Source organism: Acomys minous (assembly GCF_964271855.1).
Source record: "Acomys minous genome assembly, chromosome: 8".
NCBI classification, from domain to species: Eukaryota; Metazoa; Chordata; class Mammalia; order Rodentia; family Muridae; genus Acomys; species Acomys minous.
In genome coordinates, this window is record NC_140489.1 from 96,260,549 (window position 1) to 96,404,727 (window position 144,179).

Genomic DNA, 144,179 nt, shown 5'->3' on the forward strand with positions numbered 1-144,179 from the left:
AGCATCCATCCCCTAGTTCCCACCTCACCCAGAAGATACCCAGATATGAGCCACTAAATACACAATCATAATCATGTCCAGACCAGGTTCCTTTCCAAGGATGAGCTTCTCAAGGTTCATGGTGCTCCATGCGCACTCTGGCGTCAGGAAGCTTTCCTTAATTCTCATCACATCCTTGAGAGGCTCCACACATCCATCTGCAGATACAGATTCCTCACCTGAAGCCTGGTCATTCAGGCAAAGGTCATTCATTGTTTCCAAACTAAAATCATCTTTGAGCAACTGGGCTAGTAATCTTCTAGAATCATCTAAGCTCAACTTAGTCTGGAGCTCTGAATCCTTCTGCTTCTTGCCCATCTGCCCCCTTCCAGTGGCCTCTGAGCCTGCCCACTGTTTCCAAGAGCTGAACATTTGACCTTGGCCACTGTTGCCCTGGGCTCCTTCAACAAAAATATTCAAACTATTTGCATTTGGCCTTCCCTTCCCCTTGCTCCCTACCAAGACCTCCCCCCTTTCCTCTTAATTATGCAGTAACGAACAACTGTGCTAACTGAAATTGGGGCGGCTACTTGCCTCTAAAAGTCACTAACTAGCCCCGTGGGAACAACAAATCGTTGAGGAGCTCCCCCACCGCCCTTTGGCAGCCTGTGGAAGCAGGCCGCCTCTCCAAACCCAGCGCCAATCTGGAATGCATATGTTTCCCTTCAATCATTCACTCCATCAAACCTAGAGCAGGCGAGAGGGGGTGGGGCGGGCCCCAGCCAGTGTCTGGAAGTCTCCATTAGCATGGGCATCCTTGTTATAAAGGGATGTTACACTCACAGGTAACCAAGAGCTCTCCCCGCATCTGGGAACAGTTTGAGTGATTGCCGGGAAGAGAAGAAATTTGGGTCATAACTAATGATCAACATCCCCTTTTAATCAAACGAAGCCGTTATAATGTGTCTATCCTCTAGAGAAACAAGGCCCTTTCACCTCCAGGAGGTCTGCAGTAGCATTAACCTCTTCGGGGAAGCCACTGGGCCTTGCCTTACCAGGTAGGAGGGAAGAAGGGAGCCCAAGTCCGCAGCACCTACTGTGTTCCAGGCCCCGAAACGCAGTTGGTTCAGAGCTGGCTGGGCCTGCGATCCATTAGTGAACCTCAGCTGAGAGTATGCATCTAAAGAGCTGAGGAGGCTACGGAGAGCAGGCTGCTGGCCCACCTCAGATTTTACATTCAGTAAAATCAAAATCAGTAGCTTCCCTAGATGGAGCCCAAATATTTTCATGTTTAACAAGTTCCTACGTGATGTTGAGCTTGAGGACCACACCTAGGGAACCCGCATCAGAGTGGAATGTGCCTCTATGTATGAGACACTGTGCATTACACCCTTTACAAATAGTGCATGATTTAATCGTCAGAAAACCCCTGCAAAGTGTCTGCTCTTCTGCCCATATTATTGATGTGGAAGCTGAGGGTAAAATAAATACTTCCTGTCACATGGTGGAGTGAGAGAGCTACGGTGTAGAATGCACTCTGCCTAAAGTCAGAGCCCTTCCCGACATTTTACAAGTTAGGAAACTGAGGCATAGAAAGAGTAAGCGACCATCCCAGTATCGCACACTGTAGACACCGACTGAGTCAAGACGTAAAGAAGCAACTGTGCTTCTGGTCCTGTGTTCCCAACCATGCTACCCTGGTGGGACGAATGAGTGATAGGCCCTTGGCTACAAAATGCAGGGACAAACCAGAGGGATGTTATGTGGTTGGAGTCTCTGTTATGTGATAGCAGGTGGAATGGTAATTGGTGTCATAGAAACAGCTGTAGTAATAGCCAGAAAAGCAACTGTAGTAGCTGCTATCATCTTCATACTTGCAGCACGTGTAGAAAGGGTGGCTGTCGGAAGGATGGGTAGGAGTTACAGTAGCTGCTGTAGTATGAGTTAAAGTGGATATGGTTACAATCGTTTCTATAGCAACAGTTCATTCCTCCATGAATTGCACGGGAGGCAAATCTTTCAGCTTCAGCCTCCTTAGTTTCAAAGCGCTACCTGGGTCCAACAAGTATTCTAAAGAGCAAATGAAGGAGTCAAGTAAATCAACAAGGGACCATGAGCAAGACACAATCTGTTCTCTACAAACGCCATTCTATGAGGAGATGACAGCTAGGATAGCTAATGCAAGCTACCTGCCTCTGAGAACCAGCTGTCTGCAGACAGCTTCAGACAAGGGCAGGTGTATTAATCATATGAGAAAAGCCTGAGAGCATGGCGTGGCAGTGAGATATCTGTGTCAAAGATCAATGGGGAGCAGGTCCTTCCAGCAGAGTATGAGGCCCTAGTGAAGGACCATCCAGGTTGCCAGGCATGGAAGACAAGATGCTTATCACCAGAGTGGACTAGCAACTTCCACTTCAACCCACCAACAGCTGTCTCCAGTGTCTACTCTGGTCTCTCAACCCAGCCACCTCCCAGGGAGCTAAGGTGGCCTCAGTGTCATCCTCTCTTTCTCTTACTTTAGCAAATGCTCTTCCCAGCTGCTGTCTCTGCAAAGTAGTCTAAGCAAAGTAGTCCCACCCCTTGAAGTTTCTCTGAGTTCTTTATAAGCTTTGTTTTGGGGGTGGCAGAAAGGCTCTTAGATCTGTCAGAAGGATTCCAGTTAAATTTGCCAGTGTCTAGAGTCCTACCTGAGCCTCCATGGTGACACAAGCCTTAGAGTCAGCTTTGTCCTGACTCATACTCCTATTGGTACTCTGAGGTCTCTTTCTGCTACTTAGGAAAGAGGAACAAAGTTAATTGTGTCTCTGACACAGTCTTGAGTGGCAACATCTTAGCTAGCATGATCATGGCTGTGCTATGAAAGACTCCCAGGCTTCCATGTTACCAACCCTTCATCTGCACAGAACACCAAGGTGTCTCTCTATCCCATCCTGTGTAAAGTACCATGTTTTATGAGCTCTATCCTTTTATAGCTTGGAACCTATATATAGCTGCCCTCATATACCAGTGTTTCTTAACCTGTGGGTCATGACCCCTTTGAAGATCAAATCGCTATTTCACAATGGTCACCTAAGACAATTGGAAAACACAGATATTTTTATTACAACTTATAACAGTAGCAAAATTACAGTTATAAAGTAGCATCGCCAATAATTTTAAGTTTGGGGTGGTCACCACAACATGAAGAATTGCATTAAAGGGTCGTAGCATTAGGAAGGTTGAGAACCACTGTCCTACACAAACAGCTTTTAAGTGTAGAAAATAGGACAAGGTGAGATAGAAAGTAACATTTGTGATGCACCTTTCAAGTGTCAGATGCTGGGTGGATAGTTTTAGATTGTTTGAACCCAACTTATATCTTAAATCCACACAGCCTACTTGTGAGATGCGATGCATATCCCTGTTGCATGAATGAAAAAACAGCAAATCAAGAGAGTTTGGGCAAATTTCCCAAAGTCGCACAGCTAGCTTTCATCAGAGCCAAGCCTCCAATCCAGGTCCAGGTGACTCTCCTGGGAAACTGGTTGTCACTCTATAATGTCAACACAAAACTGAGAATAAAGGAGTGGAAGCACTTGGGACTGAGATGAGCAGAGACGCATTGTTAGACCATGGGGTACCCAAGCCAGATGACAGCTCTATATTATAACCTCTACACTAAAGGCTCAGGGAACATCACAGAAGATACAGTGGGGGAAATTGTGAGGGCCAAAGGACCAGGGCACCTGCTATGGCATAGTGTCTTCTGTATATGATGGAGAAGGTGCATCCGTAAAATCCCTACCATGTCTGCCTAAACAAGACCTGAAAAATGACAACTCCAATTGACATGGCCAGGGAAAATCTCACAAGGCCCCACACTAAATGAAGAGCTGTGGGCAATTAATGACTGTTGAAAGAGGGAGAATGAGTCTGCTCCGGGGACCAGTCCTCTGATAGGTAATACAATCTTAAGTGGTCAGGCTTCATCACATATCACAGGCCTAGCATTAAATAAATTTAGCATGTTGCACTTATAAACTTATAGTGTGTGTGGCAATAAAAAGTAAAGAATAAGAAGCCATTTTTAACTCTGTAATTTGACATTTTATTTTTAAAAATATTTTATTAATTTATTCATATTACATCTCAATTGTTATCCCATCCCTTGTATCCTCCCATTCCTCCCTCCCTCCCTCCCATTTTCCCCTTACTCCCCTCCCCTATGACTGTTCCTGAGGGGGATTACCTCCCCTTGTATATGCTCATAGGGTATCAAGTCTCTTCTTGGTAGCCTGCTATCCTTCCTCTGAGTGCCACCAGGCCTCCCCATCCAGGGGACGTGGTCAAATATGGGGCACCAGAGTTCGTGTGAAAGTCAGTCCCCACTCTCCACTCGATTGTGGAGAATGTCCTGTCCATTGGCTAGATCTGGGTAGGGGTTCGAAGTTTACTGGATGTATTGTCCGTGGCTGGTGCCACAGTTTATGCAGGACTCCTGGGCCCAGATCTGCCTGTCATAATGTTCAAGAAGCCATTTTTTTTTAAAAGATGAGACTCATTCTGGGTTGAAGACATGAGCTAGATGAGAGCCAAAGACGGCCAAGGAGTGGTGCCAGAAGACAAGGCAAGCTGAGTATAGACATGGGGCTAAAAAAGACCAGGTATACTGGGAGCCCATAACAAGGCCACTAGATGGAAAGGCTTGACAGTACACATGAAAAACTCTCTTGGAGGGAGTGTAAGGAGCCATCAAGACCTTTGAGCAAAGGAACAACATTCTTGAACCACCCCCTTAGGAAAATAACCTAGGCTGTGCTTTTCTGGCCACATCCATAACCAGAGACTAAAAGAAATGCCATATACTGTGACTGCCACCAGCATCCCAAAGAAAGAGCAGAGCTTTTAAATGGATTTCAAGGTTATGAACAGACAGTGGTTTTGTTTTTGTTTTTTTCAAATCTAAGCCATGGTTCTTTATGATATGATTTTCCAAATGTCATAGAAAGCAATTCAATGTTAACCTTCAACTGTGCAATTATATAGGCAGGATAGCAGCTTACTCCTGCCTGGATGGCTATAAAACATAGTTCTGGGTTCAAGAAGTCAGGGCAAGGAGTGCTGACTGAATCCGACTTCCCCTTACCAAGGTAGATCTCTGCTTACAAGACTCAGTCTTCTGCCACTGGATCTATTTTAATAGCATAATGAGGGCTGTGCAACACAGCCATCCAACCATCCCTGAGAGTGCACCCCTAAGTGTCTCAAGATGTCCAAAGAACATCAAAGGGAAGGAGAATTATTCTCTGGCTATACCATAGGAGACAGACCCTGATATCCCACTGTTGGAAATAAAAACCCAGGACGGCTCCTACAGTGCCAGTAAAAAATATGGACTCAGAAGATTAACTGGTTCCAATGCGCCAGCCATTAGCCAACCGGAGCCTGGTATTTTACATTGAATAGGATGCCTTTATTAATGCTGCTTGCCAAATTTCCCATGAGCCCAAGGAAGGATCCCCTTGGCCTTCCTCTGCTCAGATCCTTGCACTAAAAGTGAAGCCAACCTAAGGAATCAGAGGAAGGTTCTCCCAAACATAAAAAGCCTACTTTCTGCCAAGATGTTTAACCCTTTGTGACTCCCACGCTGCCTACCCTCACTCCCTAGGATAAGCACAGTGGGGATGGCGCTTACAGTTTTTCAAAGCACTTCCCTGACCAGAAGTGCCTTGTGACCCTGCTTTGTCCCCACAAAGCAAGAGAATTGAATGACAAGGAGGCCAGGTGGTTGTAGCTTCAGCTGGAAATGGCTCCAGTTGTCCCAGTTTTAGATATAGAGACAAAAGAGTCAGAGAGGAGGTAAGCTATCTGCCACACCTCCCGCAGCTGGCCAAGTTCTATACAAGTACAGTTCCAGTTCTTACCTTTCTCTACCAGTGATGAGATTCCCAAAGACTCAGTGAGGTTCCCCAGTGTTGGCCTCTCTTAGTCAGCAAGTCTTTTGAACAGCCACCTGTGCATCAATATCTATATTTGGAAAAACATTCACAAGTCATGGGAATACTTGGAGGAATATATATATATATATATATATATATATATATATATATATATATATATATATATATAGTAGCAACTAATGCAATCTTCTTTAATGAGATTTCCCACCTCTTCTCCCAAAATTCACATTTTAAGTACTTCTTAAAGTTCTCTTATATGATATGCACACACCCCAATCTCCCTCTCCGACTGGACACAAGATCCAGCTTTACCTTGTCAATACAACTGGGAGTGAGGCAGAAAACACCCAAGGGAGCCACGGTTGGGTTGTGTTATTGAACAGTGGATCCTTACATTGATCCCTCCCATGGGTTTCATCTTTCAGATGTCTGTTTGCACCCTCACTTCCCCCGACGCTCTGCATGCCTTGTTGTGGCATTCCATTCCCCATTCCCATCCCGGTTTTGCCTACATCACACACACTTCTGCTCTTCAGTAAGCCTTCTGCAAATTTAAGAAGAGGACTAGATTGTGTGTGTGTGTGTGTGTGTGTGTGTGTGTGTGTGTGTGTGTGTGTGTATACACATATATACATACATACATATATATACATATATACATACATATTTATATATATATATATATATATATATATATATATATATATATATGAAGGTAAGAGAAGATGCCCCCACTGTTCCACAAATAATGGATGGATGGATGAGTGGATGGCCTATATACATAGCATATGAAAGTAGCACGTCCCTTGAGAGTTATCACATGAGCCCAGTGATGGATGTGAACAGAGAAAATTCTTCACAGTTTTCCTATGGAAGATCCCAAACCCACCCATCCTGCGAGCCAAACCTGCCAGGTACCAAAGCAGGTGAGAGGTGGGCATCTTCAGCAATGATGGCATCTAGCTGACTTTCCCCCGAATCCCTGGAGGGGGACACACCATTCCAAAGACAGAGTTGCCCATTCAGGCCTGTCCAAAGCCAAGAGTGCACACCATCCTGCCTTCGCTGCCATCACCTAAGTCAGGAAGCTGAGGTTTGGAAACTGTTAAGCCTCCTGCCTCTCAGTCACGGCTCCCTTGTCACGTCAGTCTGCTGAGCCTAGAAGGGGTTTCTAGTGTGAAAATCACCAATGGCTGGGGTCTGCGACCAGCAGGCTTGGGAATGAAGGCCACCATTACCAAGCATAAGCTTCCTGCTGAGGCCACTGAGTGGAGGAAATAATAATGGAGATTGAGAGGCAGGCTGTACTTGACCCTCTGCGACCCCGTCATTTTTCAGTAGAACCCGATAGGGATCAGTCACATCTGCTCTCAATAGCAAATGTAAAAAATGACCTGCAGTTTTAAGGTCTGAAAAACATAAACTTGTGTTAAAAGACTGACAAAAAAAAAAATTCCTGCTCTCAATAGGATGATGTCATTCAACTACACACACATTGCAATAACAATCGTCTGTCAGATTCCATGCCCTTAGACCTGAGCTCTCCCCTCCGGGGAATCCCAGCAGCCCTGGTCCCACTGTGTGTCAGCTCTGCAGTGGTCACATGGAAGAGCAGCGAGCCCCCAGCCTGTGTAATTAAGGTTGGGTTGCTAAACTTGACTGGGCTCTGAGCTGCAGCGGATATCAACTTACTTCACTCTTCATTTCAAACATTCGGAGAGCTGGTGGGGGGCATAATCTAAGGAAGCTCAGAACAAACTTGGGGATCTGGGGAGTAAGACCACAGCTGGCCAGGGGTCAAGAGGACTTTAAAAGTTAGGAAGCTCCTTGTAAGCCACGTGGGTAGGGCCCTCCAGGCCACTTATTCTGCTTGTGCAGAAGCCAGAAGGTCTCCAGGCTGACCCGAGGATCCATCAGCCTAGAAGAAATAAAGGGCTACCTCCCTCATCCCCCCCCATCTACTTAGAGGCCAGTCTCCCCATCTCGATCCACCTCTGTCTCAGCTGGGCTGGGCTGGAGATTCCTAACTCAGATGGAATTCTGAAAGGGAAGTTTATATTGTCCCAGGCAGCACTAATCAACCCATATGATCTTCATCCTGCAAAGTCCCACACCAGTTATACACAAGCATGACAGTTCCCATCAAAGACACTGCCCTGACCCAAGTGCTGTGTGTACAATGACCCAGCTAAGGACACAAATCCTGGGAGTATATGACCTGAACAGGGAATGTGTCCATGAATTTCTATTACTCTAACAAAATGCTGAATATAGTCAACTTTAAAAGATGAAAAGGCTCACTGCCCTGCAGGCTTCAATTTGCGATCAGTTGACACTGTTTTTTGGGGACCTGTGGCAAGACATTGTGTGATGGTGAGAGTAGGTGGCAAAGTCATTCACTTCTAAGCAGAGGTGAATGAGAGAGAAACTAGGCAGTGCTCCAATAAGCTCTTCAAGGAGCCATACCTCTAATGATATAAAATCTCCCACTGAAGCCTACCTTTTACATTTTCTACCTCCTCTTAACAGAACTATTCTGGGGACTGACCCTTTACTGAATGGGCAACATTGTTAGCTCCACTCAGAATGGTGGTGTTATCAGCCTAAGAAAACCCTACTAAAGTATCATGTCACTAGCTCATTGACCTGCAGAGCACCGTTCAAGCTATCAGTTCTTTAAATATGGATGCTGAGATGACTAGGGATATGATAACCCTCATCACCAGCTGCCTTGTAAATTGCTAAGAGGAGAAAATTTTATTGTGGGTATGTGTTGAGAGAAGCATCTACCCAGAGAATGCTGGGGTATTCTGCACCAAGTTCTGAGCAGTTCTGCTTAAAGGCACAAGAAACTCTTATAGAGAGAGTGGCCCTTGCACCCATTCTTTATGCTCCCACTGGGTGGGTGCTAAGTGCCAAGACATCCAGGCAGTATAGACATGGCACTTGATCCACAAGTCCCATCCACCCCAGAGAGATAATGCAAACCTATCACAGAAAAGAAGAGGCCAGTTGTGGAAACAAAACAACTGGGAGACATTACTATAGATGGGAGTAGGAGAGAACCAAACACTGGTGCATAATGAAGGCCCAATATGATCATTAAATTGGGCATAGATAATAGATGACAACTTTCTAGAAGAATCAACATGGCTATAACTCCAGGACTAAGGCTGGAAGTATTAAAAGGCCCTGGGAAGCAGAGACATGTGAACAGGAATGATCCAGACTGGCTTCAATGGAGCGGGTCATGGCTGTGGTGGAGACCAGTGTTCCAGTCTCAGGTCCCAGGTCCAGATTAACTGGACAGCAAGCGAAGAACTCACTCTGTCTGCTGTCCTGAGTCCTTCCCAGGGCTGAGCAGCTTCCAGCAACAGATAGGAGCTGAGCTCAGGAGCCATAGAGACTTGTCCAAATTTGGATTAAAAAAACAGCTACCCATTGCCTCCTCCACAGGACACATAGCTTCCCTGTAAGTCAGCAGACACCCATAACCAAAGTTCTAAGAAAATAAACAGAGGGGCTATGATTCTGAGGGACACTCGGACTCCCAGGAGACCAGTGTGTTCATGTGGGTCTTCCCTTCCAGGGAACACTGGGTTATAGAGATATTCACAGTTATACTTGCAGCCGCAGCAGCAGCAAACTACTGCCAGTGATGGAGCAAAGGAGTCATGCTCAGGGCTCTCATGGGAATTAAAGGGTATGTGACTGGAACCCAAGAGACAAGCCAGAGGACTCCACCCCCGATGTGCCCCCAAAGGCTCGGACCATCAAACTATGTCCTCTGTCATTCTCAGACCAACCCCGCAATCAGACTCATGAGAATAACAAGGCAATTGGCCCATCCACTCCACTACTGCAGTACCCATGCCAAGTCTGGACACGGCAGCTGCCTTCACTAGCTTTTAGCTTTTGGCAGGATCCATACTGTAGGCAAAAACTCTGGTATTCTGTGGATACAGAGCTAAATTGGGCCACAAAGGACTATCATGGGTGTCTGTGGAGCCACCAGAGCACAGATTGAGGGTTTGGGGGAAGGTGGATGGGTTCTTAAACAGAAAATCAAGAAGGCTGGAGAGGTAGCTTAGTGGTTAGAGCAATTGCTGTGTAGGCGTGAGAACCTAAGTTCAAATCCTCAGAGCCCACATTAAGTCTCCCTATGTGGACAGAATGCTAGCAGCAGGTGTGGTCACTGTATAGTAAGTATGGTTCAAGGAGGCAGGTGATGATGACAGGGTGTCAGTTGATAAAGCATGACCCCTTGTCTTCAAACAGTTCTAAGTTATTAGAAGAAGAGAGACAGGCTCTGTTGACTCAGTAATTCTAAATCTATACAGGGAGATAGGCAAGGGCGGATATTCTGTTGACTTCTAGTCCAAAGGACTTGCAAATGGCAGAGCATTGAGGAGCATTGCAAAGGTTCAGAGATGCAGAGGTATAGACAGCTCCCTAGCTTTAAGAGAGTGAGAGGCATTCTCAACACAGGAATATCGAATGGCTGAGAAACACTTAAGAAATGCTCAACATCTTTAGTCATCAGAGAAATGAAAATCAAAGCAACTCTGAGATTCCATCTTAACTCATTAGAATGGCTAAGATCAAAAATTCAAGTGACTTCTCCACAGTTGAGTGGAGAGTGGGGTCTGACTTTCACATGTACTCTGGTGCCTCATATTTGACCACGTCCCCTGAATGGGGAGACCTGGTGGCACTCAGAGAAAGGATAGCAGGCTACCAAGAAGAGACTTGAAACCCTATGAGCATATACAAGGAGAGGAAGTCCCCCTCAGTCACAGTCATAGGGGTGGGGAGTAAGGGGAAAATGGGAAGGAGGGAGGAATGGGAAGATACAAGGGAGGGGATAATCATTGAGATGTAATATGAATAAGTTAATAAAATAAAATTTTAAAAAATTCAAGTGACACACTACATGCTAGCATGGATGTGGAGAAAAAGGAACACTCCTTCATTGCTGGTGGGAATGCAAACTTGTGTAACCACTTTGGAAATCTATCTGGTGCTATCTCAGAAAACTGGGAATAGGGCTTCCTCAAGACACAGCTATTTCACTCCTTGGAATATACCTGGAAGATGCTCCACCACACAACAAGGACAGATGCTCAATCATGTTCATAGCAGCCTTATTTATAATAGCCAAAACCTGGGAACAGCCTAAATGTCCCTCAGTTGAAGAATGGATAAAGAAACTGTGGTACATTTATACTACGGAATACTACTCAGCTATTAAAAACAAGAAATTCCAGAAATCTGTGGACAAATAGATGGAATTAGAAATGATCATACTGAGTGAGTTAACCCAGAAGCAGAAAGACTCACATGGTATATACTCACTTATAACTGGGCACTAGCCTAAAAGGCATGTCCCACTTAAGTCTTCACTTATCAGGAGATTGGGATAGATGTGAGGACATCCTACTCAGACTCTAGGTAAGAGAAATATAGGATATGGGGAAATAGAAGGACCCAGAGGGTTCTAGAAACCTACAAGAAGAACACCATGATGGGTAGATTGGGGCTCAAACTGTTGCACTAACCAAGGACAATACAATAGTAAACATCGAACCCCTACTCTGATCTACCCAATGGACAGGACATTCTCCACAGTTACGTGGAGAGTGGGGACTGACTCTGACATGAACTCTGGTGCTCCATATTTGACCACCTCCCCTTGGTGGGGAGGCCTGGTGGCACTCAAAGAAAGAATAAGCAGGCTACCAAGATGAGACTTGATAGCTTATGACCACATAGTAAGAGAGGAAGTCCCCCTCAGTCATAGGCCCAGGGGAGGGGAATAGGGTGAAAGTTGAAATGAGGGAGAAATGGGAGGATACAAGAGATGAGATAACAATTTAGTTGTAATCTGAATAAATTAATAAAATTAAAATTAAAAGAGAATGAGAGGCAGATGCAGAGAGAGCTAGGGTCCAGGAACCAGACAATGTGCCCCATGGCCTCTGCCAGTGACCCTCTGCATGCCAACCCCAGGCTGAATGGTAAATAGCATAGCCTAGGTGATTTCTAATGTCCTGTTCCATGCTGAGCAGTGAGGCTCCAAGCTTAAATGAGAAAACTGTTAACAAACCTGCCAGGAGTTTGGAAGAACTGATCTCTGTCAAGTTCTATTTAAGTACATGTATTACACCATTACATTCCAATAAGTCTGTTAATTACCCCTAAATCTAGAGGTTTGCTGAGCCATAGACACCAACACAGACATGAATTCTGACACAGACATGGACAAAGACATGAATATTAACATGAATGCAGACACAGATACCAGCATGAACAGGAACACTGACATGGGGATAAACATGGATACAAACACAGATACTGACACAGATAAAGACATTAAGGCAGACAGTGACATGAACATGAAGTTTGCATAGATATAGGCCAAGTATGGTTTTCCAGTTTTCCATTAGAGGTCTACATAGACACGTGCACACACATGCATGCACATGTGTGTGTGTGTGTGTGTGTGTGTGTGTGTGTATGTGTATATGTGTGTGTATTGTGTATTTGTGTGTCTATGTGTATGTGTGTGTATGTGTATATGTGTTTTTGTGTATGTGCTTATGTGTGTATATACGTACATATATATGTGTGTATGTATACAAGTGTATGTGTGTATATTGTATATGTGTGTATATAAGTGTGTGTATGTGTGTATGTGTGTATGTGTGTGTATATAAGTGTGTGTGTGTGTGTGTGTGTGTGTGTGTGTGTGTGTGTGTGTGTAGCTTTTGAGTTCATGTCCTACATCTCACATACCAAATTCCTTTCACCCTTCTAACCCCATCTCAAGAACCTCCCCCTCCCAAGAGCTTTCTCTGACCTCAGAGGAAAGGAACTCCCCTAAATTCCAGCGAATTGTCCCCTGAGCTACCCATGACCCCATTGTGACAACTGCTTACTTATCACCTTTCAAATTCTCCCATGGGGCAGAGAATTTATCTTTCATGAGCAGAGGCTGCCCAAGACACCTGTGTCTCACACTGATGTTAGAAGGTGCCAGTCACCAGCATGCTCCCTGCACAAGACACAGAATAAATGCTCAGTTTGGCTACAGAGCCCTCCATAAAAAGCAGGCACTTTGACCTGAATCTCTAATCTTACGGAAAAAAAGTCTCTCAAGATTCATTTCGAAAAACTTAAATGAAAATTTTGAAGCCAATGCAGAGAAAGGGAGAAGGAGGGTGTGGTGTAGAGAAGTGAGGAGAGAAAATTGATTAATATTAATTAATTAATTAATTAATTACGAATCAGAGAGTAGGCACAGATTTCTTAGGCTGAGTGTACAAAAGACAAAAAATAAATATACTGAGTTTTTTTCATATTAGAAGGTATACAAAAATGAAGATAGGCCAGAGAAAACATACATACATAAAGCATACATTTAACAAATTACTCAGAAGTTGGTTTTTGGGGCCAAGGAAATGGCTCACTGGGCAAAAGTAGTTGCTGCCAAGCTTGGTGACCTGAATTCAATCCCCAGGACCCACACTTGTAAGTTGCCCTCTGACTTCCACAAGCATGCTATGGCACAAGCTCACACATCCACAGGAAGGTAGGGGGGAGGAATACATGCACACAAGCAAATAAATTAAAATGCAGTTAGAAACTTTTAAGGTCATTTTTAAAAATACAAAACAAGACAGGAAAAGGTCTTAATCAATGTCTCATGAAAAAGCAATGTAAGTGGCTGGTAAGCAAGCACGTCAATACAAATAGGTAATTCCAACTGAAACAGCAATGGCTTGTAGTTACCCACCTACTAGAACGGTCCAGATTGCTTTTAAAAATGCCAATATCGGATGCTGGAAAAGGAAGAACCGCAACCATGTTCTTCATATGCTGGTGATATATGCAGAAGATAATACAATTAGTTTGAAAAACTGTTTATAAACGTCTTACAAAGCATATACACTCTTAACCATGTGACTACCTTATGACCTGTCAATTTTACCCCTGAGTAATTTACCTTAAAAAAAATGAAAACTGTGTCCACAGAAAGTGGAAACTTGTGCCCACTCAGATGTGAATACTAACGGCAACACTGTGAAAGTTCCCAGCTGCTAACAACCCACAAAGTCTATCAAATAGAAACTAGATAAACAACCCATTCTGGTTAGAAATACCTGAAAAGAGGGAATCTCAATTGAGAAATTGCCTCTATCAGATTAGACTGTGGATGTGTCTGTGGAGGCACTTTCTTGATTGACAACTGATATCAGAGAGCCTAGACCACTGTGGGAGGTGCCATCCCTAGGCAGGTGGCCCTGGGACATACAAGAAGATAGCAGAGCACCAACCAAGGACAATACAAGCAGTAAACATCGAACCCCTACTCTGATCTAGCCAATGGACAGGACATTCTCCACAGTTGTGTGGAAAGCGGGGACTGATTCTGACATGAACTCTGGTGCCCCATTAGTGGCCACTTCCCCTTGGTGGGGAGACCTGATGGCACTCAGAGAAAGAATAAGCAGGCTACCAAGATGAGACTTGATAGCCTATGACCATATGGTCGGGGAGGAGGTCCCCCCTGGTCATAGACCTAGAGGAGGGGAATAGAGTAAAAGCAGAAGGGAGGGAGGAATGGGAGGATACAATTGATGGGATAACAATTTAGATGTAATCTGAATAAATTAATTTTTAAAAATTTAAAGATACTTAAAAAATAAACACATTTCAAAGGAAAACAAGAAGAAGAAGATAGTAGGGCAAACAGAGAAAGCAAGCTGTAACTAGCATTGTTCGTGGCCTATTCTTCAGTTCCTGACACTAGGTTCCTGCTTTTAGACCCTGCCGTGGCTTCCCTTGGTGAGAGGCTATGATCTGTGAGCTAATTAAAGTTCCTTTCTCCCACAGTTGCTTTTGGTCACAGTTTTATCACGGCAAACAGAAATATAAACCAGAGCACAAACTGGGGCTGACCCAAGAGTGGAATAACATAAGAAATGAGGAGTGAATTGCTTGATATGTACAACAAATAAGTCTCAAAAAAAATCATGCTAAGCTAAGGGAACAGAGGAAAACAAAGTCCATGCTGTTTGATCTATTCTGTATGAACTTCAAAGGCAGGCAAAATGACTCTGAGGATTGCACTCAGGACCACGGGCTTTGGGTTTCAGTTTTCCTGCAGGGGATGAGGAACCGGAGGAAAGGGGCCCTGGGAAACTCTTGCAGATGAGGACCAGGCATCACGTTCTGATGAGCTTCTACGTACATGGCTGTATCTACACTTGGCGATTCACTGAAGTGCACACTTCAGTTACATGCATTTGTAGTATGTAATTATATCTCAATTAATTTGAAAGGAATGCTTAAAATTAACTCAATAATTATTACAAGATGTCTTTTATGTGCTAGGCTTTTGACTAGGGACTGGGGGATATAGCCAGGATAAGGCATGCCCCATCTCAAGGAAAATGACCAAGAATTCATCTTTTTTCTATTTTCCATATGATGAGAATCTTCGTGATTGAAACCCATATAAGCTCTACAGTCACACACACACACACACACACACAGACACACACAGACACACACAGACACACACAAACACACACACACACTACATGCACATACACACCCCCATGTGCAGATGTGCATTCACATACAGCACACATTCACACACCACATGTGCATACCTACATACCACATAGACACACACACTACATGCATATACATGCATCCATATGCCTACATGCATACATACACAACATACATTCATACATTGCATGCACATAAAACCCCCCACATGTACACATACACACACACATCCCACATGTACACACACACTCTCACATTCACACACACACACACACACACACACACACACACGCACACCATGTGCACATACACAAGCAACAAGGGCTCCTCCCCTGATGTCCCCAGTCTCTGTTACATGGTAGTATGTAAATATCTAAGTAACAAGAAATGTCCTGAAACTGTACACCTTCACCCAAGGCTCCCGTAAAAAGGTTTCCAGGATCATCCTTCCAACTCTAGCATGGCTCCCAGAGTCCTCAGCACGAATGCCGCACCCTGTCTATCATGCCAAGAAAGGTAGCAGATCTCCTTCTCATCGTCAAGCCTTGCCTGCAGAGCTGCAGCAGAGGGGACACTGACCTGCTGGCTCTCAGCTCCCCCACTAACGCCCCTCCCAGGGGGAGAAGAAATCTAAACAAGAGCCCATTCTCACAGGCACTGCTTCCAGGAATAGCCAACTTCCAGAACTGCACTGTGTGGTGTGAATAAGGGAAAATTCAGAATTCCAAACGGCAAGGTCTACCACACATTTATCTCACTGAGTGTATCATTTTTAAAAAGGACATGAGGCGGTACATGGAAAGGACCTGAGGGCACTCACTACCAATGTGGGGTAACCGCCAGCTATTGCCACTGATTTTCCTAGCCAGAATCTGTTGCAGGTCACGTTCTGCTTTCAAAATAAAAATCATACATGAAGAAGCCTCTTACTCGTTCCCTCTCATTCTTCATCTGTAAAATGGCTGTTCTAGTTACCGTCCTGCTGCTTCAAATAGGCACCATCACCTCTGCTGCATCAAATAGGCAATTTTTATAAGAGAAATCATTTCATTGGGGGCTTGCGTACAGTTTCAGAGGTTAGATTACTCTCGTGTTAGAGAGCATGGCAGTATACAGGCAGATGCTGGAGACACGGTTGAGAATTCTGCAACCTGATGTGCAAGCAGTGAAGAGAGACTGAACCTGGTCCAGGATTTTGAAAGCTCAAAGCCCAACCCCGTACCACACCTTCTCCAACAAGGCCACACCCACTCCAACAAAACCACACCTGCTCATCCTTCTCAGATAGTGCTACTTCCTATATTCAAATATATGAGTCTAGGGGGGCTGTTCTTAGTCAAACACCACAATGGGCATAACATCCGGAGCCTCCCCTACTCCACAGAAGTGATGCCTGCGGGGCTCTGTAGGGAGAGGACATGGATGTGAAAGCATCAGCAAGCACTGAAGGCTACACACTTAGCATGTTTTGTGGCTTCAAGGGTTATTTGTTCTATGAAGAAAAGGGCCTGGCTTATAACACTGGCTCCATGAAGCCGGTGTGAACTGGGGAAAGTGTCCCACTTCTCTAAGCCAGCATCCACAGCTACAGAGTAGGAATGTTACTATCACCCCGATGTTTGCAATGAAGACTAAACAGATGACTGCAAAGCCTTCAGCAAACCACCTGGTGCATGGGTAGCATTCAGTCAGTGTGACTCGCATCAACTCCTATATAAAAAATTAAAAAAATAAAAATTAAAAAAAAAAACGAACCGGGCCTGGTGGCACACGTCTTTAATCCCAGCACTCAGGAGGCAGAGGCAGGTGGATCGTTGTGAGTTCAAGGCCAGCCTGGTCCTGCCTGAGCCTTAGTGAAGGAGGGAGTGGAACTCCTATGTTAGCCAAGTCCAAGCCACACACAGTAAACCCCGTTTTCCAGGAACCCTGCAAATATTCCGGTGCAAACATGGTGACTTTGCCTCCAGGGCCAAAGTGAAATCAAGAAAGGGGAGTAGCTTTTTACATTTAATTTTTTTTTTTTGGACCAATGTATCTATTTCTTCAATCATATCTTCTACACTTGTGTTGCCTTTGCTGAGTAGATAGGAATTGGGGAGCTGTGCTGTTAAGGGTCCTTAGAGTTGGAGCTCCAGCCTGTGCAATGTAAGCTAGAAAGGATGTGATTCCCAGCAAGGGGCTAGGGTGCAGGAAAAGAGAGTATCAAGGTTGTGGAATGCTATGTGAGGTGACAAGAGTATAAGGCCTCGGAACCTTCTCTGAAGGCTCAAAGAACTCAGGGAAGAGATGAAAGCCCATGAGTTCTGCGAGACTGTGGCTGGAGCTGGGGAGATTTCCCCCACCCCACCCCACCCCTGCATGGCAGAGTATTTGCTACATATGCAGAGGCATGGAGCTCCGCCCCCAGCACCTATATATGAAGCCGGACATCACTATACATGCACTTATAACCCCAGTGCTGTGAGAGGCTGAGACAGGCAGATCAGCATAGACTGCTGTCAGCCAGTCTAGCTAAAATGGCAAGCCCTGGGTTCCACAGGTCCAGTGAGAAAGCTTGTCTTGAGAAATTACAGCACAGAGTAATAGACTAGGATATCTTACATCCTCTTCTGGGCCCCATATGTGTGTGCACGGGTGTGTACATGGGAACACATACATACACACACAGACAGGACACACAGGAGGGAAGGAGGGAGGGAGAGAAGGAGGGAGGGAGAGAGAGCAAGAAAGTAAGCAAGCAAGAGTGTGTGTCTGTGTGTGTGTCTGTGTGTGTGTGTGTCTGTTTGTGCATGCATGTGTGTGTGAGAGAGAGAGAGAGACTGACAGACAGACAGACAGAGACAGAGAGAGAAAGAGAGAGACAGAGAGAGACAGACAGACAGAGAGATAGACAGAGACAGAGATAGACAGAGAGACAGAGACAGAGACAGAGAGAGAGAGAAGGAGGGAGGGAGGGAGGGAGGGAGGGAGAGAGGGAGGGAGAATTCTAGAGCCCTGGAGAGTAGATGCCATTTCTGTTGCCTGCACTAATGCCCCAAGAGGCTAGAAGCAGCTGAGGACAGGTACGGCGGACATATGGACACAGGCCAATAGCACTGAGCACTAGCTTAAGCTATGAGAAGCCCGGAACAATCCCCTGGAGGGCCACTCAGGAAGGAAGCTGGACTCATCCCCACCTCTGGGTTCCCAAGACACTGGAAGGTGGCGGCACACAAGAATGTTGCTCTCCACAGCCACAGGGACACTTCCTGTCAGTTCACATAATTGAGTATTACAGTATTTAAATTACAAATTGAGGCTTATTTTTACAGGTGTCATTTTAAATATAACACGAAATTTCTTGACATTACATCAGCCCCTCCACACAAACAGCTGCACGAGGCCGCCTGCATGTGGAAGGCACATGGCCGAAGTGGGTCATGTTACAGCACGCTTTTCACAAGCACAGGGACACTGAATGAGCATGGGAGTCAGTGAAGTAGTAGTGTGGGTCATATGACTGATCAAGAGTGTGCACAACACTGGGAGTCTGTATAGGTGGGTGTTAAAATGTGTGCAGTAGTGAGCACATGGATCCGTGTATGCCTATGTGAATAAAGGTGTGAGGTGCATGAAAAAGAGTCAGAATGCATGTCCAACTCCCTTGCTGGAGGCCCCAGCCCCATTGGATTTAACTGCACACAGGACAATCAATAGAAACTGGCTGGTCTCTGTCTCCCTCAGCTAACCATGGGGCTCTCAGTACATGGGCAAGCTCCTCTGCAGGGTAGAGGGGCTGCTAACAGCACCCAAGGCAGTGCTGCAGTGCCCTCCAGTGGACATTGTCCCCACCCCAACCCCTAGTAAGACTCACAAGTGAAAAGATCCTGTGACTGGACCCCCAAGACTAAGCCCATCAGCCACCCTTTCGAGCACCCATGAAGAGCCTGCCCAGTGGCTCCCTCACCTCCCTAAAGCAAAGACTCAGAGGTGCTAAAGGCATAGCTTGACTCCTCCATTGGACCTCCAGCCTTTCTGCTGCTGGGCTAGTCACGGCCTAAAGTCATATGGCTTCCTCCTGCTGTGGAAATGTCTTCACCTGAGTCATTCTATCAGCCTCACGCAGGAAATTTCCACCTACCTCACAGCACTGGAAAGGAGAGAAGCACCCAAGACTTTCTTCAGGGTGCAAGTAGCTTTCCAAGAGGCCTCAGAGCTTCAGTCTATCTGGGAGGTCCAGAGGACAAACCTTAGGCCAGGATTCCCCTACTGGGCCCATCATGTAAAAGAAAGAGATGACTCTACCGGGTAGGAACGAGTTTCCTTGATCTTTCATGGAACCAGTTTCAATGGTCTTTGGAGAAAGAGATGAGCAGAGAGTAGGAAGCTTCTCTGTCTAATTCCACTGAAGCAAGTCTTGGCCTAGAAACAGTTTTCTGGAGCAGAGCACTGTGTAGGTGGTAAGTGGTCAGCTCAAATATAGCAACCCCTCTGGAAGGTTATTTATAGGGTGGGAAAGAGGGGTATCATGAAAAGGAGGCGCAAACCGGACAAAAGGATTCTCTGGGCTGACACCTGAGCAAGATACCGTTCATGGCACTAGCAAGCACCCACCAGGCCAAAGGGCAGTGTGAAGCTGCAAGGGCAATGGCTAGGCCTCTGCCAGGGTCCATGGTCCAGAGGGAACTGCCATTACCAAGGGCACTGATGGAGGGGATGCTACAGAAAAATGCATGGGGCATTCAACAGCAGAAAGCTTCAAGATCATAGGGGACCAGCCATATTCCAACATCCCTCTTAGAACTACTAGCCTCATGTGTCCCAGCAAAAAGCCCAATGTTTCCCACATCCAACCCAGAAAGAGTCTATGGTGTCCAACACATCTGGAAGGAGGAGGAAGCCAGAAGCATGTGCACAGTGTGAAAAGGAACAGAATGGTCAAGAGTCCAGCTGTTTCCCCAGGTTCCAAATCCAAAACACCAAGAACAGAGAATGTTAGCCAAAGGTCTCCAAAGAGGGCTTTTACCTGGCTGGGACCAAAGTGGCGATGGCTGCTCATTGCTGAGGCAGGTAACCAGCATCTTCTCCACAGGCCTCAGAAGTTCCTATCTAAGTTAGGCACACCCGTTCCTCCTGTCCTTCTAACCTGTCGCCATGCCAAGGCTAGAGAGAACAGGCTGGGAGAGAAAGCCAGATCTCCACGCTTCGCTCTGTATGGGAAGAAAGCAAGAAGAAATACCCAAAGGTTGGAACTGTCGATGGCTACTGCCCGACTGATCTATGTCCACTATTATCTCCTAGGAGGCTTCTTCCTAGTTTGGGATCTTTCTCTCTGACATTTTTTTAATGGCCTCATTCCTCTGCCTCTTATTGCTGTCCCTTTTTGTCACCTGTTTAGCATTAGAGCACAAGAGAATCTTGTCGTGCCACAAGCCCTTCGCTGGTAATCACTAATCTTGTCCTAGCTTTGACCTGAGCTCCCTGCCAAGCTCTGGTCCCACCTGTCCCTTCTCCATGTGTACTTCACTTCTCTGAGGAGCTTCAGCGCTCAGATAGTTATAAACATGGCAGGAAGTCCAGCCCCACACTGATAGCGGCGGGACAGGAGGTGTATATGGGCATAGCCACATGTGCACAGCACGGTTGCTGTTCCTTAGAAGCCATCCACATTGGTTTTTGAGGCAGAGGCTCTCACTGGGACCTGGAGCTTGCTGATTAGGCTAAGCTAGCTAGCCAGCAAGCCTCAAGGATCTGCTTGTCTCTGTCTCCCTGTAGCTCATACCGTTACATTTAGCATGGTGTGTAGATGTTGTAAGTCAAACTCAGGTCCTTATGCTTGCAGGACAAACGATTTACTGACTAGCTATGTTTTCCATCTAAAAATGGAAGACTAGAGCACTGTGTTGAGAATGCATCCTGCATTGTTTCATCAAACTCTTGTCTTAGTCATGTGAGTGAGCATGATGTATGTATCTAAGCATGTGCAAACACACATAAGGTCGAAGTATACTGTTCAGTGTGTTTCTCACTCTGTGTCGTAGTTCCTAATCTTTGAAAGGTGTTTGCCTGACTCTCTAAGTCTTCCTGCAACCATTGCAGTAACTCTGACCTGTTCTCCCCGTCTTTCATGTCATGGCCACCAGTGAGTCCTCATGTCCCACTTTACTGACAAGCAGCTAGTGGGTCTTTGGATACTAGAGAGCCTGTCATGGGGCGGGCTACCTGGCCAGGGTAGTGGAGAAGAGCCCCCAGAATGCTTTTGCCATGTGTCTCCTGCTTCACTGAGTTGCTTCTGTCTGTCCTTCAGAAATGATGTGTCCCAAAAGAGGCTTAATGGCTCCTTCCTCTTTGAGCTGCCAGGTTAGTGCCTTTGTCTACAGAATTAGCACAGGTGCACCTGCAGGCTGGTGTCCTCATTAAACTATTTTCTGCATCTTGATCTTTTAGGGATGGCTCCAGGGGAACCTTTCAAAAGAAACACTTCATTTGCAGTGGGCTCTCCAGATTGGAATGGGTGGTCCCCATTTCCTCAGAAGAGGTGAGAGGAAACCCAGATCTCCTCAGTGTAGCTCAACCAGTTCACATAGACATGAAGTGGTCAGAGCTGAGTCTCCCCTAGGACATCCTCTCACCGGCATTCTCCTGTGCTACCCATTCCTTGCTGGCATTCTCTCCATGGATGGGCCTCCGAGCAGTGCAGCCAGCTCTAGTCTGGCTATCTCTCCTCTGCCACAAAGGATCTCTGTGAGAGAAAACATTCACAAATGGTGTCATCATAGGGGGAGGACGTATTATTCACTAGAAGTTCCCTGACATCATCCTTGTAAAAAATCTGTCATCTCTACTTCTGGTTAGCACCCATTGTTATGCAATATATAGCTCAGGGTTCAGTTTGCCATGGCTGTCAGGCTAAGAAGGGATGGATACAAAATGTCCTCTCAGTTGACAGATACCAGGTTAAAATAAAGAATGAAGAAGACATATTTGGGTCTTTGGTCACCGATTCACTTACCATCTTCTGGGAAGACGGTTTCTCTAGTACAAAATTGGCCAATAACAAATTGATGGCGCCAAGTAGCAGTGTTGAGGATCAGAATTTAAGTCCAAGAATTTAAAGAAAGATGTGGACAGAAGGGCTGGGGAAGGGGATTCCAAGAAATAAAGGTTATGATAAGATCTTAGAAAATGGTAATGGTAAAGGTGTACAGAGATCAGGAGGGCAGAAGTAGAGACTCCATGCAGGGAAGATGGCATGAACAAAGGAGGAAGACGGAAACTGTAGGGCATGTTTATGGGAGAGGTTATTTTAGTGAAGAGCTTGCAAACCCCATGAAAAACTGAGCCAAGAAAACCAGTATGGAGACTCTAAGTCCAAGCACTGTCTGAGGAACTCAAGGAAGCTGAACCTTGGGTCAGAACCCGCATATGATGTGGAGAGGGGCAGTGAACTGAAGCAAAGCTCAACATCAGCCTCCTGCCTTCCCTCTTTCAGTTTCCCCTAGACAAATAGCATGCACACTGACTCTTCTTTCCCTCTCTGCCTCTCTTCCTCCCTCTCTTTCTCTCTTCTCTCTCTCTCTCTCCTTTCCTCCCTCTCCCTTTTTCTCTACTCCATACTCTTCCTCCCCATATCCCTCCTGCTCACACCCAGCACATATTTGCTGAGTGCCCACTCTACTGGATACTGCACTGCATAGGTTACATGACATGCATTCCTCCATCAAGGGTTGTGGAGTCTAATGAAAATCACAAGCAAGGCTAGATTTTCTTTCAATAGAGTCAGCTAGAGCTGATTACAGAAAGAGAATGACCAGAACTCAGGGGTGGCATCTTCCTCAATGTAGGACAAACGTGATTTCCAGTTATAGCTATAACTGAGCTGAAAGGAAAAGTAGATTTGGCCAAGGGAAGAATTAAGAGAGGGTATCCCATCAAGAAAGTAGCATGGCTCAGAGAAAGCTTAGGAACTATATTTGGTGTGGAATATTCTTAAAACAAGTCAAAGTTTCTAGAATGATTTTAATTCCAATTCTGCCTCAAAAAAAAAAAACACATGGAAATCCATCTAATAATAGGCAGAAGGGAAGAATGGAAACCCTTTCCTTGTGTAGGGCTAGTACAAGGAAAAGAAATACTCACCTGGACCAAGAGAAGGCAGGTATTCCTTGATGTGTGGGAGTGGCATTACCTCGCTGATGCTCCTGGAACCCTCACTAAAAGGCCTGACCAGAGCCAGGCACATTTTCTTGCCTTAACATTCATCCTTAGAAGCTTTCCTGTGACCTTTTCTGGAAAGTAAAAGACAAGTATGCTTTGATACAGTTGTTCCCAGACCATCTTCCCAAAGAACCACATTGGCCTTGGCCCTGGCCTGGAGAAGGGATGAAGGTCTCAGGGGCCTGAGTTAAAGGAAGTCCTAAAGGAGGATTTCCAAAGAACAAGGAGGGATCGGAGTTAAACCTCTCAACTCTGAGGCTGTCTTCAGCAAAAACAGGTTTGTCAAGAATGTTCCAGTTCACTCCAGTTATTGTAGTAGCAGAGACTTTTTAAATAGGAAGAAATAATTCTCCTTAGAAAGGTAAAAGGTGACTCATTAAGACAGAATACAAGGGTTTTATTTTAATTTAGATGTGGATAAAAAAATAAACACTGTGATTTCACAAGTGGAAGGCAAAGAATGGACTAACCTCTCTATCTCTGATATCTAGTCATCATAAAACATATTTCCAAAGTTGGCTTGAAGTATGGGCAAAATACGGAAAATAGATAAAAATGAAGTAAGAACGAGCATTATAAAAGCAAAGCCAGCTGACTAGGGAAAGCAGAAACCTCAAAGGTTCACTGCTCTCTATGTTCTCCAGCATACAGCCCTTAATGCCAAATGATGCATCCCACTATGCAAGAAGAAACCTGTAAGGACTTGGCCTTGGGCCTGTACTCTGCCACCTTGCTCAGGAGGAGCTACCTGTATGTATATCTGATGATACTCATGAGGCCAGAAAGGACAAAGGTCATCACCACACTGTTGTTCCCTGTGATGCGTCTTTCCCCACATCCATATCCTACTTCCCAATGAGACAATGAATACTTTAAGAGCAGGGACCATACTTCACAGATAGATCAAGAAAAATGAGTTGATGCGGATTTTCCCTAACCTGGAATCCCCAAAAGATGCATTGCACACAAGCCCTCCCTTCTGCCCCAGCCTTCCTGCCTGGTACATGGCCTCTGCCTCCTCTCCTAGGACAACAACACAGACCTGTTGATCCCAGCTCCAGTAAGGTGAGCTTGGTGAGAGGTCTTTGTGAGACAATTCCTCCTCACACATGGATTTAAATCCTTAGGGCACCCGAACTGTTCCTTCCCATCCCTCCACGTAGCTCAGGTTTATCCAGCATAGTTTCAAACACTTAGATGTCTCCTTCTCCAAAGGCCTACTATTTCACAATTTTGACATTTTTGTTCCTTTGATCATCCAACATCCACATTGTATACATGTGTATATATGGATAATGCTTGTGCATATATGTACATAGTTCTGACTGTAAAGGCAGGCATGAGTGCCACAGCACACGTTTTGACTTTGAGGGTAACCCTAGGTTTCAGGCCTTGCCTCCCACCTTAATTTTCAGAATAGAGCTTCTATTTTGTAGTTTGCAGCTGTGTGTACCATAATGACTGGCCCTTGCCTCCATCTCACTCTAAGAGTCCTGGGAATACATAATGTACTGCCATAGTACATGCGTGTCCTACCATGCCTGGCTTGATCTGGGTTCTGGGGATTTGAACTATGGTCTTCATGTTTGTATAGCCAGTTCTTTACCCACTGAGTCAGCCATCTCCATGGCTATACACTTATATTTGAGTTCAATATAGAGATGTGATAATGGGCACACATCACCCTCAAATGTTCATCTCAGTAAGGAAGCAGACAATGATTTGTAACTCAGAGACCAATGGGAATCTCCTATTTTGTACCTCTATGTCTGTTGAATATCTGGCCCCCACCCTTGGGAATGCCTCTAACATGTACCACTGTTGTCCAAGGAAAGATCACATTCTGAGGTCAGCTCATCGACTCGTGACATCCTTTTCTTCAGTGTGTTCTAATTGTTATTTTCACCACACAAAACTCACACATGAACCCACCAACATTTCTGGCCTTATTCCACTAAAATTATAAATGTCTCAAAACTGCCCACAACTTTAATTCAGCCTTAGAATGGCTGTGATCATCCACCAGGTATTCAACCATCTTTACCTACTCTGATTTTTCCAGTCTATTTTCACTGATGCCTGCATTAATGCCCAGTTCTTTATTTTCTAGTGCTAGGAATGCTGGACGTAAAAATGGTAAGTCCCTGAATTTTGTGCATTAGGCAAGTATTCTGCTATTTAGCTATATCCCCAACCCCTTTATTACTTTTTATTTTGAAATATAGTCTTATTAGGTTGCCTGGAAAACTCCTACCTATGTGTAAATGCCATTGTACTCACAGCCTAGAACTGTCCCTCAATAGTCCCCAAGCTCAATGTATATATGTTATCTCAGAATCACCTGAGGACTCAAAAGGTAATAAATGAGGGAAGGCAACCATATGTTTTTCTTGACATTATAGGAAATTGGAAATAGAAGACTGTGGCAGCCATTACATGAAGCTACCCAGAGCCAACACTACCCATAACTTCTCTCTCCCTGATGCTGTGGCATCCCTTGAAGCAGAGGTCCAGGTCTGACCACAGCTGCTCAACCTGATGGCCTCTACCTGGACCACTGAGTTTTAACCTCAGCATTGCAGCATTCTTCTGGCCTGAGAAAGGGTTCCTCGGTTTGTTCTCTTGCATATACATAGCCATTTATCAAATCCAGGAAAGCCAAACAAAAATGTAACATCACTTAGCCAGGCCACAATTAGCAGATTAGCGGCTTGTTGCTCTTGTCTTGTGTCCCACTCGATGACCTCACAAAAGCCCAGAGAGCCTTGACTCTGACTGCTCCAGGAAGAGCTCAGTGACTTCCCTGGCAAAAAAATTCCCCCATCCTGTCACCGTGAGTTTCCCTGTTGTAGAGCTAAACGACAATTGATGTTCTGTCTCTATCAATTTCTCAGGAATGCTGGGACACGAGCCCAGTATTAATGAAGACAGCAGAAAAGAAGGCATGAGCTTGGCCCTGCTCCAGAACTGACGGAGATCATGGATCCTGAGTCATTCTCAGAGACCTGAAGAGGCCCAAACAAGGCAAAACAAGCAGGCCCCAGGGTCACACATGGGCTTGGTGGGGCAGACAGAATGGAGAAGGCCTGGGAGAGAATTTCTGCTGGGGGGAAAAACATCTCTCTATGATTGTCCCTGTAGGAACAGGTATCATTTTTCAGCATCAGAGAAGGGGCAATTTGACTCCAGATTGAAAGGTCTTACCCATAGACACATGTGAATAGCACACACAGTATCACAGAAAGCTGATGCCACACCTGATATGTCTGGCCAAGTCCCTCAGCAACCTCTGAGAATGGCCACTCTAATCAGAAGCCCCTGTCGTTCACAAGCAAGGGAACCCTTGATTGGCATGGAAGGCCATACTAAGAAGAAATAAAAAGAGAAGAACTATCTTCATGTCAGTTAAGCAAATGATGACTAGTAACTGGCTGTGAGAGTGTGCTTCGTAGACGCTGTCATTTGGGGGCTTCTGGCTTCTGAGCCTTCTTAAGCACATATAATTCCTTAATCCTTCCAAATTAACATGCTCCCTAGCCTACTGGCTCCAGTTAAGTGGAAATACTCCGTTAAGCCATTAGTAGTATCAAGCCAATTTAAATCCTCTCAAATATGGATCCATGCAGGATTCTGAAACTACAGCTAGCTCCATGGGTATGAATTAACCCAAGGGTGCACATAGTAGGACATATGAGGATTTAAAGATACTTGTCCCTGCTTACAAATGTATAAGAGAATCTGATCAATGGGAAATAGAAAGCACTTGTTAAAGGGCAACCGGTGTCATTGCAGAGACAGGGGGCGTTTCAATCCTGCCTTGCAGTGGCTGAGGATGGAACTTACCCGGATGCTTCAAGAGCCTCCTTAGTTCAACAAGAACTTGGAATGCTGTTCCTTCTTTTTAAGTCATCAGAAATACTAGATAGGCAACACTAGATAGGCACCATAATCCAGTACCTCTTATATGTGTCATTAGAAAGACAAGGATAATCTGGAACATTAAATGTACGGCAGTTATAACAACATTGTAATGATGTTATTGGACACAGAAGGTAGAAAGAGAAAACACAAAGGCATTCAAAAGGAAAGGGATAAAAAGGGAAAAGAATGCAGAAAAGACAGTCTGATACATGAAAAGCACTCAATAAATATTTGATAATGTAGGCTAAATCAATATATATCTTAAAACTTATGTTGAAGTGGTTCTTTATCTAAGTTTGCAATCTTAGGAAACGACTTCTGTTTTAGGTCATTATAAAGGACTCTGCCATAGACCAGATAGCTTAACACTGAATTTGCTTTCTATCATTCTGGAGGCTGGAAGCCTGAGATCAGGGTACCAGGATGCTTAGGCTCTTGTGAGAGCCCTCTTCTTGGTCTATAGACTGCCATCTTCTCACTGTGTTCTCATGTGGCAGAGAGCAAATACAAAAAACAAAGTCGCTGTTACTTTTCATTACAGGTACGCTGAACCCCATCAGAAGAGCAGCCAGCCCTCTGAGGCTCCACCTCTAATCATGACTCATGAGGGCTCAAACACTGATAAATTTGGTGATGAGACAATTAAGTTCAGTCTATATCTACATCTGGGTTTTTTTTTTCCGGTTTTAGGGTTTTTTTTTTTCCTTAAGATGAATGACTTGTTTGATTTACAGTTCATTGAGATTCAATTCATGATTGTGGGAAAGGCACAGGAGCAGAAGTGTGAAGCTATTCAAATTGTGTCTAGATTCAAAAAGCATGAAGTAAACAGGAAGTTGACCTGAAGTGGACCAAAGTCCACCCTCAGTGGCTCCACCTCCTAATGTTTCCACACCTTCTTTTAAAGCACCAGCAGCTGTATTGTTCAAACACATGAACCTACTGGAGACATTTTGCATTCAAGCCACAACATTCCACCCCTGGTTTCCATGGACTTACAGTCATGTCAAAATCCATGCATTCCAACTGCCAAAATAACCATAGTCTTTAATCATCCCAGTACACTTCAAAACTGCAACGTCCAAAGTTCCTTCTGAGACTCAAGACAACCTCTTAATTGCAAGCACATGTTGAGCAAACAACAAGTTACATGCTTCCAACATACAACAGCACACAGAACGCATATGCTTTCCAAAATGGGGGGGGGAGGGGAGAAGGCAGAGGGGCATAAGGGAAAACCTAGCAAACATCAAATCTTGAAGTTTCATGTTGAGCAGCAGATGGTCTATTGGCATCATCTCAGCAACAAAGGGCTTGGAAAGCCCCACCCCTCTACCCCTGTTGCCTACTCTACCCCAGCAATGGACTATCAAGACCTTGATGAATCCATCAAAGGAGCCTTTCCTGAAGTGAGGTTTTGTAGGTACCAGCAGCTGTGGATACATCATACAGCTCATCCCTAGACGTTACTTCAAAAACAAACTTGGAGGGTGCTACAGTACATGGAAAAGCCCTTAGAAAACAAAACATCTGATGTAGAAGAGAAATATAGTGCCTGGACAGAAGTTAAGCAATTCCCCTGTTATCCTACACTACGAAAGAAAATGGTGGCCACCACTTTGGGGGAATGTTTCCCTAAGTTGCAGCTCTGTTCTACCATATGCACATGGCACACACACTGTGGCCACTACGTTTCAGGAAAGCTCAGATGTCTTAACAGCCCATGGGACTGCACAAGGCTAAGGTTAATGGTAAGAAGTGCCATTCTGGGTGACCTGGCAAAGGGGAACATTGTGGGTAGAGACCACCTCACCTGGATTCCCAGCCCTCTCATGTTTCCCACTGGAAACACAACTCTGGATGGATGCATATCAGGTGGCTGTCACTGTACAATGTACCTCCCTAAGGTGACCTGCCAGGAAAAAGCACAGCTCACATAGCCCAACTTTCTCCTCACCAGGTGGGAAGACCTGACAGGCAAATCACATTTTTAGCACCAGTCATGCTGTGCACAAGGATGTTCACTTCCCAAAGCCATAAGTACTTGTTCCTCTAAGGTTCATGTGTTGTAACTGCAGAAAGGTGTGGCTCATACCCTTGAGAATAGATCCAGATGGCAAAGGTCCTCTTCACTACACCTCCACCAACATTCTAATGTGTTACTTTGGTGTAACTCCTATTCCGACCACAAAATAAAGGAGGTACCTCTTTCTACCCTAACAGAAAATTCTAAGGCACAAAATGCATGTGTCATGGGAAGAGAGGTAAGCTTTGCCTGTTGTTTCAAAATTGTGGCTACAGCCCAAAGTGCTAAGCAAATGGTGTTGAACACCTCATATTGTAATTTCACAGCCTGTTCCCCTCGCTGTTTATTTCAGAGTATGAGAACCAGTTCTGCCAATGCAGAACACCAACTTCCATCGTTATAGTCTGGGAGATGGGTAGGGGTGGTCTGTATTTTGGGAGTAAGATATTTATAAATGATGCGTCCATTCTCCAAACCACAGAAATAGAAAATGTCCAAGAATCACTTGTAAAGTTTGTCAGTTGTTATGGTTGTGATAAGTTGAGTTGTATGAACCCACGCACCTACCCCCAAGGCATATGATGAAGTCTGAACTAGCAATTCCTCAGAATGTGACCTTACTTGGAAATAGATATTGCAGATATAGTTACTTAAGATGAGGTCATACTGAAGTAAGGCATGCTCCTAATCTAACATGACTGGAGTCACTATAAATAAGAACAACCTGTGAACACTGGAGCCATGCTATAAAGTCATGGAACTATTAGAAGGTAAAGGCGATCCTATCCCAAAACCAAGGGGAATATAAGCTTGCCAACACCCCAATTTTGGACTTTCAACCTCCATAACTATAGGACAACGAATTGCTGTTATTCTAAGCCCCTGAGTTTGAGGCATTTTGTCAAGGCACCCCCAGGAAATGAATACACATATATTTTCAAGAATGACAAACATGTTCAATTTCTACTTTGACATCAGACTTACTAACCTGCCCCTTTGTTATATGAGCCACTAGAAGGAAAGTTGGAGAAAAGCTGATGTGCTGAGAAGATGCCAAAGGAAAAGGAGGACCAGAGCTCCTAGCTTCCCAGGTTCCAGGAGGAAAAGAAGAAGATGTCACCTGGCCTGGGGTCAGCTGCTCAAGTGAAAAGAATGAAATACTTTATTTTTTATTAATTTATTCAGATTACAACTTAATTGTTATCCCATCACTTGTATCCTCCCGTTCCTCCCTCCCTCCCACTTTCACCCTATTCCCCTGCCCTAGGTCTATGACCAAGGGGGACCTCCTACCCCACTATATGGCCATAGGTTATAAAGTCTCATCTTGGTAGCCTACTTATTCTTTCTTTGAGTGCCATCAGGCCTTTCTACCAAGGGGAGGTGGTCAAATATGGAGCACCAGAGTTCATGTCAAAGTCAGTCCCTGCTCTCCACGTAACTGTGGAGAATGCCCTGACCATTGGTTAGATCAGAATAGTGTTTCTATATTTACTACTTGTATTGTCCTTGGTTAGTGCAATAGTTTGATCAGATCCCCTCCCTTGGGCCCCGATCCACCCATCATGAGGTTCTTCTTGTAGGTTTCTAGGACCCTCTGGGTTCTTCTATTTCCCCATCTCATATATTTCTCTTACTTAGAGTCCCAGTGGGATGACCTCACATCTATCCCAATCTCCTGGTAACTGAGGACTTTCATGGGACATTCCTTCTGGGCTAGTGCCTATATTTTAAATCAACAGGGTCTCTTCTCTCCAGCCCTACATACCAAGAGACCAAATTCCTTATGCATACACACACTCTCGTGTGCACATAGGCAAGTTCCCTTGCAACGTCCCTGGAGCCCAGGAGAAACCTGGTCATTCATTGTCTTAAGGAAGGAGAAGCACTACTAGGTTTGATGATTACTGAGGTTTTTAATTAATCAGTTAGGGATTAGGAAAATCACAAAATAAAATTGAACAAATAACCAGCTGAAGGCTCATGGTACCTGAGCGGGTGGTGTTAAAAGAACCACCACCTTAGGTTAAAAAAGGGAATTTCAGTTTCTTTTACTGAATAGAACAGCAAGCAGAAGCTTTGTTAGCATCCATGAGCCAGCTAAACCCTTCATAAACAGTGTCTCTTCTGACCTTAAAGCCATGCAGAGTAGTAATGGAAAATGCATAAATCATTGCAAAAGCATCTGTCAGTGCATACAGACCCTTCAGTAAGGCAGTAATTTGCACACAAAGTACAGTGATATCAAACAACCTCACAATGAGGAGGTGGAAAAGATGTGACCAAGGGTCTCTGGAATGTCAAGGGTCACTAAGAGCTTTAATGACCAGCCAAAAATCAATGACATGTGTCTAGAGCCTCAAATGCAAGGACATCGCATTGGGTGGGTGTCTTAGTGGAGTGTGTAGCAAAAGTGTGGCACTAGGCTGCCATTTGCAGCATGCTAGTGAATCTGTTCTTCAGGAAGAAGGACTAGTTTGCACCAAGACCCAGAGGTGGGCAGGTAGTAGATGTTTGGAGACCAAATATTTCACAGCGAAGAAATGGGAAAAGAAAGGTGGGTCCTTCCATGGAGAGCTGTTGGGCTTAGGTTAAACAGAATCGATTCCACACATATACCCTTGGAAAACAAATAACCTACACCTAAGGTCTTTCTCATTCTTTGGACTCTGTGCCCTGCTTTCACAGGTTTAACACCGGCACTTGAGAATGCCCTGGGCCATCATGCATTGGGTGCAGGGTAAATGGAGGCCACTGCTGGCCAAGAGATTTCAGAGACCAACCATGAGTCCCAAAGTAACTTCACAAAGCACCTGAGCTGACAGAGGCAGGGGAGGCAGCCCTCATTCAGCTTGGGAAGGCAGAGTTGGCTGTTGAAGCTTGTGAGACAGTATGTTTTGTCTGGCTTCTGGCCACAAGGAAAAAAAAATGCAACAAAGGAAAGAGGAAAAGATATGGATTATTGGCGTGGAAGGAAAGCCTAATGACAAACACATTTGCATGTGTTTCTGCATAGAAAGCCTGCCCTCTCAATGGCCCAGTTGAGGTTTCTGTGTTAATGGGTAAACCCAGGTGCTAGCTCCAAAAATAACATCTTTTTTCTTCCATAAGTCATACTTTAACAATGGGTGGCTCCAGATGCCAGAACTTATCTACTATCCCATCTGCCCAATCAACTACCTCCTGCTTGAGATCTTATCTAACCTGAAGATTAGCTGGACTTTAATAGAGAGCCAACTGACCATATCTAACTCTGGGGTGAATGGTACAACATCATCAGCATTCATGAGTCAGCTACCACCTTAAATTCTTCATATACGGCATCTCAATTGATCTTCAAACATAGCAGATCTTGTTCCAGTTTTACAGATGAGAAAACTCATGCTAAGAGAACGCTAAGAGAACACTGTATAAAAAGAAAGCTACATAGATTGTTGAACAAAATTAACATTCACGGATACAGAGCCTAGCGCAACTTTGAATAACATCTTCCTTGATTTCCTTGCCCTGCAGCTAAACTAATTGAGGTCATAAGAAGAATAAATACTAACTTACCAAAAGTTACATACAAACAGCGAGCAAATGTTGCTTTGTGTATCTTGCCTCCCCCTCCCCGCCCCCGCTCTATCATAATTAGGCGGCATTTGAAAGCAGGGTACAGGGCTGAGCATCAAGGATTGTCAGTGGTTAACTGAGGAAAATCAGCTGGTGTGCTACTATCGAATGCCCCAAACTCCTGAGCAGTTTCCATGAATGTGGTCAAAGATGTCACTACTCCCAGGCAATGGCTGTGTGCTCACGCTCATATGGTATCCGCATGCCTTTCACATGGAGAGCAGGGTTCATTAATATCTCAGCCACTGAAGACAAGACGTTTGCTTTCCTCACTCCACATAATCTATGCCAAGCACGCAGAGAACATACTGGCTACAGGTCAAGAAGTGGAAGGACCTTGCTAAGTCTGGGATGTAAATTATCAATTATAAACACAGCGTCAGCTTGAGTAAACTCTTTTAACTTACCAACAGACCTTGTCCTTAACATCAATTAGGAAGGGTAAAAAAAAAAGGGGGGGGGGATCTTGAGAAACCATGTGGAAGGAGAGAAGCAGAGAAGAATGAAGAGAAACACTGTAAACAAACAAACAAACAAAAAACCCTCTAGGGAAACAACTGTCTGTGATAAGCTGGTGGCAACATCCAGGCCAAGGGCTCTTTATGGTAAGACCTCAAAGTCTCCAAAAAACCTATTTGGACATGTAAGCCTAGAGAGGGGGCTGATTAAGAGTCTATATATCATTAGCATTTTCAGTTTAAATATCCAAGACCCCTGACCACAATTTAGCTCTTAGCAGTCTACCAGTACCCAAATACCTAAAAACCATCCAACTTCAGGTTGATGAAGCTAAGGGCTTGAGCCAATAAGAAGCAGGCTGGGCTGTGCATGAAGCCCCTAACTCTCATCAAAGGGGAAGGCCATTCTGTACTAAGCCTGTGACCCAGTAGGTCTGAGTAAGCTCTTTGACTCAAACACTCACCAGAATAGAAATGATGTATGTGCAGAGACTGGCATAGTATCCAGCATATGGTAAGAACTTATAAATAGGACTTGTAACTATTTAGAATCAAGGCCAGGCATGGCAGAGACTGGTGGCTTACAGCCCATTTCCTCTCCCTCTTGGGCATGGGGACCACATGCCCCAGCCCTTTTGCAGTTAGGTGTGGCCGTGTGTCTGAGCTCTGGCCTATGGAATGTGGGCATCAGTGCTGCGCTCTGCTTCTCAGCCTGGTCCATTAAAACCCTTCCATGTGGAGGCCTGTTTCTTTGCCCCATCTGTTGGCCAGATACAGAAACCCAGTGGAGCATCCACAGCCTCAGGGAAAGGCAAAGCCACAGACAGAGGAGCCAACATCTCTAAGTGAACATGTCTAATGACACCTGGAGCGTCACCAGGAACGTCACACTGGACTTTGTGTGGGTGAGAAATAAACTTTGCACTGTGTTAAGCCACTGAGATCTGGGAACTCGTTTGTTTCAACCACATAACCACTACAATTACTCTAACTCATGAGTCCTTAACCCTTGTTTCCTGGGAAGACTCGCAAGAACTGGATCTTTGTTCTGACTCCCTATTTGATGAAACCTCAACCTTCTGAAAAACTCCTGGAAGCTCGTCTGTGGGAGCCAGCCTTTTCTCTCTAGCTTGAACCATTTCCAGGAGACCTTTTTCCATTGGGACAGATCATCCTGGCATTGCATCCGTACCTCCTTCCAATCCAAGAGCCATCTGCCCAAGGACAGACTGCCACATCTCCACCCCACCCAACTCCAAGTCGGCCAGGCTTGGCTGGCTCCTAGACATCCTCATGGCTGAATTGGGAAACAATGAGGTTTATGCCTTTGCTTATGAGGACAGTAGGTCCAGAGTCAGTCAAAATCAAAAAGAAAAATGCAAAGGGCTCATGTTATAATGTGGAAGATCTAGGGTCACACTCATTACATGTAAATTCACTTAACAATTAGCAGAACAGCCATGATGGAGAAGGCTCCAATCACCAATGGGTGTGGTTCATTAAGGCAAAGATGAGTTTGCTGCAGTAACTCGACACATTTGTATTTCCTTTCCTTATGTCTCCAGCCTAGTTGTTCTTAGACCACATGGCTACTGTTACCAGTTAGTCTCAGTTAGCCATACATAGTCAGTCTCTGGGCAAACTTGAAGAATGCAGACATTGTGAGTCCTTTATATCATGTGATTTCTTCTTCTCATTTCCTTTTATATCACATACTTCCATGCATGCTTAACTGCAGGATATTCTATTCCAATGACTGATTCCCATACCCTGAATGTGAGTGAGTGTTTCAACAGCTACTGTGTGTGCCCCAGGATTAAATGACTTTTCACCAGGAACATGTCTCCTTAAGGATGCTATGCACACCACCAGCCTTTATCCCTTCATCAGTCGCCACCACAGCCACAGGCAAGCACATGTGATGTCATCTGGCTCCTTATCCTGTCTCACTTCCCAATAGAATGACTGGAGTTGAAATCCATTTTGTTCAGGACACCAACCTGGATCAATGTGGCACAAGAGAGGCCTACATGACTCTTGCATTCTAAAATCAGCTGTAATCCACAATCTCCTCCAATAATCTCTGCATGGTTCCAGGAAGTCGCCTGCTTCCAGTAGCCAAGGGCCAGGCTACAGTCAGCAAGCCGGCCTGAACCTCAGTGTATGTCTCCTGTTGCACTGTACTATCCTCATTTTTTTCGAACGAATACACAAAAATATATTCCTTGTCTACTTATAGTGTTGCTTTGGTGACTCGAAGGAGGAGAAAAAAACGAAGTGTTTTGCTCACCATAGACAAGTTTACTGGGACAGAGTAAGGGTGTCATTAAGTGCCTCTGGCAGCTGATGTGCCCTCATCCTCTATCTCTTATCCCTCCTCCAAAGGTCAGCTCAAACTAATATTAAGCCTCTTCTGGACTTTTAGTGGTCCATTCATTTACTCCTCTCCATCTGTAAGCATTGCATAGCCTAGACATTTATTTCAAGGGCAGTTTGGTTCTATACACTAAAATCCTATTGGCTGGCTACATGGCATGGGTTCAGCCTTGCTTGCCTTCAGTACTATTCTGAGAAGGATTATCTTATCCATTCGAGTTGTTTCCCCTGTGGGGCCAGCACTCACAGACCTTAACATGGTTCCACAGAAAAGACCTCTAACTGTACATTTTAGATGAGTAATATGGAGCATATCAGAAAGCATATGTCGCCTGAGCTGAGTCTCCAACGATGAATGGACTGTGGCCAAACACGGGAATAAATGTATACGGGGTCCAGGAAGCCTGGAGCAGCTCAGGGTGTGAAGCTCTTGTAAGGGTGTGCAGTGTGTCTCAGAGTAAAACATGGTGGAGGAAAAAATGGGTTCCTATAGACAGGGAGCTACGGATGACAGAGCTGTCACTGACACAGTAATTATAGAAGAATCTGGAGAACACATGATCTGCAGCATTTTCACCACTTGGAAATCTCATTAATTCTGTTTCTTTTCATCCCCACAGTGGTGACTAGGGAAGCCCCTCGATACCACCCCAAGACTATCAACTCTAAGAGCCAGAGCAGACACAGGTATTGGCCCAGCAAAGGCCCAAAGCAATGGTGAGCTGCCCAGGCTCTCCAGTGGGCACCCCTCCTTAAGTGTGCCCTGTCTCCCTGCCAGCCAGGGGCCAGCCCCATATTATTTCAGTCCCTGCCTCTTTTGTGTTCTATATTCATATTTTCTTGACACAAACCATACAAAGTTTCAACACTTGGAAACTGCAAAGTAAACCATTTGTACATACCAGGTCTGGTAACACTTTAAATAATAGGCCAGTTAGTTAATGCTGCACTACAATAAAAATTCCCTTCCAAGTACACATTACGTCCTCATTAATGCCAAGTGAGTTCAGTATGATTAATGTTATGACAATAAATAACTAGGAGATCATGATGACCGCCAGGCTGCAGCACACAGTGGAGCCCAGAATAGCCTTGGCTTTGCCACCTTTTGAACACAATGGGTATTGACTGTCTCTCTGTCAGGCAAACTCCTACCCCTCCAAAGCACAGTTTTAGAGGAGACAGACCAGGTCAGAGAACAGAACTAAGTCAGCTCCATTCATGTAGCCAGACTTGAGACAGATGAGCAGAGGAGACACAGAGACATGGGTAAGGAAAGCCAAGATGGCTACAGGTACACTGGGCACCATCATAAGGGATGGGTGAAATGGTAACTCTCTCAATAAGAGCAGTGAAGGGTTCACTAAAGGAAGGCGAGGGGAGGGGGACGGGCATGTTCATCACCACCCAATGCCTGAGATGTCCATAAACAGACATAGGTCCTTACTAAAGAAAGCATCTCTCAGAACTTGAGATGGAAAATGAAATAAAGCTCATCAAACACAGAATGTGTACCTTTCCCAGTATCGCTATGCCATAAGATGGGTTCACTTAGCATCCTTTGAAATGAGAGCTGCTGGGACACAAAATGAGACATTGACAGCAGGGAATGAGAACTACCTTAGACAGAAGAGAAGTTTGCAAACCACAAAAACTGTTCTTAGCCATTACACTACAGACAAGACCTGCCAACCCGAAGAATGGCTTTATCCCCAATCCACTGTCCAAATGGACAAAGACCGTCAAGCTCAGATGGAATATAGAGGTGAGAAAGGGTGAGCAGTCACCCCAAGGTGGGAAAGAGCAGCTCAGATTTTCCATGTTGGCAGTAGAAGTCAACCGCATTGATTAATGGGGATGCTGGGTTGACTAAGAAGGGAGAACAGGAGTGGCTAAACGTGGGTGTTGACTTTTCAAAACAACTATGAATTCCATGAGAGTGACAAAAGGGCCTGCTCTGTAATTTTGTTCATTATTTACACTAAAGACCTAATTAAAGTCATTATGCTTTTTGTTCATTAAACAACTCACTGGCAAAGACACAACACCAGCATAATGGTTGCTAGGATCACTCTGGAAGAGGAGGGTCTCAGGCCCAGCCAGAGCCCAACACCCAACCGTCTTAGTCAAACATTTTCTGGAGAAAAAAAAAAAAGTACCCTTTGGTGGAAAACAGAAGAGAACAAGGAGAAAATTGCTATGTGGTGCCTGCAGCATCATAGGAAACAAGAGAGCAAAGGATTCCTCCACCAAGTACTATATCACCGATAGTGACCTGTGTCCAGGCAAATATAAGAACAGAGCAAAGCATATATCCATTAGTGCCCATTTTACTGTCCAATACTTCAAGATGTCTCCTATGAACAGGGGCCAATGGAGGACTCCAAAATTTAAAAAAAAAAAAAAAGATGATCAATCTCTAAAGTCACTTACAGTCTAAAGATAGTAGAAAGATAAATTAATGATAAAGTTATATTATATTGTGTGATAATGATAAAGTCAACTGAAAACAACAAAGGTGGACATTACTTATTGCTATTGAAGAATATAACAATTATAAACATACTAGGACCAAGCATCAGAGTTGCAAAATATATGAAGTAAACATTGACAGATGTGATGAGAGAGATGAATGACTTTCAGTAATACTTGAAGAACTCAATGATCCATTTTGTAGTAATGAAGAGAACATCTAGATAAAAGAGCAATAGAAAAAGAGGGAGTTTTATGCACATCATCCACCAACAAGCTCACAAACTGACAAAGAACCCTTATTCAAAATTAACAGAACGGGTGCACATTCTCCTCGAGTGTCCATTGGACATTCTACAGGACAAATCACACTAAGGTCACAAAGCCAGTCTCAATAAATTTAAAAGAATGAGTTTATGCAAACTACCATTCCTCACCACACCAGGATTAAGTTGTAAATAGATAAGAGAAGGAACAATGAAAATTCCTTGATTTATCAAAGTTAAACGACATCCTCTTAAACAAGTAATGGGCCAAAGAGGAAATCACAAGAGCTATTATAAAGTACCTAGAAATGAATGAGAATAGAAGCAGAATGCATGCAAAAGCTCAGAGGAAACTGCAGCAGCAAACACCTACTTAAAATACGCATATTAAACATCTGTCAACTAAAATAGACTCTGCATTAGGAGTCTAATCTTAGACCTTAAGGAACCAGGAAACAAAGAACAAGCTAAACCCAAAGCTAGCGGAAGGCAGGAAGCACTAAAGATGAGAACAGAGAGAAAATATAAACCAGTAGCAGGAATCAATGAAGCAAAAGTTGGCTCTTTGAGCGGAGCAATAAAATTGACAGACTTTTAAATAGTCTGATTTTAGAAAAGATAAAATTGGAAATGAAAGTGAGAGCATGGTTACCAACATTAACAAACTATACCAGATTGTGAGGACACTGTGTGCTAAAAAATTAAATACCTTAAATAAAGGGGAGCCATTCCTAGAAAGAATTACTAAAAACAAATTACTAGAATTACTAAAAACAAATTATTAAAACTGACTCATAAAAAATTAAAACAAATAAAATTAAAACCATTAACTAAAATGATTTCCCTGGCCATAAGATTTCACTGGTGAACTTTACCAAACATTTAAAGCAGAATTAACGTAAAATGCTGCTTAAACAGCTCCAAAACAGGAGAAAATGCTGCCTAAGTAATTCCATGCGGGACTCATTTTCTATACATGAAGGCCATAGAGAGATATTACAAAAAAAGAAAACAACAGGCAAATATCTCTTATAAATACAGAAGCAAAAATACTCAACAAAACACTAAAAAAAAAAAAAATGAACACAATAGAATGTTGAAAGGCCTGTACTTGATTAGGAAACATTATTTACAGCAGTGGTACAAGAATGGGTCAAAGCAAGAAAATCAGTAAATCTAATATATATTAATAAAGAAAATAATCAGGACCACATTGCCACCTCAGTAGATGTACAAAAGACACTTGACAAAATTCAACACCTTTATAAAAAAAAATTAAGGAAACAAGTAATGGGGGGACAGAAGGGAGCCTTAACATAACAAAGAGTATTAGTGTTAAGACCATACTCCATAGTGAATAATAATCAATAACCTATGTCAAGAATGAACAAGCATGCCTTCCTCCACTGCTCACAAGCACTGTATTAAAGTCTCTCTCTAAAGTGACTAGGCAAGAAGGGAAATAAAAGACATTTGATTAGAAATGAAAAGAAAAATCATCCTCATTCACAGATAACCCAATCTTAAATACCAAGGATTTTAAAAAAAAAAGTCACTACAGCAAATAAGCAAATTGAACAAAGATGTAGAATACAAGAGTGCAAGATCAATATATAAAAATTAGTTGTGCTCTTATACACCAGCAATGATATCTGAAAAGGAACCTAAGATGATAATTTTTAGCAACATTCAAAAGAACAAAGTGTCTAGGAACAAACTTAGTAAATGTTTCACACGAAAAAAGTGGCAAAACATTGCTGAAAATAATTAAAATTTAAAGACAAAAATAGATCCAATGTGAATGGATAGGATGGTCTGATATTGCTCACATGTTGCTATTATCCAGAGCAATCTACAGATTCAATGTAATGCCAATAAGAACCCTAACAGGCGTTTCTGCTTAGTGGTAGAAGTCAGTCCTATGCTGGAAAGACAGCTCAGTGGGTAAAGTGCTTCCTGTGTAAGCATGAGGACCTGAGCTGGGATCTAAGCATCCACATGAGAGCCAGGCATGGCAATGTACATCTGTAACCTACTGGCAGGGACAAGTAGACCCAGGGGTCACTGTGGGTCAGCCAGTCTAGCCAAAATGGTGAGTTCCAGGTGCCGTGAGAGACACTGTCTCAGAGAATAGGGTGCAGAGCAATAGAAGAAGGCACCTGAAGTGGGCCTGTGGCCTCTACATATGCACACGCACACGTGCACATGTGTGTGCGCACACACACACACACACATGCGCGCGCACGTGCAATAAAAATAAAAGTATATTTTTAAGTTTTTAAAAGGCAACCAACCCTCAAAATCAGGCAGAATTCTAAGAAGCTACGAACAACCGGAGTTATCTTTTTTAGAAAGTAAATTTGGAAGACTCCTACTGCCCTGTTTCAGAACTTGCAGAAATGGGCTGGAAGGATAGCTTAACTGCTTGCTGTTCTCGCACAGGACCTGGATTGGATCTTAGGAGCCAAATCATGGAGCTCACAAATACTTCTAGTTGTTCCTGAGGGATGTGATGATCACTTTTGGCCCCCACTAGCACTTACACACACACACACATGGCAGACACAGAGAGATAAAACACAATACACACAAATAAAAAATTAATAAAAACTTGTAATAAAAGAGCTAAGTGCATAAACCCTTTAATAACTCAAGGTAAATCTTCATAAGCCTGTATTTGGCCATAAACTTTTAGGTATTCTCATATATGAGCAACAAAAGATAAAATAAAGTTAATTTCTTCATACTTCTAAGGGTATTATCAAGAAAATAAAAGGCCAACCTATAAACTTAGTGAAAATATTCATAAATCATATGTCTGAGAAGGGTCAAAGAGACAAACAATTCAAATAAAAATGACCAAAAGACTTGTGTAGACATTTCTCCAAAACTTAAAAAAAAAAGGAAAAGAAAAGAAAAGAAAAAGCCAAAAGCACATGAAAAGATGTTAAACATTATTAGTCATTAGAGAAATACAAATCAAAACCATAGTGAGGAACCACTTCCCAACCACTAGCATGGCTATAATTAAAAAGTAGAAAACAACATGTTGTTGAGGATGTAGAGAAATTGGAACCCCATATTCTGCTGATGGAACTATAAAATGGTTCGTCTGTTATGGAAGACAGTTTGGCAGCCCCACAAAAAGTTCACTAGAATTACTGCGTGAGTCAGGAATAGTAGCTTATGTCTGTAATTCCGGCTCTAGGATGGCTGAAAGAGGAGAGTTGCCATGAGTTTGAGAGCACCATGAACTACATACAAGTTGCAGACAAGCCTAGGCTACAGTGAGACCATCTCTCAATAAATGAAAAAGTAAATAAATGGTTTTACAATTCCACTTCTAGTTATCTGCCCAAAAGAACTGATCATGGAAACTCAGACAAGTCCATGGAGATGCCTGGTCATAGCCACTATTCACGGCCAAAAGAAGGAAGCAGCCAGAATGTTAATCAGTCGTGAACACACAGACACGCAGACACACACACACACACACACACACACACACACACACCAGTATGTATGTACAATGCGGTATTAAGCATCAAAAGAAAATAAATAGCACTGATACATGCTATAATGTGGATCAACCTAGGGGCAAATATGCTATGTGAAAGAATCCAGGGACAAAGGCTCAAACAACATGATCCCCTTTATATAAAATATCAAGGGCAAGTCTTTAGAGACACAATACAGACTGGTGGATTGCTGGTTTCAAAGAACTAGAAGGATTTGGGCTTACTAGTCCATGTTTTATGAAGAATGTGTGTGTACACGTACACATGTGTACACATGTATACACATATGCACAAGCATACACAGTGCCGGGGAGTAAACCTAGGTCTGTATGCTAGGTAAGCATTCTGCCACTAAACCGCATCCTGTCCTGACCCTTCCAGAGACTGGGAGTGTAAGGTGAGGGTCTTGGAATGACGGGTGCTTCTGAAGCTGGGAAGGAAAATCTGTCCAACAGCTCTTTCTGGGATTCCGGCATCTGTTGGCTATCCCAACCTCTGTCTTCATGCCCCATGTCCCCCTGCTTGTATGTATGGCTTTGCATGCAAGTTTCTCAGGTTTTTTAGACATCAGTCATATTAGCTTAGGGTCTACCTCAGGACTCCCCTTCAGGACGTATGTCTGCCAGGAGCCTATTTCCAACAGTGCTTATATTTGGAGGGTCTAGGGAGTCGGACTTCAGTAAATAAATTTGAAAGGAAGCATCATGGACGCCTTGATGGTGAAGAGGGAGATCTGCTTTAGCTCGGTGGCTCTCAGCCTTCCTTATGCTGCCACCCTTTAATACAGTTCTTCGTGTTGTGGCAACCCCAACCATAAAAATTATTTTGTCACTTCACGACTGTAATTCTGCTACCATCATGAATCGTAATGTAAATATCTGACATGCAGAATATCTGATATGTGGCGCCAAAGGGGCTGCAGCCCACAGATTGAGAACCGCTGCTCTAGAGTGGTAGAAATGCTTCGTAACTAGGCAGGGACGATTGCTGTACATCGTGAAGTTACTAAATGCCCCCAAAATCATCTGCTTTACAATTGTTCACTTTATGCCATGTGGATTTCATCTCAATATATGATTTGAGAAGGAAAGCAATAAAGCCTGAGCCATGAATAATATCCCAGGGATGGAGTGTTATAAGTGGAAGCCATGTAATAGCGATGTAGAGGATGGGCAATGAAAGAAGAAAGCAGATGATGTGACAGCTAAGGGGCAGGCTGACCATTGCTCAACCACAAGTCAGCATTCCAAAAAAATCCTACTAGCTGAGCAAGTGGAGAGATGTCATGTCTACCAAAGGATATGCTGACTTGCCCAAGGCACAGTCCCCAAGCAACTGGCTGCTTCCCTGGTCCTCCAGGAAAATGATGACTGTTGATGTGAGCCCAGTTGTGTCTCTTGGTCAAGCCTGTCTCTCCCCTCAGCAAAACTGAACTGAGTAAATCCCTAAAGGAAAAAGCAAATCAATGCAATATGCAAACTGCACAGTGGTGCATCTCTTGGGGGCGGAAGATACAAAACCCTATCATCACCCTTTATGGGCTAAGGTTTTAAAGTTTAAATGATCTCTCTCTATGCTACTCAAAGTAACCAGACCATGAAGGGCTTATATCAGCTTATAATAAGAATCTTGGACAAGAAGTTAAACAAATACACCACTTCCTTCACTGAGAAACCCTCACCATGAAAGTGTTTAATGTTGCCTTGCTACAGTGTGCTTAATCGCAGTCAGCTTGCATTCTGCAGGGTCTCCTCATCTTATAGACTCTGTAACATAGAGACAGGTAGCAACTGGTTCACAGACAGCTGCGCCACTGACCTCCTACAACCACCTTGTGAGTTCTTTTAAGAGCCCATACGGCACAGTAGGTTTGATTTTTGTTTATATATGCATGCATTAGATCAGAAAAACTTACCAAGAAAAGGAGGGAGAGGGAGAAAGAAGGGGGGGAGAGAGAGATGGAGAGCAGTAATGGTTATACTTGGAACTGCTGCTGCCCATACAGAAGAGCCAGAGCCTGTGATATTTAATCCATATATATATATATATATATATATATATATATATATATATATATATATATTCACATTACATTCCAATTGTTATCCCCTCAATATTATCTTCCCATTCCCACCCTCCCTCCCTCTTCCACCCTAATCCCCTCTCCTAGACCTCTGACAAGGGGGGCCCCTCCTCCCCCACCATATGACCACAGTCTATCAGCCTATCAGGCCATAGTTTTCAACTTGATTGAATATGGAACCAACTGAGAGACTCAGTTCTGGGCAAATCTATGAGGATGTTTCCTGAATGCATTAACTGTGGGTGAAGAACCTCCTGCATCGCACGCAGCCCCTTCCTATGGCCATCCAGATATAAAGAGTTCTGCTGTTTGCCTGCCTGTGCCTTCACTCCTTTCCAGTGAGTGCATCTACCCTGCTGCTGCAATGCTTCAGCTCTCCATACTGCACTGACATTAGAACCCAGATTCTTCAGTGTCCTAATATGGACTGAAGACAAACAGCTCTTCAGGAATCTTTCAGAACTTCAGCACAAGGTTGAGACTGCTGTGGCATCCAGCATCAAAGAAACTGAGCAGCTACCCAGTTCTCAGCCCATTCAGCATACAAACATCCATTGTTGGACTACCCAGCCAGTGTCATGCAAGCCAATGTAATAAATCCCCCTTGTAATCTATATCCATTCTGTCAGTTCTGTTCCTCTAGGGAACCCGGACTAGTACACCACTCAAAGGCTCACCTACATTGGAATGAATATATTGTGACATAAACATAGAACAGCAATAAAATGATCCATGCAAAAACACATACAAGAAATGCCACAAACAAATGCAATGGGGAAGGCAGAGAGTCATTGGAAAAGCACATGAACACTAATTCTGTAAGTTCAAATATTGGCACCAAAAATTACATTGAAAGCATGATATTGGTTTCATTTGAGGAAAGATAGCATCCTTCAGACACTCCAGAGGGGTATAAAGAGCTTCTAAATGTTATTCTTGTAACTCTGAGTGTTCTACATAAGTATTCTTTTTGTGAAAAATTCATTATCCCATATTGGGTGTGCATATTTTTATATGCATGCTATACTTCCACATTTTTAAATGTTCTGTCTTAATCATCACTTTTCCATCACTTCTCCAAAGGGCTCCATTCTGTCTCTGCAAATCTTCTAACTCTACTAACATGGCTCATCCTGTCAATTGACTGGCTGTGGCTAATTCTCAAGACAACAGTGAAATTGCATCTTAAATTGGGATTAATTTGCAAAGGCAGTGTATAACATAAAAAGGCATCTGTTATATACAATTTGGGACTAAAGCTTTTTCATATATGCACAGGTCTGTTCAAACTGTATGTGTAACTCAGTTTCTGTCACTGAATCAAAACTGTTTGAACAAAACAAATGGATTGTTTTAGCTCAGATAGTTCAGGCCATCCATGTTTGTTTTGACCATATTATTGTGCCCTTGTGTTGATGCAGAATATCCTGGCAAGGAACTAGGGGGCACACCAGAACTGATCACCTCAAAGAGTCCAAGATGCCTAATATGAGAAGAGCACCAGTCCAATGAAAAATCTCTCTCAAAGACAGGCCTTCAAACATCACCCCCCAATAGTCCACTGATGGGGTTTGTGCCCTTATGATCCAGTCACCTCTCAAGCAGAACCATCAGCTGCAGACCAAACCTCCAAGGAACATCCCAAACCCAAGCTGTACCATCATATGTCGTAGAATTTGTAAATACTGTTTCCCTATTCCCTGAGACTTCCTCCAAATATGTAATGCAGACATTCCTAAACAGCTCTTGGCTCTCTCCTGCATGTCTGAGGGAATCCCAATCTTCATGCCATGGCTAGCCACCCTTTTGACTTTCCCTGGATCTTATCTCTCACTTGACGAAAGGCACATTTTCTCACTTGGAACCTTCTATGTAAGAGCCTCCCACATACCTTCTCCATTTGTCAGATAAAGTGCATGATGGACCCTTCCATGTCACAGCGCCACGCCAGCGTTAAACTCTCCAAGGTTTTCACAAGCTGACAGACCGCATTTCTATATCTGCTGTCCACTTCCACACTGATCAGGAAACACTACAGGTGTTGCTCTCCTCCAGTGCAAACTACAATCATATCCCTACAAGAACTTCGGGGAGTCATGCTGTCTGAGGTACCCCCTCCCACTATTCAGGATCTTCTGTATCCAGAGCTGTTTTCTTGCCTGTATAGTCATATTCCTTGCCCCTGTTCAAAGATGCTCGTGTGAAGGTGAATGGTACTTCTCCAGAGATTTCCACAGAATCATGCCACTTGTATAACTCATGTGCTCTTTGTCATAGATTGAGATGCTAAGAACTGTATCCCTGGGCAATTTCATCAGTGTGCAAACAGCATGTGTGTCCTCACAGAAACTAAAGGAACTATGACACCACTGGGCAATATATGTTTTTCTATCATTGTACATTTTTTTAATTTTTTAGAGTAAAATATAATTACATCATCCTCCCTTCCCTTTCCCCCTAAAACCTCTCCCATGTGTCATGTCCCATGCTCTCTTTCAAATTCCTGGCCTCCTTTTTCTTATCCTCTCTCTCTTTCTCTCTCTCTCTCTCTCCTCTCTCTCTTCTCTCTCTCTCTCTCTCTCTCTCTCTCTCTCTCTCTCTCTCTCTCTCTCTCTCTCTCACACACACACACACACACACATATATATTTTTTCCTAAATGTATAAATATAACGTGCCCAGTATGTATAATGTTACTTGTATGTATATGTTTTCAAGGCTGGCTATTTGATATTGGATAAGCAATTATTAGATCACAGTGGTATATGTGGTCTGGTGATTGAAATGTTGCGTGACATGAGAATTATACTAACTTCTCCCTTCCCTATAAGGAGTGGAAAGTTAAACACACAAGAATGACATGTAGACATCACTAACTCTCCCACCCCAAGGGACCTCTCATAGCATATAACCTACTAAAAGACTGTGAGCTAGAGTTCACTTTGGGGGGTCAGGGCAGGTGGGGCTACAGATTCTAGGTAGAAAATTCCTTGAGAGAATTCGACAAGTATGAACCATATTCAAGGCTTCCTGAGTGTCACCTGTAGTTTCACAGCACTGTCTCAGCAGCTCTGCCTACTCAGCATTGGCAGGCTGTGCCTGGGCACTGGTAGTCCCAGCCTATGTATAACCAGATCATAGTAGAACCAGAGCAGGAAAGAACAGGACAGTCCAGAGAGTGCTGTCTCTGGGGCCCCCGGCTGATGGAGGCCAAAACACAAGAGATTGCCCTTGTGATGTCCTCAGAGAAGAATGTGAAGGTTTAGAGCATGGCAAGAGCTGCCATCCACATGCCAGTGAGACCCATGCATCCTCCAAAGGCTACGGGAACAGTTTATTCTGCCACAGTCATCTGTAGTAAGACATAGATGCTCCTGAGAAGTATGGGTACCCTGGAGGACTCCAAAATGTCTGATGTTTGAGTCTAGTAGAAAAGCGCAGGGACAAGAACCTTCTCACTCCTGGAGCCTCACTCTGGCTAGCCAAGACTCTGCTCTCCTAAGGTTCCTATTTCTTTAGTTGAAAAAGGAAAGCGTGGCTCAGACTGGCAGTCTCTGGATAGAATATGCATCAAAATCATCTTGGGAACTTTTGTCAGTGATCCCAACCCATACCTCAACTCAGACAATGTCAATCAGAGGACCCAGGCATGGGAAATTTTAAAAATTTTACTAATAATCCTTATCGTCACTAAGAGCCTATGGTTCCACTAATAGAACTTAATGCCCTACTCCAAGAGAAAGTGTAGGCATAGCCTATTGTCATATTCAAGTCCATTTCCTGATACCAGACTAGTGTTTCACTTGGGTTATATCCAACAACAAGGAGAACAAAAGAGATGAATCCATTGCCCAACTTAAGGGTGAAGATCATAGACCGGTTATCGAGCCATGTCACCTCTGTCCAAGCCAGTACACCTAATCTAGAGACGCAAGAGTCCTTCACCTACCTTCTCTTCTGTAGTCTCAGTGTCCCTTGTCTCATGTCTTCTCCATCCCTCCAGATAATGAGGTCCTCTTCCTACTTTCTGCCCAATCATCTAGAGTAGAAAACTTCATCTTCTTGTCCTTTTCTCTCTCACACCTTCTCTATCCTGACATCTAGTGGCTGTCCTTTAGCCTCTCTCAATGCCACTATGTCCCTGAGAATTTTCTGCCTTACCCAGAATAAAATAAAGGGTCACTAGCAGATGTTCCTTTAGCCTTCCCCTCCATCTATCCCCTGGTATGAGCTTTTCACATGAGGTTGTGACTCATGGGACCCCATGAAGTGATAGGTAAAATGGATGTGTTTGTACATTTGGGCAGGTGAGGTCAACACCTTCATTGAAAATCTATTGCTGGGAATTTGACCCTAAGTGGCTCACATGCTGCCTGGATAGCTTTTCTGTACCTCCACCTTGTTCTGACTAAGATGACCTCAAGAGTAGGAATCTTGTCCCAACCGCCTGTGCCTCTCCATCATCTGGTCCGACGTCTGGCATCAAGGAAAGAGCATCATGCATGAGGAATTGAACTATTAGCCACAGCCCAGCATGATTTCAGCAGCCTGGGAACGGCTCCTTGGAGAACTCTCCCACATGGGCTAGAAACCCAGAGAAAGCCTTTGGCCTTCTCCTAACAAGATAACAGCCCTTAACTCCGGAGGGAACATTCCATATGCATCAGCTTTGCCAGGGGGAAAGAGAGCCAAGCAAAGGTGCTTCCAGCTCATGGAAGGGCCTCAAAAACCCAGTGCCAGCTTGCAGCAGGTGATTCACTCTCAGGCAGAATCACTACACCTTGTCGTTGCCAAACCATTTGCCCATCAAAGCATCTACAGAACCCCAGCCCTGTTTGGCTCAGCAGAGCCAGATCTCAAAACTCCCATGAGTCCAGAACTGCCAGCCAGTCATGACTCCAGTCTTGGGCTGTCCTACAGACGCCTGGTTGTATGTGTCTTATTCGGAGATGTTTATAGCTCAAGTTCCAGAGACAACTTGGAGGACTCTCAAGCTGTAATCTACTTAAGACAAAAAATCCATGACGTCTTCTTGGAATCCATCTGTATTCCCAGGGGGCATTCCAACCTGTACTTTGGACTAGTCCTGTATGATGTATGCCAGGTAAGAAATGAGAAAGGTAGCCCATTAGATGACCAGGCATGCTAAAATGAAAAACACAAATCTGCAAAGGAAAGAAACACAGAACATGAAATCCCATTCCTGAACATGATCCCAGCAGTGCAAGCCAAACACAGGAAGCTTTACCCAGGAACTGAAGTTTGCCTCATCCCCACAGTGTCCTCCCCTACACAGCAGTGACGGGGGCCAATTTGTCAGCCCATAGCATGGATATCAACTTTACTGCCCAAGACCCCTAAGCTCAGTCCTTCCTGGAACACAGTGATCAATAGCAGGGGTCGCTGCTTAGACCTGTGTCGGAATCAGACATGTTCAGGGCAAATTTCCCAGAAATCTAACTCATAACTGAACAGCCTTCAGGGAAAGAATTCTTCCTGAGGCAAGACTCAACAATACAGATCATGATATAAGGTTTCTGTGTCTTCAGAGAAAAGGGGGTTCCTGATGGGGTCTGTGCTGATCCTCAGAGCTGCCCCGTGTGCATTCACAGCTATCATTGTATCTACTTGAAGGCAAGCTGCTAAACTAAAAAGGGACACACATCAGTCTTCAGTTTGGGGCTGTGAGAGACCCTGCACACCACAGTGGCTAGCAGGGACCACAGTCCTGATGGGAGGGACCTGGCTGTGGGGACCCACAAAGCAGACAGCACAGTCAGAAGTCATGCTTGAGGAGCATGACTGGACCCCGAGACATAAGGAACTCACTAAGAGGAACAGTGATCCCTCAAAGAAGGAAAGGTGCACGGTTCCACTGACACGCTTAGGAGCACATGTGCAACATATGGGGTGATCTAGGGATATTTCCTGGCAACTATGGAAAGGAATCAAGTCTGTCGAAACAGATGGGAGTGGTTTACAGTCCACATTATTACTGCCACTGCTTTTGTTTTGTACTTGTTTGCACAGATTCGACAGTGATAGAATCTTATGTCATAAGAGGAAACAACAGCATGTCTGATGGACCAGAAGCTCTAAGGCTTACATCAGCCTCCTGTGGCCGGCCTTTCCTAATCAGAAGGTGGGAGCTGCTGTAGGGTGAAAGTGGGAGGGAGGAATGGGAGGATATAAGTGATGGGATAAGAATTGAATTGTAATCTGGATAAATTAATTAAATAGAAAAATTTAAAAGATTTACTGCAAAGAAAAAAGAAAGAAAGAAAAGAAAAGAGGTGAGCCTGGGGTATACTGCTTCTTTCTGAGCACAGGGAGCAAATCGCCAGCCCCAGAGCCCCTGAGTCATTACATCACCCCGTCGCTGGACTGTGGGTGAAGGGGGGTTGTGGCAAGTACCTCCGCTTGTTATTCTCATCACAGTATAGCAAAGAGGGGGATCCCCAGGGACCTGTAGGAACTGGGGGCCCAACACGTTCCTATTGAACAGGAGCAACGTGTTTGCCATCACTGCTCCTGAAACTGCCTACCTTCCTCAACTTCGCCCTGCCCACAAAACCCTGGGACATGATTGAGGGCAACCGGAACACAGAACAATATCAGAACACTGCTCGGTCAGGCCAGAGCTCCTTTGTGCTAGGCCCTCAGCCAGGTTCTGAGTGCACACTAAAGGACAAGGCCAGCCAACCCTCACAGCCTGGTGGAGCAGAAAGGTATCCAACAGGGAGACATAGAGGAATTACAAAGCATGGAAGGGAAGAGAAGGCCTTTGCAAGAGGACAAAGTGCTCTGTAGAGATGCTACTCGCAGGCCTGTGCTCAGAAGAGACTTGGGACAGGGGAGAGCGAGCTACCTGGTGAAATGCCTTGATGACAAAGGAACCCTGTCCCCTGGAAGGAAGTCATCTACCTTTTAAAATGTCAGATGCAAAAAGAATAGCTGCAGGGGATGTAGCAGAAAAGAGGCCTGGGCCAGCTGCCGGAGGCCATAAGCTGCCGCAACCAGTGTATACCCGATCCCATTACAAAGGAAAAACTGGAGTTGGGGGGGGAGGGTTGGATGGAGGGATCTGCATAGAAAAGCTACACCATCTGGTTTCCTCCAGTTTGGGATAAGGCTGCAAAATGAAACCAAGGAGAGTGAGAAATGTCACAGAAATGCAAGAGAGAGGCTATGGTGGAAGGGGCACAAGTCTGACATACATTTCCAGATAGACTTGACAGAAAAGATGGTGAGTACGCATGTGGATGAGCAAGGGAGGCACAAGGAGGATGACCCCTCGGCTTCTCTACAGAATAACTGGGTAACTGGAGGAGCCATTTATTGAAGCTAAGACGAGGATCGGTGAGATGGTTCAGGGGACAGAGGCCCTTGCCACCAGGCCTGGTGACCTGAGCTTAGTCCGTGAGACCCACACGACACAGAGCAAAAACTGATTCTCACAAAGCTGTCCTCTTATCTCCTTACATGCACTGTGCTATGCACACACTTGTGCATGTGATCAATACAAATAAAAGAATAAAAGAAGCTAAAACTAAGATAAAGTAGGTTTGGGAAAGAATGGGGTTCTCTGAGACATGTAAGGTGAGCCTGTGCGACTTCCAAGAGAGGAAGCTGGCAAGGCCGCTGCACATGTTTTGATTTTAGAAAATAGATGAGAATTGGGAAGTTGCCAGTATGTGGTTGTGTACCGGGGACAGAGATGCCTGGTCAAACCTTTAGGGTATTCATCTAATTCATAATCCCAGTAACCCCTGAGATAAGAAGGTATGGTGTTTGGTGTTCAGCCAACAGCCTTTCTGCCTTCATCTCAGTGTTCCATCATTCCTGGTTACACAGAAGACAAAGCCTCGATTTCTTAGCTTGTGATACAAGGCCGTCTAGCATCTATCCAGTACCATCCTTATCTCCCTATAGTCCTGCATGTACATCTGTACCAGCGAGCCAACTTCTCGTTGCTCTTGAACCCATCAGTCTGCTCTCCTTTGTTCACAAAGCTTTTCCCTAGGCTCCCTTCTTTCTGTCCCACACAGCCAAACCCTGCTTAAAAAAGAAAGGCAATACAAGTTCCTCATTTAAGCTAGCATCATACTGCCACACAAATGCGACTGGGACAAAGGACATGGCAACAGTCCCCAGGGTCAGGCCTCTGCTACGTTGTGACTCCTGGGCTAGCTCTAAAGCAGAGCAAAGCAAGCCAGCTTTTCTGGGCAAAAAGCAGATCCCAAAAAGTTACACTGCAGGCTTCGGTGGTTGTTGTTTCTTTTTGCCAAGTTAACTTCAATCTAAACAAACAGAATCCATTTCCAAAATAAACTCTATGAATTTCATTTGGAAAACACTAATATAACTTAATGCGTAATCAAGGGGGAACAGAAAGGAAGGTGGGCAAAGGAGTGCAGGTAATTCCATTCTGTCCACAGACTGGGTGCTGGCTTTTAGTTAATTTATCAATTGGTTAATTAATTAATTCTTCCTAGTAGGGTAATTGAAACACCTTGGGGTTGAGCAGAGGATAAATCCAGAAGTGCATGTCAGGCTGTTGCAGGGAGTGTCAATGGGCAGTGCAGACAGGTTCCGTTGGTGGGTCCAGGTCCACATGCTGGGGAGCATGAGCTATGTTCTTCCCAGCAGATGGTCCTGCAGTAGAGGCTGCGTCAGACAGTAGTTTCTTACCTAAGCATTTATATGCAGAGAGCAATGTGTAATGTTTATAAGCCAGCATGTATCATATGGAGGTAACTTTATTATCATTGTATAATTCCTTCACTTTCCTGACCCACAAAGCCTTATTCTCCAAGCTCCATGCTCAGATCTGTCTACATTCGTTCTTTTACTTCCTCTCTGCAGCAGATGTTTGGGGCAGGACCACAGTCTGCAGTCATTGCAGGAAGAGGACTTGCTGAGCCACCCAGATCTCCTGCTGAAATGAGATCTGGGCACCTATAGAATGTAGGGACAATAGCAGCTCAATGGTACCAGTGTCCCTGGTGTGCCCCTGGTGGCACAAGAGGAGACCCCTGCCCTTTGTGCTCCTTGTCCACCATCATATCCTCTCACCTTCCTCAGATGCCATCCACCTCCCAAATGAGCCCTCTAGATAAGCCCTACTTTTAGGCTGCTGTGCCTCTTTGGCCACCACATGCCCAAGGAACTATCCTGATCACTATCCAGTGACACACAAACACACACACACATATACACACTTCCACATACACTATGAATAACATACATATGAATTACATATAAATACAAAATATACATATATGATATACATAAATCTATGTATACACATATGCAGTATATATTCACTCATGTTTAAGGTTAATATATACACCATATACACAGTGCATGCCTCAGAAAACCCACATACAAACACCATACACGCAATATACATTGTGCATATACACAGAATACATTTAAACACATACACACATATACCACATATAAACATATACTGCATATACACCATATGCATATACACATACCATACTCACACTGTGAGTGTATGTATACATGACTACAGATGATACACTCCCCACATACCATGTGTACATTGTGCACAAATACACTCCATATACATGTAACATACAGCATGCAGTACACTCATACCATGTGCATGCCAAATAGCTTTTAAAATATTATACTCAAGTACATCCAAAATGCACAGTATGTAGAAACATCACATAAACCATATATGAGACACAAAATTACACATAGATGCATACCAAACTCACACTAGGCACATTATATACACAGCTCACACATGCACACACCCTTCCCACTATCCGAGGAGTCCTGATTCCTCCTCCTAAACGCAGACAGCCTGACTCTGTTACTCTCTAAGCACAGCCCTTGGGCTAGTACCTGCTGCCCTTCTCTCGCGCTGCCAGGGCCCTAAATTCACCTAGTCTGTGGCCAGTGCCACAGATGATACAAGGCCGGTGATACAAGACCTTGAAGTGAACATTGAAATGACAATTGCACAGAGAATAGGTGAGAAAGTTCTTAAGAACACACCAGTTTAGCCTGGTGGTGATTTTTGGACATTCCATAGATGATGTCACTCACCCTGGTGTCAATGCTTCATGCTTCAGAAAAAAATATGGCCTTGTGATACTTTAGCATGGTATCTTATCTAAGTGGATGAAAGACAGAGTCCTTAACAGAAACAAAATAAAAAGTATCCCTAAACAGGGAATAGGAACCAGGCCTAACTTGGTTACACCATGCATCCCTGAACCACCTTGAACAGTAAAGCTCATGTGGCCTCGGATGTGCAGTCTGTGACATGGTGGCATTCTTTTCCTAGAGCCCTTACAGGGTGTTTGCTATGGGCCTTCAAGAGACTCAACAGCTTAAAGGCCTATAAAAGTTCAAGTGTCAGGTAGAAGTCTTCCTCATAGAAAATGTGTGTTCCTCGGTCCTTGAGAGGTGCTGATGTAGAGGCCAACAACAGGTCTTACTGCTCTAATTATAGGATCTTTTCCCCTGAGCCCCAAATGCTATAAAGAGAGAAGAGAGGAAGTGCCTTGCTCCCTCAGGATGCTGAACTTGGCGCATAGCCAATCTATTTTTGTTTGACATCAGAGTCATCAGACCTCAAACCCCACATAAATAGCAAAACTGCAGCAATCATGGCATGATTGCGTTCTTCACTCAAGCTTGGCCTTACTCAGGCCAAAAAGACATCTCCATGCTAAGGACAAACATCACAGGTCTCCTGCCTTACTGAGGCCCTCACAGTTCCTGAAAATCCCTAAGAGTCCCAAGCCTGGCCCAGAGCTCCCAGAGCCACACAGAGACCGACTGGCAGTGGCCTCCCTACCCAGGGGTGCCACATTGAATGACATCTGACTATCAAAGAGCCTAAGGCCACAGCAACCCCAAACGTGAGGCTGATTAAAGAGGGTTATGCGAATTGCCGAATTAAGCCGTCCAAAATTGGATAAAGTGATTGTGAAATCTGTTTTGAGTCAACCTATCCATGTCTCATTGCAGGAAAAAATGTCTCGGTAAGAGTTCATGAAGGAAAAACTCCAACAACTCATTGCTGGCTGACCTTCCTGGGCTCCTAATATTCGGTTCCCCAAAAGGCATCTTAGCCATGTAATTTCCAATATGGGAACAATTTGAGTCGCAATTAGGCAAATCTCAGAAGGTTCTGCCACTGATTTGTTCGTTCTCTCAATATTATTCTATAGGACACACTAAATGCCGCACCAGGGTCACACAGAGGACAATCGGGAGCTGTACACAGTGGGTTACCGGGCTGGGTAAAGCGTTGCTGAGCTTGTGAGGGCATTTGGCCTCATGCAGGCCTATGCTCTTCCCACAAGGCCATCTACCGATGACTGTGCTGGGGATCAGGGCTGTTGGTCACTCAGCTCTTTGGCAGTGCTTTGGTAAGTCCTGTGGCCCTTGGCAGGGAGCTAGAAGCAGCCAGGGCAGATACCAGCTAGAGAGTACCCTGGAGACTGCAGAGGGAAGCAGAACTCACAATAACCGTTATCTCCTTTGTTCCAGGCCCTCGGTAATTCTCAGGGACACAGGGAAGAAATACCACAGCTCAGAGCCAGGTGTGGTGGCTCACGCCTATAATCCTGGAACTCAAGAAGCATTACTGCAAAGCTATTTTGCTCTACAAAGCAACTTCTAGGCCAGTAAGGACTATATAACAAGACTCCATCTAAAACTGCCAGGGGTTGGGGTTGGGAGAGGGAAAGAGAGTGAGCACACCGGACCTGAAGAGCTCTAGTGAAAGGACATATCAGCAAGTCCACTATAAAACAAAAATAACGTAATCCAATATCACTTTCCAAAGTGCTCCAGCAAACAATATATATAATGTGTGTGTGTGTGTATATATACATATATATACATAACAATATATATACATATTTATTTTGCCTGCTTCAAAAGTAGAATGAAGATGACTGGACCTGTGGCAGGGATAAGAGCTCAGCCAGCCACAGAGGAGAAAAGTGGCATTCTAGAGCATTCCCTTCTCTTGGTAGAGATGAGTTGGCACTCTCTGAGCCCTGAGTGCCTTCCAAGGACAAAGCCGTCTTCATCTTTTTCAATAAGCAAAAACATACTGGTCTTCAGTTTTAAATTAATGTCTTCTCTCTCGTCCCCTGCTCTCCCAGGAGGAGGAACCATCTTTCCAACCCTCTGGGGCACATCTGGTTTTCCACGGTCTCCCGTTGTGATCTGCACTTTATCCCCTGGGTGGCTGGTTTGCTCCATCAAGCAAGAATGTCTGAATTCTCAGCGTTCTGTGCACAGACTACAGGAGCTGCCCAGACCCTTTCCAGACAGCCCAGAGTCAGTGCTCCAGGGAACCAAGAGAGTATACGTTAGGGCAGGGCAGAGCTCGCATAGCAGAGACACCCAAAAAAAACCTGATGAGAACCAGCTTCAAAGCTAGATGAGTGAGTGACCAAAGGTCACAGGTGGGTGATGCCGGAAGAGCTGAGAGAACACCCAGGAAAGATGAGGAGCCTGGAGCAGAAGCAGGGAATATGGGCTGTGGTCACCACAAACACAAAGTGATTGTCGGGGCCACAGGTGAAGTGTGATTGGGGTCTACACAAGATCAGAAGTTGGGCACTATGAGGGAGAACCTTAAATGTGCTGGGAGGTGCCAAAACAGAATTATAAGTTCTGGCTTGTCTGTATAGGGAGATATCTGGTGAAAAAAACAATGTCTCAGCCATCCTTGTGCTGCAAGCCAGTACCCTGGGCCCTGAGATGCTCTGTGATGTATGAGCAAAGTTTGCTTTCCTCACACCCAACTCTTCTTCCTCTCCCTCCTCTTCCTCCTCTTCCTCTTCCTCCCCCACCATCTCTTCCTACCTCTTCCATGGCTTCTTTTGCATCTGCAGTGTGGACAGGCCCAGGCAGGAGCTACAACCTCCTGACAAGATCCCCTGAGGATGGAAACCATGCTAGAACAACAAGAGGTGTTCTGAAGGAGTGGACATGGGCCCTCTTCTTGATTTCTTGCTTACCTGAGAAAACTGCTGTTTCTTTAGGTCAGTTGTTTCTCTCCCTTCCTTCTTTCCTCCAGTGCCTTCCCTCCCTTCATGCCCTTTCCTTCCCTTTCTCCCTTGTACCCCCCCCTTCCTTCTTCCCTTTCCTTCATTTTTTCTAGGACACAACCAAACATGGTCCCTCATTGACACACCTGACACTCATGAGATACTGAGCAAATACACCTAGATTCTCCCGGGTAACCAGAGACATGGGGAAACAGAGGGTTGACTCCCCATGAGCTGAATGCCTGGGCTTCAGGCTGTACAGTAGTATGGAGACCACAGAGCATCTTCGCTGAGGCCTCTGCACTGCCTTCTTCCTTGTCTCCTTCTCCTTCCATCCTTTTCCCTTCCTCCCCTTCCTCCTTTTCCTCTTCCTTCTCCACTTCTTCACTTCACTTCTCATATCTCCAAGAGTCTCTCTACAGCAGAATCAGTTCCCATGGCACCTGACATCAGTGAGACCAGGATTTTTTGTCACTATATCCTGGGAAGGACAAAGCGTGGACCCTCATTTACCCATGTTCTTCTACCCAGACCCTCTGGTCTCCCAGCCTCAGTCACCTCATCTAGCAAATTGGGCCAAAATGCCTTAAAGGCTACAGGTGTGAAGGCCAGCTCCCATTTGAAGGGCTTATTTCTAGTATATTTGGTGTTTTATTTTGTTTTCTGGCTGAATGAATAGTCCGAAACTTCTTCAGGATATTCCTAGCCCATAAAACCATCCTGCCAAGATGCTTGTGGCTTTGCCTAGGGGTACTGCTTCCCTGAAGCAGACAGAGTCTGCTGTTTCCTGAGCCTCAGCCAGCACCCAGTCCAATCCTGACAGAGCTGAGGGCCACATCGTCTTACCCCACACACTGGCCCCCTACATCAGGATAAAAGCCTGTGCCTTCTCACATGCCTCACCCATCAATGCACAAAGCCCATGGCTCCTACATCACAGGCCTCATAATAAAAATGCACAGTCCTGGACATGGTACAAGAAGTTGAAGCTGCTCTGATGATGTGCCTTTACCATCACTTACATAGAACACAAATATAACCCAGGAACCTAAGGATACAAACAAATGTCACTGGGGGGGGGGGGGTGGGCTGAAGGCACCTTATTCTCCCAGTGACCCTTTGCATCTAAACAGAAGTTCTGTCTGTGTCTGGGCTGGTGCCTAGAGGTGAGCTTTCCGTTCCCAGGGAGAGGCAGCGGCAGCTCCATAACAAAATGACCGAACCTGGAGGCCAGCCTCTGCTGCAGCTGAGCCAAGGCCAGGAGGCCAGCCTCTGCTGCAGCTGAGCCAAGGCCAGGAGCAGGCAGGTGCATCAGGGAGGGCATTGTGGAGACTTCCCAGCACAAGTCCTTCCTGAGAAACAAACAGCAGCAAGAGCAAGGAGAAAGCAGTGATTACAGGGAAGGAGCCTCGGACATCTGACCCGGCACGTGTGATAGGGCTGAAAGGTAGGCCTGGAAGGTGTGAGCACAGTGCGTTGCTCCAGGAAGGGCATGCGGAAGGCAGCCTGGGGAAGTGGGAACTATTAAAGATGGATGGAGAAGGGAGACTCCGGGAGAAGGTAGGTTTCAGAGTGATCCCAGTAGGGTGTGAGGCAGGATGGTGAGCCGCAGAAACAGACACTAGGCACCTGATGGTTGTAGAATCAACAAAGTAAGCCACACCCTGAACACGGGCATCCAGGAACACAGCAGGTATGTTGCTTTAAATTGAGACGAGACAACATCACATTGAGGAAGAAACAGTAAGAGATGCAAAGGAACAGCCCTCCCTGGGCTCCTGTGACATCGCTGTTGCCCTAAAGATAGACAACATTCTCCTGCCTGTTGCAGCTCTCTCTGAGCCACATCCTGTCCCCCTCCAGGTCTTCCTAGAGCTACCCCCACACAAACCTGCCCCTGTGCCTGATACAGTCTCACCACGCTGCTGATTTCATCAATGTTTGGGCTTAGGCAATGGGCTGACACCCGCAGAGCCCAGCTGCACCTCCACACAGGATGCCTCGTGCTCTCTGGCATCAACCTTGCCTTCCTTTCAGGGTCGGTAATGAGTGAGGAAGACACTGGGCTGAGACTCGCTCTGTTTTCAGGCGTTTCCCTCGGGACTCCCCTTTGGCTCAAGAGACCCTTTCCTATCATGCTTTTCAGCTTCTTTTCTACTGATTAGCAAGGCCCAGGGGAAGTGGGAGATAACAAAGGTCCCCACAGGCCCATTCATCACAGCTCTTTCAGAGCCAAATCAGCTGCAAGTCACTGCCCCAATTTGCCTGGGACACTGCCATTTTGTTTATTGTATGCACGAAGATATGCGTGTGTGTGTGTGTGTGTGTGTGTGTGTGTGTGTGTGTGTGTGTGTGTGTGTACGCAGGAGGGGAGAGGCCCCGGTGTGCATGTGTGGAGGCTAAAGAAGGTCATCAGGTGTCCCCCACTGCGCTCCTTCAGTCTCTTGAGGCAAAGTCTCTTGCTGAACCTGAAGCTAGGCTGGCAGCCAGCAGGCCCCAGTGATCCCCCTGTCTCTATCCACACACCAGCCTTGGAGTTATAGATATACATGGCCACATCTAGCTTTTTATACAGGCACTGGGGATTTGAACTCAAGTCCCTATACTTATACCACAAGTGCTCTTAGCCACTGAGCTATACACCGAAATCATAGATCCAGGAAAAGCTTTCAGTCTCAAACAAACTGGAACGGCCGGTCATTCAAGCTGCACAACAGTGCTCCCGTACTCAGACAGCAAGTAACCCTGAGAACTGCTGAGGACACACTGGTGGGTACTGGTGGACATACTGGCCCAGAGCTACCTAGGTTCCGCCTTCCTCACCCACTAGGCCCGGCCCCAAGTATCTTTGTTTTCAGGCACCTGCCGGAAAGCTGGGCACACCGCCTGGGCACCGTGGGAACACCAGAATACCATCAAATCCTGTCCTTCAACCTCTCTGGGTTTTCTTTTCCTCACCAGGGAAAGGTATTTGATTCAAGCAGAGCACTGCCAATCAAGAACTCCCAAATCACACTCAGGTTACTGCTCCGGACTCAAGAGACAGCCCCTCTCCACCAGGTTGGTAAATCATATACAGTCTTGCAGCATTTTTAAATTTAACTTAATGAGAGTTTTCTGTTAAGACGTTTCACATCAGCTTTCTCAGAAAACGAGGAGCTGAGCATTGCCAAGAGCAAAGTGACGGAGCACCGTAAATAACGGGCTCCACTGAGGAGAGAGAGGGATGCTCGGGAAAGAGTGAAAGACATGAGAAGGTTAGAAGATGGCAATAACATGAGGGGTGAAAGAGCATCTGGGTAAGGTCACATAGACTGGCCCGAGAAGCCAAAGAGGGTGCTTTGCCTTTTAAATCTTTTTTTTTTTTTTTTTTTTTTTTTTTTTTTTTGGCAATACTTTTCAATTTACAGAAAGATTTAAAGTAGGCGCGGGGAGTTAGTTGCCCCAGCTTCTCCTGCTGTTAACATCTTTCCTCCCCCACCCCCGCCATATACTTAGCAAAATTCTGAAACCAACATTTACTGAGAATATTAACCAAACTCTTTTGGAATCTCACCAGTTTTTCTAGTGTCCTCCACCTAATCCAGAGTCCACTCTGGGGTAATCACTCAGCATGGAAGCCTTGCATTTTCTTAGGCTCCTGTGGTCTCTGCTGGTGTGTCAAAATGTCCTTGTTACCCAATGACCTAGGCAATTTTAAGAAGTCTTAGGCAGGTGTATTCTAGAGTATCTTTTCCTCAACTTGGTTTTGTCCCGTGTCCTCCTTGTTGTTAGACTGGAGTGACCAGTTTTGAAGAAAAAGGCCGCAGGTCTCCTTGGTCTGGTCATATTGGGCTTCGCTCGGACAGCATGGCTTGTTAACATGGCCACTTCACCAAGGCAGCATCTACCAGTCTCTGCACTATAAAGTAAACAAGTATGGTGTCATGGTTCCCTCCCCGTTCCAAACCTTCTCAGAGGGAATGCCAACAGAAGTTTCCATATCCACCCAAAGATGGTGGCCATGACTTCTTGTCCAGCAGTGACTACTGCTCTAACATTTCTATAAAAGATCCATATGGCCAGGCTGAAAAGTGGGTCAACTTCATAGAAAACTTACAGTGACCCCTTCCATCAGGAACCATATAAGCGCTAACAGAGGGTGAGCACTGCTGCGGGGGGTGGGGGTAGGGGTTGGGGAGGGGGTGAGGGGGGAATGTGCATGTCAAGGCAGCATCCTCAAAAACAAAAAACAAACAAACAAACAAACCTACAGCTGTAAGTGCCAATAGAGGGTGAGCACTGCTCGGGGAAGTGTGTGTGTCAAGGCAGCATCCAAAAGAAAGAAAAAAAAGGGTTCAAATTTCCTGCCATGATCATTACAGAAAATGGCCATTCTCTGTCCTCTGTCCTTGGCTGTGCTAAATGGGTTGTGTCTGCTCCTCCAGCTCTTCTTTCACAGCCCTGTTTTCTTTCCTCTCCCCTCTCTCTCTCTCTCTCTCTCTCTCTCTCTCTCTCTCTCTCTCTCTCTCTCTGTCTTTTCGTTGCCTACCTCCATTAAATGACTCACAGAGAACAATTTTTAATCCTTCGCTCTGCTGTCAGAGTTGTCTCTGTTCTCCTTCATGGCAGGGAAAAAGAAAGCTGGGAGTGTCCCTTCCCACTCTTAGAGAAAGTGACACAGTCTCCTTTACAGCCATGAGACTGTCAGTGTGCGTTTGCCAGTCCAAAAGTGGGGACACATTTTCTAATGCATAGTCTGGAAATGACAGCATATTTGACACCAGAATTGTCTCGTTACCACTTCGAGTCTTCAGACCCGGGTAGGGCAGGGTGCAGCAGAAATGGAAGGATATTTTTAAGTGTTGCCACACTCTAAAGTTGGAGGGGACCTCAGAACTCATCTGGTCCAACTACCTCATTCTGCAAATGGGACACTAAAACCCTCTGAGAAACTCATCCAAGGTCACTTAGCAAGTGGATGACCCTGGGACAGAGCCCAGCAGCCTGGACTCCCACTCCCAGTCTTTCCACAACCTTGTAGTTGGCTATCCTATGGAGAAAGTGGGTGCCTTCCACCACATGCCTAATTACAAATGGGTTAGGACATAAAAATCCCACCCAGGTACTTTCACAAATAGTGCTGTGAACAGTTCTGATTTCACCAAAATCTGACTTGCAGCCAGCTTCAGACCCAGGCTGAGGCTGCTTCGCTTGCTTCCCACAGAGCTCAGACCAGCCTGAGAGAGTCACATGCGAGCCCAGAACCCACGAGATAAACCTTGCACTTCAGGGCTGTTGTTCAATAACCTGGCTGCTAGGGATTGGGAAATGCAAATGTTGATGTGGCTGCAGAGATTGTGTAGACTTGGAACGCAGGGGCTATCAGCCACTGACAGAGCTCTATGCCCAGCACCCTGGAACGCTGAGGCTGGGCAGGTAGCCCTATCTCTAGACTATACTGGGGAGCTCAGGAAACGCTTCAAGCATCTGATGCTAGGAGGTTCTTCTGCCAGTCTGTAGAAAATAGCTTATCTGTCTGTCTGTCTGTCAGTCTGGTTCTCTGTCTAGAGATTTAGCCATCTACCCAGCTTTGTCTGTCTCCTAGCATTTTCCCAGATAGGATGAAAGAACAAGACTCTAGAGAAGATCTAGATAAAGGTGGGTGGGGTTTGCAAGTTACCCCAGGTGGGATTTGCAAGTTACTCCAGATGTACACTTTAAGACCGTGGTTCTCAACCTTCCTGATGCTGGGACCCCTTAGTATAGTTTCTCATGTTGCAGTGACCCCCCCAACTATAAAATTATTTTGTTGCTACTTCATAGCTATAATCTTGCTACTGTTACGAATCATAATGTCAGTATATAGTATGTGGGATGTCTGCTATACAACCCCTAAAGGGGTCATGACCCACAGGTTGACAACAGCTGCTTTAAGATGTAACAATACAAGAAAATATACGCACCCTAAAAGAGTCAACAAGAACCACTGTGTGACATGCCATCACCACACAGGATAGGAAACATAAAAGCATTAAATGTCATCGGTGAATAACTCTGAACACATTCTACCCACAGTACTGTCTTAGCTTATCTTATCCTTTGGGGAGCTGTCTCAGAGTCACATATGGAAGCGTACCATTTGGATACTGATGTGATCCTAGAAACTCCTCAACAGACCCCTGAGGACTTTGTGCTCCTGGTCTCGGAAGATCACTAAGTCACATGGTAATAGCAGTTGAGGGTTATCCAATATATTACCCCGTTAAAACCTATATACAAAAAGATCCCAAAGGCCTCCTCCTGCCATTAAGGATTTCCTATCTCACCGTTGGTAATTCTTTCTAAGATCCCAGCTCATCCCACTCTTCGGTCTTAGGTTCCTTTTGCAGTCCTCCCTGCCCCCAGCCTCTCCTCTGTACTGCACCGCTTCACCAGGCGTTGCGCTTTCTCCTTCTGCCTGAAATGCCTTTCTACCAGAAAAGCACCCCCTGCTCTGCTGAACATGGAGCTCCTTCATATTCCACATCCCCTTAAGAGTCTCCCCTAAAGCTCTTCATCATCCCATGGTCATCTTCTCCACAAACCTGCAAAGAACTTTGCCCATATCTATCTTACTAAGACTGGGAAGCCCCGTAAACATCAAGTTGTATTAGCATCAGCAACTTATCGCATAGGAACTACGCCCCTGTTTGCAACCATCCAGGAAGAGCCAAATCCTCAAGACCCTGGGGAATCAGAGATGTTCACACTCTCTTCACAGTTATAATTCCACTTAGGGCATCTTAACAAACGCATTCCCAAATGTTACTATTGTTCCCTCCCAGCCTGGACATGGTTTTTACTCCAAATGCATCAACTACAAAATGCTGGAGTTCTCCCCTAAAGAATGAATAAGAAGGCCAGATGTGCTTCAAGCCAGAAGGTAGGCACTGTGTGCAAGCCTCCTTAGCACCTGGGTGGGCTCCGGAAAAAAGCAAAATCAGTAAAATTAGATGGGAAAGAGAAGATATTTTAAAGGGGTGTTTTGTTGTTCCGTAAAAAGCCACATGTAGTGTTTCACAGCTCTAGTCAAGCACTGGACAGCACCATGAGGTTAGAGGTCCTCAGATCCCACCCTGCTACCGTGGCCCAAAGCATATCGCAACCTCCAGATCATGCCTGCCAGCAGGCAACGCTGACTTCATGGGTGAAATTTGGATGACTTCACCCTCTCTTTACTGCCTAGGGAGGTAATTAAATTAAAGACATAATAACTATACACAAAAAGGAAGTTTTTCCAGGCCACACATGAATAGCAAAATCCTGAGTTTGTCGTCCATGACTAAGGAAACAACGCCAGCAACTGGGAAAGTCGGGGAGGAACAATAGGCAGGTGAAGAATAGACAACTCTGTTTCCTCACCATCTTCTGGTTTTCGAGATGCCTACCATTTCTTAATCCCAGTGTGATGGTGCACCACTTTAATCCCAGCACTCCAGATGCAGAGGCAGGTGGATCTCTGAGTTCAAGGCCATCCCGGTCTACAGAGCTACATAAAGAAACCCTGCATCAGAAAAAAAAATAAAAGTGCCTACCATTTCTGAAGATATTAATATCTAATAGTCACGGGAAAATGTTTGGACTTCACATTCTTTTACAGCAGGAACCCACAATAAGCTAGGAGGCTTCAAGAAAGCTGAAAAATCATTAGCTTTGACAATAGACCTATAAATAGAAGAACAGGAGATCATGAATATGCTAATGGTTTTCCCTGCTGTGGCCTTGCGGTATTGAGGTTTTAGCCCTACCATGTACATCAATTGGTGCCAAATCCAACCATCTTGCAATCTTCCGCAGGAGTCCCTGCTTCACATGAAACGAGCGGATGAATCACAGATGTTAAGGGAGGGTCTGGCATTTCTGCATAAGAAAAGCGTTTCCCTGAAGAGGTTTCGTGATTTAGGATACGGGATAAATGCTGTCTCTAAACTGGAACAATTACCTGGTACTTCAAAGGTTATGAGGACAGTGGAGCTTTAAATGCTTCCTAAGTTAACACATTACATACATAAAGATAAATCAGCCAGCAGACATGTATGGATCCATGCAGCATCTGTGTTTGCACGGGGATGCAGACTCCATGCAAACACGGATGCACCTACTATGCCTTTAAACAGCAAATGACAGCCACAAGGTCACTACCACTGGGCAGCCATTAGATGAGCTGGTTGATTAATTGATTAACTAAACTTCATTAACGAGAGACAGTAGCATCTTAAGAGTTTCTTGGCTGTTCTGGTAACCAGATAACACCTAAAGCATGGACTCCTGGCAGGTACAAAACACAAAGAGAAGACAGACTCAAGTGTTCCTGAGACCACACAGAGTCTGTAAACAGTCAAGTCACTTCCTCATTTGCTCACTCAGCTCTTATACCAACCAGCTTGGGTCAATGTGGGTAGACATGGCCAGAATGCCATAGACAGAAAGAAAGAAGATCTCTAAACCCCCTGTGCGTAATGCTCCACAGGCTTTGACTGTGTGTCCAGCATAGCTGAGGGTAGGGTAGGGGGACAGGCAACAGGAAGCACAGGGCTTGGTCATCCTGCAGAGGCTGGACACCCATCTGTGACGGTCAATATTGTCAACTTGACACAGTCTAGGATCACCTCACAGATGTCACTGGGGAGTTTCTGAATTGGGCTAATTCAGGTGTAAATACCCACCCTAACTATGGACAGTACTATTTCAGGGCCTGGGGCCTTGCACTGGGTGAAAAATTGAAAACACTGCACACCAGCATTTGTCTCTTTTCTACTTCCTTGCTGCATACGATGTGATCAGTGGACTCTAGCGCCCAGTTCTGCCTACTTTACCATGAAGTAAATTTCCATAGACATTTCTGTTCTCCTTAAGTCTGACCCATTGGTCCAAATGAACTATGGGGACACAGCCCTCTTCTCATGTCATAAGAGACTCTGCTTGGCCTCATATCCAGTCAGCCTTAATGTATGTCTAATCCAGGTTAGGATGAGCTTGATGGGGAAAAACAAACCAGACTCTGGGTCTTTGAGCCCACCTTGGATAAAGTAGACTTGTCTTCGCTTCATGCTTACCTCACTAAGCTCTGGCTCTGGAATCACCAGCTGCCTCCTGGGAACTCAAAAGGCATTCCATTTCACCACCACAAAGTGCAGTGATCCTGCAATCCAAGCTTTAGATCCAGGCAGGGCAAGACACTATGGCATCAGGTAGCAAGGCCAAGAGCCTAGTCATTGATGGCATTGATCCTGGTTAATACTCCTGCCACTAGAAACAAGGCCATGACTACACAGGAGAACTGATAACATCACTCCGTGATGATAGTGTAGGCAAGCTTGGTAAAGCTCGCCAACCATTGGAGACTGGCCATTAACACCTAGAATACACAGGGTAGTTCCAGGCTGCGTCCTACCTCACATTGCTCCAACCCACCTTCCCAGTGCCAGTGATGGTGATGCTGCAGAAAAAAAAAACAGATTAACTGCCTTCCGGTTATGAGAGTTTTGCATCCCCTCTGGCTTATTGTGGTACTTTGGATGTGAATGGCTCCCATAGGCTCATAGATTTGAATGCTTGGTCACCAGGGAGTGGAACTGTTTGGGAAGGATTAGGAGGTGTGGCCTTGCTAGAGGAAGTATGTCACTAGGGTGGGATGGATTTTCAAAAATGCCATTCCAAGCCCAGAGTCTCTCTCTTCCTGCTGCCTTATGGGCCTAGATGCAGCCTTCTCCAGCGCCATGTTTGCCTGCATGCCACCGTGCTTCCTGTCATGATGATAATGGACTAAACCTCTGAAACTGTAAACAAGCCCCATTTCAATGCTCTCTTTTATAAGAGTTTCCATGGCCATCGTGTGTCTTCATAGAGGTAGAACAGTGGCTAAGACAGAGCCTCAGTAAACCACCATGATGATGGACTGTGAGGATCTCCATCTACTGCAGCCAGATGAATCACTCTGCCTTGATTCATCTGGACCTGATTCTAAGAAATGTCACCCTGGAAGCCCACCTGTGTGCCTTCACTTGGACTTACACACACTCACTAGGAAGGAATTCACAAGAATGGAAATGCTGAAGAATTTAAGCAGCAACACCACTGAGCTGGTTCTAACCCTGGCTCTGTCCCATTTCCCATGAGGTGCTGCAGACCAGCCTCTTTCCTTTCCAACCTCTGGGTCAGTGGGCCTCTGGATTGGTTTCTTATTGTTGTAATAAAATGCCTGGCAAAAACATAAGGCAGGAAGAGTTCACGCTGGCTCACAGTTTGAAGGCATCCTCCATCATGGCAGAAAAAGACACGGCAGTCTGGTTTCTAGAACATGAGGTAGAACCACATTACAACCACAGCCAGGAAGCAGAAAAGAATTCCAGTGTTTACCTGGCTCCCTCTTTTTTTCCCCCTTTTTATGCAGTTCATTCTACCAGCTCATGAACAGTGCTGCCCACATTCATGGTGGGTCATCGCTCCTCAGTCAAACCTCTTTGTAAATGCCCTCACAGACATATCCAGAAGTATGTCTCAGAGGTAAATCCTGAGCCCAGTCCAGCTGACAGTGAAGAGCAACCATGACATAAACCCTTATTCTCATGATAATCTGAAGGTGTCCTATTTGAAATAGGAGTGGCTCTAGACTGAACAGGACCTTATTCAGTTCTCTCTCTCTCTCTCTCTCTCTCTCTCTCTCTCTCTCAGGATCCAAGGGAAGGATGATAATCTAAGGCTCCCTGCTCTGACTTCCTGGGAGCTGTAGTCTTAAATGGTCCAGACCTTCATAGGAACTACATGGTGGATACCATTTATAACCAGGCAAGAAGCTACTGGCTGAAGAACCTCCCTGAGCCATGAGCATCCATCAGAACAGAAGCCATTCCTACACTCCAACAAAAAACCAAGGCTCCAACACCACAAAGTAATCTGTAATAGAAATGAACGCAGGAGGGCCACTGGTGCTGTTTATTAAAAACCATGGGAGACAAAACATGAGAAAAGAGAGCAGCAGACGTGGCTATGGCAAAGTCCTGTATCCCTGAGGAAGAAAGCAACCTAATACAGGGAGCTGCCATGGCCCACCTGAGGAACTCTTAAAGAGGCAGGAGTAGACATGGCCTATTAAAAGTCTATACCTATAGGTACAGCCACCAAGAATGGAGCAATGGCACATATCCCTCTGATGGGAAGGAGGTACACTAGCTTGTTCACACCTACAGAGGGCTAGGAGGCTCTCCCCTGCTCCCAGTGTACCCATTTCCCAAGCCTCTCACTTCAGACTTGATCATCGATGCAAATGCTACTGCTTAGCTCTGAGAATTGCAGGAACCTCGAGTAGCTGTGTACTCTGGAAATCCCCCGCCCATCCAGACACAAGCGTTCTGCGGGAAGAACCCTGTGGCTCTTAGAAGCTTGCTCATGTTTCCATATGATGCTAAGTAAATGGCCCAGCCTGCCCCTGGGGCTGCCAGGCCAGGCTGAGAGTTTCACAGCATAGTTTCCAAGCCTACCATGTGGCAGTCAGGGCCATGGGTATGTCCCATCTGCAAAGGTCCCCTGGGTCCCGTTTCTCCAATAGCCACAGTATCCCCTCCCAAGACAGGTAAAGTGCCTGACACAAGCATGGAGTGCTGAGTTTGATCTTCATCACTTACATAAAAATCCAGGTGTGATGGTGTACACTTGCAATCCCATCTCTAGGGTTTCCTAGCCAGCCTAGCTAGTCATCAAGTTGCAGGTCACAGTGACATCTCCTGTCTCAAAAAATGGGATACAGCTTCAGATAAGAAAACCTGAGGTTCCCCTCTGACATCTATACATAGACACACACTTATATATTATTTATATATATATATGCACCCAAACACACACATATACAGACATAGACAAAAATAAAATATAAGCCTGTAATCTGAGTAAAGTGCTCAACTAATTAAAATGCTTTCTGCAAATGATTCTTTTACAAATGACTAAATCCAGAACCACATGGAAGAACTTGAGAGTCTCACACTTGGCCCCTGGCTCTGGCAATAACAGCATGTGACCTCAGGTACATGGCTCACGTGCTAACAGTGTGATATCCTTCATTTATTATTTTTAGCCTGGTATCACAATGTGCTTTCACATAATCTATCTTATTCAATTTAGCTCCCCCACAATTGTGTAAGGTGACTGCCTATCCAAGACACACAGCCAGAATGGAATGGAGTCTGGCTGGTCTCCCTGCTCCTACCACCTTACAACGCATTCTGGGAAAGACATCCTTTCATCGAGACTGCCCAGATATTGAGCAATCACAGGGGCCTGCTTCCTCTTGTTTCTTAGGCATCCTGTTTTGTGGATCCTGATTTTCTGCAATCTTAGCTCCTTTCTCTGGGTATTTAAAAGGAAGGACTGCCTTTCAGGTCCAGGTACACGCAAAGCACAGAGAACATCGCCTCCATCCCCATCTCTGCCAGACCAAATACCACCCCAAAGATTATAAAATAGGGGGGGAAGTTTGTGGTGACCATGGGGTGTAGTTAAAATTAGACAGTGAAGCAGAGAGTTTGATCTAGAAGCAAGACCTTCCAGAAGCAGGACAGAAAGCACCATGCCAACTCTGACAATAGTGACATTGGAATACACCCCTCTCATGTCCTTAGACAGCATGACAGGAAAGCACAGCTGCAGTCCCCTAAGCCATGTGCCATGTGGCTCAGGAGCTTGCCGGGCTTGCTGCCCACCAGGCCTCGTGGTCAGTGCTGACTCACAAGAGGTGGACTGAGGGGACAGCCTGGCCCAGCTCTCAGCACTTCTGACTCACCGTCTCTTCCTGGACCACCATACAGCATCCCTCCTCCCAGAAACAACATCCATCTAGGTTTTTTTTGTTTTTTTTTTTAGCTGACAGAGGAGCTTTTTCTTGTTCTTGGGATTGTAAACTGAGCATCAAATGTTCCACAACTTTTTTCTAGTAAGTGTGCTGTGTTGAAAGTTAAAAAATAAATAAAAGCAAGCCGTTTGGGGACTCGAGTCCTGCTGTAACTCACATGCAGCCTTGGTCTATCCCCAGGTTACCCACCCGGAAAGAGCTAAAGGCAAACATGTTTTAGAAACCACAGAACAAAGTAAGCACAGGTTGGGCAACCAGAGCTGCTCAGATGATTATTTTATAATTAATATAAAAGAACCACATACCAGGCAGCAGTAGGCACTCCACATGCATTCCTCTAAGCCTTACCACAGCTCCCTGCATCTGATTTAGTTTCTATGTTAACACTGTAGAAACTGGATCCAAGAGGTTAAGCAGCTTGCCTAAAGTTCCCCGTGGGAGCTGATATCCAAGCTCAGCTGCTTCTGCCACCAAAGCATCTGTGCAGTGACTGAATCCCCCATCTTGCCTTCCCACAACTCAGATCCTACCGCAGGTTCCTGAGTATGCCAGTGTCTGGTTGAGCTGAGTTCCCTGGTCTCTATGTGTCTGAGCAAGCCTCCCTTTCCACCTTAACTAAATCCCCCAGTGCCAGGGATAAAAAGCCCCTGGCTAGATCTCCAAGGGAAAGTGAAACATGAGGAGAAGTTTCTATATGCTTTCCCCATCTGACCAGGCCCATGGCATTCTAAGAATGACCAACCTCAACCAGTGTGTACAAGACTCCAGTTCCCAGATCCCTAGGAAAACTCATCTGGGAACAGAGCAAACTCGCCCTCAAAGGCCCCTATTGGCTGCAAATGTCATCTCTCAGGATTGAGCCTGCTCATCTGCAGACAGGCTGATGTTTATGTACAAAGGAGTCATCTGGCTGCTGACCTGATGCAGAGGACCATACTGTATCCTGTGCTGGCTCCTTCCTGTGCACTGTGCACTGTGCCCTGGGGCTGTATAAATGGACTCTTCTTGTCCTTTGGTTTCCCATTTGTTTTGGCCAATGGAAGGTTCTAGCACTAGACATACAATCAGGATGCAACTGCTTTACCAACAGACCCTGCCCTCCCCCAGGCAGCTTGTCGCAAGCATCACAGACCCAGGACACACACAGCCACAGCCATTGTTCAGCAGCCCTCCCTGGCTCTCACTGTGGCTCCCAAGGTGCTGCTTTTGTTCACAGCTTTGGACCTTCTCAAGCTTGAAGAAGACTCCCTTTGTTATGCTCTCCAGAACTGTTGCCACCATGCCTGGCCAGTTCACCAGGCTCCTTTAGGATCAAATAAAGGCAATGCGTACATTTGGGGTTAAGGGAATGTGGCTAAGTGAAGGTTTCTTCTATGGCAGCTAGGCTTTGCCTTTTTATCACCAAAGCCTTTTTAGATTCCTCACTTGGTGCAATTAGTGTTCATGGAAATTAGTAGATACAGGGTAGAGAAATGGCTCATTCGGCAAAGTGCTTGCCATGTAAACATGAGTGGCTGAATTTGTCCCCAGCACCTACGCAGAAGTCAAACACGCTGATACTCACTTGTCCTCTTCGGTGCTGGGGATGTTTACATAGGTGTCACTGGTCAGTCAGCACAACTTAACCAGCAAGCCCCAGGTCCTAGAGAAAGATTCTGTCTTTTTAAAAAGTTGACAACTTCTGTCAACAGGGTGGAAGAGAAGTCCTGAGGAACACCTAAGGCTAACTTAGGTCTTCATATGCATGCACACATGCATGTGAGCCCACACCCACACATACACCCACATCTCTACATACACATACATACATGCAGAGAGAGAGAGAGAGAGAGAGAGAGAGAGAGAGAGAGAGAGAGAGAGAGAGAGAGAGAGAGAGAGAGAGAGAGAGAGAGAGAGAGAGAGAGAGAGAGAGAGAGAGAGAGAGAGAGAGAGAGAGAGAGAGAGAGAGAGAGAGAGAGAGACAGAGAGAGAGAGAGAGAGAGAGAGAGAGAGAGTTTAAAGACTAAAGACAGCATTTCTCTGTGTAGCCTTGACTGTCCTGGACTTACTTTGCAGACCAGGCTGGCTTCGAACTCACAGTGATCCACCTGCCTCTGCTTCCCGAGTGCTGGGATTAAAGACGTGTGCCACCACGCCCAGCCTTAACCTCAGTTTTAATTCCCTGGCAGCAAATTCCTCGAAGACTAATGAGAGCTACACGCACTCACATTCAGTCACTCAGTACCCTCACCAGGTCAACTCATGACAACGTGTTGCAGAAAGTACTTAAGTCCATTGAAAGTCATTCACTTCTCTGTCAGCAACAGAACTTGCTTGTAGTGCATATAGATTCATCTTTGACAGGACTGAGGAAGGTGATGGAGGCCCGCCTCCCACGCCCATAGAGAACACAGATAACAAGCAGCAGTGTAACAAGAGCTACAAAACACAGGGCGACTCAACATTTTCTGGAGTTCCCAGGAATACTTCATGGAGGAGTAAGCATTTCTTTCCTCTAAAGGAAGGCAAGGAGCTCAGCTCATGAAAAGGATGGATGAGAGCATCCCAGATACAGGGTACCGTACACGGGAAGATATAGAAGCAGAAGAGAGGGTGAGGTACTCCACATGTCATAGATAGGATATGATGACTGGAGCTTGGATGGTGCATGGGAGCTGATGGCTATCAAGACCAACAAGGTCACCATGGCCTTCAGCCATGCTTAGTATTCAAAAGAAGTGCAAAAACGAATGTGCTGAATTATAAACGATCAACTGTACTATAAAAACAAAGTAGAATTTGTAATGACAAAAGAAAACATGGCTATCTCATTTCTGCGTTCATATTCACACTCTAGAAAAAAAAAGAGAACTGAAAAGAAAGTCAATATCATATACTTTGAAGTTGTTTAAGTAATTGTTGAGTTCGTATATTCTGTGAATTGGTGTAATGCAGAAAAAACTCTAAAAAAGGGAGTTAGAAGAATGGATGTGTGGATGGATAGATGGATGGATGGATGGATGAATGATTTATAGAAGAAAGGCAGAAGTGAAGGAAGAAATTTATAGATAAATAACAGAGCTAAACTTAAAGCATATAAATGTTGATCCTTCTTTCTAACTCAATAAGTTCTGCCAATGCCATGAAAAAAGAGAGAGAGAGAGAGAGAAAGAAAGAAAGAAATTGGAAAATGCCTAAGTAAATTGAAGCCAAGCTTTAACGTCCCGGGGCCTTGAGAACATCCTGTGCTGACCCTGCTCCAGCCCACAGATAGTGAGAACGAGGACCAGTGTGCCCATCCTTGCCTCCTCTTGGCTTTGCTCCCCTGGACACCATGTAAGTCACGTGTGGGATTCCTGCAAGAAAACAGCACGCTGGGGAGCATCACAGACTGTAAATTCCAAGGAATGTTACAACCAATAGAAAGAAACCCTTGCAATTTTATCAGCCACAAACAGCTCCAAGGAAAGTCCGGGTCAGTTTTCAAACCTGGCGATACCTTTGTGGTCGAAGGGCAGCCATGAAAAGGCCAGTTTTCCCCTGCCACTTTCCCAAAGGACAGAGCCCTGGGCTGCTCCAGTTGTGTTTTCCCTACCTGTGGTTTTATGGTTGAGCCAAATCAATAAACTGAAATGTAGCTTTGGTTCGGATGACTCGCAAGGAGGAAAGCAGCAATTTTGCCTTCAAAGAGACAGAGCCCGGAGCCAGGAAATGAGAGTTATGTTTCCGGGCTGCACTGGGAGAACACAGAGCTGTAGACTTCAAAGAGCTACGCTCTCACCAAGTCCAGGGGTGGCTGGAGCAGGTCCAGGCTTTGGCAGTGGAAGGGCACCTGCTGTCTGAGAGCAGATGCTAAAAGCGTCGTGTCTGCTGGGAGAGTCAAGGTCATCAGGACATAGATGGCTGCTGCTTCTTGCTTCTGGGGAAATGGGGACCTGTGGAAGACAGATGGCAGCTGTGTAGACCAACAGCAAAGCATGTGAAAAGAGAGGACAGTGCCCACAACACCTTGCTTCTTTCTCTGCTAGACCTCCAAGTCCCTCTGTGGCTTGGGTCAGGCCATTTCTCCTTACTGGGCCTTCATATTCTGCCCCATAAAATGGCACAGCCACAGCCCTCCTTACCTCACAGCTCTGGGGGCAGAGAGCATGTGAGACCAGCTTAAGATTCCAGCGCCATGTAAAGAGGACTGCAGCCTTTGAACACCTCCATTACTTCAGCATTCTTTATATTTCTGTTGTTATGACAAGCCATCCTTCCTTTCTTCCTCTTTAGAGTGTATTATTTGAATTATTTGTATTATTAATTTCATTAGTAGTCACATTCTTATCTTTGCAGTGTCAGCTCTTAATTCCAGCCTCCAACGTTATCCCCTGTGAAGGTGTCCCAGGCTTGGAGGGCTGTAGACACAACCCCAATATTCTGCAGATATCAAGACACAGCAGCATTTAATGCTGACCCAATGCTATGAATCGACCTCTATCCTCCTAAGCACAATCCTAAGCAGAAAAAAAAAAAGCAGTCACAGGTTTCTCTGCACAGGGGAGCCCATGTCGCCTCTCACCCAGGGAAAATCTGAAGGACGCCAAAAGGCTTATTTTTCTAGGATTAGCACAATGACAGGGGATCAGCCATATATATTGTCGGGCCTGACGAGCCAAATAGTTTTCTGTAATTTCTGCAATAATATGAGAAAAGTTGAAAAAGAAAAGGAAAAAAAATGTGTTCAATTTTAAGCCTGTCTCTGTAGACGCCAGCTCCAAAAATAACAGCCCATTCTATGAATTACCAACAACGCTATTTGCAAGACAGTTGCTTGATACAGGAAATGGAACATATTAACAGGAGCTTCCTGAGAGCGGGTAGGGGGAACACTGAGGGAGGACAGATTGACCTAACATAGGCAGCACCTGGGAGGGCATGAGCTTTCAGCTGCCGAGGCGTGTGAGGTGCTCTCCCCCACAAAGCAGGAAAGATCATAGATGTCACCCTGACCCACACTGAGTACTCGGATCATGAGGATGAGGGGGTCTGGCTCTTTCCACACATGATCTAGGGCACTTTCAAACTGCTTGTTAACTTTTGGACTTTGCACCTGATAAAGTGATAATGGGAGAGCAAATGTGATACCAGAATCCAGAGGGACAACATCATAAAAGAAGAGCATATTTTTAATTATTTTAAAAAGTTAAATAGACAGGAAGAAAGGAAGGGAAGGGAGGAAAGGAAGAACAGAAGAGAGGGAAGAAGGGAGGGGTATGGTGTGTGTGTTGTGTGCGTGTGTGTGCGCGTGCAGCGCGAGTGTGTGTGGTGTTTTCAGGGGAGAAACACTTAGAAGAGCATCAAATAGGGTCGATCCTACCTTCAGTAGATGTGTGGCAGAGCCTAACATCAACAGAGCTGTTGCTCCAGGGTTGGGTGACTAAAGTAGACAAAGGGCATTGTTGGAAGCAGGGAAAAAAAAAACCCTAAACCCACACCAGGACTCCAGTAGAGGAGACCTGACTCCCACAGTCACGATCTCTGTGACTGGCATCTGTTACCTCCCAGCCCTGAGCCAGCATGCCTTTCACCTCATGAGAAAACCGTAGAAATGAAGAGGGCTGAGAACTGCAGACGGGCAATAGTGATGGAAGGTGACAGGCGTGGGTCGTCTTCTCATCCCTCAGACGCTTCCTACACAGAAGTCTCAAGAGGAACGGAAAGAGAGCTAGCTGTCCCAGGGACAGCATGCAGAGGCTGCATTGGCACCACCCTAGGGTTCTTTCTGTACCTGGTCCATGAGACTCACAAGAAGCCTCCAAGCAGAAGCTGTGTCCCTCTCAGACTCCCAAGAGAGATGTTTCCCTCTGCCCCGCTATGAGTTGAGGGAACTAGAGAGCCAGCTCCGATACAGCAAGGGACAGCATATGTCTGGAGTCACAGAGGACAGAACCACAGCCACCAGATGTTTCCAGGGGATGAGACATCTTAGTTGGAAAAGGAACTTTCAACCTGTCCAAGTGACCGAGAGAGTAGGCCCCTCCCTATCTACCTATCATGGGGGCCCATTAGTCCCAACTTCACCCTTGACTTCGGACCGTCCTCTCTCCAAGCACCCCATCTTTAGCACTTCAAATGTCAAGGAGCTTAGAGAGAAGAGCCAACCCATAATAAGCCCGTCCTCATGAGTCCCTGGCTCATGGAAAGTTTGAAGCAGGAACTGTACCCCCACCCCAGATTATAAGAGCTACCCCTAACACCTGGGGAGGGGGGCAGAGGAATGGGAGAGGGAGGGGGAATGGGGGGGGGAGTCAGTGACAAGACTTTTCCAGTTGCTAAGGTCGGGCAAGTGAGGGAGACGTTCCCAGCAGGGGCAAATCTGGAGGTGCAGTTTGGGCTCCTGCCCAGAGTTCCATCCCAGGTTGTGGGAACCCAAGAGGCTACAAGAGAGGTTGCGAGCACTCTAGGACAAGGACTAAGGCATTGGACTATAGAAAGGACTAAGACCCTAAAGCCTGACCCTCGATGACCCTCGAAGGATGCCTGGTCTTTCTGTTCGTGAGAACCATCAGAGAAAAAGAGGAAACCCATCCCCGCTCCCATCCCCCACTGACAAAAGACAACTCACACAAAGGAGCCAGGGATTAGAAGGAAGCATGAGGCAAACACCAAAAGTTTTACCACTGGAAATAAAGTTGAATGCGGCCCTGGAATTCACTACGTCCAGCGTTTCCAGGGGGAGGTTTGGAGTGAGTGAGTCACCAAGGACACAATGGTGGGTACTAAGGGCCCCTCAGGGGGATGCAGAGGAGAGTTCAACAAGCTTGGAAAGGATTGGCGGCAGAACTTCTTTCCCTGCAGCCACCCCAGAACTGAAACCATAACTTCCCTCCTTTCCAAAACCTCCAGCTGTGGGCAGCTTGCTGGGCCCCTGTGCTCCTCGAGGACAAGAGGAAACCCAAAACACAGAGAGGGCCATAAATCTCTGCCTGCCCAGGACAGGGCTCTGGCACCTTCCATGTCTCTCCTTCTCTAAAGGAAAAAATAATACATAACTAACAACAATCCCCAGGGTCAGAAGAGTTACCAGGCAAACCCAGGCTCAGTCCAGCTCTTTTTTCTCTTTGACAAAATGTGGGCTTTTCCACACGGCTTCCAGCTGGTGCCTCATGGTATCCCTGGGACCCGAGAAGAAGCATCCTCTCCTTCAAAGGACAAGTATTGGACATATGCTGTACTTCCTAGATACATCCCCGGGGAACGGAGCTCCTTCTGTACCTTCTCCCATAACCATCCACCGCTGACAGGGAAAACCAAGACCTACGTGGGACATGGTTCAAAATCTTCCTAATGTTGCAACCCTTTAATACACAGTTCCTCGTGTTGTAGAGATTTCCCCAACCATAAAATTACTTCCTTTGCTACTTCATAACTGTAATTTTGCTACTGTTATGACTTATGATGTAAATATCTGTGTTTTCCCCAAGGTCTTATAGATGACCTCTGTGAAAGGGTCATTGAACACCCAAAGGGTCCAGACCCACAGATTGAGAACCACTGCTTTGACAGACCAAGAAACTGGAACAGTGGCTCTGAAATAAGAAAAATAGTGAGTTACTGCTGGTCACTAGCTCTTAGCAACAGCTACTCTGGAAAGAATTCCCACACGACAGATGGAAAAAGAACTGAGGCTCTGCGAGCTAGCAAATAGCAAATTACATCAAAACCAGGCTAGAGAGACAGCTTAGCAGTCAGAAGCGTTAGCTTGATCTTCTATAGGGCCTGCACCTATAGGTTCCTCTATCTACATGGTGGCTCACAGCTGCATATAATTCCCATCCCAGGAGATTTGACACCCTCATTGGTCTCAGGCACCACATATATGTGGTACACAGACATGCGGCAGACAAAATGCCCATGCTCATAAACATAAATAAATTGTTCTTTTAAGAAATCAAAACCTAAATTCAAAGGCCTCCTATCTGTCACTTCTCTGGATGCCTCCCCTGTTCTCAACACATGCCCAACCCTCACAAGAGGGAGTTTTCAAAGTTCAGACTGTGAAAATGGCTTTTGTGTTCGGGACACAAGGCAGAATGTCATTTCTGCAGCCTCAGGCCACAGCCTAAAAGAGAACTAAGTAAGACCTGGAGCTGTTGTAAAAATAAGGATTCTGATAAAAACACAGATGGGACGGGAGGGCAGGGTTTGGAGAGAAAGCCCGGTTGGCAATGTGACTACAGCACACGTATGCAGACTTGAGCTCAGGTGCCCATCGCCCGTGGCTCAGTAGTCACATGGATGAGAGGAGCAGGGGCTGAGGGACATAGGAAGATCCCTGGTGCTCAGTGGCTAACCAGGCTGGCCAAATTACAGTGAGTTCTAGATGAAGTCTAAAAACATCTGTCTAAAAAATATTACACTGACTAGTACAGAAATTAAGAAAGACAACCAATGTTGACCTCTGGTTTCCACACTGAAAGTAGGTGTGCATGTGTTAGCACACATACATCACATACACGTAACACAGAGAGAGAGAGGGAGTGTGTGTGATGTTAAACAAAGGGTAAGTGCAAACTGAATGTCACTTATTAAAAATCCGTGGATCCATAAGTGTTTCTGATTTTTTCAGATATTAAAATATTTATATTCCAAGACAAGAATGCATACAATGAGATGTTTTGAAGAAAGAATCTAAGCCTAAACATGAAATTTATTTATGTTTTGTATACACCTTACACAGACTGAAGTTAATTTTATGCCATATTTTAGAGAATGTTTACTTTTTTTTTTTGTATATGGGGGCAGATAGATGTGTGGACATATGTGTCACTTGTTTACAGGTGTCCAAAGAGTCCAGAAAAGGACATCGGATCACCTGGAGCTGAAGTTACAGGTAGTTGCAACTCATTTCACATAGGTGCTGAGAACCAAACTCAGGTCCCCTGGGAGAGCAGCAGGTACTTTACCACAAGTAAGCCATCTACTGCTCCAGCCCCTTATGTAGTATTTTTAGCATGTTAATGTTTACACAGCAACCTAAAGTCACATGAAGTCAGACGTGGAATTTTCCACTTCTGGCATCATGCTGATGCCAGGCTATGAAACATTTCAACTTTTGGATTCTCGTATTAAGGATGCTCAGCCTATGATAATATTGTAATTCTCTTCCCTACTGAAGCAATGCTGGGCTTCTGAACATCTCCAAGCATGGATAACCCATAGCTAGACTCTAAGATCCTGCCTCATGGGCTCAAGGATACAGGAAAGAGCCCTTCGTTCCGGTGTTTACTTTCTAGTGAGGAGTGCTGATTAAGTGAAAAGCCCCCAGCTCCCTGCAGGTCAGTTCCACATCGGGTCTAGACTTCTATCTCAACCTCCTGCATCAACCAGAGACAGAGAGACAGAGAGAGGAAGAAGAAAGTACCTCTGGGCTCCTAGGATATGGATAAGGGGTATCATAAGCTTGGGGGAGAGGCAGCCACTAAGGGATGAAGTGCACAGTGTTTAAAAATCAAGACTCAAGGCCCTCAGGTAGGTGCAACTTAGTGGTAGAGCATTTGCCCAGCATGTCCAAAGCCCTGGAATCTAATCCTAGCCAAAAAAAGTTCAAAGTCAGCATCAGACTTCCACTTTAACTCTGAGCTTCAGTTTATTCTGTAAAGTAGGAACAATATTAGTACCTATCACAAGAGTCGTTGTGAAGATTAAAACATACAAATGCAAACAAACCATCCTTGGCATGGATCTGGCCCATTGCTAGTGCCCAAAACTACTGTCTGTAGACATATGGATGTGGGCTGGCACAGCTCAGTTGTAGACTGCTGGTCTGCCATTCACAAAGCCATTGTCTCACTCTCTACTGCCAAAAATAAAAATGATAAAATAAAGATTATTAGCTTATTAAGAAAAGATTCAGTAGGCCAGAAAGTAAAGATCGCCTGCTATTTACCAAAACCTGTCTGGAAGCCCCCATGTCTGCTCCCAGCCTGGCATTCCTCTCAGTCTCCCAGGAGATATGGTTTGCAACAGTAAAGTCATCTTTTTAGGTCACCTCTGATGTGTATACATAGGGCCTGAGTCAAAAGGACATCTGATGTCTGTGAACCCTCAACTCACTCGTTAAAAACCTTACACATACTGACACCCTATGGGCTTTGAGGGCCATTTGGACAGAGGAGCTCAGGATCTCTGTTTGCAGAAGAACGGAAAGGGCTTTCCCATCATGCTTCAGTTCATGCTTCCTGTCAAGGCCCTTGTCCTTGTGGGGAAGACGGGAGCATGAATGCTGTGGCCGGGATACACACGGCCTGAGCAGTTGCATTCACTAGTTTATTAAACACATTCTCTAGACATTGGTGCATTTCTGGAATAATGCCAAGATGCTTAAGAGCCAAGGCCTTTCCTTAAGTTTGTAGGCCCCATGAGGGGAGACCTCATAAGTTTGGTAAGGTTAGCAAGTCTGAAGGAAAAGTGTGAGCTCTGGCATGCTGGGCAAGCACAGAAGTGAGGCACACTGAGGGTAACATACATGCAAGTAAGGGGATAGGGTATGGGTGCAGTCCCTAGGCACCCGAGGAGACACAAGTACACAGGAGCTCAGTGCATAAGAATATGACATGGAGTGACAGTTTGGGATGAAAGAATTAGAGGTGATGATTAAAAAGCAGAAAGGGGGCCATAGGGATTGCTCAGTCGGTAAAGATACTTGACACCTGACAGCCTGAATTTGATTCCTGGGACACACATGGTGGAAGATGAGAATCAACACTACAAATTGACCTCCATACGTGTACTGTGACAAGTACACACACACACACACACACACACACACACACACACACACACACACACATTAAATAAGTAGATAGATAGATACATAGATAGACACATAGATGATAGATAGATAGATAGATAGATAGTTAGATAGATAGATAGATAGATAGGTAGGTAGGTAGATGATAGATAGATGATTGATAAATACATAGATAGATACATAGATAGATAGATAGATAGATAGATAGATAGATAGATGAACAGATGGACGAACGAACCAACGGACGGACGGACAGACAGACAGACAGATAGAGCGGTGGGGCATGGAGCTGTGGATGCAGCTCAATGGAAGAGTCCTTGCCTAGCTCTGGACTTAATCTCAGACACTGGGTTAGAAAGGAGGAACAGAAAGGCACTCTATGCTATGGAGCACAAAGGCAAGAATCCAGATGTTAACATTCCAGGCCAGCTTGGTCTGCGACCTGCTGTGCAATCTTGGCTCACTCCCATCCCCACTCCAGGTCTTGGCTTCCATAATCTCCATGGTGGATGGAGCTGCACAGGGCACCCCCAGCCCCAAAGACTGGAGTATCTCAGATCCTGAGCTGGCATGGGCTAGCTGGGACCTCAACTGCAGCGTGTCCCCACTCAAGGCTCTGAAAGATAACCATCAAGAGCCTATTTCCAAAATAATTTCTTTAGCAAACCCAGATTCACAAATAAAATTGTGCAAAGCAGTTTCCAGGCTGTTTGCTTTGTTTTGTTTTGTTTTAACTATGCCAACAAGAAAAATCTCAGAGTCCAATCATCCTCCCTAGACCATTCTGTGGCTTTCACTAAATTCTACCTGATACTTCCACGGATAGCTTTCAGCCTGTTTTACCCACTAGGTCTCCCCCTGGTTCATCAATGCTCTGACCCCATGCTGTATGGATTCCTAAGCCACCTGAGAAACAGTAGCTGAGTCATACCTTTCTCTGTACAGAATCTTAGCCACTCCACACAGCAGGCCCAGAACTGAGCACATGGTGAATATAAGAAAAGACAAAATTGGGCACTGGTGGTACATACCTTTAATCTCAGCACTTGGGAGACAGAGGCAGGCAAATCTGTGAGTTCAAGGCCAGCTTGGCTTACAGAATAAGATCCAGGATAGCCAGGGCTACACAGAGAAACCTTGTCTCAAAAAACAAAAACAAAACAAATGGGGTGGGGGTAGATAGTAGCCCAGATCTGAATGCTTCTGAGATTGTTTGGGGTGGGTTTTAAAATATGCCCCCCCTTTCCCTGACCTTGTAACACACAGCTTCTGAGCCTGTGGGTCACCTGACACTAATTTTCCAGATGGCTAGACAGACTGGGAAATGCCTGGGCCCATCTCTCTCTAGTGCTTATCACCTCTGCATCATCCCTGGCACCTCCAGGTAGGCCATCCACTTCCCATAAGCCTGCAGTCTAATAAGCATGGCTCTGAAAAAAAAAAAAGCCATGATAGCATATAGCCCATCACATCCTAGAGAGAGTGATGGTCAAGATGGGGAGGGCTATCAACCCTGAAAATGACCCCTACTCAACAAGCAAGCCTGCCCTGGTATCTCCTAGCCCTGTGGCTCCATTCCACAAGCCCTCAATGCTGACAGAGCACCAAGCGCATCCACGGAGCCCCAGTCAGAGTGTCTGTGCAGGATGACATCACAGTCCGCAGCTCTGAGGAACACACAGCCCCTGCCAGCCTGTGGATTAGGCTGTGGTTAGCTGGAAGGGGACTGCCCTAAGGCTGATGGGCAAAGCCCAACTATCCCCATCTACAGAGCCAACTGGACTCCTTAGCCACAGCACAGCCCCATGCTATCAAAGAACTAACTCAAGCCATTATAAGACATCCCCCCCTAACCATTAGTGCTCATTCTGTGGAGTGGTACTATGAAAATAAAATTCCTCCAAAACCTGGGGAAAACACACAAGTACAAGATTTACAATCCTGTGACATAGAAGGCAATGCTTTTCATGACCTTGTCTGGATCTTCTTCCTGTGATGGGACAAATAGTCTCAGGGCTGGAGTGAAAGGAAGTGGTACCTGGCTGCCACCTACTTTCTCCAATCAATAAATCTATACCAACATTACACCTTTCCAAAAGGCTGCCACCTTCCCAGGGCATATCTGTCCCCCACAAGACCCCACCTTCCCACACATAGCTCCCTGACAAATATGCTGCTATACTTTAGTAATCAACTGGTCTTCTTGTCGCCCCTCTCCTCTGACCACTGTGCCCCACAGGAGGACAATGCCCATGGCCCCCAAGAAAAGTATGAAAGAGTATGAGGGGTAACTGAATCAGGAAGACACAGTTAGTCAAAAGCAAATAGTCAGAACCCCAAGGGGCTGCCTGAGAGACAGCATGACATGATCAGCACAGAACTGTATAGGTGGGGGGGTGAATGCTAAAAAGACAGGGAATTAGAGGCTCAGGGAAGATCAACAGAATCTGTGAGCAGATGGATACTACACTTGCTATGTAGACTGGACTTTCATTGGAACTCAAGACACACTCAGAATAGGAAGTGCTACCCTGGTGTCTTCTGGGATCCTGGGGAGGTGGTAGGACTTACCTTCACCTACCTATCTGGCAAAAAAAAAAAGTCTTCCATTTTTAAGAACCCAGATCAAGAACCATGTAATCTCTAAAGCTACGTCAGGTTTTCCAGACCCTTTTTTCTTTTTTTCTTCAACCTGTATAAAGATACTTGCGGCCCCCATGGTATGTCACTGTGTTTCACAGCTGGGATTTCTAATATTACAAATACCTTAAGTTTCTCAAGTAGAAAGACATTGTCTCCTTTATCTTTATCTTTCTGGAGCCTAGAGAAGTATTTAGCATAGCATGCTTGTTCAAAGAAAGGAAGGCTGGATCGGTAGAGGGATGGATGGATGGATGGATGGATGGATGGGAGATAGTGGGTGGATGAATGGTGAATGGTAGTAGATGGATAGATGATGGATAGAGCATGGTGGGTGAATAGATGGTTCTGGATTTCACAGCAGTAACAGGGTCAATGAAAGTATTCTAACACTGCCACCTGCCAGAAACCAAAATAAATAAAAGTGTTTAACCTAATGATCTTTGTCCTCTGTCTGTCTTTCAACTCCACCGGTGCTGAAAGACCTTGTCAGGCTCCTACCCAGAACTGAGCTAGGTCTTTCCTCTCCCAAAGACTTATGGGAGAGGAAGAGCCATGACTGGATCCTGGCCCCAGAACAACCCTTCAGTAATTGCATGTTTCCAGACAGACATAAATAGACAGATTAGCCTTTCTGCATTTTTCTCATAAAAATAACAACAGTTCCTAAGCACACTGGCATGAGTGTGGACATTAAGCATTGCAACCTGCTGTTCTTGGCGGCCAGGGCTGGCCTTCCTTTCTGTTCCCCCCAAACTGCCTCCTCCAGGCTCTTGGAGGCTTCCTCAGGCCTGGCTCTGTCCCCTATCACCCCAGAGCAGGTTGGCAGCCAAGCCCTGAGACTGGCTATGGGCTTTTATGAGCATCATGTCCATGGTTGGCTGTTGGCTGGCTGGATCTTTATCTGCTTTTAGTCATTATGTAACTCAAAATGTTATAACACCAAAAAGAGAATATATGCCCCACTTGGTACTAGAGGAAATGGGAGGAGATACTTGCTTTGTCTTTGTCCTAACCTAGAACAGCAGCTACAGTGCTGACCTTCATAGCTCGCTCTCACTCCTGGTCCTTTCTACCACTCCTCTTTCTTTCTACTTTCCTCCTCTCTCCCTCTACTCTCCTTTCTTTCCTCCCTCCCTCCCTCCCTCCTTCCCTCCCTCTGTCTCTTTCTCTATTTTCATAACTGAAGGCCAAGGCATCTGTTCCCCTGGTTTCTCTAAACCTCGATTTTCTCTACACCTAACGTAGGCCCTCCTCGGCTTCAGAGCCCAAGAATCAGAGCCAAAGCCTTAGCAGACCTTCCTTTCTAGGACCCATCAAGTCCTAAACTGAAGGAAGCTCTCTCCTCAATCTTCTGCCAGATGCTGTCTAATAAGGCCACTAGCATGAGATGACCATGGCTCTCTCTAGAAGACAAAAGGTTATTCCATGCTCCCATACTTGCAGGACATAAATAACCTCCCTATGATGCTATTACTCTTTATTGCCTTCTCTGGATAACCCTAGATAAGACATGGTGCTAACTTGTATCAGGCACGTGTCGCATACCAGTCAGCCATGCAAGACAACCCCCACGTGGGTCATATGGGGAAAGGGACATGGATTTGAAGCCTGTGGTTCCAGGTTGGGTCCACCTCTCTCCATTGCCAGACTCAGAAGAGTCATTTTTCCCTCTGTGAAATGCATGAGTAAAAATGCTGGTGCTGAGCCAGATCATCATGGCTGTGGCTGGGGAGGAGGCAGTGGAAGAGGTGGCAGAGAGAAAGGGGTCTCTGAAACTCCTATCCTTTCCAGGCCTATGGATTCCTTTGTCTGCAGCATACCAAGGAAGTCTGGCCACTCCACTGCATAGAGTGCAGGCCACCAACTGAGTCCCGGTTTAAGAGAAATGGAAAGGAAAAGCTACGCTCAACCTGCCAATTGCTTAAGCTAACAGCTTCAGAGGAGCATCTCCAGTAAGTGTCTGTGTCTTGATTAATTCTGTCCAATGACTGCTTTGAGCTACCCCACTATCACCTCTTCTGGGCATAGCAGGATCTTAGTTGCAGCTCCTGAGTCAATGATGAGCAGTGAAGAGTGGTTAAGAGGAGATTCTAAAAAGATTTAACACTGCCTTATGACGTCTTTGATCATGGGGAAGAGAGTTCTATCAAAGTGTATTGGAGAAGGATGCTCCAAATAAACAAACAAACAAACAAACAACAAAAACAGTAGGCCAGAGAGATTCTCTAGTTGGGTCAAGACACTGCAATTCAGCTGATTCTACTCAAATATTCCCTCTCCAAGTCTGTATTTCTGGCCTTTCTTAAGCCACGTCCTTGCTTTCTCCTGAGATCTGGTATAGCCATAACACCATGCTGTTCTGGACAGTTTCACAGCCACCCCTTTTGACACATGACGCTGTGAAGTGATTACAATAGCCCTCTGGTCCTCCGACCATGACTTGTACCTGAAATATTCCACTTCTTTCCTTCCAGTGCAAGTAGAAACAGCCAGCCCCACAGACCCTGCAACCCTCACTGTGTGTGTCCCCTGTGAATCCTACAGTAGTGACAGCCTTCAGTAGTGGCCAACCTGTGGAGCCTGTGCTTTCTGTAGGTACTTCCATTCACGCATCATCAAGTGATTCTTTTGAAAAAAAGAATTATTTGCCTCTGTAAGTCATGCACTGTCAGTATTCCAGATTTCTGGGGCAAGGGAGTTAGCTCAGGAGGAGGAAGTACTCACTGTGCATGTATGAGGCCCTGAGTTCACTCCCCAGTACCCACATAAAAGGCTGAGTGTAGTGACATTTGCTTGTAATCTCAGCACTTGGAAGGCAAAGACAGGTGAATCCTGGGGTTGCTGGCCATCCAGACTAGTCTACCTGAAAACTTCCAAGCCAATGGGTGATCCTTTCTCAAAACCCAAAATGAAGGCTCCTGGGCAATGAAACCTGAGGTTGACCCCTGACCTCCACATGAATATTCATACTTATGGACACATACATGTTTGACACATACATAAACCCACTCATACATACACACACAAATATTCTATTTCCTATTGACAAGAAATCCATGACAATCAGTTCTAATATAATCATAACCTGCATAGATAAATATCCAGCTATTCCTCAAGGGTCTGCTCTCTCTGGTAGTCCTTGTCAAAAGCTGAATCAGAAGCTAGAGGGAAAACAGAAAAAACTACAAATACAGCAAGCAGCTAGGAAGCCATCTCATACAAAACTTCCTATAATTGTGAGAAGGCATGAGATCGTGGAAAATTACATTCGCTCTTCAGGGGTCCTAAAGGATGGCAAAACAGCAAATGTTCAGAAGTCACCATGGATTCCCTTCTACCTATGGACTTGCTTGTAGCTTGTAGCTGCTTGTTCTACCTAAAACACACAGGGTACACCAGCAGCTGGAGACCCAGGGGATGAGTCTCAGTTTGAGCCAAAGGACATTTACTGTAAATTTCCTTCCTGCTTCATGGAAGCTGCTCTTTGTTCCAGGGCCACAGGGGACACTTCGTATCTTCTCAAGATGCTCTAGCATCCACAGCAAAGGGCCAGGTGTCCCCAGCAAAGTCTGGGCATCCTCAATGACAACTTAAAAAAGATCTCAACCTCAAGGTTGTCCTGTGCTGCAGAGCTAGCTTTGTCAGCTTAACCTCTGTCTCAAAATAAAAGTCAAAAAGATTTATGACATAGCTCAGTGGTAGAGCACTTACCCAGCATGCATGAGACCTTGATGCAATGCACAGTACCACTAAAGCCATCCTTTCCTTTGAGTGAAGAATAAACCCTCCAAGGACATTGCAAACAGATCACCTATATCCCCTGTTCAGATGTAGCCAATGGACAGCTAATTCTCCACATGGGCAGGGGAGAGCAAGGATTGCCTCTGAAACAAACTCTGGTACCCACGATTTGATCGCTCCCCCTTGGTGGGGTGGCCTTGCAGGCACACAGAGGAAAGGAAGCCAGGCTATCCTGATGAGACCTGATAGGCTGAGGTCAGATGGTGGGAAATCCAGACAGATGCTAGGACTTGCTGCTGGACTCTCAGTGGAGTGCAGAGAATGGTATGGAAGAATAGAGGGATGGAAGGACCCAGAGGGTTCAGGAGCCCCACAAGGAACCAGCGGAGCCTGTACAAACTGTAGCACCAACCAAGAAAAATGCATGAAGTAAACCTAGACCCCCTGTTCAGATCTAGCCAACGGACAGCTCATTTTCCACGGTTGTGGGGAGAGCAGGGACTGCCTCTGACATGAACTCTGGTGCACTTGATTTGACCACTTCCCCCTTAGTAAGGAGGCCCAGCAGGCATATAGAGAAAGGGAAAGCAGACTATCTGGATGAGACCTGATAGGTTGTGGTCATATGGTGGGGGAGAAGGTCCCCTTCTGTCAGGTCTAGGGGCGAGAAAGAGGGAGGAAGAGGGAGGAAATGGGAAGATAAGAGCTAGGAGATAACAATCAGGATATAATCTGAATAAATTATAATAATGTTTTTTTAAAACTTTTTAAAAGAATAAACCCTCTTCGTTAACTTGTGGGTCTACAACAAAGGAAGTCTCAAGACCCTCAGGTCAAACCACTTCTGAAAAGGACCATACTTTCTTGATTATGTTCTGCCCATAGGTTTTATCCAGTCTTGATTCCACAGCCTGTATGCTCTCCTGTCTTTTCTCTTTGAGCAGCATAAAACCAGACATCAGATGAGTACTTGATGAAGCTCAGAAAAGATGGGTTAGCCACAGGAAGGTAACAGAATGGAGAAGCTGGTAGGCAATTGAGGATGGAAACCTGACCTCATATGACCCTGAACTAGATTTCACTTGCCTGCTCCACGTTGCATAGGCTTCGCCTTGCAGGGAAATATATTGGTGAGCTCAGAGCCTCACGTACCTCACCATCAATCTCTAGGAGGTTGGCTCCCCAAGTGGATCATGGTTGTGCTGGTTTTATCTGAAACAAAAATAGACTCTTGAAAGTGTTCCAGCCATTGGGTCATTGGTCCATTGCTTTCTTCCAGCACTGGCTGGGATCCCTCATCCTGAGATCACTCAGAGCCCATGGCCACCACGGGTACAGCTGGTTTAGCTGACATGGTAGCTTATTCTCCACAGCTTGTTCTTCCCTCGGGCCCCTTAGATGCCTCTTCGATATGAAGCTGCACAGAATGAGTGAGGCCAAGCACTCAGACATCTTCACCATCAGCCAAGTCACAGGCCACCAGCGCCAATCACGGTTCTCCAGGGGAATGACTCAGTTATCACTCAGGACAGCCGCCACCCTTTCTCAGGCTCTCGGACGTGCTGTGAGGACAGGTCTTTCCACGTTGAACTCTTTCAGCTCTGTGGCCATCTAGTCATGTATTTTACCCTGCCATTGAAAAAGCGCTGAGAGAGCAATAGCCAGCTCCGATTCTGGCCTAGGGCCTTTCTAGAAAGTACATCCAACCAACTTGTCTTCTATTGGTTTTATTCAGTGTCTTTATTAAGGGAGCTGGAGAGATGGCTCGGTTGATAAAGTGCCTGCTATAAAATAATGAAGATGTGAGTTTGGATCCACGGATCCCATTTAAAAGGCCAGCATAATAGAATGTACCTATAAACCCAGCCCTGGGGGAGGTGGGGCGAGATAGGCTTCAAGATTGCTGAAGCTCACTGTCTGGCCAGTGGGCGGAATCAGTGAGTTTTGGGTTCAAGAAGACCCTGTCTCAAAAGATAAAGATGAAAAGCAATCAAAGCTAGATATTTACCACCACCCTCTGCCCTCCATAAATCACGCACACACACACACACACACACACACACACACACACACACACACACACACACAGTGCACATGCCCACACTAATAAGTATATACACAACACTTAGGATTCCTTATGATAATACTTATGTCTTTAAAATACTTGACTGAAGTATTTTATATGCAATCCACATGCTCCTACATCACTGATAATCATCAAAGGAAGTCAGGACAGGAACTCAAAGAGGGCAGGAACCAGGAAGCAGGAGCTGATGTAGGAACTATAGAGGTGTGCTGCTCACTGGCTTGCTCCACATGGCTTGCTCAACCTGCTTTCTTATAGAACCCAGGACCACCAGCTCAGGGATGGTGCTACCCACAGTGGGCTGGGCCCTCCCTCATTGATCACTAATTAAGGAAATGTCTTACAGCCAGATCTTATGGGGCATTTTCTCAATTGAGGTTCTCTCCTCTCGGACGACTTTAGCTTGTGTCAAGTTGACATAAAACTAGCCAGCACATTCTCTAATACAATATCATGGAATTTTTCTTAGGAATGGAGACTTTTCAGCCTCGTCTTATCATTTTAGATTTTTCCATAAAATAGCCTGCAATTCTTTTTGGGATCACATGTTATTAATAAAGTTGAAATCATTCACTCTTTCAATCCATCGTTCTTTGCAGACCACGATTTTTTAATTAGGAAAACGTTCTGCCTCCTGGTGCTGAGATAGCTGGGTAAACTTGGAGAAACTTCAGTCAACTTGGGAATATTGTCCATTTTAATTATCTTTCATATTGAAATGAGTAAATATTTCACTTCAGATATTCTCAGAGATGCTTTCCTTTTGCCTCGGAGTGATTTTTTTCCTTGACAAAAATATGTCAGAAAAAATTATCTCTGTTAATGAGCTTTTGAATGGCTCCCCAATGTTAGCTGCCCAGAATCACAAGCCTATTCCACTTTATGCTACTGCAACGAAAAGGATAAATCTATTTGTGGCCCTAGAAACACCATCAGAAGCCTCTTCCTGCCTATCGGGATGCGGGCTGCAAAGTTGAAGAGCTGTGTAACTGGAACATTAGCCATTACACCGCACTCAAGTTCTTGATTAGTTTTCCCAGCTTCGCTCCTTTTTAAGACAAATCTCAGTCTCCCTGCTCACAGGCTTCGTTCTGCGTAACTACTGCTCCCTAAAAGACTCAAAAACCAACATCTTAGGTTGAGCTGTTCACTTAATGCTGATTAAATATTTCCAGGTGCTTTTACACAAAGAGATCCAAAAGTGGGCGGATTTGTTTACACAAAAGGTCAACAACCTTTCAGAACATTTGATTTACAAAGTCATTCTTTAAAGGTCTGAAGACCGCTAAAAGTCTAACTGATGACAGTAACAAAAGAAAGTGTATAGAGCCATGGTGAAGTATTATTTTGTATTCAAAATTACTTTTGACACAAATTTTTGTAGTTTGGTCTCCGGGTATATAAAATTACTTAATTTTTACTACAGCTTCCAATTCAATTGATTTTTTTTTAACCCAGCATGTTTGGGAACAGTTATTAATTATGCATTCAACCAACCAACTCCAAGTACATTCCTAGTCTATAAACATCTTAATTTAGTAGGAAAATTATTTGTTCTATAACATTGTGTTCTACCAAAATTTATATTCTTATTATCAAAAGGGGGGTCGGCTTTCTCAATGTTCAGTTTGCTAACAAGTTACAACTGCATTTGTCATGGTGGTTTCACCTTTTCCAGGATGAACTTACCAATGCATTGCTGTGATTACTTTGATTAAACTGGATAAAAAGTCACACTAATATTAAAATTATCTTAGTGTGTATCTATCTGAAGTGTCCGTGACACTAATTTAATTCTGGCCTCTTGGTAAGTATTTGAGAAGTTATTTTTAGACTGAAGGAGCCAACACGCTCACTGTTATCTCTTCCCTTCCTATCCATGCACAGGAAAATTTGGAACAGAAAATGAACAAAATTAACATAGAAAAAGAGTCATTTGGTGTAAGTGAGTCATAAAGCAATGTGTAAATCTACCTTATGCAATTATTCTTAGTTATCTTTGGGCATGGACTTAAAATAACCACTTTTTTAATGTGTATTTTTTTTTAATTTTTTTTAGGGAACCTACAAAAATAATAGGTTTCTTTATGGCATCTTTATACATGAATATAGTTTTACTATGCTTATATCCTCCCATCATCCTCCTTGCTCACTCTTTCCAACCCTGCTGGTCCTCTTTCTCCCTGCAAAAAAAAAAGTTTTTGCTTTTGTCATGTGTGTGTGTGTGTGTGTGTGTGTGTGTGTGTGTACATGTTGTCTATGTTTAAGTCTAGGCTGTATATGAAAAATAACATTTCTATATACATATATAGAATCTAGATTATACACATGAGAGAGAAAGCACTTGATGTTTGTCTGTCTGAGTCTAGGTAACCACAGATATTTTAAGATACTGATTTTTTCCACAGACTTATGCCTCCTATACTCTGCATTATCATGAGATTAATGAAGGCTTTCCCCAACTTCCATATTAATCATTAGCTTTCTTAATGATCAAAAATCTAAATAATATTTAATTTTGTATTAAACATGCATTTTAAACTTATCTATAGATAGAGTATGTTATGGTTTTTAGAAGTGTTACCTAAGAATAAAGATTGACACAAAAAATAAACATCCCATGAGCAAGTAGCCACATTTTTTCATATGCCCTACATTGCAGGAGTTTTTAACCTCTATTTCCTGTATGTTTAGTGCATACTTGCAAATAATTTATCACTTGCACAGCTCAATATTGTCTGTCCATTTCATAGGCTAATACACAGAATAACCATCTGAACAGCAGATGGATCTCCCAGACATAGTCCAAGACCAGAGTCCAGGCACATTTTGTGGTGCCATTAAGAGACGACTGCCTAGGCTGGGCGGCGGTGGTGCACATAGTTAATCCCTGTATTTGGGAGGCAGAGGCAGGTGGATCTCTGTGAGGTCAAGACCAGTCTGGTTTACAGAGTGAGTTCCAGGGCAGCCAGAGCTACACAGAGAAATCATGTCTCCAAAAAACAAAGAGAGAGAGAGAGAGAGAGAGAGAGAGAGAGAGAGAGAGAGAGAGAGAGATTTGAGAACTTCCTGCCCACTACTCCTGAAAGATAGATGCTACTTATGCCCTGTCTGGAAAGCTGCACAAGAGCTATTCTAAGACAGACATAGTAAGCAAATGATACACATTGCTGCCTCCCAGGTAACACTCGGACATAAATTAAAAACACACAGCTAGCAATCTGATAGACAGAAAAGATGCAATCCTAGAAAAGATTTTATTAAGCCAAATTAAAGAAGACAAGAAAAGGAGGAACATAAAAACAGATGTGACAAACACAAAACAAAACAAAAAAAATGGGGAAATGGCGAGGCTAAAAATGGCGATTATATCAATAACTCAATGAATGGGAATGTGCTCTTATGATCAAAAGACCAATACAGGACCAGCAAAATGGCTTAGCAGGTAAAGGCACTTGTCACCAAGCCCGATGACTTGAGTTGGAGTCTGAGGAAGGAAAGAATCAGTCCCCATAGATTGTCCTCTGACCTCCACACATGTGCTGTGGTATACCTGTACCTATACATATGCACATACATATACACAAAAAAGAATAAATAAATACATTTTTAATATAATGCCATTCTATGGCGGGTGAGATGGCTAAGTGGATAAAGACACTTGCCACCATGGCAAACAACCCAAGTTAGATTCCAGAAGCCACAGAGTAGAAGGAGAAGACAACTTCCTTGAAGTCATCCTCCGACCTCCAAAGGCATGCAGATATACCCATCAAAATAAGTCAATGTAAACCGTATTTCAAAAATCAAAAGACCAATACGATTGGAATGAACACAAAACAAGAAAAGCCTATATCTCAGCAGCAAGTGTGCAGATGGAACATAAAAATGAAAATATATCACACATGTATGAAACTCTGAAACAGAAAAGAATCAGTACAAAGAATTTGAGAGTAAAAGGAAAGAGAGACAGATCATCTATCTGTGCATTATGACTTATTAGAAGAGAGCTGGAAAGTCTACACTGAGGTTGGACCTAGAATGTGGCAGAGATAAGAAAGTAATGATTTTGGCTCCACACAGCAAGCCTAAATGAGAACAACAAGGTTTTAAAACTAAAAGTCCAAAATTAACATATGCATGTATGTATATATGTATATATATGTATGTAAAGTAGACAAATAATACAGATAAGCTAAAAACTGTATCAACCCCTCTGAGTTTAAGTAATAAAACTAGTAAAACAAAATCCAACACAGATACAAAAGTTCCAAATGATGCTATCATAATCATGGCCAAAGGATCTCCAGGCTCCGGAGGATGTAGTCTTTTCAGATGCATATGGAGTGTTTCCTATATGCCATGTCAGAGCAAGATTACATACATTTCAAATTTTTTAAGTAGTGTGACAGTATTACTCAAACACACACACACAAAAAGTCAGGAATTGGTAATAATATGAAAGCCACAGAGAAAACCAAATACTTAGAAACTAAAACAAATACTAAATAAATTTCAAACAACTTGAAGTAAAAATCAGAGAATATTTGAAGTGAATGAAATGTTTATGACTTGTAGTTAAAAGGAGGCATCGGTTAGGCTCATGTTTGTGACCTCGGTATTTAGGAAGCTGAGGCAAAAGGAATGCTGTGAATTTAAGGCCATTCTGTACTGTATAGTAATGTTCCAGGCCAACAGAGTAAGACCTGTCTCAAGAAAAAATAAGAAAAGAAAAAGAAACAGCATGTGTGTGTGTGTGTGTATGTGTGTGTGTGTGTGTGTGTGTGTGTGTTCCTTTTCTTATGGCTGTGCCACATGCCAGAGAGAGGCAGCTTTAGAAAGTAAGGCTTATTCTGGCTCATAGTTCCGGGAGGGACAGTCCATCACAGCAGGAGAGAGGTGGCAGCCAGATTGACCTGTGTGTGCCAGAAGAGCTTATGGCAATGTGTGTTCACACCTTAACTGAACATAAAACAGAAGGACAGGGGCAAGCAATTGCCCTCAAAGGCCCACCTCACAACTCACCTCCACTGGTCACCCCAAAAGTTCCCACAACAGCCTACCTCTAGGGGAACAAATTTTCAAATATGTGAACTTAGAGTGGATATTTTACACTCAAGCCATTTTAGAGCACTTCAAAGAATCCTTGAAAAAAACATTAATAGATAAATAAACTAATAATAACAAATTTTCAAGAGAATCTCCATAGCTTTATATGCCTAAACTAGAAAGGTATAGAATCCTTCATAGAACAGGTTCCACCTTATGCTACAAAAAGATTAATTTCAGTTGAAAGCAAATGAAAATAGTAAGAACAAAAGTAAGAATAGAAATCAACCATGTAAGAAAAGCACTGCCAAGTATCTTAATATTGTCCTTGAGAACAATAAAAAGAAAATTATCACCCTTAAAGAAAATAAGTAAAAAACAAATTATATCAGAACTGAAAAGAGACAACATAATTACAATAGGGAAATAACTTTATATTGTGTATGGTGGTATTTTTACAAGTTTGCCAATATAGATGAGATAGACAATTCCTTTGAGAATCTCAACTTATTAAAACAATACAGAGTGAGACAGAAAACTTTGATTATCCTATACTTATCAAAGAAATTATAGTTACCAAAAACACTCCCAGAAAGAAATGCTCCAAACTCAAATGATTCCTCTGCTACATTGTATCCAATATGTATCAATAAATCCCATCAATCATGTGAACACCCTTTCAGAAAAGGATCATTTAACAAGTCCTTTAGTGGAACCAACATGCTCAGATACACCAACCCTGAAAAATATTACAAACGTTTCTCTGTGAACACAAGTGAAGTATTACCAGACACAATCCAGCCATATATAAGAAGGATAATTCATCATGAGCAAATGGGATTATGACATGGGAATATAAGACTGATTAGTTATTTGAAAATCAAATTCATCATAAAGACAAAATGAGAATGAAAACCCATATGATAACCAAAAAATGAGGAAATGCAGTTGTCAAAATACAAACCCTCTTTGAGGTTTTAAACACACACACACACACACACACACACACACACACACACACACACACACACACACACCATGTACATGTACAGTGGAGGGACAGGAGGAAATCTGATGATCCTGATCAAGGGTGGCTGCCGAAGAACCAAACCTACAGTTGCCGCTGTGCCTGATGGTGAGACTCTGAACATGTCTCTGCTTTCAGGATCTCTATGTTACGTAGTGTGAGGAATCCTCTGGGGGCTAGAGAGCTGGCTCCATGGTTAAGAGTACTTGCCACTGTTCCAGAGGACCCAGAACCCATATCAGGCGGCTCCCAACTGTCTATATAACATTAGCTCCAGGGAATCCAAGAACCTGTAGTATCTGACTCCACTTGCACTTACCTACACACACACACACACACACACACACACACACACACACACACACTTCCTCACCAGCTCAGACATAGTCATAAAAACTAGAGAGGAAGAAACTGTCTTCGTCAGAGTCAGTACTGTTATGATGAAACACCATGACCAAAAGCAAGTTACAGGGAAATGGGCTTATTTCACTTACAGTTCCACATTGTAGTCCATCATGGAAGTCAGGACAGGAACTCAAAAAAGGCAGGAACCTTAAGGCAGGAGCTCATTGAGGGGTGCTGCTTACTGGCTTTCCTCTTGGCTTGCTCAGCCTGCTTATTTATAGAACCCAGGGCCACCAGCCCACAGATGGCCCCACCCACAATGGATTGGGCCCTCCCCCATTAATCACAAACTAAGAAAACGCCCTATAGACTTCCACAGCTTCATTATAAAGGCATTTTTTCAATTGCAGCTCCCTCCTCTCAGATGACTTTACAGCTGGCCGTTTGCCAACTTGACACACAAGTGTATCACTAGTAAGCTACAACCTTTCCTTTTCTCGTTCATCCACAAGATTACACATTAATAAAGACATCATAATATAAAACATTTACAAACTTAAAAAGTACCACAGCCTTACAAGTCTTACCGTCTTGGGAGCCAGGCATGATGATTCATGCCTTTAATCCCAGCACTCGGGAAGCAGAGGCAGGCGGACCACTGTGAGTTCGAGGCCAGCCTGGTCTACAAAGTGAGTCCAGAACAGCCAGGGCTACACAGAGAAACCCTGTCTTGAAAACCCCCAAAAAAATTCAGTCTTTAAAATCCAAATTATAATATCTCTGTGTGTTCCCAGGAGAGTGAGTGAGTGAGTGAGTGAGTGAGTGAGTGTGTCTGTGTGTCTGTGGGGGCATGGTGGTTGTATGCATGCACACGTGTGCATTAAGTTTAAAGTCAACTGTGGGCTCCTATAAAATCAAAAATAAATTAAGCTTTCTAACTTCAATATGGCCACAGGGTCACTTGCTGTAACTGGGCTGCACTTTCACCACTACACTATACTGGATTCTCCTCAGGGTGCTAAGCCTCAACTTCTCTGCATAATCCCTTCAGTCCTGGGCCTCCAACTACTACTCTGGCCGCACCTTCACCAATGGCCTCTCCTGGCCTCTCACAGTGCCAAACACTATCTGTCCTCCATGACCCCTTCGTGTCTTCAAAACCTTCTGGGTGACTGCTACACTACCAAGTTCAGCTGCCAGCACAAGGTACACCAGTGGCCATCTCCAGAACACAGCCTCTGTGTGTTAATGCTAGGAAACACTTGCCAGACATTTTCACCTCAGTGATGCTGGTAATCACAGCTGATTCTTCAGCCCCAACTGACCAGCAACCATTGTCCCAGAAAAACAAATATTTTGTTTTAGTGGTTCTGGTCTCTTGTTAATCACAGCTCATTCCTCACCCGCAGCTGACCAGACACCACAGATTCCTCACACATATGGCCTGCTGCTAGACTTCTTGCTTCCCTCTAAAACTTCACAAGGTAGGCCTCCATCGTCTGCATCGCTCTCAGCATTCGTATCTTCTAAGCTTCTTCAGAACAGCTCACTGAGCTCTCAACACTCAATAGCTTTTCTAGCACAAAGTTCCACAGCCCTTCCACATTTCCTCCCCAACCCATGGTCAGGTCTGTCACAGCAGTATCCCACAGTCCTGATACAAACTTCTATCCTAGACAGGGTCACTATTGCTATGACGAAACGCCATGACCAAAAGCAAGTTGGAGAAGAAAGGTTTCTTTGGCTTACACTTCCACATGGTAGTCCATCACTGAAGGAAGTCAGGACAGGAACTCGAACAAGGATGAAACCTGGAAGGAGGAGTTGCTGCAGAGGCCATGAAGGAGTGCGTACTGGCTTGCTCCTCTTAGCTTGCTCCGCTGCTTTCTTATAGAACCCAGGACCACCTGCCCAGGGATATCCCTGCCCACAATGGGCTGGGCCCTCCCCCATCAATCAGTAATTAAGAAAATTCCCTACAGGCCTGCTTACAGCTCAATCTTATGGAGGCATTTTCTTGAATTTCTCTCTTCACAGATTACTTTAGCTTGTGTCAAGCTGAAATTTAAAAAAAAAAAAAAAAAAGCCAGGACAGAGGTAGGATGTATCCTTTCACTGATGGCATGATTACTTAGTTGTCAAAACTTGGACAAGAAAAGGACTTGAAGTAACAAGTAATGAGCTAAGAAGTTTATAATTAGGCCAGTAGATACAAAGTCAACAGGTGCTACCAATTGTATTTCCATACACAAGTATCAAACAGAAAATGAGGCAACAATTTCTCTTGCAATTATATCAGAAATGTGAACAGATACAACAATATTGCAAATCATAGCAATGAAAACTTTAAAACCGTGCAAGGCTTAAGACTAAATTAATATCAAAAGGCATATTATATATGGGATGGGTATACTTTCTGGATCTAGCAAGAGTAATTATAATACATCAAGGAGGACAGAGAAGTCAATGCGATGGGAACAGCAGGTGCAGAGGTCAAGAAAGATGGTGGCAAAGGGGTCAGATTCTAGGTACCCCAGTTCCACAAGACTGAAATTTTTACTGCAAAGCAGAATCTCAAAGAGGGTGCTGCAACCTACAGGGATTTGGTTTTCAGTTTGTTCGTTCAGTTGCTTGCTTTGTTTTGTTTTAAGACCAGCTATCATTGCGTAACCCTGAAGTCGGCCTGCCTTTGACACCTGGGTGCTGGGGATTAAAGGCCTGTGCCACCTCAACCAGCCCCATTTCTAGAGGGCTTTAAAAGGATTCCTCTCCTGCTTGGAGTGGGGGTTGGGGGGTAAGTGTAGAAAGGGGAGTCGGGAGCTTTGGCACACTAAACACTGGGACCTGAAGGTTGTATCTTAGGAAAAAGTGTGTTTTGTGCTCTGAAATCACAGCAGAGATGTCTCACACACACACCCTGGGGCGGGGGGGGGGGGGGGAGCAGATGGATGGGATCTCAGCTTTCAGAGAAAGAGATGTCAAGAATGTGAACTAGATGAACAGACCTGAAATATTGTTCATGACACAGAGCAATAGAAAGTGGGCTTGGCTGCTAACCCACACTGCTGGTTCACTCAGGAATTTAAGTTTTATTCCTTCTCAAGTCTCTGAGGGACATTGAAGACAAGATAGTATAGTTTTACAACCAAGCTTGGTTGGTTAGGGGACAAGATCGTTTTAGATCAAGATAAAGAAGTTAAGCTATTAGAGTTGAGATAGGATAGATATTGAATCTCATTCGGAAATTTAGACCCAACAAGACAGGAAAGACACTTCAAACGAGACGAATGCAGATGGCCAAGTCCCTATGAATGTAACATGTATAGAACTCATTATTCTCATGATTGTCACATGGTTGTCCCTGCTGTATGTAGTTTATTTTATACATGTGTAATAAAATAAAAGTATAAAAAATTTAAAAATAAAAAAGAATGTGGGCTTGGGTTTGTGCCTCTTTAAATCCCAGGAGTGATTCACAGCAGTCAGAAGGTGGTGGGTACCCTGTGAACAGAGTAATCATGTCATTTAGTGTCCAAACGTGGCCTTTGTCTGAGACTGAAAGGTGTCATTAATTATGATAAACCATGGGCAAAAACCGTAACCGTCCCAGGCAAATCAGGGCATGGGAGGATTTTGTGTATGAGCTCATTCGGTCAAGAAAGAGCTAGTGACTGTGCTCCCCACACTTCACAGGTGACAACACCTGGCTACAGAAAGGAAAGTGACTTACCAAGGCCCTTTGCCTAACCTGTGTGCAGCCAGAATTTTAAGCGAGGGAGAGCAACTCAGTCCTGTGAACTCAGTGCTCCTGCAACAGAGTTGGACTACCCCACAGCTGACATCCTAGTGCCTCTTCTTTTGCCATCAACTGGCCAAACTGGAGGCAGGAACCAAAGCAAAGGCCATGGAGGAACAAGGTCGTTCCCCGTGGCTTGCTCAGCCTGCTTTCTTTCTTTTTTTTTAACATTTTATTAATTTATTCATATTACATCTCAATTGTTAGCCCATCCCTTGTATCCTCCCATTCCTCCCTCCCTCCTGTTTTTCCCCTACTCCCCTCCCCTATGTCTGTGACTGAGGGGGACCTCCTCCCCCTGTATATGCTCATAGGGTATCAAGTCTCTTCTTGGTAACTTGCTATCCTTCCTCTGAGTGCCACCAGGCCTCCCCATCAAGGGGATGTGGTCAAAAATGGGGCACCAGAGTTTGTGTGAAAGTCAGTCCCCACTCTCCACTCAACTGTGGAGAATGTCCTGTTCATTGGCTGGGTATAAGTAGGGGTTCAAAGTTTACTACACAGATTGTCCTTGCTGGTGCCATAGTTTGAGCAGGACCCCTGGGCCCAGATATGCCCGTCATAGTGTTCTTCTTGTAGGTTTCTAGGGCGCTCTGGATCCTTCTATTTCTCCATTCTCCCATGCTTCTCTCACCTAAAGTCCCAATAGAATGTCCTCCCCTCTGTCCCACTTTCCTCGTAAGTGAAGACTTTCATGGGACATGCCCCATGGGCTAGTGTCCAGAGATAAGTGAGTATATACCATTTGACTCTTTCTGCTTCTGAGTTAACTCACTCATTATGATCATTTCTAGTTCAGTCCATTTGGCCACAAATTTCTGGAATTCCTTGTTTTTAATAGCTGGGTAGTATTCAGCCTGCTTTCTTATACAGCCCAGGCCCATCTGCCCACCGGTGCCACTGCTCACAGCGGGCTAAGCCTAACCACATGAATCTTTAATCAAGAAAATGCCCCTACAGACTTCCCTACAGGCCAATGTGATGGAGGTGTTTTCTCAGTTGAGATTCTTCTTGCCAAGTGACTCCATTTGGGCCATTGAACAAACACTAACCAGTATAACTCAATTTCCAAATTCACCAGGAGAGAAAATACGGAATGAGCACTTAAGTGCTAGCTCCCCTAGGAGGCAGCCAGAGCCACACCGTGAGGTCAAGCCTTCTCATTTCCCAGGCTCTAGTCTCACTGAGTCTATGAGAACACGCTGTAAGGAAGTGGTTCTCAACTTGTGAGTCATGACCTCTTTGGGGGTCACTTCCCCAATATCCTGCATATCAGATATTTGCACTACAAGTCATAACAGTGGCAAAATTACAGTTATGATGTAGCAACAAAATATTTTCATGGTTGGGGGTCAGTACAACATGAGGAACTGTGTTAAAGGGTCGCAGCATCAGGAAGGTTGAGAACCACTGCTCTAGAGTTTATCTCCTTGCATTGCTACTTGGCTGGACACACCATCCAGAAAGCCTCCTGAGCTGGGGATAGCCCACAGTGGGACAAGATGAAACTGGAAAAGAGCAGTCACCGGGTCTAGGTGGATTTGTCTGGGATTTTCAAAAGAATATCATGTATTTTATCATCTTTAATGATCCCCTAGTTTTCCGTTATAGTCTGATACATAAATTACTGAGCCAATATGTTAGTAAGGAGCATTACAAGGGTTTCTTACAGCTTTTCAATTAGCAAGAGTTAGCATCCAACATTATGCACTGAACAGTTTCCTTCTCAGGATGACTTTGTAAGAGCAGAATTGGCAGGCCAAAGCCTGTGGCATTTTATATGCAGGTCGGATTTCCCACAAACAGCTCTCACCAATTTATTAACCAAGAATTTCTCTCAAGACCTTACTAATAACAGTTACTTTCCTTCGCCCCTTCACCAATAGATAAAACATGACTCTTCACTTTTCAATTAGCATCACTCTTAATTAGTGACTGTTTATGGCCACTTTGGCTTTCTCTTGTTTTCTTTCTGAAAATTACTTATTTAATTGATTTGTCCAATAATCTATATGGGGTTGGTTTTCTCTCCTCTCCTAAAAATATTTCTTTATTTTAATTTTATGTGTATGGCTGTGTTGTCTGCATACATGTATGTATCACATGCATGCATTATCCACTGAGGCCAAAAGAGGCTATAGAATTCTCTTGAACCAGGGTTACAGGTAGTTGCGAGCCACCATGTGGGTGCTGGGAATTGAACCTGGGTCCTCTGCAAGAACAGCAAGTGCTCTTTACCATTGATACATTTCAAGATCCTTTCTCTGTACTTTTATCTTACAAAGGATTTATGTATTTGGGCATTTTAATTCTGTCACTAATGTTCCAGAGATCATTCCAAGCTTGTCATTTGGCTTTAAATTTTAATAGTATTTTCACAAGGCAGACACTTTGTACTTTTATTAAATAAAAATTGCATTTCAGTAATCTATAGCGGATTTCTTGTGATTAAGCAGTTGAATATTATTAAATCAGGCCCATGTACTCCTGCATAGCCTGTGTATAATGCAGCCTTCCTCCATGAACAATGAGCTAAACTCACAGGACAATCAAACATTGATTAGATGTCTTCCGGTGACCCTGAATCTCTGGTGTCTATACTTTTCCCCTTCTCAGCCTCTTCCATTTGACCCAAAAGCTCTCACTGATCCACGATCGAAGCCACTTGTACAATAACCAACCCCCCCCCCAAAGCCTCTGTCTTTGAAAGGTGATATATATCCACAGGCCTCTGCAGGCTTAGTTTTAGCATGGAGATTTGGCCCTCTGCCATCTTCCATTTGTTTGAATAAGCCTTATGGCCGCCAAGCACCTGGAATAGGTTGGGCCTGTGTTCAATGGCAAAACCATTGACATGTCTCCCTGGTTGGTGGCAGGGTTACTCTCTACTCTTCCAAAACGGCCAAAGGGACAGGATGACAGAAGCAGTCAGGACAGCCAGGGGAAAGCCCAGAGCAGGGCACTGCCAGCCCAAGGTCTTGTCCTAGGCTTATCATGACTGTAGCAAATGGAGGTTGTCATCTGTGAGCCGGCCCAGCTCTCTGCAGACCAAGCCCGATGACTGCCAAACCCCAATGGCCTCCAAGTGCACCGTGGCCAGAGCCCACTCGAAAAGATGACCTCACCAGCAGTGGGCAGAGCCAAGAACCAAAATACTTTGTCTTCTGCTGTTTATTTTTAAATCATGATTATGTGTTCCCTCTTTTTTTTTCAGGGACATCAAACATGTAGTAACATTATGCAGAGACTTCTGGGGGCCTGGCTATTGGCTCAAGCACAGAAGAGATGTCAGGCAGGTGCTGGGAACAGTGTATCCATGGCAAATGCTCAAAGGGCTGACCACACTTGGCGAGACTTGCTATCCAAAGAGTGTGTCTAGTCCCAGGGCCTTGATCATCTTGGAACAGTCATAAAGAACGTGCTTCCCCAGTCCTGAGAACAGTGCTCCACCTGCCGCCTTCTGAAGACAAAGCTGAGGAGATCAGAAAGTGTTTGTTGGCATCGTCCTTGGCCTCATCTGCTCTTCAGATCCATACTTCACCTCATTTGTGTCAATCCTGGATCTGTGCGACACATATCTTCAAAGCAATATGACCCATTTTAACTCCCATCTGTCACTGCCATCTACCAACCTCCTGGATATTCTTCTCATTCCTCAAAGACTTCAACAACTGGCTAACGATGAGGGTTTTTAGGGGACGTCAACATCTCCAAGTACAAGCTAGCCAGGTCTACTTCCTTGACCCTCTGATTGACAGCAGTCTTCATCTGCTCTCCACTCTGACCATCGTTCTAATTTCTACACCTGACTTAGTCTCTTATGGTGCTGTGATGAAATACTCTGATAAAAGAAGCTTAATAGGGAAAATACTAACTCTGGCTCACAGTTCAAAGGCATAGTCCATCGTGCCAGGAAACCAAGATGGCAGAGCTTGAAACAGCTGGTCATATCATATTCTATTCACAGTCAAAAAGCAGAAGGACAGCTTTCCCTGTCTTGTACAGGTCCAGGACCAACAAGGGAATAGTTCTACCCACAATGGGCATGTCTTCTCCCTTCAGTTAACCTGATTAAGGTAACCACCCACAGGCATGCCCAGAGGCCTAACAGGCCTAAGTAATCCCTCACAGGTGTGCCCAGGGGGTTGTTTCCTACGTGATTCCTGACCCTGTCCTGTTGATGATTAACATTAACCATCATAACACTCCAGGACTTATCTTTAATCTTCTACCACAGACCACATTTTTCTTAACAGTTCTTTTATAGGGCCCAGCAAAAACAAAAAACAACAACAACAACAAAAACCTGTTTCTAGCTTTTACAAGAATATTATTTAAATAGCTGTCATTTTTTTTCATTAACAACAACTCTTTCCAAGCTCTACCTAGAGTGAATTTTGATCACTCGTATGGTAGCATTATTTTCTTTGTGAAATGTTCCAGAAGCCTCTCAGCATCACAGAGAGGAGAAGGTAGACAATAAGGACAAAGAGGAAGAGAAAAGAAGGAGGAGGTTGTAAAAGAAGAGGAGCCATACAGAATTCTAAGTCTGTATTCAGGAAAATCCTGCATTAAAGTACCCAAATGTTGAGGTCAGAGCTGTATTCATAGTGAATCTACTGGATTCTGTGCTGTCCTCACTCTCAGGTACTGTCTGAAGTAGCAATGTAGTTACCAATGGCTCTTAGTTAACAGTCTATCAGCCTAACACTCTAATGTCTCCAGTGGAAATCCCAAAATTGTTTCTGATTCTTCCACTTGCCTGTTTGCCCGTCTGCCTGTCTTGAACCAACTCCTGTAGCCAGCAAAACTGAATAAGCAAGCCAACCATTCCTTCATTATATGCTCACTCTGGGGGTTTACAGGTAGATGTCATGGGAGCTAGCTACCAGCTACCAGCTCCACCTGAACCATAGAACTAAGTTCGTAGAACTTAGGTCATAGAACTAAGGCTTGGAAAGGAGGAATCTCCTCCTCCAGGTGAATGCTGAAATGCAAAATGAGTGCTGGGAATAGGAAAGTAGCAGTCCGTTATATTTCTGTGTGACAACCAGGCTGCTCTGTCAGGAGGAAGGGTGGACCCTCAGTTTCCTCTGAAGATGCATTCTTAGTTGTTTGTGGACTCGAGTTAAGAACATGGTTGTTTGTAACTGGATGCTGGCTTTCTTGTAACCACTGGGCTTATTTCTAACTTTTTATTAGCTCTCTCCCACTGAGCCCTTTTAAACCAGTTAGAGAAGTCATGGCAACCATCCTAGGAAATGCCTCATCTTATTTCCATGTGACCACATGGAGAGTCCATTGACACAGCCTCTGCTGATTTTGACATCCCATCTCATAAGTTAGCCAAAACTTCGAAGAACATTCATTTTCTTAACCCACTTTAGTTTCCCTATGTGCCCACCACTAGCAGTGGCTTTGGCATTCTTTAGCGGCCATTGTTTTTCACATAGGGCCAAGTTTTAATCACCTCATCACAATTATAGTGTCCATCTAATGATGGCTGGCAAACATGAGAAAATCCTGAGTTGCAGACACTAGGCAATCTATTGGACACTAAAGGTCAGCAGTAGAGACACTGGTGGCACCTGCCACTAGGCACTGACTAGGCCTTCTGATATTTGGGACCTCTCTTATCTTTGATCCCATGTGCTGGTGGGGCTTCACTCAGTACTCAGGACTGGAGCCTATATTGCAAGTCTAAACCAATTACATCACCGTAGTCTCGGTCTCCTGACTATAATGAAAACTATCATTTGGAGACAGACAGAGATGAGGCTGAGTCTAAACCAATGATGCAATGAGACATTGGCTAAGGCATCTAAGAAAGAGACTGCAGCTATGTTCTGCCAGACTCAAACCTAAGGGAACATTAGCCTTTTAGGTCCCTAACAAAGGCTCCAGTCTATGACAGGTTTTGAGAGTTTAAAGCCTTATGTGCTGTGCCTGGTTCTGGTTCTCTGCTTTGTCCTTGCATTTGAAGATGTGTACCTTTTCCTTGCTGCCGCAGTTGCTATGCCTCCACACCATGGTGGACTCTCCCTCTCACTGTAAGCCAAAATAATCCCTCTCTCCCTCCAGTTGCCTTTGCTCACGGTATTTTATCACAGCAGCAGAGAAGTAACTAATACGGAATACAGACATGCAGGGAGATGCTGGGTCTCAAACTGTCTTCTCAGAGAAGCGTGATTGGTCCTTCTCTGCTTAAGCTAAAGCAGTCTGAGATCCAACCACCAGAGAACAAAGTGTCAGGAGTGAATGTAGCTCTAGTCACCAGGCAGCACCAGACATCTGATCACATTGACCAAGGACTCACAGGGCCTCCGTGCCCCTCCAAGTCTCTATCATTCCTTGGAAGAATTCACTGTTGGTTAGAGCCTTGGGCGATTAGTTTATGTTACTGTGACAAAACGCTGTGACCAAAAGCAATTTAGGGAGGAAAGAGATGTGTCTGGCTTGCACTTCCAAGTCAACAGTCCCTTATTGAAAGAAGGCAGGGCAGGAACCCATGGCAGGAACCCAAAGACAGGATTGATTCCATGCAGCCTTACCTCTGGCTAAAGAGCTCACTCACAGACAAGGAAGTGCAGGGAGAGCGGTGGAGGACACTGCTTGCTGGTGGCTTTCTCACAAGCTTGCTCCCTGGTTCATGCTTGCTAGCTTTTTTACACAGGCCAGCAGCACCTGCCACTCACAGTGCACTGTACTTTCGCCTAGTAATAATTAAGGCCTCACAGGGTGTGACCACAGACCTCATAGCTTCTCCTCTTGGATGATTCTAGGCTGCCAAGTTGACAATTAGTGCTATCTAGGGTAAATTTTTCATTGTGCTTTTTTATAACACCTTTTTGAAAAATGACTATGGCCATGGCAGTCAAATAGGTATATTGACCTCATTATACTCGTAGGGGTAGGGCAAAGTGAGCATCATTGGCAGTCTCCTCTAGGACCACTAGACTGACACAGATGAGAAGTCATACCCTTAAAAAGCAGACCTCAGAAAAACAAGTAAAAGCAAGCTGGAAAGACAAATCAAAGGAGTTCGGCATGGGTAAGCAAGCATGGGGAAGGTGCAGCCTGGGAAGGAAAAGAAGTGCATCAGTGGCCAGTAGCAAGAAAATTGTAGGGTTCAAACGCAAACCCAAGAGCCTAGGGTGCACCCCCTGCTTGTCCACTTTCTTTGTTAGTGAACTAGGTACAATGCAAAAAAAGTCAAAGGTGTTTCTAAGTTCATGATGCCAGGTTTTCACTATCAAGCGTGACTGTACTCCCAGATAATTATGCAAAGGCAAAATCTGTGTTAACAGATTAGGCCCACATTAGCACTGGAGTCCAAGCTCCTCTGTGATGTGAGCTGGCATTGAACAGGGCCCCTATACCGCTGCAGCCTTCCTCCTCAATGAAGGAAACAGTCACACTATGTGGTTAGAATGTGGTACCCCAGGTCTGAGTCCTATGCTTTCATACTCATACACACTCAAGCCTGGAGAGCCCAGACTCTATAGCGCCTCCGTGTTTTAATGAGTGTGTTCCTCTCACAGCGCCCTGTGCTTTCTTTCACCAATTAACAATCAAAATTATGGGTATGGTGGCACACAGCTTTAATCCAGGTACTCTGGAGGCAGAGGCAGGAGGATCTCTGTGAATTCAAGGCCAACCTGGACATCTTTCAGGACATCTTCAGCTAAATATAGAGGCCCTGTCTAAAAACAAAACAAAAAAGACCTATTTATCCCACTCCCAGAGTCCCCTTGGTTAGTTCTATAGTCTGGTTTTCCTCTTATTCCTTAAGATTCGTGTTCTTTCAGCTAAACTTAACCCAGCATTGGGTCACATCTCAGAGCGTTTGGTAAAGGGAATCCTTTGTGGGGAGCAGGCGACCTGGCCTCAGCAGCCTAGCCTGGTGGATTGAGCTAGTAGAGTGTTCAGTAAAGGGAATCTCTTGTAGGGAGCAGGTGACTTGGGCTCAGGAGCCTACCCATCAGGGTAGGCACAAGCTGAACTTGTCTCCAGCTTGTCTAGGCTTTAGAACCTCATTGAAAGATCCACATCATCTGAGCCACTGCAAGCATAGAAGATGCTCCTGGGGGCTAGAAAGATGGCTCCATGGGTAACAGCACTTGCTACCAAGCCCGAAGACCTGAGTTCGATCCCCAGAACCCACACAGCAGAAGAAATGAACCAATTCCTATGAGTACATACACACAAACATACACACACACACACACACACACACACACACACACACACACACACTTACACTAAATAAATAAAGGTAAAACTATTTTTTAAATATGATCTTTTCTTCCCTGACTTATGCCCCAATCCTCATGAAAATAACTTTTCCTTCTATCGCTGCAGTGGTAACTCTACTTCCAGGTAATGGGAAGAGATGTTCTTGCCTGGGAGTCAGTTAAAATTGAACTGTCTGCCTTCCTCTGATGTGAGGGATGAAAAGCAAGGAGGGGAGAGAAGTCAGGGATGCTTCAGGGCTGATTGCCAACAGTGCTTCCCACCCTCCAATTGCTTAAAGTCGGAGCTTCTCAAGGGAGGTGGGCGGGGGCTGGCCACATGGTCTTGATTTACTAAACATTCATCAAACGGTGCCCCTTTAGACATATTGGATCGCCAACGGGTGAGAGCCTTTCCAAAGGCCTTTCCCTTCCATTCTGGGCTGGCTAGAGGCCAGGAGAGACGTCCTGGAGCATCATCACCCCTCCCCCACAGACATCCTAAAGCGGCAGCATGTCCCCCTTCACCCCTCCCCCGCCCCCACCATCTCTACAGAGCTCATTGTGCTTGGTACCATCTCCTATGGATCACACATGACAGCTGTGGTGACATATAACATTTTCAGTCAAAATCCAAATGGAATCCTCACATTTGCCTCAGAAATGATGGGCACATGTATGTAACCAAAGGTATAGATGACAATATGGACAGCCTGTTTAAGGGTGTTACTTACACACACATACACACACACACACACACACACACACACACACACACACACACACAGGATTTATTATCATTAAAAACATTTATTTATGCTTGAATGAAGGATTAACTCTGTGAAGCAAAAGTAGAGCTGGGGCCAAATAGTTGACAGTCCCTTCCTAATAGGTGGCATTTTTAGAAAGACAAAGACAGAAGTCAGGAGTGCAGCACCAAGATGTCCTCAGAATAATGCCTTTGCCCATCAGTCTATCAGACGCCATTGTCTATCTTCTGAGTAGAGCAATGAGCCTTCTGTTCTGGATGGGAGCATCTTGCCACAGATGCCCAACCCAGCACACTCCCAGTCCATTTAGTGACTATCCTGGGATGTAATGGGGATGATGAAGATGGTACTTGGGGATCTCTAGGGTTGTGTCTATGCCCCACACTGTAAGCCCGGGAGACCCAGTGTGAGCCCTGAAGGGTAACCCCTTTGGACATCCCTGAAAGAAACCTCACTCTGGAAGAGGGGGTGCCATATCAAAAGGGAAGATGGAGTGTATTTCTTAATGGAAAACATGCCAATAATGAAAGCACAGAAAGCCAAGCCCAGTCATTGTGCCCACACACACAAGCCAGTAAATTCTAGAATATGCTGTTGTCCACAAAGGAGGGAGGGACTCACTGCTTCCTGACCATCTCCTTGCTATAGTCACTCATGGAAACACCTCAGGGGGAGTCTCAGGAGAATGCTCAAAGAGGCATGGAGTCCAGTACTGTTTTTTTTTTTCAAGTGAGAAATGAAGGACCAGAGAGCAGAAGACCTGTCCAATGCATGTTTGGCTCATCCAGCAACAAAGAACAGAGCTCAGCCCAAAGTTCACTGCTCCAGAAGGCTTCAGAGACTTCTCCAGAACTAGAAACCTAACTGGTAAAATAAAGATTCTATGGCCCATATAGTTAAATGAGAATCAAATGAGATACCACATAATAGAATCCAGCATGAATAGTAAACTTAATAAATGCCTATCCTGCCCCCTTTCCCTCCTACCTTCTTCTATCACTCAGTACACTTTTAGACCCATTGCCTGGTTGCTTATTCAAATGAATGGTCATTCCAGAGGCTGGCAGTGTGTTGCAGGGGACCTATGGCCCCTATGGAAGAATTCCAGGCACTGCATGGAGATTCATAATTGCAGTAGAAACCTAAACCTATTTGATCCTCCCCCAGAAGACACTGACCCTGTCAAGACCGCAACAGCAATGGGAGACCCCTCTTTAATATCCATGGTGTCCTTCCCTGAGAAGGGGTCAGGGGTAACTCATTTCACAACATCATGGAACACCAGGTATGGCTGAGGGTAGGGGGACTAGAAAGGGACTCGGCCATTTGTAGAGCCTAAAATGATCCCCCTGGGCAGTCAGGACCTGGGACAGGACGAGCTCTCAAGAGGCCCTAGGAGTATTATAATACCATATCTACACCACATTTCAAGTTATGAGATGTTTCTGAGCTCATAGCTGGCTAGCTCAAAAGTCTGAGCCTAGCAGTAAATGGGCATCTGACAGAGATCCCACCGCCTCTGGAGGAGAAGGATAAAAAGGAGTGGTTTCTAGGTCCTTTCAAGACCCAAATTTTTGCAAGTCCACCAGAGTCCCTACCAAGGGTGAAAGGCATTAAGCAGATAACCTGTCATACTACACCATAAGAGCCATGGTGTTTTTATGGGGTCTTTTCTTTGGGCTGAGTGTGAATTTCATCCATTTCCCATCCTCAAAAACAAAAACAAAAAAAGCAAACAAACTTAGCTGCAACTCTCCATCCAAGAAAAGTCAGGCTAAAAATACCTGATCTCCCTCCCCAACCCAGAAATGGAGACTCATTGTCACAGTGAACCCCACAAGGCAGGCTCCACAGCACTGACCCACTGAGGAAACTAGGCCACCCGCAGGGGGCCACCTGCAATTGGTGCCTTGCAAGTGAAGCATTCTGGGCTGGGCCTCCCAGGATGCACACATCTCTGTCCGATCAGTCTCCACACCATTAACAGCAGAGATTTCCCCAGACTGATCCCCAGCAGGCTCATTGGGCAGGAAGAAGGTAGCTTTCCTGAAACAAAGGAAGTTGTTTTGCTGGGAAACCCATCAGAACAAAAGTGGGGCGTCTTTCTTCTCTACGGTCCGAGGCCTCTATGCCTGCGTTGGAGAGAGGTGCATGATAAGGTCAAAGAATGAAGAGGGCACAGAAGGACATTCTAGTGTGAGCCCTTTCCAGATCACCATACCAACCACCCCTGGGTAGCAGAAACCAAGTGCACCAAAACAATATCATCAATAGGCAGGATTTGCATATTGCTGCCATTTGGCAATGGTCTTCCATTAGATAAGCGTCTGCTTTTCCCACTTTCCCCAACCCTTCAATTATCTCTACAAATGCCTATTAATATATTTCTATGAACCAGTCAGACAATGGCCACTGCCTGGTGAGCCTAGAACTCAAAGAGAACTACCATGCCTTGCCAGATACCACCTGCTGCCGTCTCCTCCTTGCCCAGCTTCCATCTCCCCTGGCTAGCCATTCCTGCAGTGGAGCCTTGGAGATCTCTGCAGAGAGGCAGAAGTGCTAACCAACTCATCATCGATGACGTGGTTTTGCCATGAGATCATTGAGAACCAGGGCCCTTCCTGATTCCCATGGTTACCTCAGGTGAGTAGAATGATGACCCAAAGAAGGTATGGCCTGGGAATGGCTAAATAAACCAAGTGGTTGTCAAGGAAAGTCCCAGGGAATGCAAGAGGCCAAGTGATCAACAAACAACGTTTTGAATTGGACAAGAGAAAGAGGATATTCCCATGAAGAAGACTCTGTCTAAGCTTCCTCGGTGTTTTTTTGTTTTTGTTTTTGTTTTTGTTTTTGTTTTTTAGACTATGCTTGTTAGAGAGCACAGAGTCCTTTAAGAAGTACTGGCTAAGTAGAAAATGAAGTCAAGTAGACAAGGCATTAGTAATATTCTCCCTGACCTACCTGGGATGGCTAGCTACTTTGTATGTTCAACTTCACACAATGTAAAGAGAGTCTCAGCGAGAAATTGTCCAGATCAGGGTAGCCTATGGGCACGTCATGGGATGGGAAGTACCTTGATGAGGTTAGTTGATGTTGGACAAACCAGCCACCACGATAGATGGCACCATCCCCTAGGCAGAATATGCTAAACTATATATGGATTTCAGAAAGTGATCTGAGCATTAGTAAGAATGTATGCCTTCATTCTCTGCCCTCTATGAGTGACTGTGGATATGGTATGACTAGCTGCCTCAAGTTCTTGTAATTTGTCTTCCTCCACAGCAATGGACTAAAATCATGAGGCAAATAAACCCTCTCTCCTTCAAGGTGCTTTTGCCATGGTACTTTGTGATAGCAACAGAAAATGGAACTAAGACCCCCATCTTCTACAATTCTTATAATGATGGCTTTTACTTTATCACGTTACATTTTATTCTGTCGTATTTAGTTGCTATTTCTTAGAAATTTGATCTTTTCTAATCAGAGACAGAAAGGGAGTGGATCTAGGGAGGAAATAGGATGGGAAGGAACTGGGAAGAATAGAAAGAGGAAAATACAACCAGGATATATTGTACAAGAAGGGAATCTATTTTCAATAGGTTAAATAGTCAATAATAATAAATGGAAAATAAAACAAAAATAAATGGGAAAAACTTAAGTTTAGTTAAGTTTACCCTTTTGTAGATGGAGTGTTGTGTGAAAAGGAAGTGCCTCCTGGAAATTCTCAGATACTGTTTGCAAAGAGGAAAAATGAAGGCAGGAGCTAAGGAGAGAAGGGAAGCAGCAGGAATCATAGGACAGATGGGTACCAGACTGCTGACTGCCCAGTGGGGATGCTTTTCACCAGTTTATCCTGTATTCAGGAACCCAGGAAGATAAAAAATGCTGCTCAGGAAGACTGAAAGTGAATATATAAGGAATAGGGCCAAAATACAGGACAAGTATTTCCAGACTATGTACCTTGAAAATGCAACAGCACAGGATTCTTCCATGGATGAAACCATACAGTTGAGATTTGCCAGGGTGCCTGGAACATGGGTAGGTAGTACTTATGCTAGGTTATTCCCAGGAAGAATTGATCATCAAAGCCCAACAAGCAAGCTTGGCAGTGTCCCGTTTTCAGAGCTGATCAGTGAGCACAGAAGTGGGTCATCCTTGGGACAGTCACCTGGTTCAGGTATGGAATCCTTCAGAGGCTCCAGGCAGAGAGCCCCAGGTGGGGTGAGTCACTCTGAGGAGACCTGGTGTCAGCGTCTAGCTAGTACTCAAATAGATGATGAATAATTTGTTGGAAGCAGCTGATGGCTGTACATATTCTGCAGCCATCAAATATGTACTCTGCATTGTTTTTAAACTTATTTCATTTTCTCCTTTGCCAGACAGAAAAAAAAGAAGGAAAAAACCTCACAAATTTTGGACCATGAGAACAACCCTAGTTCCTTGATCTGCGGCCCTATTTCCCAGGCCTGGGCTTTTATTGGTGTTTTGTCTGCGATGGGCTTTGGCCATGTAAATGTGGACAAGATGAGGTCACTCGCAGATTCGCTGGCTGCACTGAAACTGATGGCCGGTGACTTGTCAGCAAAGAGACAGGCAGGCAGGCACCCCCAAGCAAGTGACCCACAATTCCAGAGGCTTGAGGCCAGAAGGCAGAGCTTCAGAAACTGGGAAGAGCAGGAAAGCACCTGCCCTTGAGATAAGAGAGAGGGACAATGTCCCTGCTGCTGTTTCATGGGCACTGAGTGTCACAGTCTTGTGAGTGACAGTGGCTTTCCCATTTCAGAATCAACCACGTGATCTAGGCAAGAAGAAATGGAGGAAGGTGGGCATCACTGGTTTTCTCCGGCTCCTCCCTGTCTATCTCCTCAGAAGAGAGAAACAACACAGTAGGAATAGAGAAGACAGAGTGAGGGAACATTCTGGATGCCTGCGGACTGAGATAGACCCAACTCATAAAAACAAATGTAATGTTACCCACAACAAAGGCGTCATGCGTCAAATCCACACTGATTGCAGTTATTTTTACCTTTACCAAACTCAAAGGCAGCCATCACTGCACTAAGCTCCAACCTTGTCTACCAATCAAGGCTGCACTCCACTCCGGCAGGTCTCCTACCTACCCTGGGAAGGTCTGGTTCATTGGCTCTAGGCCAGGTGCAGGAGATTAAAAAGAGTTCTTCCCTGCCTGAAGGGAACTTTGGGATTTGACTGGTGGCGTTGCCTTCAGTGGTTCTCAAGTAAACACTGGAATACTCAAAAGTCAAAACTAGGCACCTCTCTGCCTTCCTGAAAGTGTGTGAGCTTTCTCCATTTACTCACCTTTAAATATCTGTGGTCCATCCATAGAGCGTTCTATACTCACCAACATCTGTGGCTTCTCTTCTTTCTTAGAACAGGAAACGCCACTGGGACCCTTCTAGTTAGATGGGTCCATAGAACTGGCCCCAACTGTGGGCAGCAACAGAAGTGATATGTGTCACTCCCAAGTCACAGCGTTAAAGGGCACTTGGATCCCACCTTTGTTCTCTTCTCTTACTGTGACATCAAAACAGGCAGGGTGGTCCAGATGGCATGGCTCTGACATCATGGAGCCTCCATCACTGAGTGATCTGATAGAGAAGAGCACCTGCCCCCTTACCCCTTCTCCCTCAGCAAGGAAACAAATGCCTTCTCAAACTACACTAACTGTTAATTGAACCTTTTCTGACCAATGTAATGATCAACACCACAAAACATCCCCCCAAGGGGAGAGCCTAGATGGAGAAAGGGAGAGAAGCGAGGAGGCAGGGCCTGGGGCTGTCCACTGAAGCTCTGCCAAGAGTACAGGCCCTGGATGCTGAAGCCATCTTGTCCCCTCGGCCAGCAGCTTCTTTGCCAAGCATGAGACCCACTCTGCTGTTCCCTGCTCATCTTGCAAGGGGTCTCTGACTCACTCTGCTCTGTCATCTCAGTGTTCCAGGGAAACAGGGGTTCTAGGACTTTTCTCAAGGATGCACAACCAGTAATGCAGGCTTCTCCCAAGCAGGTACCCTAGGCATTGTGAAACTGTAAGTTCAGCCCTCTAGTTACACAGAGAGTCCAAGCATGAATCTCAGGCCCAGTATCCCACTTCTAGCTGCAATTGCCATGAGTAAAATGTGTACGAAGATAGGCTGTCCCTACACACTGCTCTGGTTTGCATGCATCCGCAAACATTTGTGTGTAGGAAACTGAGTCCCCAAAGCAGCAGTGTTGAAAAGTGGGGTCTTCGTGGGATGGTTAAGTCACAAGGGCAGAGCCCTCATGAATCGACCAATGACACTGTCTCTGGAGAGGGTTTATGATCTCTGGGATAGATTTTGATGAAAGGAGGGTTTGTGTTCTCTCTCTCTCTCTCTCTCTCTCTCTCTCTCTCTCTCTCTCTCTCTCTCTCTCTCTCTCACCATATGAGGCCTGCTGCCATGTAATAATTGAGCAAAATGACAGCTCCAGGAGCCCCAGCGCAACATCAGGCACCACAGAGGAAATGCCAGGGCATCTCATGAACACCAGGGTGGGTACCAGCTATAAAATTTGCTGCAGGTAATTAGTGGGCTGTGGAAATAACTGATGGCCCAGATACAGTGGCGAGAAGGCCGTATTCCAACAAACATGGGGTTCCTAGGGGACAGAGATGATTCTTGAAAACCAGGCTCTCCCAATCCCACCTCCTCCTAACCTTGGTCTAAAGCAGCAACTGGAAGTAAGGAAAGAGGTCTTGTCTCAGCCCCAGCTCTGACCAGCTGTGAGACCCTCAGAGGCAAGGCTATCTTAGAAGCTTATTCTTCCCTAATAAAGCCCAAAGCAGGCCTCCAAATCCTGACCTTCCTTCAAAGACAGGGCACCTTAGCCTCACTCTATTGAGTTCTAAGTCCTCATTAGAATGGAGGGAGATGGGATGCTGGAATCTCCTTTCTTCTTAGAGCCTTTGGAGCAGGGCTCCCTGTGATGTCTGGGGGCGCCCTGCCCAGGCCCCAAGCACCCCACTGCTGGGTGTAATCTCACATAGTCTGTGTTGCTCCAGACCAGAGCTTGGCCTTGGGAGCAGCTAGCAGGCTACGGTCCAGCTGGCACTGGGTTGGGTCTTGAACAAAAGCTATGTGTAAAGTGTCCATAAAAAAATCCCTCTCTTGTTCTCCACCCAGCTCTAATGAACCCCTCCGAACCATTTATAAAGCCCAAGTGGGGAAGATCTCATCCATCCCCCCGAGCCTCCTACCACCTCCAGCCTGGCAAAGCAGAGAGAGAGTTTTGCTGCATGTGTCTCTCAAACTCTAGCCTGGACAGATGGTTTCTCCTTTGCATAGCCTGGGTACAGGCCTCGGGTAGCGGGCTTGGGCAGGGACACAGAACCTCCAGTTCCATATACCCTCAATCACTATCCCCAACACAGAGTGTAGACACTGAATGGAACAACCTTTCATAGACTTTTCTCAAGTCTGTGTGTGTGTGTGTGTGTGTGTGTGTATGCATACCCATCTATGTGGAGACCAAATGTCAACCTCTGGTGTTAGTCCTCAGGTACCACCTACCTTGTTTTCTGAGACAAAGTCCCTTGGTTCTTGAGGTAGGGTCTTGGGAGGTCTAGGACCTGGGGCTTGCTGATTAGGCTAAGCTGGTTAGCTAGTGAGCTCCAGGGGACCACCAGCACTGGAAATGCAATATATGCTGTCATGCCCAGCTTTGTTTCTTTCTTTCTTTCTTCCTTTTTTTTTTTTTTTTTTTTTTTTTTTTTTTTGGCATGGGTTCTGAAGATCCAACCGAGGTCCCCATGGTTATGTAACAAATACTTCACCTACTGAGCCTATCTCTCCAGGCCTCTTATTCTATATTATGATCAAGGTGATGGCTACACAGTGTTGAAAATATCAAAGGGCACAGGGAGCCACATAATAAGAAAAAAAATGCCTTCTGGGAAGATATTCCAAGAGGAGACTCTAATCACTGTGTCTCAGATAAGAAAGCTGCAAGAAGAGGGGTCAGGTGGTGGTCCAAGGTTACTCAGATAGTCTGCACTCTGTGCCCTAGCAGCAAAGGGGACACCATGTCCCTGATCAAGTTCCCAAGTCCTACACAAATCCTGATGCCCTACTCACCCCCAAAGCCAGGTAAAGATGGAGATAGCTCTGCTTTCCCTGTGCACCGTAGTCCGCCATCCAATGCTATGTCCACCAATAGACTTGAAGGCCCAGCTTTACCTGAAGAGAATACCTGCCTCCGGGTGTCAGTTTCCCTGAACTCCCCACTAAGGCCAGACTAGGAACTGTGACACTCATCCCAGAGACTCTTAAACCACAGAGGCCAGGCATGGGCATCCTGGTCAACGTCAAGGTAAGTTCACAGATGACTTTCAAGCCCCCTCCCTGTAATCGTGTGAATAGGTCTAGAAGGGATGGGACAGCAAACATGTAGCCTAATCCTTTACACCAGCATAAGATGAGGACAGGGAAGACCATGAGATGCTTGCCTGAGGCAGGGGGAAAATAACAAGTGCTCTGTGTATGGACAAGATAAAATCAGAACACCGTGGGCCCCTGGGAGAAATAACCAGGAAACTAGAAAAGGATGCCTAGAGATCACCGGGTGAGGCCCTCAGGGCTAGATGTATAGGGTCTATCCTACCTCAGCATGGTGGCAGTGTGCTGGAAACTCACATTCTGAGTGAGAAATGTGTCGTCTCTTTGTCCTCACTGAGAGCTGTGTGATCCAAGCCCTGGTACATTTCAACCACCTTGTATTTGTGTGTGTGTGTGTGTGTGTGTGTGTGTGTGTGTGTGTGTGTGTGTGTGTACACTCTCAAGTGTACCACAGCACCTGTGGAGGTCATAAGACAACTTGTACAGGTATGGTCTTGCCTTCCATTATGTGAGTTCCAGGGACCAAACTCGGGGCATCAGACTTGGTAGCAAGCACCTTTACCCACTGAGCCATCTTGCTGGCCTGGACACTGGACTTTAAGAGAGCTCAGACCAGAGCATTTTATGATCTTAAACAGAATTACACAGAAAAGAGGAAAACGGGTGTGATGCTAAACCTTTTTGTATCTCAAGGCCGGATGTGGTTCAACGGTCTCATTGCTAAGATGCTACCCTCCCTTGTCCCCAACAATTCCTCTGTGCCACCTACTTCCCTGACAGCAACACATCCTTTAGCTGAATTTTTTTTATTTCTTTAATAAGTTGTTGCTTTACTTTTGGTCATTCTTGCTGCTTAGCTCAACTCTAATGTCTTAAAGTACTTTTGTTGCCTCACAATGCAATCCCAACTGGTCTAGAACTTGCTGTACAAACCAGACCAGCCTTGAACTCACAAGTGCCTCTGCCTCCCAAGTGCTGGTGTTAAAGGTGTACACTACCACGCCCAACTTCAAGAAGGTTTTTACAACATCTTTTTCTCCTGTAAAATGTAACTGTTGCCCTCTACATATACTCCCATAAGCATTCATTTATGCCTTCATTCAATAAATTTAATTGAGTCTCGTGTAGGTACCATACACTGGGGTAGAGGATGAAACAAAAACAAAAACAAAACAAAACAAAAAAAAAAGCCTATTTCTGCCTCATGAACCCTGTGTTGGCTAGTGTTTGTAGTAATAATGTTATAAAAAAATAAGTAATGAAATTAAAAGAAAACAAAGCAGGGAAGAGACAGGGAAGTACGTGAGATACCCGAGTGTCAAGGGGGTATCATTAAGTTAAATAAAGACCTACAAGCAGAAAGTAGGGAGCCATGCAGATTCCTGGGGAAAGAGCAAGGCAAGCAGAAGCAGCAGGAAACAGAAAGTCGTTGAAGGAACAAAGCCAAAACACAAACAGAAAGGCTTCAAGTCGGACCCAGTCCACAGAATCCAGCTGCACCCACAGCTGTCCATTCACAATGACCCCGAAATGCAGAGGGATCGGACCAACCTTTTCTCTGAGGTTCCTACTACTTCACTGTTCACAGCACTAACAATACACTTCAGAGGGGAGACAGCTCTCCCACCATCCTCGAGACAAACGCAGTCATCCCCAGACCGAGGGCGCACTCACGTCCCTCTCTGTCATTCGTGTCATCCTCTGGTTCCACTCCAGATTGGCTACATCAGTCAGGCTCTGTTCTTGGTTAAATCATGATGTGCAGCTCCCACTGTAAAGGATGGAGGGAAGGCGTGCCTCACGTCCGTTCACACACAACTCGAGTTGCCTTCACCCAGACACATGACCTCCATGTTGGGCAGTCGGTGTATGGAGACGCCCTCCCCTTCCCCTTTGTAATTCACGTCACCTCCAATACTAGAAATATGCATCACACAAATTGTTCCCTTTTTTCAAGATGTTCAGAGAAAATCTGTATTTAATTTATGGGCAATTTATAATGGAAATAGACCATATAAAATGTATACAAATGTGTAAGGCTGTATATAGGGCTTGGAAAGAGACAGTTTAACTTAGCAATAGCTAACATGAAGGGGTTCGTCCCTGCTGCCAGGTAGACAGCGAGATTGCCTAGAGTTTAACAAAACTTAAACCAGAAAGGGATCAGGGCCCAAGGTCCAAGCATTTCTCAGTTCTACAGAGGACATCAGGACACGTAACTGACGACAACCCGTTTCCCCAAGATTGCCAAAGCCTTGTTTAAGTTTAGAAGATGCCTGTATTGTGTTACTTGGACAGAGAACACCACTGGCCTGTGAACCACAATCAACTTTTCAGAGAAATGAAAGCATTCCCAGTGCCCCCAAACCCGCGCAAGGCCCCAGGGTTCTCAAAGCTGCCCCGGACACATGGGACACCTAACTGTCCCCGCCCATGGCTCCTGGGGCCTCCCAAGCCAGTTCACTGCTGTTCTGAGGAAAGGATTGCCCTGCCTGAGCAGAATAAGAGTGAGTGAGAACCTCGGAGCTGCCAGGAGCGATTTCCAGGGGCCTTTGATCAACTGATGCTCTAATCTCTGAAGGGAAACATATTTCATTTAGAAAATATTCTCTGGTGTCATTCCCAAGGAGAAGGCACACTTGGTTTTGTGGAACAACAAAGCTCCTTCATTCTCTTAGGCTCCCTCACCCACTCCCTCGCTCACTCTTGCCCCCTCGTTCCCAGCCATGAGCACTGTGGACTGAAACGGTGCATAAACCACCTTGCTGGAGAGGGAGAAATCACAGAACGCGCTGCCAGGCAGAAGAGCTTGCTTTCAACAGTGCCCAATTAAGGGCCAAAACCCTGGACGGCGACAGTACCCTAGCCTAAAGGCCAAATCCCAGGCTCCAGTCTCCACCAGACTGCCCCCGCCCCCCCCCCCAGCCTCACAGCCCATAATCCCAGGCTCCATGTGAGACCCCCCACTACAGGAGAGATGGGCCACCCTAAACACATATGGGCCCCCCGGATGCCCTGAATGCATGGCAAGAGTGGTATATTAAATGAGTTTTTCCTGGCATCGTCCAACATGATTTACATCAATTACCTCATTTTTCAACAATGAAAAGATTAAACAGTTGCTAAGGGTTATAAAATGATTTAATATGCTATTAAGCAGAGATATAAACTATCAAAGTTTAAATTTCCAGGGAGAGATTTAAATATCAATTATACTTGAATCCAATTTATTTGCAGTTCCTCCTAGACCCCAGCCCAGAAGCCCCTCGTGGTGGGGCGACACACAGCTTCTCTGAAAGCGGCTTGAAAACCCAACTCAGTGCATCGCTTTCCTGAGGAACTGCCATGGTCAGGGAAGCCAGGCCCAGAGTGTCCACAGCATTTTCCCCCTTGAAATAGAAAAGAAAATCAAATTTGAGAGAAATGCAGAGGGTATGTGTTCCTGTTGAATGATGAGAAAGGATAATTAAGAACCATTTTTCCCCTCATTTTTTAAAATTTTATATATATTTATTAATTTATTAATTTTACATCTCAATTGTTATTCGTTAAGAACCTTTTTTGAAACCAGAGTAGTGCTCTAACTTCTGAGCTCTCTCCACCTCTCACTTGGTCACTGCTGGCAACATTTCAAAGGGTGGGTTTTTTGTTTGTTTGTTTATTTGTTTATAGCAACAGTCTAGAAGGGTGGGGAAGACTGGCTTCAAGAGCATTTGCAGAAGTGTTTGCAGAATATTTATCTCTTAGTGCCAAACAATTGCTTCTCGGCCCCCAGGGGTCCAGAGATTGCCCTATCCTGGCACAATATGATTACAATGATAAAAGAGACGTGCTCCATGCTTCTCCAGAAAGAGAACAAGATTCCCCCAAGTCAACAGTGACTGAAAAAGCCCCCCTCATAGACTGAGCACCCCAGAAAGATCATGAACACTTCCCACTGCTTTGGAAGAGGCATGCGCCAGTGTCCAGAGGCACCTGGCAAGGCAGCCTGTTGTCACATAGCCGTGAGTTTCAAAGCATCACTCGTAGTGATGCTCTGCTGTACAGACGGTCCATTTTCCATTCTCAAGGTAAATTTTGCCTGCCCAGGAGGCAGCTCAGAGATGCTCTATGCCTAGGGTGGAGAGTCTGCACACTTACTGTGCAAGCAGGGTTTATTGTCACGGCCCACTCATCACCTCCCATGACTTCAGCCTCCTCACGTTGGTTATGTCTGGAGATGAAAGGGCTCAAGGATCTTCCCAACATGTGCTTAGCAGAGAAGACTCTCAGAAAAAAATGATTTTTTTTCCTTATCCTTTCTATCTGCTAAGCTTGTGGCTCCAAAGATGAGCATGGATCTAGGGCGTGGGAAGAGATTCTAGAAGGAGCTGTGGTGTACCTCCCAAGCTCACCCGCACCTGCCAAGGGGTCATGCAGGCTCTTGCCACAGCGAAGTCTCCTCTCCAGTGTCTGCAGACGCGAGTTCCCTATGCTGCAGTAAGGGGCGGGAGGGTGGGGGCAGGGATGGTCAATGCAGCTTCCACATCTTCTGGTGCTCTCTCCTCCCAATGTGGCCCCCCTGCAGCTACTCACATGGGCAAAGCCCTGCTGAGGAAGGCAGCCTCCAGGTCCCACCAAGTGGGAGCAAGTCCTAAGTCACATGGTCTGCAGGTTACTACTGACCATTTCCAACTACGACTCCTTTCTGAGAAGCTCCTTTGAGGTTTAAGAGTAGATTCTTGTGTGAACAGCAGTAATCCGGGCCCAGCATCTGAGAAGAGTGAGCCCCACCCCCCAGAAGAGACCTGCTCAGCCTCATTCCCCAGCAAAGCATGCTGGACCCATGCCCAGGTCTTGCCCCACCACTCCCAGCCCAGGCCAGAAGGGCCTGATGGGACATTTCTAATGTGTTGCCTCCTCCACTCCTCAGGAAGAACACTCAGCGAAGCTGCACATGCCACTGAAAGGAAACAAGGGAAAGGTTTATATTAATGTTGGAGCATCACATCAAGAGATGGGATCAGACTCCTGTTCTCTCATAAACAGAGTTGTAAAAGCCCTGAAGGAGCTAGTCTCCAGCATCCCTGGCCAGAAACGTGCGCCTTCCCACCCAGCTGCCATGCACACAAGCAACGTCTCCACGAACTGGAAGAAAGAAACGAGGAAAGAAAGCCACCAGGACCTGGGTGACCCCAGAGCCCACACATCATTTGAATCAAGTTCAGCGTCTAGCCCACCTAAAGTCTCAGAATGCATTTCCAAAATCCTGACTGCCTTGGAGCTGGGCCTCTTTTACTCCATACAGCCCAGGAAATGCTCGAGCGACCTTTGGTGAGGGCTTAGTATGCCCTTGTCACAGATGAAGAGTCTGAGGCAGGAATTTTCACTGGGTGGGAGGGGCAGACCGAATCTGAGCCAATGTCTTCCTCCTGCGATGGTTTTGCCTCTTACTGACCACAAAGATGTCACACACATACACGTACACCTCTGTGTACACAGGCACACATGCACATGTGCACACACATGCACGAGAGAGTGAGAGAGGGGGGAGGAAGGGAGGGAGGGAGCTGTCTACATGGCAGCCCCTTGCGTACCCTGGCAGCTAGTTGCCCATAGCTCCAGCTTCCAGAAGAAACATTTCTCCCTTCTGTTTTTCCAGAAGGGAGCATAAGGGCGTGGTTTGCAATATAAACAACAGAGGGGATGGGCCCCGCACTCAGATCTTCCTGTTTCAGTGTAACCACAGTGCTGTGACCCTTTGCTACTCTCAAACCCACTCTTGTCATATAATATATGAACTATGCATAAACAGCTCTGGGTTATGATGTGTTTCCTAAAACTAAGAGGACTTCAGCCATAACACTGACATTTTGTTTCTGGAAATTAAAGCCTGGGGACAGTGAAAACAATGTCCATCAATTTATGAATCGTATTTCCTTGCATAGTTGAATCCCCAGTGCTTGTGGTGAAACCGAATGAGGGTTTGTTTCTAATGGCACTGTCTCTGGACCGGCAGGCCTGCCCGCTTCGACCGAAGCTTCAGAGCAGGAAGCCAGGCTCTCCAAATAAGGTCCTCAATGGCAGCCTGAGTAGCTAATGCCTCGAGCAATGACAGGAATGAGACCCACACAAGATGGACGTACTGATTCTTCTTAGGACACAGGCATCCTGCCCCTGCCCAGCTCCCAGCAAGAAGGTCAAACACCGTGGGGACACTGATCTAAGGACTCAGCAGACACTGGTTTCTCAGGTGGCTAGCACAGACCTCATTCTGAACCAGTGACATTTTAGGGAGGGTAATTTAGGGGGCGCATAGAAGGAATCTGCACTTTGAAGGGTAGGTAGAGAGCAACATGATACGATGGTGGAATTTCAGAACCTGAGCTAGCTAGCGTTGGTTGGGTAGAATTATAGGAATGGTGACCTCCTGCCCCCATGAGCAAAGCCAAGGTAAACGGTAGGACCCTGGAGAGCTGAGAAAAGTCTACAGAGCTTTGGAAGTGAGAGGACCATGCACAGCTAGGGTGAGGAGAGAAAGGCTGCTTGTGATATAGCCCAATGCCGTTAGGACTCTCTCGAGAGCTATCGTACCTGGCGTTGCTCCAGGACACCGCATCCAGCCCTGCTCCAACTCCACATCCTCTAGGAAGCATCCCTGGGATGCCCGCAGCACACTACAACCTTCTTCCTCCACGGTCCATGGCCATAGTCTGTGCAACTCCTACCTGGCCAGGTTGGTTCAGACCCACCTGGAAACAGGCACAGGCTCATCATACTCAGTAGGGGACCAATGGGACACTGGAAGCAGGACCATGCATTACTCTGTAAGTTCCACTGAAGCTCGGGCATGTCAAGACTTGCAGAGAGACCCACTGAGCCTCAAGCAGACTGGCTGGGGAGAGGGCCAGTCAGCATGCAGCCTGCCCCCATGCTCAATCCACCCTGTTCTTGTTTCACAGCCAAACATGCCTTCCCCATGACTGGTGTAGGAGGCCCAGTGGCCAGCCCTTTCTTCAAGGCCCCTGGATACCGTCCAGGCATCATGGTTAGATGACAGCCTTGCCTTCTACATCTTCTCCCGAGTCCCTCTGCAGCCCCCTTAGAAGCCCTCCACAACTTAAGGTCACAGGTCATGGCTCATTAGAAGCAGAAGTAAGCCATGCCCTGTGCCAACTCTTTCTGGGCACCATCACTTCCAGCCAGCACTGTTCCCAGAGGGCCAACTGGGCCTGGCAGCCAGCACCATCCATCCCTGGGGGCAACCTGACTGGTCAGAGAGGCTGAAAAGAAGCCAATCCCAGGCAACAGTCACCCTTTTTTTACAAGGCTAGTGTGGAGCAATGTGGAGCCAAGGAAGAGGCTGAGAACCGCCCAGAGCTCCCTGAGATGAGCAATGGGAAGCCTGGCCTAGACTGTACTGGTTTGGGGACAGGGTAGGCCTGCACAGAGCGCCCTCACCTGGAAAGAAGCCTAACATAGTCTGAACCTCTAATCCAGTCAAGACACAAGACTCCAGGGCTCTGGCCTTCATTTGGACAATGCATTGAGATGCCTAACAGATCACCTAGGAGATACAAGTTGACGTTACAAAACTATTCTCCACTCAACCAAAGGGTGACACTAATAAACTCCTTTTTGAACAGGTAAGTGCCCCCCCTTGGGAGAGGCAAAGGGGCTCTTCCCTTTGGAAGCATGTCACCTATGTGTTAATCTCTCGCCCTTTAGTGTAAAACAGCTTAACCAGCTTTGATTGCCCGGCTGGAAGAATTCAAATTTCCGAAAGAGTGGATTCTGTTTGAATCCTACGCAGGGTGGGGCAGAGAGTGTCGTATGAGGCTCAGAAGAATGAGAAATAAAAAGGAATTGTTCAGCCAGAGGGCCAAATAAGGAGACAAAGAAGAACTGGCTGATCACATCTGAGGTCCAGGAAGGAGGGAGGCCCACGGAGTTGGGCACCAGCCTGCTCGACAGGCTGACACATAGGCAGCCACAAGCCAAGTGCTCTAACCAACAGCAATTGCAGGCTCAGCCTGGGACCTAGAGGGCTAGCTTCCACCACCCCCAGGTGCCTGTCTGGCTGCTGGTGACCCAGAACCTTCTCTAGCATCATCTAGTCTTGTTTAGCCTTCATCTAGTGTCCCCTGGGGTTACCTGGTATGTATGTAAATGTCCCCTGGTATAGGGACACCTGTCATCAAATCATGCTCTATCTAATCAATATGATTTCCTCTTACCTTTATCTACAATGATTTTATTTCCAAACAAGGTTTCACTCAGGGGAAGGGGGGGTCAGGACTTCAATGATGTAGTTCTGCCTTCTGTAAAGGGTAGCACACCAGGATGAACTGAGCCCTACAGAGCTCAGCTCCGACCAATGAGCCACTGTTAAAATACCATTCCCTAGAGGCATCTTCAACAGGAAAGAGTGCACCAACTGGTTGTGCACTGCCAAATGGCTAGCCCTGAGAACACACATACAAGTAATATTATATGGACTGAGTAGGTTATATTAGGAATTAGGTATATACATATACATTATGCATACAATAAAAGATAGTGGGAAAAGTGAATAAGGGAGCTGAGAGAGGGTATGTGCAGGTTCAGAGGGAGGAAAGGGATAAGAGAAATGTTATAATTATATTATAATTTCAAAAATAAAATAAATCTATCACTCTCATATTGTCTCCAGTAACCTACCTCTGGATAGGTGGCATAGTAAGGGCCCTTTTACACTTGCCTCCCTATGTCCTGGCAGGTCTAGAGACCAGATCCGTATCTATGAGGTGTAGGGAGCAGGCAGCTGATCTTTCCAAAGGTGTCAGCAATATCAAGATCTCAGTGCCTTGGAGAGTTACATAAACCTCAAGCAAGGTCATGGTGGTCAGTCCTTCCAGTACCTAGGGGTTCTGAGCCTATGCATTACAGGGAGCAAGATGAGGCTTGACACCCACTAGGTAAGCCTTGAGAATCTCTATGGAAAAACATACCATCAAAAGCACCATTTATAAGCAGCAGCACTGTGGCCCACTCAGGTGGACACACTGCCTTCAGAACAGAGCCTGGACTAGGAGACACACACCTGTCCCAGGCCCGCACACCCTGTTTCTTTGGCTGGCCTGAGGAGCCCACTCATGGTGTGCTGGCGACACCTAGTGGTCATGTGGGAAATAGCATGCCTAGGCCAGCAGGCTGGTCTATGAAACAGTAGGCCACTGAAGGCCATGTGTCAGTAGCTATGCTAGAGGTCAATATCACATCTTCTGGTCTCCCCAGACCTCAGGGGGACGGCAAGGTCTCCTCCCATTTAGAAATATCCAGCCACATGCACAGCTTTTTCAAGAACACGCCTTGCATGGCTGAAGAGACCAGCCAGCAGGGGATCCAGATTCAATTCCCTCACTTGATGCCTCACAAGGGTCTGAAACTCCACTTCTAGGGGAATCTGGTGCCCTCTCCTGGTCTTTGTGGATACTGCTAGCATGTGATACACCAACATTCAGGCAAGCAAATCACCCATACACATAAGTAATTTTTAACACGCACGCACACCTTGTGTGAGTAAGCCTGGCCAACCCTGTAGCAGGCATTCCTCCGCCTGCAATAGGTTTCCAGGCTCCAGTGGGGAAGGGACAAGAACTCAGTGGGCTAGCAGAGCCTTAGCCTGGGCCTCTGCCTCAGAACGGCAACACAAGCCCCACCCCAGCCTGGACTCATACTCCCCAGCCCTGAAGTAGAAGAGGGAGGGAGGGATGTTGTGTGGCCTTTCCCACAGACATAACACTGGTCTATTTAGGAAACCAAAAATCAGAGCAAAGAAAGAGTTTCACCCAAGGCAGACTTGGACTTGGTGACTCGGTGAGTTTATTGGGGTTACTCACAGGAGAAGGTGTGAGGGTTACATTCAGATGCACGGTGCCTCAAACCACAGAATCACCAAAAAGTCTGACTATGGGTGATGGACTCAGAAGAGCAGCACCCCCAGGGCCTCCCGCCCAGCCTGAAGGCAGTTCCACCAAAGAGGCTCCTCCGGTGCCAGCAACTGTTCATGGCTTATGGGGTGGGTAGAGCCTGAGGCTTGAGTGCTTATGGATCTTGTAACTTCCTGAGCTCTGAGTCTGGCCAGTTTCCTTGGCTTCCCGGGTCACTCTCTCCCAGAAGTGCCTATCCACCGTAGGCATCACCCACGCTACTGTCACTACCTAGAAAAGACTGGAACCACCCAGAAAAGAGACAGTGGCTCATTTTCTGCTTTCTTCTCCTTGAGCCTGGCCCAAAGTAGACCCTGAACCAGGGTCACCAGGGGTATCAAGGCCAGGAGCACTTAGCTTGTTAGTGGGGTCAACTGCAGTGGGTGGGGTGTCAGGCAAGCGCTAATCCTGAGGCCTGGGAAGCATCCTGGAGGCCCTTCCTGGGCTGGCCTTCCTGTCCAGCTCGGGGCTCTGACCCTTCCAAGGCCACCTTCGTTGTGTGGCTAGAGACCTTCCTCCAAGTGTCACCATCCTCAGCCAACAGCATTTGTGATGAGCCCAGAAGGTCTTTGTATTCAGTAACTGTAGATAAGGTGAAATTGAAGCCTAGAGAGTTTGGGGGAAAATTGTCCAAACCACAGAGCTAGAAAGTGACGGGAGCCAGTGACATTAAGTTTAATATGATTTTATTTGATCCGATGTATCCAAAATATTATCATTTCAACACATAATCAATATAAAAATGTTAGCAATGGTTAGCATTCTTCTTTTTTAACAGAGACTTCACAATCTGGTATTTATTTAACACTTACAGTGTATCACCATTTGAACATGACGCTTTCATCAGAAATATTTGATTGAGACACACAAACTCCGCAGATGCCGGTGCACAGCTTTAAATGTGAAGTTGTTGTTCCAAACACACTTTAGCAATTTCTAGTAACTAAATTAGAAGTGTGTGTGTGTGTGTGTGTGTGTGTGTGTGTGTGTGTGTGTGTGTGGTGCATGCCTACATATACATACACATGAATATGCATGCATGGCATGTGTCACACATGTGCAAACACATGCATGTAAAACACAGGACTCAATGACAGTCCTCAGTTGCTCTGTGCCTTATCTTTTAACACAGTTTACCACTGATCCTGGGACTCACCCATACAGTTGGACTGGCTGAGCAGGGAGCTTTAGGGACCTGCCTGGCTCCACACCAGCCCCTAGTGCTAGGATTATAGCTACATACCTCCCAGGTTTTCCCTGGATGCTGGATTTTGGGTGGCCAGCAGCCTGTTGGCATAAGAAGCATTTTCTGGACTGGCCCATCCCCTCAGCCCCAAATTAGACATTTTTATAGTTTAAACTGAATTGAATGAAATTAGAGATTTGGGTCCTTGGTAGCACTAGCAACAATAGCCACACGGGCCACAACCTCAGGCACTTACAGCTTGTACCTGCCCGGCAGTGTGTCACCAGTGGTGGCCACCCTACATGAGCCACACATAACTGTGGATACTCTCCTAGAGCTCAGAGTCAGCAGCTGACAGACCCAATGACCCCACAGGAAAACATATGCCCAGCATGCCCAACGAGCCTGGCTGACTTGACTGCCCTGTCCCGTCCTCCTTGTCTGTGCCTCCACTGTGCTGAGTTCTCCTTGCCACCCTGGTACCCTTGGGCCTGCCTGACCTCGGGCTTGCCCAAGAGACCCCAGGTTAGTGAAGAGTGGCATGAGAGGGCCCACGCTGTGCTATTGGAAGAATACAAGTAAAGTTCTTACAAGGGGAGCAGGGCTCCGGTCCTGCCTTTTCTAATAGACCTGGTTAACAAATGGGGGATGGAGAGCAGCTGCCCGTGGGTCTGAGGGACGAAGCTAACTCCCAGTACTCCACAGGATGAAGCCTGCCCCTAGCTTATGGGTCACAATGAAAGACTTTAGTGATAATCCATGGCCCATTATCCCCAGGGCAATTTCCTTCCAACCAAGCAAGACTGGAACTGACCTAGGGAAGGGGAGAGGGAGACAGGGGTTCGAGAGTCCCCAGTATAGCCTGCTCCCCACGATCCATTCTTCCTCCATCTGCCACACCTACCTCATAGCTATGAACTGCTCCCCTGGCATTGGCCCTGACAGTGGGTCATGGGTCACCCTGTGTCTTTTCTGAGGGTCTGTGAGCCACTTTTGACCTCCCATTGTGGCTCCATGTTGTCTAAAGACCTTAGAGGGCTGGCAAGATGCCCCAGCGGGTACTGATACTTGCCACCAAGCCTGACAACCTGAGTTTGAGTTCTAAAACACACAAAGTGGAAAGAGGGTTGTTCTCTTACCCCTATTCATGCACCATAGGCACACAAGCGCGCGCGCGCACACACACACACGCACACACACACACACACACACACACGCATAAACAAATAAATAGAAGTGGTAGTGCACACCTTTAATCCCAGCACCTGGGAGGCAGAGTCAGGTGGATCTCTGTGAGTTTGAGGCCAGTCTGGTCTACAAAACAAGTCCAGAACAGCCAGGACTACAAGAGAAACCATGTCTAGGGGCAGGGGGTGGGGTGGGGTGGGACTGATTAAGACCCAGCAGAGCAGCTGTGGTGTAGCCTTTAATACCAGCACTCAGGAGAATCTCTGAGTTTTAGGCCAGCCTGGTCTACAGAGTGAGTTACAGGGCAACCAGGGCCATACAGAGAAATCCTATCTCAAAAATAAATAAATAAATATAAATATAAATAAATAAGACCCTATAGAGACCCGCAGAGAAGCCTGTGCCCTGTCCTGGATGCCATATATTCAGCCAGGTGAGGTAGGTCTTAACATGTCCAAAGAAACAGGCCTCCAAAACCCAAGCAATGGCCAAGGCAAGTGCGAAACCCAGCGGGCAGGGCGGGGGAGGGGCTGTCAAGGGGCGAAGAAAGCAGACAAACAGAGCCACCTTCAGAACTGAGACCTTTTGGGAGCCAGCCCTTTCTGCTTTGGCATGTGCTACATCAGCTTGGCACAAATTTAACCGATCACCAGCAGAGATCTCCGTTCTTCCACCTCTGCCTCCCAGGGTTGACTTGCAAAGCCTTAACAGATTGGCTTTGTAGGGTGGACCAAAAAAAAAAAAAAGCAGGCCTGGTTGCGCTTACACAGCTAGGCATGCATCAAGCAGAGCTAGAGTCCCCTGACTAGATGATTGAAGCATCTAGGTGCTTAGTGAAGAAACCCAGGGGTTCCTTGGGTTCCCAAGACGTTTAGGGAGGCACAGTGCGAAGGTTGACGGCCCCAGGAAGTGATGGGGAGGGAGAAAGACTAGAGTGGAAAGACAAGACTGGGTGTGGCCAGGGAGTTAGCACTGCAGCAGCAGGAGGAACCCAGCACAGCTAAGACAAGAGGGCTGAGAGTGTATGGAACTCCTGGGAGCTATTGGATCCAACCCGGGTGAGATGACACATCAGCTATATAGTTCCACACCCCCACTGCTCTCCGCCACTCTGCTCCTGTCCCTGCATCCTGACAGCAGAGTCCCAGTGAGCTCCGAAAGATTTCAGCCAAACCCTATATGTTTTTCTTTTTTATTTTTTATTTTTTTATTAATTTATTCAGATTACATCTCAATTGTTATCCCCTTACTTGTCTCCTCCCATTCTTCCTTCCCTCTCTCTTTCACCTTATTTCCCTCCCCTAGGTCTATGACAGAAGGGGACCTCCTCCCCCACCATATGGTCACAGCCTATCAAGGTTCATCTTGGTAGCCTGCTTATTCTTTCTCTGAGTGCCACCAGGCCTCCTCACCATGGGGAAGTGGTCAAATATGGAGCACCAGAGTTCATGTCAGAGTCTGTTCCCGGCTCTTCACACAACTGTGGAGAATGTCCTGTCTATTGGCTAGATCTGAGTAGGCGTTCAATGTTTACTGCATGTATTCTCCATGGTTGGTGTAGTAGTTTCCAGATGCCCCTGGGTCCAGATCTGCCCACTATAATGTTCTTCCTGTAGGTTTCTAGGACCCTCTGGATCCTTCTATTTACCCATTCTCCAGTGCTTCTCTCACCTAGAGTCCCAATAGGAGGTCCCTGCATCTATCCCAATCTCCTGGTAAGTGGAGACTTTCATGGGACATCCCTTTTGGGCTAGTGTTCAATTACAAGTGAGTATATACCACGTGAGTCTTCCTGAGTCTAGGTTAACTCACTCAGTATGATCATTTCTAGTTCCATCGATTTGCCTGCAAACTTCAGGATTTCCTTGTTTTTAATAACTGAGTAGTATTCCATTCTTTGATTGAGAGACATTTAGGTTGTTTACAGGTTAGGGCTATTATGAATAAGGCTGCTATGAACATGGTTGAGCATATGTCCTGGTTGTGTGGTGGAGCATCATCTGGGTATATTCTAAGGAGTGGAATAGCTAGGTCTTGAGGTAGCCCTATTCCCAGTTTTCAGAGAAAGTGCCAGATTGATTTCCAAAGTGGTTGTAAAAGTTTGCACTCCTACTTTCTCCACATCCTCGCCAGCATGTGCTGTCACTTGAGTTTTTTATCTTAGCCATTCTGATGGGTGTAAGATGGAATCTCAGAGTCATTTTAATTTGCATTTCTCTGATGACTAACGACGTTGGGCATTTCTTTAAGTGTTTCTCAGCCATTCGATATTCCTCTGTTGAGAATTCTCTGTTTAATTCTGAGCCCCATTTCTTAATTGGGTTATTTGGTTTGGTGGTGTTTAATTTCTTGAGTTCTTTATATATTATAGATATTAGACCTTTATCAGATGTAGTTGGTGAAGATCTTTTCCCAGTCTGTAGGCTGTCGCTTTATTCTGTTGACTGTGTCATCTGCCTTACAGCAGTTTCTCAACCTCATGAGGTCCCATTTAATAAAGCAATTTATAGATTCAATGCAATCCCTATCAAAATATTTGCACAATTCTTTAAAGACATTTAAAAATCAATTCTCAATTTCATATGGAAAAACAAAAAACCCAGAATAGCCAAAACAATCCTCTACAATAAAAGATCCTCTGGATAAATCTCCATACCTGATCTCAAGCTGTACTATAGAGAGACAGTAATTAAAACAGCATGGTACTGGCACAGCAATAGGCTGGTTGATCAATGGAATCGAATTGAAGACCCAGAAATAAATCCACACACGTGTGGACACTTGATTTTTGACAAAGAAGCCAAATCTATTCAATAGAAAAAGGATAGCATCTTCAACAAATGGTCCTAGTCTAACTGAATGTCTACACGTAGAAAAATGCAAGTAGACCCAGATTTATCACCATGCACAAAATTCAAGTCCAAGTGGATTAGAGACCTCAACATAAAACCAGAGACACTAAATCTGTTAGAAAAAAAAAAGTAGGGAAGAGCCTGGGACTCATTGGCACAGGAGACAACTCCCTGAACAGAACACCAACAGCCCAGGCCTTAAGGTCAACAACTAACAAACCCTATTCTTTGGCTCCTGGTAAATCCTCCCTGGGATTTCATCTACTAGGATGCCGAACTTCTTTCCCTCAGAGTCTGGGCTCCCGGGTCCTGGAGAGTAAGTCTCTACTGCTGGTCTGTGCTCTGTCCCCACTTCACCTCGCCTCAAGAGTGAGCCCCTTGAAGAGAGCTCCATAGGGATGTGCACCGGTCAGGATAGAGCATACATGACAGCCTTCAGGGCGCTTGGTCTCCAGGCACTGAAACTGTGGCATACGTAATGTGATGCTTTCACGGAGAAAGGCCCTTCAATGCTTATCATCTACAAAGGAGACCTTCCTGGAAGCAGGATTTGATTAGACTAGCCAAGTACGGAAGATATTTAAAGAGACACACCTCAGCCACTACCCGCCAGGTGGCGCACTCCTGCTTTCTTGGGCCCTGAAATATAGTGTCAAAGCCTATGTAACCAGCCTGCCTGGGGGACACTCAAGTCTAAATACAAAGGCCCAGTAGTGGGGAGATATGGGAATCTACTGGGCCAGGTCCTGAGTCCCCTGCAGTGAAGGTGACCTGAAGCAGGGCCTAGGATGCACAGAGAGAGGCAGAAGTGGAGCCCTGTAGGGTAGATGGTAGTGGGGGCGGAGGGGGGCGGGAGGGCCGCGGCAGAAGGGGAAAGAATGCAGGGCTGCAACCCCGAACCAGGGAGTCAGAGCGTGCTCCTTCGCTACATGCCTCACCTGTCCTGGACCAATCTCCTGCGAGTCAGAATGCCTTTTGTGGTTAAAGATCCTGGAAGGTACAAATATATCAGAAACCAAGGCACCGTGGCATTCTCCTTCACGTGAGCACCAAGGAACCGTTTGCACCCTCGGAAGACCCAACAGCATTACAGAAACTGTGGTTTCGATACCTTTGCCTTTTGGCAGGAGTCACGGAAAGAACTACCCTAAAAGGGAAATCAATCCATAGTAATTTGGGACAGAACGGAGAGAGGCCTTACCCCATAACTATTCCACCTACCTCAAATATTGGTAGGAAGGTCTTTAAAAATCTACAACCAAAACCCATCAGGCTGTGGTTGGCTTTGGGGAAGCCCGCTCAGTCTCTCTGTGGAGCGTTCGTTTTGCTAAATTAACTCCTGCTCAAACTGTGCTTGTCTCTCTCCTTCGAGAAGACAGGGATGGAGAGGTGTCCCCACCCCACCCCCACCCCGCAGCACTAAAAGCAACCCCGAGTGCTGACCAGATGGCACCCCGTCCTTCCTGCCAAGAGCCTTCAGCAGCTCCCCGGGGATCAGCTATGTCTCACTTGGCCCAGTCTGTCCCTTCTGCCGCAGGAACTCTCAGTCGAGACCTTGCATGCAGAGCTTGCTGAGTTCTAAAGACTCTTTGGCCAAAAATGCCTGGCTCTTACCCATCAAACTTGTCTAGTGTCTGGCTATGCTAATTTCCAGGCATTTCACGAACATTTAACAAGTCTGATTAGCCTTCTAGAAGAAGTCTTGGACGAGGGCTCGTGTTTGCAGATGCCCTGAGCCTCCCCACCTCTATGATGCCCCCACCCTGAGCTCACCTTGAACTCCAGCCAGGGAGATGTTTTTCTAGATTTCCCAGCCTAGGTTCCAGGGACAATGGGGGTTTACTCTGAAGTAAACCTGTTGCTTGAGCTCCCTGTTCCCTGTAGACTCTGTCATTTTCCTCCCTGGAGGAAAACCCCAGAAGATCCTATCTATAGTCCTGTAGGGCCATCTCCCTGGTCACAGTGGTAACCTTTGTGAGGTTCATCCATAATGAACGTATTATAATCCATCCCATGAAGATACAAAATCTCCCCAGTGTAATAAACATGTTTAATCAAGCACACATCCCAACCCCAGTTTCTTATCAGCAGGATTCTGCTTCACAGTCCTTGACCTTCTCCAGTCTGGAAAACTCCATCCAGCTCCACAGAGGTCATTGAGCCTCTGCTGGCTCAGAACTGCTTTAGTAAAATGAAGTGATTGACTCAAGGTCACTATGTAACTATTTCGATAACTGGCCCTGCTAGCAAGAAAGGAACACTGGGAACACTATAATTCCATCTGGAGTCGTTAAGTAGAGAAGACTGCCCGGAGCCCCCGACCCAAGAGGATCAGTCCAGGCGTGGTAGAACTTTCCCAGACCCTTAGCGCATCCGCAGGGTACTAACAAAGTCTGTCTAACCCTGAGGGGGCCAGCTCTGTCCAGAGAGGACCATCCCAGCCCTAAGGGGAGAGGAGCTCACACCAGAGAGGACCATCTCAGAGGTGAAGAACAAGCAGATCCCTGAGAGTCCAGCCCCAGACAGGATCAGAGGAGTCCAGAGGAGACCAACCCAGCCCAGTCCTGTGGGCTCTGAAGGAACGCTCCTCTCTGTGAGAGCTCTTAGCCGCGTTCTGTAGTTTGATTGCTCTTTCTCTCAGGCCTACCAAGCTTCCTGGGAGCATGGTTCTGCCCTACTTTCTACTGCTTGCAAGGCCTCCCCAGGACTTTTTCCAGAGACATCCATCTCCACCCCTGAGGTCAGTGTTTATCTTAACTCTGCAAGTTCATACGACACCATATGACTTAGGAGAGCTAATAGCTTAAACGTAGCCTCTCATTTGGAACCCTCGCTGGCCAGGCCTTGAAGCAAGCCTTGAAGGAGGTTGTAAGAATGTCCCCCCTGGAGCCCAGTTACAAAGCTGGCCTCCATTCCTGATCATGTTGTAATGGACAGGGCCCCCGGCTTAGCCACACTCTTTCCTGGCCCATGCAGTGTCTCAAAAGAGCTGTGTTTCTCCCTGTAAAAATGGGTGGTCCGTCTCGTTAACCTAGCTGAGCCTCAGGTATTGGCTAGCTGTAAGGGAGCTGGGGGGCCCACTTGCTTTGGGAGTGAAAAACCCTGGCTGCCTAAATCTCTCCTGGGTCCTAAAAGCTTCAAAATGCAGGATTCTCCCCTGTTGAGGACCCAACTCAGTATTGGGGTTTTGAAAAAAATAATTATAATAACAAACAGCAGAGTGCTGAACAGTTTACAAGCAAAGAGGCGGTTTAAGTAAGAGGCCCTCCTTACAAGGAGGGCTAATGAGACAAGATTTGCATATCATTTGTCTAAAAGTTGCAAAGAGCTTTTAACTAGTAGCTCTTATCTTCCCTGCTTAAATAATGGAGAAGGGCTGTGTGTGTGTCCCTCCCAAGCTCACCATTCAGACCTTCCCCTCAGCTCCCCCCCTTCCTCACTCTTGGAGGCTCCCTGCTTCCTCACTCTACCCCCTAACCTGGGCAGTGGTACCAACTCACTCTCTCCACACTGTGGCCATGCCTGCCCCGCTGCTGCATCCCAGACCACGCCCTCGTTCTGAAGCTGCTGTTGGACTACCAGCGCCATCTTTCTAAGCTTCAGCGTCCTACCCAGTCCTCCTACCAGAGAAGCCAAGCAGCCCCTCTACATCTGCCTATTCATGTGGTTTGAAAGCCTTTGGAAGCCTAGCACTGCTGTGCTGTGGATGGGCCCTCCTGCCCTCTGTTATCAAAGCCTGCTCACAAAGCAGCTCATTTCCATGCAGTGTACATTCCTTTTGCCTTGGGTTAATTCTGAATTTTTGAACCTTACTGCTAAATTTATCCCAAAGCAGAAGTAGCAAGAGTTGGCTCTCCCCGGGGGCTGACTCACTTATCTTCCTGTTTCCTTCCCTCATGTCTAACTTCTTGAAGGTGTGAGATGAAATAGAACAAGGCAGCTGCCCGTTAGTTAAGTATTACAGGGCCCTATTACAGCCTGGGTCCGTGAAGCCAGTGTGGCTCCTGGCAAGAGCTGTGGTGGTCGCTGTGGCCAAAGGAGAAGAATAAAGCCGGCTCTGGAATGAAAAGGAGATGGGCCAACGAGAACCAACTGCTCACCTCTGAAGGAACTTAGGTACAGGAGGAGGAAGAGGAGGAGGAGGAGGAGGAGGAGAAAATAAAGGAAGGAAGGAAGGAAACTGGACTATCTCCTACCTCTAACTACAACCTAAGCAAACTCCTTGATTCCCTGTCTTCTCAAAATGGCAAGAGCATTAGTCTCGCAGGGGTATCATACAGCTTTAATAGAAATACATAGTACTGGGCAGCTTCTTATTGGATGGCTCTCTAGTCTTCTCTCTCTCTCTCTCTCTCTCTCTCTCTCTCTCTCTCTCTCTCTCCACCCCTACTCCCCATTTCAGGTTTTATATGAAATTAAAATACTTACACATCCGATTGTAAAATGCTTTTCAGTGCGGGGAAATGCAGTGGGATCTGCATGCCCCCCCCTTCCCAACATTCTTTATGCCAGCTTCCTTTCCTGCTGTCTTCAGCTTGGAACATGCACCCCACAATGCAGCTCTGCCCTGTGGGCCTCCTGCCTGCCTTCAGAACTTGCTTTGAGTGCCAGTGACCATTCCCCGAGTTAGACTCTGAAATGTGCCCCCACAGGGTTGTGCCTTAACTGGTGGTTCTTGGGAGTTTCTAGGGACCTTTGGGAGGTGGGTCTTAGCTCAAGGAAGTAGGTCACTAGGGATCAGTCCTTGGGAGAACTTCATCCCTGGCACTTCATGTCTGGCTCTGCTGTCTACTGATGCTATGAACATCTGTCCTCTACCATGCACTCCTACTATCATGAAATTCAGCCCAAGCCTGTGGAGCCAAACAATGGTAGACTAAACCCACTGATCTGCGAGTCAAAAGTCATCTTTGCTCCCTTAAGTTGCCTATGTTGAATTAGCTGGTTATGGTAATGGAAAAAATACCAGCACATCCAGTCATGAGCCCTTACCCTGCAGGATGGTCCTGAAAGAAGAATTGGATCCTGGGATAGACTAAGGTTTGGTGTCAAGATTAATGGGAGCAGCGGCGTAAACCAAGGACCTTCACTCAGTGGAAGCCATTACTGCTAAAGGACTCAGTGTATTGTTAACCAACTGCATAACCTTTAACCGAGAACTTCTTCCCCCGCCTAGCTACCTGCAAAATAAAGGAGCAGATGATTTCTTCAGTTCCTCCCAGCTCCAGTGTCCTGAGACTCCAGATGAAAATTGTGTACCCATTAAGCAATTCAAAAGGAATTAGGTCTGGCAACCCGAAAGCTAGCAGACTGCCGGAGAAGGAAGAGCGCTCGGGGCAGGGACAGGCTGCTCCCCAGCCTGGGACTCTGCTGTGGCGAGTAATTGAGGCTGATGGAACACAGCAGCAATTTATGAGAGCTCATGGGTAGGAAGCCGAGGAGTCTATACATTAGTCATGTCTGAGATTCCTTCTCAGTGATACTGTGGGTCCAGGAGCCAGCTCGGCCACTGCCCAGATGAAGGACTTATTGATCCAGAAAAAGCAAGCGAGCCAGCTTTGCTTTATTTTAATAGCAAATAAAAATGACCTTTTTTTCCAGGGAGGAAACCCACAGGGGGAAGAAAAAAAAATTATTGGAGACAGAGTTCTGGATCAAGTGAGGCTGGGACGAGATAACAAAACTATGTGGTAAGGATGACCTGATTTAAGAGTGGGAGCACACACCGCCTCTCAAGACTCAACCCAAGACTCAGGAAAAGTAGTCTTCCTCCTTCTGCCTTCTCCTCCTCCTTCTGCCTTCTCCTCCTCCCCAGCAGCCACACACTTGTTCAGAATGGGGGAGGATGGGAGAAGCTCACCGATGATGATCCTAGGATACCTATCTCCCAGTGCTCAGAAAAGGGTCAGCACCCAGCCACAACCAACTTGACTCTTGCCCTTCGCCCCATCTTGTGGGAGAGACAAATACTCACCAGATGGAAAGGCATAATCAGACGCTCATTAGATGCGTGGTTCTCACACCTGACTGCAGATGAATCTTCATGAGATTGTTTAGCTCATTGAGCCCCACACTCAACATTCAGCTGCTTTGAGGTGGGGCCTAAATCTTCACCTCCCCTAAGTTCCTCGGTCTTGTTGGAACTGCCGGTCTGGAACCCAGGCGCCGAGCAGCAGGGCCACAGAGCAGAGCTCTCAGCCTTTAGTTTCCTATCAGAACAACCTGTGAGATCAAGAGAAGCCAGTGCAAATTACGGTAACCTGCAGATTGCTTCGAATCTGCATTTCCTCTGCTGCCCTCCTCACTACCTTCTCTCCTGCCTTCCTTTCCTCCCTCCACCCTCACCATCTTCAGAGGCCCACGCATGCTAAACACAAACCCTACCACTAAGCTACACCTCCAGCCCCAGGCATCCCCATCTCTAGCAGGGCCCGAGCCATGCCCAGGCTACCCTCTGTGGACGCGTTCAACTGCTGAAGAACTCCAGTTAGCCCATTCGCGCACTGGGAACTGGAATATGAGGAGTGAGCTGGGGGGTGATACTGATGGAAAAGGCTTAATGGTTAGTTGCTGGGCTGACTCTTGAAGGGTAAGCAAGATTTAAGTAAAAGAGAAAGAGTATTCTTTGGGGAGGACACTAAGAAAAGCAGGGAAGTGGAGGATGAGATGACCAGGAGGAGAGAAGTGACCCCTGGTAACTGACACCTGCTGGAGTGAAGATGGAAGTTGGGGCACCACATGCAGGCCCCTCCCAGCGGCTCACCTCAAGAGGCTGGTCCAGTTCCAGTGAGGCTACTGGCAGCTTGTCTTCGTGATGGAGATAATTATTAGACTGTGAGCCCCAGACTGACAGCTCCCAATCCTGGCCTGTCAGCCAACTTGGATAATTTTTCACCTGGCTTGCTAGTAATAGCTTGGTTTTGGCAGACTGAAGTGACTCCCACTTTTCCAATCTCAAGTCAAAAGGGGCCTCAGCCTCTCCAAGAGTGGAGCGTCTCGAAAGCACACAGGGTGGTTATGAGTTTCTCAGCAGGCAGCCAGAGAAAACCAGCATGCTTAGTCATAGGTTCCTCAGTCAAGGTCACGATCAAAGAAAGAGACGGCCTCTCTCTTCCCTCTCTCTCTCTCTCTCTCTCTCTTTCTCTCTCTCTCTCTCTCTCTCTCTCTCTCTCTCCTCCCCTATCTTGTTCATAATATTGCTCCAACAAGAGGCACACCTTTTCTTCAATAGAGCTACATCTGTGGGTCAAGAACACAAAAGCACTTGTGCCAAAAGTCTGGCCCTTGAAAACTGAACTCATGTTTTTTGGATACATTCTTGTTTTCCCAACATTTGCTATAACGAAGTACCACTAACTTGTACACTCTCACAATTTGGAGATTGGAAGTACAAAGCAAAGTGTAGGCAGGACCCTGATCCTTCCAACGCCTCCAGGAAAAGACTCTCCTTGCCTCTTTTGGATTCTGGCAGCCCCATATCCCCTTGGCTTGTAGAATGTAACTCACACAAGCCCCACAAGTGCCCCCCCCACCCCGTGTCTTTGTCCAAATGTCTTTCTTAGTCTAAAGACACTGATCATATAAGGTGGTGTTACATAAGGGCACCAGTCATTGCCTGAGGGACTGTCTTCTCCATCTATACTGTCTTAGCTAATTACACATGTACTGTCTGCATCCCCAAATAAGGTCACATACAAGGAACCTGTGGGAAAGACTCCAGCCTATTTTTTGCAATAATACAATTCAACCCATAGCAGGCACCTGTTGTAAAATTGTATTAAAGCAAAATCACTGCTGAAATTAATTGTCTCTTAGGGCTTTCTTTTTCTAACTTAAATTACAAAAGTCAGTTGTTGTAAGTAAAATGAAAACTTCACTGTAAATTGGGCTCAACCCTTGAGGTCAACTGAGAAGGGGCTAAGTGCTGTTCCACTCTGTGCCAGGGATGAATCTACAAAATCTAAACCAGCAGGCGCATGAGCAGGTTAGGAAAGCTGGTGGTCAGAAAAAGGCCAAGACAAAGCAAGGGAGTGGAGGCTCCCCAGAGGGACAGTCAGAGCAAGGCTCTGCAGTACTGGCTTTGTGAGATCTGCTTCTTGCCCAGTGATGGAGCATGGCGGACTCCATTCTGCAGCTGTGTAGACACACACTTTGGGCGAGGGCAAAGCAGGACACTTGCACCACACAGGCAGGGGATGAATTTTGGCATGCAACGGTAGCAGCTGAGATAAAAACCGCCTAAACCTGGGTCCATGGGAGGTTAGTAGGTGCGAGTCGGGTCTGAAACCCATAGCAGTTTTCCACTCAGACCTTGGTTTGGGCCAAGGGAAGTGTGTGCCTCATCAATACTGAATCCACCGAAGAGCTTTTCCACCAAGTGGAGATGTGTTCAGAAAAATACATTCAGAAGCATTCTTGGTGGAAACCAGCTACGATTGTCTAGAAAGAATAGCCACTGAGATACTGACAGAACCAAAAGGCATTCTTGTTTAGTTAAGAACACTGGCTGCTCTGCCAGAGGAGGACCTGAGTTCAATTCCCAGCACCTACATGGTAGCTCATAGCGGTCTACAATCCCAGTTCCAGGGGATCTGACACCCTCACACAGACACATATGCAGGAAAAACACAAGTGCACATACAAATAAATAAAATTGTTAAAAATGCTCAGCGATTAAGAGCACTGTCTACTCTTCCAGAGGTTCTGAGTTTGATACCCAGCAACCACATGGTGGTTTACAACCATCTATAAAGTGATCTGATGCCCTCTTCTGGCATGCAGGTATACATCCAGATAGAGCACTCATACATAAAATAATAAATCTTTTTAAAAAGAGAAAGTCTTGTGCAGTGCACGTTAGTCTTGAGCTAACTGTGTAATCAAGGATGACCTTAAATTCCCAATCCATCTCCTAAAGCTAAAGTGACAGACACGCACAATCTATAACCAAATCTAATTTTCCAAAGATGCATCCAGCAGGAATTATAGGGAGTCTGAAGCCTTGGGTTCTAGTTATGCTGATCAAAAGCTGTTGTCTCAAGAAAGGCATGGGTAGGTGATATCTCAGTTTTCATATACAACTCCTGTGGTGTCCAATTGGTATTACCCCGCACTGAGACCTCATCACAAAATAGGAGCCGTCATTTTAAAGCAGTTTACATTCCTCTATGTCAGCGGTTCTCAGCCTCCCTAATGCTTTGACCCTTTAATACAGTTCCTCTTGTTGTGGTGACCCAACCATAAAATTATTCCATTGCTACTTCATAACTGTAATTTTGCTAGTTATGAATCATAATGTAAATATCTGATGTGCAGGATATCACATATGCAAAACCCGTGTGGAAGGGTCACTGGACTTCCAAGGGAGTCTCAACCCACAGGCTTAGAACTGCTGCTCTCTATAAACATAACTGTGACACTAAAACAACTCGAGCTGCTGGGTGAGGTGTACAAGGTAACTCTTTGATTGTGGATGTGTGAGAGAGGCCACGTATTTGTACAAAGGAAATCATCCTGATAGGAACTAAATGGTGGCTCCAATAAGAGAGTGGGAGAGGAGACCATGGGGAAGGCTTTGCATTTTGCAGATACTCCTCTGAAGTTGGGGCTACTTTCCTATGTGTCTTAAGGTTTCCCTGTGCATTGCTCCAGCCAGTGCACAATGAACAAGTGACAACAGGAATGAGACATTTTGGGTCCCTCTTCATCCTTGTTTCTGCTAGAAATAACAGGACTGCATAATGAGACATTCTAAGATGTTAACTTTTTAATAGTACTATCAAACATTAGAAATGTTTAAGGTTAAATATGACTTCTATTATTCAGAATGAAATCGTGGCATCCAGGAAAGAACCCCTAGGTGCTGAGAGGAAGGGCAGAGCTGAGGATTTGCAGGAAGAATCCAGACGAAGAGCTCACACTGGCCACTTGGATACAGATGGTTGGTGCTTTGGTGAGCAATAAAGCCAGAATCTTGGGGATTCTTACCTACCAGAAGATTCATTGGCATGTTCAAAACCAGACAACTTCATGAAACCTCAGCCTAGGTCTCAGGCACCAGAATGCAATAGTCCCCGGGTGGGTCTGTTAGACTGGGTTGTCTATGATGCCGAAAGAGCACACACTCATCTGCTTTACTTGTTCTAAGTGTTGGATGCTTTTTCTTAACATAAGACACAAATTTACATATTGGCAGCCGTGGCTTTCAAGTTTCCAAGTGGAGTTTGCTCTTAATATTAATCTGCTTTTCACCATCTCCTGGGTCTGTTTTCAATCAGGAGTGAAAAGGACCCACAAGCAAGTCTAGCATTGCAATAACACTCTTATAAAAAGCAAAAATAAATGTAACATTCTTTGGACACTCACCTGATGGGCACTAAAACATTTATAAACATTTTTATTGGGACCAAAAGAAAATCTCCATGTCTATTTTGAGTTGATGCCAGTTGATTGGTAATAACTGTAGTTCCAGATGTCTATATGGACTTGGGAAGTTCCCGTTGTCTCGGCCTGGACTTCCTTCCCTGTGAGAACCAAGACGGCGTCCGCCCCTCAGCTATATGCATGCACAGGAGTCACTAACACGTTACATGACACAACCGTCCTCTAGGTTCACTGCTGAATGCATGTTCTCAGGCCCAACCCTGTGGGTTCTCACTTGGAGGGCTCTATCATCTGTCTTTTGCCCTTGGTTCTGTGTTTTTATTCTCCTGTCATTTTAAAAAGCATGAGCTGTTTTTTTTATCTTACTAGGAAAAATCTTATACAGGAGAAAAGAATAACTGTATTTATCATCCTCCTTTTTGTCTTTATGGAGGGAAGAATCTTTTGAGGTCCTCTAGCACTGGCGAAGAAATGCAGCCAACCTCTCCCCCCTCTTTGCTCTACCGCCGTTTCGAACTGGAATCCCCTTCCCCTAATTGGCACATTTTTTAGAACTATAGAAAACACTAAAACCTAAACTTATGTAGATGTTAAAATTGTACCAGGTCTACACAGTAGCAGTTCAAAATGCTGTTGACTGTGTTCTCACATCACATGTCTCAACAACGGACTCCTTTATGCGGAAGGTGCCTTGCCTGTATGTCTGGGCACCACATGCATGAAATGCTGGCGGAGGCCAGAAGACGGCACTGGATCCCCTGGAACTGGAGTTACAGACGACTGTGAACGGCCATGTTGATGCTAGGAATTAAACCAGAGTCCTCTGGAAAAGCAGCCAGTGTTGTTGACGGCAAAGACATGTCTCCAGGCTCAACATTTCATTTTTCAAAAGTCATCTTTAGCCCAAGAAATCCAAGTAAATCTAATATTATTGTTCCAGGCAAGTATATCCCATTTCCTCAACACAAGTGTTTAGCCAGAGACTATTATAAAGGTCTGAACCATGTGGTGCATTAGAGAAAGCAAGGAAAGGCAATACCTTTGAACTGTCTTACGTGTGTGCTATTTTTGTTTGTTTTTTAGTTTTAGTTTTTTAAGTTTTTGGAAACAGGGTTTCTTTGTGTAGCTTGGCTGTCCTAAATTCGCTTTGTAGACCAGGCTGGCCTCAAATTCAGAGATCCACATGCCTCTGCCTCCCTGAGTGCTGGGATTACAGGCATGCACCGCAGCACCCAGCATGTATGTGCTATTTTTGAAGCATGCTTATGGTTAGTCTTAATCCAACTAAAGGTGTTTTTCTGCACACTGAGTATTCGCCCCACACAAAACCATGAGACATGCTCCCCACCAAAGCCTGAAAAGTTTTTTTATTGTACATAAACTCTGAATATAATTAAAACCACCTAACTATATATTTCAAATGGACAAGC

The 144,179-nt window shown here is 45.5% G+C and overlaps 1 long non-coding RNA gene across 3 annotated transcripts; it reads right to left on the reverse strand.

The window, feature by feature from the left end:
- Positions 1-5,844: 5,844 nt before the first annotated feature.
- Positions 5,845-114,250, reverse strand: LOC311603152. 3 transcript variants are annotated; one of them, XR_014780973.1, is made up of 6 exons: positions 114,135-114,250; positions 74,111-74,264; positions 22,109-22,218; positions 20,503-20,686; positions 13,714-13,796; positions 5,845-5,985 (listed from the first exon to the last, which is right to left on the reverse strand). It is a non-coding gene; the product is annotated as an uncharacterized lncRNA (long non-coding RNA). The 3 variants fall into 3 exon arrangements; XR_014780974.1 differs by lacking the exons at positions 74,111-74,264; positions 114,135-114,250 and adding an exon at positions 97,768-97,778; XR_014780975.1 differs by lacking the exons at positions 74,111-74,264; positions 114,135-114,250 and adding an exon at positions 23,616-23,759.
- Positions 114,251-144,179: the final 29,929 nt, after the last annotated feature.